Source organism: Lepidochelys olivacea (genome assembly GCF_965140295.1).
Source record: "Lepidochelys olivacea isolate rLepOli2 genome assembly, chromosome: 6".
Taxonomy (NCBI): domain Eukaryota; kingdom Metazoa; phylum Chordata; order Testudines; family Cheloniidae; genus Lepidochelys; species Lepidochelys olivacea.
This window is the reverse complement of record NC_140416.1, coordinates 75,849,317-75,993,495: the sequence shown is the minus strand read 5'-3', so window position 1 is coordinate 75,993,495 and position 144,179 is coordinate 75,849,317.

The window sequence follows — 144,179 nt, the reverse complement described above, 5'->3', positions numbered from 1 at the left end:
TCAAGCTCTGGTGCACCGAGCGGGACTCCGCCACTTGCACACAGAGCTGGGGGTTGTGTAGCAGGGGCTCCGCGAGGAGATCTACTCCCTCGGTGGCTGCCACGGACCTGGTCATTAAGAACAGTTTCCAAGTCCAGAGGAGGTCCTGGTAGAAGACCGGCAGCCCCGAGAGGTCTCACGGAAGACCTCCCGGATGGAGATAAAAGAGCTGCCGGTCATATCAGAGCCCTCGGATGTGGCACAGGATGGCGTGCGCCAGTGTGCTCCATGCCAAACTGCCTGCACCATAGAGGAGCCTCTGTAGGGCCTGGAGGCGGAAGACACGGACCTGAGTGTGTAGACACTTCAGGCCCTGTCCTCCTTCCTTCAGGGGTAGATGAAGAACCCCTACAGGGGCCCAGTGCGTTCCTGACCAAAAGAACCCAGAATCAATGTCCGGAGATTGGTCAGGAAACCTGGGGCTGGGACCAGGGTGTTGAGCCAGTACCAGAGCATGGACAGGACTAGTTGGTTAAGTACCAGTGCTCTCCCTCAGAGGGAGAGACATCAGAGTAGTCCCATCCATTTCTGGAGCCGCTCTATCACCCTGACCTCTAAATTTTCCCAGTTTTCCGGTGTAGAGGGATGCGTGGCAGAAAGGTAAATGCCGAGGTAGAGCAGCGGACCCGCACTCCACCGGATGGTCTGAAGTGCGGGTGGGAGGGAGCTCGCCTGCCGCCAGTCTCCTACCGCCGAGCCAGAGCTCTTGACCCAGTTGACCCGGGCGGAGGAGGCTGCCGAATAGATGGCCTGGCAAGCTTCCACCCACGCCAAGTCGCCGGGGTCCTGGATCACGAGGAGCACGTCATCAGCGTACGCCGACAGGACCAGCCGCAGCTCCGGCTCCCGCAGCACCAACCCTGTCAACCTCCTGCAGAGGACACAGAGGAAGGGCTCAATCGCCAGAGTGTATAGCTGGCCCAAGAGGGGGCACCCCTGCCGTACTCCTCGCCCAAAGCAGACCGGTTCAGTCAGGGTCCAGCTGAGCTTAACCAGACACTCTGCGAAAGTGTACAGCATCCGGAGAAAACCCACAAACTGGGGTCTGAAGCCAAACACCTGCAGAGTGCTCAGGAGGTACCCATGGTCTACTGTATCGAACGCCTTCTCCTGATCTAGGGACAGGAGGGCAAATGACAGACCGTCTCTACGCCCAAGTTCCAAAAGGTCCCGAACCATAAATAGGTTATCAAAGATACTGCGGTCCGGAACAGTGTAGGTCTGGTCTGCATGGATCACGTCCACCAGCACAGACCCTAGCCTCAGCGAGATTGCTTTCACTACGATTTTGTAGTCCATGCTGAGGAGCGAGACGGGATGCCAATTTCGTAAATCACGGAGGTCCCCCTTCTTCGGCAATAAGGCAAGCATAGCTCACGTGCACGAAAGAGGGAGGACCCCGCTCTGCAGAAACTCGGCCCAGACGGTGACTAGGTCTGGGCCGAGGACGTCCCAAAGCACACGGTAGAACTCCACGGTCAGCCCATCCATGCCTGGAGACGTATTAGTGGGCATACGACGGAGGGCTTCCGAGAACTTGGCCAGAGTGAGAGGCAATTCTAGCCAGTCTCGGTCGCTCGCACTGACCATAGGGAGCTCCTCCCAAAGCACTCTGCAAGCGCTAGGGTCAGTCGGATCTGGGGAGAAAAGACTTGCATATAAGGCTCGGGCCCTCCTGCACATCTCCGCCAGTTCCGTGAGGGGGGTGCCGTCTTCTGCCAGGAGGCAGGTGACGTGTTTCTTAGCCCCCCTTGTTTTCTCCAGGGCATAGAAGAAGCGGGAGCCGCGATCCATCTCCCGAAGGAGGTGGATGCGGGATCGAACAAAGGTGCCCTGGGCCCGATGGTCCTCGAGGGCCCGGAGCTCCTCCCGCTTCTCCCGGCACGCTCCGCAGAGGAACGGGTCTTCGGGGCTGGCGGCCAAAAGCCTCTCCAGCTCTAAGACCTCCCGTTCCAACTGCTCTATCGCCTCATTTCTATCGCAGGATGCCTCATGGGCCAACCTCCCCTCTCTGGTTTTATAAATGGCTGTTTTAGCCAAGGCTAGGAGGAGGTTAACCAGGAGGTCTCGCGATTTTGTGGGGCCACGGATGGGGAGTGTATAGATAAAAAGGTAAGGGGAGAAATGAAGCCAAAAGCGCAATAGACTATTTGTGAGGAGCCGGAAAAGGGGCTGCAATCTGGCACACTCTAAATATACGTGCGCCAGGGTTTCCCTCACATTACAAAAAGGGCAAGTATCCGGGAGGGGGGTAAACCGTGTCAAAAACACGCCCGTGCTCACAGCTCTGTGAAGGAGCCGCCAACTGATGTTCCCGACGGGCCTCGGGACCAAGGTGGAATACAGGCTGGCCCACCGAGGTTGCTCACCCTCCAAGACTGGCAGGAGGTCCCGCCACTTTGTATCGGGGCAGGACACCAGGGTGTGGGCGTGAAGGGTGTGAAGCGTGAGTGTGTATAAATAATTCCGTGGTGCGATTTGAAAACTGACCGGCTGCAGTTCATGCAACCGGCTTGCAGTGAAAGGGTGAGGGGTTTGTTGGGATCGGCATGGTAGGGGCCCAATGGAAAGGTCCAGCGGTCCTGGGGTAGAGGATGGGCGGGGTGCACCCTCGCGCAAGGCTCGGTTGACATAAGCCCGAGCAGCGGGGGTCAAGGCGGCCTTCGTCTCCTGAAGTACACGCCGGGGGGTACGAGGGCTGGAGAGCCCCATGTGCCGAGCGAGCGTCAGGGGATCCAGCCAGTCTCTCTCCGGTCGTAGTCCAGGAGGTCTCCGACTCTCGTGACTTCCGCCAGGACCAACCTCTGGCGCACCGAATGGGACTCCGCCACCTGCACATGGAGTTGGGGATTGTGTAGCAGGGGCTCCATGAGGAGATCTGCTCCCATGGTGGCCACCACGGGCCTGGTCGTTAGAAACAGTTTCCAGGTCCAGAGGAGGTCCTGGTAGAAGACCGGCAGCCCGGAGAGGTCTCGCTGAAAACCTCTCGGACAAAGATAAAAGAGCTGCTGGTTGTATCGGAGCCCTTGGAAGCGGTGTAGGAAGACGTCCGCCAGTATGCTCCACGCCGAACTACTTGCACTATAAAAGAGCCTCAGCAGGGCCTGGAGGCGGAAAACGCGGACCTGAGTGTACAGACACTTCAGGCCCTGCCCTCCTTCCTTCAGGGGTAAATGAAGAACTCCAACAGGGGCCCAGTGCATTCCTGACCAAAAGAACTCTAGAATCAATCTCCGGAGGTAGGTCAGGAAACCCGGGGCCGGGGCCAGGGTGTTGAGCCGGTACCAGAGCGTGGACAGGACTAGTTGGTTAAGCACCAGTGCTCTCCCTCGGAGGGAGAGACATCGGAGTAGCCTCGTCCATTTCCGGAGCTGCTCTATCACCCCGCCCTCTAAATTTTGCCAGTTCTCCGGCGGGGAAGGGTGCATGGCGGAAAGGTAAACGCCGAGATAGAGCAGTGGACCCGCACTCCACCGGATGGTCTGAAGCGCAGGTGGGAGGGAGCTTACCTGCCGCCAGTCCCCCACTGCCACGCCAGAGCTCTTGACCCAGTTGACTCGGGCGGAGGAGGCTGCCGAGTAGATGGCCTGGCAAGCCTCCACTCGCGCCAAGTCGCCCGGGTCCTGGACCACGAGGAGTACGTCATCGGCATACGCCAACAGGACCAGCTGCAGCTCCGGCTCCCGCAGCACCAACCCTGTCATCCTCTTGCTGAGGAGACAGAGGAAAGGCTTGATCGCCAGAGTGTACAACTGGCCCGAGAGGGGGCACCCCTGCCACACTCCTCGCCCGAAGCTGACCGGTTCAGTCAGGGTCCAGTTGAGCCTAACCAAACACTCCGCGGAGGCATACAGCACCTGGAGAAAACTCACAAACTGAGGTCCGAATCCAAATGCCTGCAGAATGCTCAGGAGGTACCCATGGTCTACTCTATCGAACGCCTTCTCCTGATCAAGAGACAGGAGGGCGAACGACAGACCATCTCTCCGCCCAAGTTCCAAAAGGTCTCAGACTAGAAATAGGTTGTCAAAAATGCTGCGACCCGGGACAGTATAGGTCTGGTCTGGGTGGATCACGTCCGCCATCACGGACCCTAGCCGCAGCGAGATTGCTTTCGCTACAATTTTGGAATCTGTGCTTAGGAGTGAGACGGGACGCCAGTTTAGTAAATTGCGGAGGTCCCCCTTCTTCGGCAGCAAGGCGAGCACCGCTCGCCTGCTCGACAGAGGGAGGACCCCGCTCTGCAAGGACTCAGCCCAGACAGTGACTAGGTCTGGGCCGAGGATGTCCCAGAACGCGCGGTGAAACTCCACGGTCAGCCCGTCCATGCCCGGAGATTTATTGGTGGGCATGCGACGGAGGGCTTCCGAGAACTCGGCCAGGGTGAGAGGCAGCTCTAGTCAGTCTCGGTCGCCCATGCTGACCGTGGGGAGTTCCTCCCAGAGCACCCCGCAAGCGCCAGGATCGGTCGGATCCTGGGAGAAAAAGCTGATGTAGAAGTCACGGGCCCTCCCACACATCTCCGGATCTGTGAGGGGGGTGCCGTCTTCCACAAGAAGGCAGATGATGTATTTCTTGGCCCCCCTCATTTTCTCCAGGGCACAGAAGAAGCAGGAGCCGCAGTCCATTTCCTGACGGAGGCAGATGCGGGACCGAACGAAGGCACCTCAGGCCCGGTGGTCCTCGAGGGCCCGGAGCTCCTCCCGCTTCTCCCGGCATGCTCCGCAGAAGAACGGGTCCTCGGGGTTGGCGGCCAGGCGCCTCTCCATCTCTAAGACCTCCCGTTCCAACTGCTCCATTGCCGCATTTCTCCATCGGCTGGTGCCCCGAGTGTAGTCATGGCAGAAGAGCTTGGCGCGCACCTTCCCTAGATCCCACCATCACCGCACCGAGGGAAAGGCACGCCACTGCTCTCGCCAGGCCAGCCAAAACTCCCGGAAGGACGTCACGAAGCTCTCGTCCTCCAACAGGCTGTTGTTAAAGTGCCAATAGGCCGGCCCTGGTCTCTCTGCACGGAGGGAGACCGTTATGGTGACTAAATGATGATCGGAGAATGGGGCCGGCCGAATGGCGGAGGAGTGGGCCTGTGAAAGATGGAAACAGGATAAGTAAATACGGCCCAACCGAGAGTGGTGTGACCGATGGGCCTCCACCTGGACAAAAGTGAACGTGGAAGTGTCATCTGGGTGATGGTCACGCCAGACGTCCACTAGGGAGTGATGTTCGACTATTCCTCGGAGAATGTTCGCGGCGGCCGGGCTCGGCTCGGCCCCTGAGCGGTCCTGTTCCTCGACGGTGGTGTTAAAGTCCCCTCCCAGGACCAGGCACTCATGAGAATCTAGGGTGCCGAGAAAGTCGGACACCCGCTGATAGAATTGTGGCCACTTTGGGCTCATTTGCGGGGCATAGATGTTAACAAGATTGACCACGAACCCCTCCATATGGACTCGAAGGCGCAGCAGGTGGCCCGGCACAGCCTCAGTGACCCCTAGCACCTCAGGCCATAGGTTGGGGGAGAACAGGGTCGCCACTCCAGCTTGCCAAGTAGTGAAGTGGCTAAAGTAGACCCCGTCCCCCCACTTCAGCCGCCACCTGTCCTCGGCGGTCGGGTCCGAATGGGTCTCCTGCAGGAAAACTACAGAGTACCCCCCTTCTCGAAGGTAAGAGAGCACCTGGGACCTGCGGAGAGCCATCCTACCGCCCCTGGTATTCAGGGTTGCAATAATAAGAGGCGTCATGCGGAGGGCTGGGGAGGTGGGGGTTTCTTGTTGGTGGGGGTGTTCGTGGCCCCCAGCGGGTTGCGCAGCAACCCATGACCCATCCCGTGGATGAGTAGATCATTTCGGAAGCCGCGGGCCCGCTCGTAGGCCACAGCACCGTGCTTTCCTTGCTCCCTGCACTCCTGTATAAGGGCCCTTGTGGCCTGGAGGATTTGGTCAAAGTCCCCCCATAGCTGAAGAGCCAGCTGTACCCTATTGCGGGTGCCACGGGTGTGTTCTAGGAACTTCCGTAGTGCATGCCGCAGCTCATGGGGGGGTGGAGTTACGATTTCCAGGGTATTCCCTGGTGGGGCTCTTAATGCAGCCTCGTGGTCCGCTAAGGTGGGTAGACAGGGTGCGGACCACCGACAGGGCGTCTGACAGGCTGGGGTTATTAAATCCATTTCACGCCTTGGGGTGGAAGGGGATGGCAGGGAAAAAATTGCAACTCCTAATGGGTTGCGACTAGAAAGTGCAAAGACTGCTCCTTGGGGGGAATCTGCAAAAGGCGGGAATGAAATAACCCCAGGGACGGCATTAATATTGCAGGAGGAGGGGAATTGGGCAGGGACAGGGGTGGGGGCGGGGGTAGAGGTAAGGCTCTGGACTTCATGAGGCAAACAGCTAAAAGAAGGTGCCTCGTGAGCAGAGTCAAGGGTTAAGGGGTAAGGGAGGGGGCTCCCAGTGACGCTAGGCGCTGGCTCCGTGGTGGTCTTGGCGGCCATGGCATCAGGTGGTGGACCACCTTCTGCGGTGCGCTCGCCCGGGAAGGCAATTAGCGGGAGGGAGCATGGGGAAAGGGGGGCTGGGGTGAGGCTACCCAGATTGAGGCCAGCCGGCAGTAGATCATCTTCTCCCTGGGTGACCGGGGTCAAATCTAGGGCCTCAATCTCCACATACACAGAGGAGAGGCCAACTCCTGCTACCCCGGGGGCCTCTCCTCTAGGGCCCGCCTCAACGGTCGCCTCGGGGTTCGCGGGGGGTTCGGGTGGTATCCGGGCAAAAGGAGCTTCCTCAGGGGTCTCGGAGGGGAGGGTCTCTCGTGGAGGGGGGATTCTGCCCTCCAATGCCAGTCTGTCTTCCCCTCCTGACACCAGCGGATGGATCTCACTTGTAGCCGTAGCGGAAGGCTCGATATCAGTGCCTCCCCTCCTGGTCTTCCGGGGAGCTTCCACATCGGATGGGTGCAGCGGAACTCGAGCCTTCCGCTTGCCTCGCTTCCCCTGGACTAGGGTCCAGCCCTCCATAGCGTCATCTGGGGGTTGGTTAGCAGGGGTCGTGTCGGGGGGCGGAGGTGATGGTTAAGGGGTTCGGGGGGGTAAAGGTAAGGCAGCATGAGGGGCGGGGGGTTCTCCTTGGGGCGGGCCCTCTCCTATACCAGGTAATATCTTTGCCACACCCTCCTCCATAGGCTCTGCTGGATTGGTAATAGCAAGGGTGGGACTCCCTTGCTCGCCTGGGCATTGTAGGGAAGGTGTTTCTTGGGCCCGGACAGGAGCAGCGGTGGATCGAGTAAGAGGAGGGTTGGTTTCAGGTGCCAGGCGGCCAGGGGCGTCGGCAATGATGGGGCCGATGTCCTGCCGGGTCTCGGGGGGCTTGGGTGCCCCTCCGCCCTGGGCCAAAGGGCAGTCTCTGCGGACATGCCCCGCTGAGCGGCAGAGGATGGGCTGGGTTCCCTCCATCCCCCAAACTCTCTACTTGATACTTGATACTGGAGGAGTTGACCTGGACTGTGGGCTCTACTGGAAGGGAAGGTCTCTGGCTTGTTCCCTGATCCACTAGGTGGATCAGCAGAGACTGTGGGGATTGTTCTTCTTCCTTTCCCCATGCTGGCCAGTGATGAGGCTAACTGAGTGAACAACGGATTTGCCATGAACCTCTGAGGCGAGAAAATCCACCAATAAGCACAGGACCCACCAAGGCAGAGGAGGAACTTTGTCACAATAGATGTCAGAGCCATGTTTTTCCTGCAATAATTTGATGATGTCAACACATTGGACAGTGTAGAGACTCCAGCTATTTTCTTTATTTGTTAATTGCTGCAGTTCTAAGAAGAACACAGAGCCCTAAACTCAGTCTCTGGCAGGAAACAAGCTTTCAGGCTCACATGTAATGCAGATATTATACATGGGTGTGAATATGTTTTCATGACATGTAGGTTTTCCACAAGTTTAATTAAGAAAAAAATCCTGCAAAAACTATTTGGGTATGAATTCACAGACATAAATAGCTATAGATAATCAGTTATCTAATTACATACAACCATCATTTCATTACTTCCCCCAGATAAAAGAAGGTTAAGCCCATTTGGATCTGGCAGATTTCTATTTCAGAGTGCAATTCAGTGCTATATTCTTTATACATTATTTAAGTTGTTCAGAGACTGTTTTCAATCTCTGAATGCATTTGCCTGAAAATGTTCCATTCTAGATTGATTTTGATTATTCAGCAGATTGGTTGAGCCTCTCCATTTTGAATTATGCTTGTTGCGTATATAATGCAGTGTATGGTGCTTATGCTGGTAGGTGATTTTTTTTGGTTCTTTGGCCAGTGCAATGGATCTAATCACCTCTCTGTGCAATGTAATGAGTTTCTTGTTCTCAGTCAGAAATATACAATGAATTGGAGAAGGGAGAGAGATCCACATCATTTCATTGTCTGCTTACTGAGTCAATTTTTAATCCTGAAAGAGGGAAACATAATGAAAGTTTTGATTTGTCACTACCTAATCATGAGTTTCTCATGCTCTAGCCCTCGTTCTCATTCTGTTCAGTAGTGACTGAAAGTACCCCTAGATCACACCCTACATGCTATTGTAATAATCTTTGTACAAAATATGCCTTGCGAGGTATCATTTAGAAACTTCACTGATCATCAATATTCTTGTGCAATGTATGTACAAAATGCATATTAAGCGTTATGAACTTAAACTGAAATTATGACTACAGTGTGTTTACAAGACAAGTCTGGGGAGTGGGTAAACTGGTTTCTCAAAGACAAAGGACAAGCTGACACCTCAAGCCAGGTGTCACCAAAGTTGATTGCTAATCACCTGGCAAATGGCCATTCTTTGGTAACAAAGGGGAACAGAGCAATCTGCATTTGAGCAAACAACAATGTGGAACCTCTTTCACCATGAGACTCCATGTCTCCTTCCTACCAGCTGGAATGAACTTTATCTAGAGGTAACCCTCAGGAAAATGCATTTCACAATGTGACTGGACTATAAAAATGCAGGGCAAAACCACCCCAGACTCACACATGTGTATTCTCTCTCTCTCTCTCTCTCTGCTACCTGAGAAGACAAAGGAACCAGCCCTTTGACTCTAGGTGAGATCCTGATCTGAGAATTTGATCAGCCATGTTGCTGGGAACACGTGGTAAGGATTTTGCATTGAACCATGTTTAGCTTGTTAAGTTTTAGCTACTAGAAAGTGTTTTATCTTTATTTCTCTTGTAACAATTTGTGACTTTAATACTTTGTACTTGTACTCAAAATCTCTCTTTGTAGTTAAAAAAACTTCTTTTATTTTTAAACTAAATTAATCAGTATTGTGTTTAAACTGAACTGTTTGGAAACTAGAGTTAAAGGAGCATACTGTTGAATATTGAGCCTTTCCAGGAGTGTCATAAATATAAAGGGAAGGGTAAACCCCTTTAAAATCCCTCCTGGCCAGAGGAAAAATCCTCTCACCTGTAAAGGATTAAGAAGCTAAAGGTAACCTCGCTGGCACCTGACCAAAATGACCAATGAGGAGACAAGATACTTTCAAAAGCTGGGAGGAGGAAGAGAAACAAAGGGTCTCTGTCTGTCTGTCTGTCTGCTGCTTTTGCTTGGGATAGACCAGGAATGGAGTCTTAGAACTTTAGTAAGTAATCTAGCTAGGCATATGTTAGATTATGATTTCTTTAAATGGCTGAGAAAAGAACTGTGCTGAATAGAATGACTTTTTCTGTCTGTGTGTCTTTTTTGTAACTTAAGGTTTTGCCTAGAGGGATTCTCTATGTTTGAATCTAATTACCCTGTAAGGTATCTACCATCCTGATTTTACAGAGGTGATTTCTTTACTTCTATTTCTATTAAAAGTCTTCTTGTAAGAAAACTGAATGCTTTTTCATGGTTCTCAGATCCAAGGGTTTGGGTCTGTGGTCACCTATGCAAATTGGTGAGGATTTTTACCAAACCTTTCCCAGGAAGTGGGGTGCAAGGGTTGGGAGGATTTTGGGGGGAAAGACGTGTCCAAACTACGTTTCCCAGTAAATCCAGTTAGAGTTTGGTGGTGGATATTCCAAGGACAAAGGATAAAATTAATTTGTACCTTGGGGAAGTTTTAACCTAAGCTGGTAAAAGTCAGCTTAAGAGGTTTTCATGCAGGTCCCCACATCTGTACCCTAGAGTTCAGAGTGGGGGAGGAACCTTTACAAAGAGCAACAGACCTTTAATATCTGAAATATCCAGGAGAAGGCTGGACAGTGCAGAACACACGTTTTGGGAAAATTCAGGACTGGGAGTGTGTTGGGGTGACCCTGGAAGTAGTATCCAAGGCTGGTTGAAGCCAGAGTGTGACTGGTGTGTTGATGACAGGCTGCTGGGGTAAGAGTTGCTGGGCCAGGACAGAAACTGTGTGTGACCTGCATCCCATTTGGCTGTTTGTGAGTGGCCCAGGCTGGGAGCTACAACAGTAAAGCATTGTAAGGCACCCAAGGTTTCAGGGTAGGTGATGCCAGCCCCTCACTGGTCTGGATTGGCAACCAGAATGTGACAGGCGTGTACTGCCATTTACCTAAATGCAATGAGAGCTAAATAGGGTTTTTAATAAATCAAAAGAAGCAGATGGATACATGAAGCACTTTGCAAAGTTAAAAGAATTGTATGGGTTGTAAATTAAATGTTTATTATCAGCACTAGATGCCAAGATTCTGTATAATTCACTTATATACATTAACTGTAGCTGTGTAAAGTGGCTGCATTAACTCTCAAGGACTTTCCTAAAAATTCAAGGTTGTATGAACCTAACGTAGAGAATAATTGCTTGTCCAGACGTGATAACAGACACTAGCAGAATAAAAATGACAGTTTGATTCACAGACAAATAAGTTGGTCTTCGATGTCTGGCTTCCACTTTTCTGAGATGAGAGAGCTGTCTTTAAAAAGCTTCAGTGGTGACTATCCTGTCAATTTAAAAGGTCAGACACTGCAAGGTATCAGCAGAAATGGTTCTATACAGATCATTGGAAGAAAGTAGATTGATTTCATTACCTTCAGTCATCTGTTACATATTTACTCTGCTTTCTGTCATTAGTAATTAGGATACTTTTGGAAAAGAATAAATGATGCAGCAAGTGTTTGAACAGAAATTCAGGTACAGTACATCAGGTCATAGGAGAAGTATGTGGATTGCATGTATGTAGGTGCATATGGGAGATGATATTTCTGTGGGTAGCTTGTTTCTCAACCAGGTCATTATTGTCTTTAAAAGGTAAATAGCACACAGTAAAGTATTTTTTGCAGGTCTAATAATGTCTCTATGCTACAACAGTTTTTTATTTTGTATGACCATTTACAGCATGTGACAACATGCTTTAACTAACAATCTTTTTAATAAGCTTTATGAAAAATATACTTAAAATATTGCCACATACATACCCAAAAAATCATAAAAAGAGTAGTGTCAAGAGTACACTACCTAGTCATTTATCTAGACAATTTCCCCAAGTACTTATATGGTATTTATTCATATTAGAACTGAGAGGATATAAACAGAAGTCACTTTTATCTATACAGAAAATAGAGTACGCCAACAAACAGTACTCCAAAATTATCAAGATGAGGTTAATTGCACACACAAAAACCCATTTAAAAAAAACATAGCATCCATGTATCACACGAGTGTTTACACAAGACCTGATCTTACAGAATTGAAGACCCATTCCTACAAGGGACTAAGCACTCACAACTCCCATTGACGCCAATGTAATCTGAGGGAGTAAGCACCGCCCAGGAGACATACATGCATCTGGGGGTAGGAAGAGGACCTGACTGATTAAACAGGATTTAAAGATTTAAAGGTGTGAATTATCTAAATGTAATTAGAGAGTCTTACTGTATGGAAATTGTACTGTAATGCATTGGGCTGGGCTGTGAAGGATGGTCTTGTGATTAAGGCACTGGACTGTGACTCAAAAGAGGTGGGTTCAGTTCCTGGCTCTGTAATTGACTTCCTGTGTGACCTTAATAAATCACTTCAACTCTGTCTCAGTTCTCCAGCTATAAAATGGGATAATAGGTGTGTTGTAAGGATAAATTCATTATGGTGATGGAAGCCAAGTTAGTGCCTATGTAGGTAGTTGTACTCACTACACAAGTAGTGTTTGCAGGTTTGAAGCCTATTGCAGAAAAGACGGTGATGCTTCTCCAGGACCTGAAGAAAAGCGCTGTGAAGCTCAAAATCTTGTCTCTCTCACCAACAGAAGTTTGTCCAAGAAAAGATATTCCCTCACCCACCTTGTTTCTCATATCCTGGGGCCAACATGGCTACAACAACACAGCTACAGAATTTTTCTAAATCTTTATTCTAGGAGGGGAGAACATGTTAGCATCACAGCTATATTTTCTTGTAGGTAGTAAAGAAATATTTATTTTTTTGAAGACTTTGGGAATAAAATTAGTAAACTAATGGCAAGCCTATATAAAACAGTGAAAATCAGTTTACTTCATAGAGCTTCAACTCAGGGTATTCAGGAAAACCAGAAAATCTTTAATTTTCAGCCACTAAGAGCTGATCCACTTTCCCATACTAAATTATATTATTTATGACACTGTAACAAACCAAAGCAATTGGATATTATCAACAGTGCAATTATTTGCAGTATTATAAAGAGTTGATGTTCGAGTGGAGATTATTAGAGTTGGGTTTGATGTGTTTGTTAGCAGACAGTGACTTTATTAGATGTATGTGTGCCAGGTGTATTTAGGTATTTTTTTATTTAATTTGTACTACACCTTTCTGTTCTGATCTTGGTAGAGAAAGGCAGCCATTTTATATGCAGTTCACTGTGCCCTGTACCTACTGCTTTTTTCACAGCTTTGTTGTTTTCCCATAGACTATGCCTTTATTAACAAAAAGAATCAGATAAACGCTTTTTGTGTCCTTTAAAAGATTAAGGTAGCCACCCAACAACAATAGTCAAATGTGCAGACACTCTGGCAATGAGTGTAGGACAAGAGTAGAACAGAACAGAGCAGAAAAACAAGCATAGGTGCCAGGTTCCAAATAGCACAGGAAATATCCGTCTCTCCACATAGGAAAAAAATATTATTTCCACGATGAGCCATTCCAGGATATTTTTGTGAATGGCACCTTTTCCACTGGGAAAAACTGTCTCCTGAGATGCTAGCTGGCATTTTAGTTAACTGTAATCGTTGTGCATCTTTACAGTTTGTCCTGAAAAACACTATTCTGACATTTAGTCATGCCACTTGTTTACTGAGTGACACATCTAAGTAACTAAATATCACCACTTCTTGCAAAATTTAAAATACCACTCTCCATACGGTAACTGTTACAGTCATGTCAGACAGTAACCTCTGCAACTAAAAGAAGCAATCCAAAGAATATATGTGGTGTAGACACCTCTAATGTACTGTAATGTCATCTGAGTTTTAGAACTCATCATTTTGGCATTGTCTGACTGGAATGTTCAATTTGAGCTCTGTAAATGCGTATATTGACCCTTAAGGCCAGAAGGGGAAGTCCTAAGTGCTAGGCAATGCTATTCCAGGAGTTCTGCAGCAGACAGAGATCCAGAGAATGGTAAAGAGGTGCTGGGGAAGTAATTGGTGTCTGGGGGAAAAAACAGGTAATTGGTTCTTTTTTTTTTTTTTTAAAGTTCAGCACTAGACGCATAGAAGCATAGGGTAGAAAAGGGATACCCTTTCTCTCAGCCAACCAGGACAAGTTCTAGGAAGGAAGGATGGTAGGGAGAATATACTTACCTCTCTCAGGTCCAGAAAGAATCAAACCAAACTCAACAGTTTTGACTCTTGCTCTAGATGGCAGAGAAGCATTGGGAATACTCCATCCCAGTAGGGGCACCTGAGGAGAAAAGGACATTCAGAGTGTGAAAATTTCATTTGATCTCCTAATTTTAGTTATTTGAAAGGCTCCCTTGCCAGTCTAGGGTGAAACTATGTGGAGAAAATCTAAGGGACTCATTGGGAGAGTCTGCTTAGGGTCACAGCCTCCTATAGGTTCTAATGATAAAAGTGAAAATATTTTATTTATGTATATTTCTCAGGTTTGTCCATCCCACTGGCCACACCAGTATCAGGGTTATCTTAGAATGATTTTGGTTGAATGACTTTTTGATCTTCCCTCAGAATTCTAGGGTAATCATTTACAGCCTCTCTCTCTTGGTAGGTGATGTCTTTTGGCACTATTGCCATAGCTTCACTGAATGATGTAAATACTAATTAAAAATAATGGCTACTGTATAAATATTTTGAGAAAAAGAAGTAATTTGGGAATATCAATTGGCCCAAATAAGGCAATAACAAAATACTTGTTGAATTAACTAAGGGAGAGTTATGTACTAGCATTATCTTTGGCTCATGGGCAAATTCACTGCTTAAAATGAGATCAGTTTAGTGCCTGTTGATGGCTGGTACTTGTTGGCAGTATTGCCTAGTGATGAGGGAGTCAGTACTTTCTTGGTGCAGAGGGATTGGTAGGGGAGCCGGGGCCCTGCCACTCCACAGGGTCTGGCCCAGGTTGTCAGAGGGCTGGCACTCAAGAGGACCGTAAGGCTTCCCTCCCTGGGTTGCTTTCTACTACCCACTCTGTTGTCCGAGTTTCACAGTCTGTAGCAAAAGGTTCTAACTCCACCTTCGGTCTGTCTGGGCCCAGCAGGAAGGCTCCTCTTTCCAAAGAGGATTCTACAGCGTCCCTTCTCATGAGTTCCCAAGGCAGGTCCTTTTCCCTGCCTTGCCAGTAGCCTTCTGAGCTTTCTGGCTTCTCTTTTAATCTCCATCTGCAACTGGAGCATGCTCTGCAGGAACAGCTAGATGGGGCCAGCTGGACTCCCAAGTTGTTCTTTTTCCCCTTCAGTTTTAGGGCGGGGTTTATACACCACATTAGTCTGTTATTCCTCAGAGCAGAAATACAAGTACATCAGAAGAACGGGAAATGAGTAAGAATAAAAAGTTAAGGTGATCTAAAATTAGTAATAAAACAAACTGGAGATAAAAGTAATTACAATTCTACTATTTCATTCATCGAATTGTTACATTAGTAAAGATAGGTTTTTTCACTTAAAAAAAACCAAAACCCTCAAGCAAAAAGTAATAGGTCACCATAGCTATTGGGAAAATGTACATAATGCAGACCAAACATTCTGGTGAAAATAAGTGTGCAAAGGGATAAGCTTTTGTATTAAAAATTTTATTAAAAATGCTAAAATTTGACATATAAACTGACTAGTATTATTCAACCAGTACTATTTTCAGATTTCTGTCCACATAGTTTTATTATTTGCAGTCAAAAGATAATCTCAGTATGAGATGAGTTGTCTGAGTGGAGAAAAAAGTATATCTAGTTATGAATTAATGACTGTGTAAAACTGCTTCTTGGTGGACAAAGCCCAAATCTTTCATGCCTAAGGCAAAACATTTAGCCCTTTTCCTGTTCATGAATTGTCCATAAAACAATTTGTTTAAACATTAGGTTTTTACTTAGAGCTACTACTGCTCAATGTGATCCAAGAGGGTGGACCTTAATATCTATTCTGAATCAGATTCAAACTGTAATAGTAAAATCAGGATCTCACATTGCTCCACAAATACTTTGTGCAAACAAATTTCAGCTTGTGTTATGCTTGTGCACTATTCATTATGAGTATTCCCATGTGTGTTTGATATTCATGATTTGATATGCAAACTGTATGATGGAGTACTTAAATCACATTGTATTGTTCCTTTACCCTAGTGGCCTGAACTAATCTCTTTACCCAGATAGGCAACCTATGGCACGTGGGCTGATTTTCAGTGGCACTCACGCTGCCCGGGTCCTGGCCACCGGTGCGGGGGGCTCTGCATTTTAATTTAATTTTAAATGAAGCTTCTTAAACATTTTAAAAACCTTATTTATTTTACATACAACAATAGTTTAGTTATATATTAAAGACTTATAGAAAGAGACCTTCTTAAAATGTATTATTGGCACACGGAACCTTAAATTAGACTGAATAAAGAAGACTCGGCCCACCACTTCTGAAAGGTTGCTGATCCCTGCTCTATACAGTACTGCTTCTGCCTGATCCTGTTTAGTTTCATCATGGGAGGGGGGGATGAATATGTTTAAATCAACTGAAATTTTACTTAGGTGAACTCCAAGGATGACATCTCATTTGATATATTTCATGTATGAAATTTTAACTGGAACAGTATGAAAATCATTGTGCAAATTTGTAATCTAAACCAAAACGGCAAAGCAGTGTAGAAGTGTAAGCTGATAAACTAGAATTTGTACTACTATTAAGAAATAAAAATAGATGTAGCTTGTTCAGTTAGTACATTAAGACACATGCTTAACCAGGAGCCTAACTAATGCATAGATGGAATAGTCTGAGGCTGAGATACCACAATTTTTATTATACTATATCATTCTCTTCTCAGAGGACAGTCCACATTTTGTTTCTAAAATGCAGGATGTCTCCTGTGAAGTGAAGAATCATCCGTTTCCTGAAGCTTATTGATACCTGCCTCTGAACCTGGTAAAAGCCAGCACTGTCCACAATGCCTAAATTGTTTAATAGTAAATTGACATTGTTAATAAAATTATTGATTATATCAGTCAGATGAGTATTTCATTACAAAAAGAAAAGGAGTACTTGTGGCACCTTAGAGACTAACCAATTTATTTGAGCATGAGCTTTCGTGAGCTACAGCTCACTTCATCGGATGCATACCGTGGAAACTGCAGCAGACTTTATATACATACAGAGATCATAGAACAATACCTCCTCCCACCCCACTGTCAAAACGGCCCAACTTGATGATCACTTTAGATAAGCTATTACCAGCAGGACAGTGGGGTGGGAGGAGGTATTGTTCTATGATCTCTGTATGTATATAAAGTCTGCTGCAGTTTCCACGGTATGCATCCGATGAAGTGAGCTGTAGCTCACGAAAGCTCATGCTCAAATAAATTGGTTAGTCTCTAAGGTGCCACAAGTACTCCTTTTCTTTTTGCGAATACAGACTAACACGGCTGTTACTCTGAAATATTTCATTACAGTAAGTTAGATATCGATTTTCCTAAGCTTATTGACTGTCATCTTTACTAATTTGTGATCTGCATGGAAATAACCTGTTGAATAACAAATTGAGTAAAAAATAATTGCAGCACAGGAGAGATGCAAAATAGCTGTACAGTATGAGGGCCTTATTCTGATCTCATTGAGGCTTGTATTACTGGTGTAAATCCATTGACTTCAGGGTCAGTGATTGATAAAACTCAGGCCACGTATCTGTAAAAGATGCAAGTGTCACTTAGTTGTTAACATAGCAAGCTGAGACTCAGTCTGTTGGTTTTCAGTCTTCACAGTTTAAAGGAATTCCAGTAAAGTTTCTAAACTCGGCATTAAGGATAATTAACTCTATTCAGGGATCCTTCAGAGAAAATTATATTAGCTGAAGGTTTTTTCCTTGTCTCAGAAGTCTTTGCAAAGAGACATCTTTCTTCCTGAACAAGTGTCAGCTAAGTTAATTAAGAAAAACTTGTCAAGCAGAAATAAAACTACACTATAATATTAAGTTGAAACTGGTTTAGTAAGTACTTAAAATACCTCATCTGAGCAACCTTTCCTCCCCTCTGGAAAAGTTCTGATCTCAGAATTCTAAAAGTAAAAAATGCTGTACTTGTAATGAAAATATGGGGCTAAATTATGAGTGGCCTGCCACTGATACATGTGGCTGTGGATACAAAGAAGTATAGCACATAAGAAATCTCTAGGAGGAGATGTTCCAAAGAACAAATAGCAGTTAGGCCATAGGGGCTAGATTCTCAAAGGGGACCCTCTCTTCTGGCCTCTTCTGGGCCAATGAGGAAAGTGGGGAGAAGGAGGTCTTGATGGGCCACCCTCTCTTCTGCTATCCTTCCCTGTTGTGACCCAGACCCATCCTGGGGGATTGTCATTCCCATCAGTCCATCTCCTGTGCTGCAGACCCAGCTCCTTTCTCCTGGGGAAGACTGGTGGGGTCTGCCGGGGTGCCCCCATCCTCAAGATGGGGCCCTTCCTCTCAATCCTGAGCACAGTTACCTAGTTGATCCTGCCAGTAGCATATACTTGTCTCAAAGATTTAGTCATGCAAGGCTAAGTACACATGGGTAGTACAGTGCAACTATGAATGGCTCATTAAATCATTTATGGTTCCTTTGGTCACTCCAACCATTACTTGGATAACTGTTGTAATTCTAGAGCTAATACACATTGATATATGCATTTATCAGATCAAAACCAACTCTGGTTCACCTGATCACCTTGGGTGTTGGTAGGAGAACCCAGCCTCACCCACTCCACTACGCTCCAGCTCAGGGCCCATGTGCTGAATAAGCAGGATCAGGGTTCTTTGATTCTGATAATGCCCTAAGTTTCTTCCTACCTTCCTCTGGATCTCTTCAGGCTCTCTAGCCTATTGCTCAGTTCGTCCCCTCCTGGGTTGTTGTCTCTGGGAAGATCTTTAGGAGCTGGCTATCAGAAGCTCATTTTGTCAGTCTGCTCACTCCTCCAAGTAACCACGCCGCCTCTCAGATCTTTTATCTTCCAAGCTGCTATGAGGCGGTCAATCAGCAGTGGCTGGTAGTGCCTATGATAACCTTTTGGTCGCTAGGCCAGCCTGGGGTACATACACCCCATGACAAGCAATGACAGGTCTGTGATGCCCTTAGATGTCCAAGGCTGCACGTGGGCTACATTGACTGGTGCAGTGTGTGTCTCCCCTACTCCAACAGGTGCAGTTAACCTGCTGAACCATTTGTGAAGTGGATTGGGGATTGCCATTATTCCCCAGGAATGAGGAATTCACAGTAAATGCAGATCATAAGCTCACATTAGTTAAGTCCCTGCTCTTTGTACAGACCGCCTGTCACTACTACTGATTGGATGGTTTAGTGCAGTCCTTGGATGGCCCTGCCAAGGTTGGTCCTGAGCCTGGTGGGTGGAGAGGATGATCGAGCTTGGCTATGTAGAGGATGTAAAAGTCGTAACAAGGTTTCCATAGCTAAACCTGTGGAAGGATCATTAATGGGGTTGAGTGTGCTTCCTTGGATCCCCAATGACAGCGCACCTATGGTGGAGCTATATCAACCTCTGATGTGTACAGAATGAGACCTGGCAGTGGGGTCTTGAGCGCAGAGAGGGGCCAGGTGGCCCCCTCCATTAGCATTTGTCTATTGCTGGGCCACCTTTGTGCCTTCCTTTGCCTGTTCACCTGAACCACCATCCCAGCCATCTGTCCATTCCCTGCTACTCTGAGGGCAGAGTAGAGTATGAAACAGTTAAGAGGTAAACAGGTGGGGGTCTGCACAGTCTGCCTGGGGAATTCCACCCTGTGGGTTAGGTCAGCTGGCACAGGATGATGGATCCCCTGCAACCTCTCTGGGAGGTTTGGGGAAATACCTCACAGATATCCTTGGGTGTATTTGCACTGAGACAATGCATCATGACTGGCCCTAGGTCAGCTGGGAAGGCCTGGTAGGCAAGTGACTTACTGCTTTGTGACAGTGAATGTTAAAGTCCCCAGGCAGTAGCTCTTCCAGCAACCCAGGGCTGAAAGAGATGACCACCGCCGCACTTTCCCCCATGAGCCCTTGTGGCCTTTTACAAGGGTGGTGTCAGGCCTAAAGTGGGACAAGTTCTCTTTTCTTTGTGAATGTCAGGGCACCCTGGAATGGATTTTCAGTGAGAGAGTGGTCCAAGCCTTGGAAAGTATCATTGTTCCTTTGGCATCTGAGCTCTCACTAGTCCTTGAAAATCCAGGGGAGATGGTATAAATCTTATGCTGGGCTGTATCCATATCATCAGCAGATCTCCAAGGTGAACAGCCTCTGGCATGCTAGAACAGTGTAGGTAAGGGAAGTAGGCAAGCCAGATCCATAACTTTGGGATAAAGATTGGTTCTAAGGGCTGGGCACGAACTGCAGCTGGATGAGGGACCACCCTCTCCTTGGGGGAGGGGGGGAGCCGGCAGCAACTCTTGACACAAGCCAGGCCCTTCCTGTGGATTGTTGCAGCTGTGGAGGGTGTTGCTCACCTCTCCCCCTCAGTGGGGTTAGGGGGCACTGTCATTCTGCCTTGACTGGTGCCTAGCAGCTGACTTAGAACTGGTGCAGACCAGGGGGATCTGACTGTTTAATGAAAACAAAGCATCACAAAGGACTGCAGTGGGTGTTGACTCAATGTGATTTCTGCCCAGTGCTCTGAATGTCAAAGTGAAGAAATTCAATGAAGCGCAGGTAAATGGCAGGACTGTCTTAACCAACCCTGTACTTTGTAAAGGGTCTGAGGAAGGCAGCCCATTTAAATCTGTCCCCTGGAAAGAGTAGCTTCCTCCATGTATATGTGTTTCTCTGTGGTAAGGGATAGATTTCCCTTGTGATGGGTTGTATCTTTTAAATTTATGGAGAATTTAAATAATACTGTTCTTTATACTAGATTGGCACTGGACTGGGTTAACAATATCCCACTGCTGGCTTTCATGCCCTGAGTCTGACAGAGTGTGGGACCTCTTTGTGGGGATCTTCTTCGTGCATGGAAGATCCATGATGAGGAAGAATATAATCTCCTGTACAGAGAAGCAGATCTAGTTTGCATTGTCAATGGCAAGATGACAGTCCCATCCTTTTTACCATTGTTTTTTACTAATAATTTTTTAATGATTTGCAATGGGATGTTTCTAAGCCTATTTTTATTACAAGTATTTAGATATGTTAGAGGACAAATATTTGCTTGAGACTGGTTATACCAATAATTTCACACATGCTTCTTTTAACCCCGAGGACAATAGACACAATAGAAAACTGCATCCTTATGCAAGCTGCTATTCTATTTAGAATACCCCATTGAATGCTGTAATTGTCCCTCTTGTCCTCAGATTTTAGCAACTTTTGACAAATGGGCAAAGCACATTAATACTACACACAAGTATAGCCATAAGAGTCATATGGGGTAAGCAAATGTGGTAAACATCCCCGTTGCCACAGTACTGAATGCCATTTCCCCAAGCACTTTCCTAAGGAGCTATCCAGCCCAGAGAAAGGCTTTTCCTATTCTTTCCATATGGTTCTGCATTCCACACTAGATCTGGATTGAGTCAACATGCCTGGTTTAAACTCCCACCAGCTAGGAATGAAGAGGGGAAAGAAGTCAGGATGAAAGTTAACTCTCACTATCATATCTGGACAACAGAGGAAATTGAACTTCTAATTCAATTAGAGGTTAAATATGCTGAAACTAGGAATATTAATAGATTCTTTGAGAATGAACTGAAGACAAAACCAAACAGATTGTAGACAAGAGGAGAGATTTGGCTTTAAAAATGGGCTAAAAAAGAATCGGACAATCAACCTGGTGGAATCATATTGGAAGTTCCAACACCATGTGAGAGGATTAAATTATTAAAGGAACATCTTATGATCAATAGCCTCTCTAAGGAATTTAGGAATGTAGAATAGATTTTAAATATTTTGGAAGAGATAAAAGGTAGCTTGGGTAGAATGCAGACTACTCCAGTTGGTTGGGATATGATAGAGGAGTTGTGTAAATCCTTGGTGTAAGTAACTAGAACTGTTCACTCACCACCATTATTGACAATAATAGTGGAAATAAAAATACCCAGGAAGGAAAGAGAATATTACTTTGAGTAGAGAGATGCTACCAAAAAAGCCCATTTTAAATTTTATCAAACTTTATTTGAAAAGGATAGAAAGAGATTGGCATGTATTATTATGGGGGAACCAGATAGGGCTAAATGTTGAATTTCCATTGATGAGATTGAGAATTATTATTTAGAGATTTTGGATAAGGTTAGACATGGTAGTACTGTAGTATGGCCCTTGAACGGAGAGTGGACAGATGATAATCTTTTGATGAGGTTAAAACAACCAATGAAATTCAAGTGGCATTAGAAGCTGTTCATAAAACTAGTGCCCTTGGTCCTGATCAAGATATAGTTAATGAACTTTGGGGTATTTTTAATTTAAATTCTAATGTAATTTCTAATATTTTTAATATTTGGGTTTTAAATTTACAATTCCAGTATATCTGAAGGAGAACAGGACAATTTTAATCCTAAAAATTCAAGATCCTGAAGAGCTTGCCCATCCCTCCTTGTAGAAACCTATTGCCGTCAGATCATCTTGGCTTAGAATATTTTAGTGACCTGATTAACATTAAAATATGCCAAAGCCAAAAAGGATTTATTTCAGTTACTGGATGTGAGGAAAATATATCTATTTGAAATAATTTAAGAGAGCTAAATGCTGGGGAGATGAAATTGCTATTGTCTTTGTAGATCTGGCCAAGGCATTCAGCTCAGTAGGTCATGGGCATATTGTATATGGTCTCAAAAGATTTACTATTAGTGAAAGGTTTATTGAAGTTATTAAAAGTCTGTATAATAATTCTACAAAAAATGAAGTGGGTAAGGACTGCACTGAGTCTATTCCAATTCCTATTGGGGTGGAACATGGATATCCCCTCTCTCCATTACTGTTTAATATTGCTATGGAGCCTAAGGGATGTGGGTTTGTGTTTAGGGGGGGAAGATCACAATTTTGATACATACTGACGATGTGGCCATTCTGAGTGGATCCTACAAGGGTGTAATGAAGAACCTGGAAATTTAAGACTAGTGTAGTACAAAACTAATTTAAAAGTTAATATTAAGAAGACAAAGGATTCCATATGTTACCCAAACACAAATATTACATTGTTAACACAAACTGGAAATTAGGCAGCAAATTAATAGACTATGTGAAACCCAGACATTTTGAAAAATATTTGGGTGCTAGTCAACCCATGGACTGGGATTGTAAATGCATCCTTAGCTATTAAATTGGTTGACTGGAGTAACAGGTTTTTATAGAGATCCTTTTAGACCAGCCCCAATACTGACTATTTTAAATGTTCATATTTTACCCAGATTATTTTATAATTTATTATTGAATGAGCCTCCCTTTCCCATTTTAAATAATTTAGATGTGTTGGTTAGGAAAACTAATAATATATTTCATCTCCACAAAGTACTGCCAGTGGGCTATTTTATTCAAGATTCAAAGATGGTTGCTTAGAGTAACTAATTTTTGGTACAAATTCTCTGTATGTTAATTCACAAATGGGGAAAGCATGTGTCTTCTAATAACAGTTGGGTAGGCTTATCTTTAGCATACACCTGAATCAATTTTAACTTTTAGTGGTACCACCCCAAAACAGGGAGTGAAGAAGAACTCAATAAATGAAGCAGGTTAAAGCAGGAGTAGAAGGAGTGTGTATTAATAATTTTAAAAACTATCTTATAAGTAATGCTTTTTTGAAGTTTACTTTTTTAGCCAAATCCTCTACTCTGACAACTACATTGAAATTAAGAGCTAGTGTGTTTCCTACCAGGCAAGCACTGACCAGAGTTTTAACCAAGGTACAATGTGATGTGTAAATGGTTTGGTTTGGCCAAGGAGACACTCCCACGTATTTCCAGGCAGCATTTTTAAACAAAGGATGCCTGGATTAGAAGATATAAGAGGATATTCCATGCCCTGATCAATGAAACAAATTGGATTGGAAACCATTGGTAGAACCACATATTAGGATTGGGAAGATAATACTGGGCGTGTGGAGGCAGCCCAACAGAAGGTGGAGTACTACTCTGAGGTGGAGGAGGAAATCAAAAAGATCTCTGGATGTGTCATCTCCTTTTATGGCTTTGTGCTTGGGGCTTGTTTTATCCTGATGATGATGTGGTGTTGCAATAGTAATCCTGCTCAGTACAAGAGGAACTGCAGGTTCAGACAGTTGGTGTGTATACTTAGCCAAGAAGCCAACGGGGAAAGCCACCATCTGTGGGATTATGACTGAATGCCTCTAAGTCAGCCTCTCCCCTCAACGTAATGATATGGCAGTGCCATGGGGCCTTGTTTGGCCCTAGGTAGCTGCCCCCACCCCCGAGGGGGAGGGGGGTAAGCCTCAGTGCAGAGGGCCATTTATGTCAGGACTGGAGTGCGGACAGAAGGGGGGGCCCCTCTCATCTATAGCACACCACATGTTCATGGGGAACCTCCTGCTAAGTCATTATAGATGACCCTGATTCTGGGTCAGGGTTTCATGCATAACAGAACAGCTACCTTACTGCAATCTATTGAAAGTCAGCCTTTGACATAAGACTTTTCCCAACGCTTCTGCTAAGAGGGGCCCTCCTGTAGGATAGGAAAAGTACCTTCCTCCTCCTCCTCCTCCTCCTCAGGCTCTAACTACCTCCATGTCTCACTTTTCTAGGGTCCTAGGCTGACCTGATAACCGACAGGGACTTGGGGCCCAGGACCAGTGGGAAGGGTAATTCTTGCAGGAGGAAGGTCCAATCACATCTTTTCTACCCCTCTCGGAGATCTGGGGTTGACCTGGTGGCTGACAGGGACTTGGGGCACAGGACTGGAGTGGAAGGAAGTGGGCAGGACAATCCTTCCAGGAGGAGGGTCCAGCCACTTCCTTTTCACCTTTCTTTGGGGTCAAGGGTTGACTTGATGGCCAAATGGGACTGGGGCCAAGGGCTGGAGGATAAGAGCAGGGTGAATCTTGGCAGCTGCCTCTCCAATTAGTAGAGCCACAAGATCACCCCAGTGTACCCATTGGGTTGACCTGACAGATGGAATGACCCCAGAAATGTACCCCAGGGTATCATGCTCCCCAGCAAAAGCCACAGAGGAAGGCTTACTAGTCAAGCTACAGCAGACAGTGGGGAAGCTTAATAGTCAGCACCCAAAGGAAGGGAAGAGGCTTAATAGCCCTCCAGAGAGGGAGGCTGGGGCAGTCCCTGGACCCCAAGGTAGGCAGCCCTCCCCAAGCCAAGAATAAAGCATCCAGGTTGGCCAGGAAGAAGCAACAGGAGATGTGGGTCCCTGGACCCAATCCATATACTTGTTAGAGGCAGCCCTGCAAGCCAAGAATGGAACCCCCAGTTTAATCAGAAAGGAGCACTCTTCAATGGGGCCACAGGCATTCTAAATCAGCTTTCTTTTCTTTTCCTTTCCCCTTTTTGTCCCTCATTCTCATGGGGTCAAAGTATTCTTCCCCAGGACATGAACATGCAGATGCAAGACTCTACCTACTGGTAGCCAACTGCATATTTATGACTTTGCTTTAACCCCATTTAGCTGCACTGATACATGTAACCCTTTGAACTGAATTCTTATTTGAATCTTTTGGTCTTCTTTACGTCAGAAAAGCTTGATGTCAATGGTTTGGAAATCAAAAAGAAATATTAATTATAATGATAAAGAAATTAAGATATTGCCAGATTTATTTAAGCAAGGAGAAAAAAAGTATATCTATATTGCAAGATTTTCATTTGCTAGGATTTGCTGTTTTATTTCTTTTTCCCTGCTAAACTTCACCTTATAAAGGTTGGCAAAAATTGTTCCTTATAACTATGATGAAAATGGAATATGTGAATACTCAAATTAAGAAAAAATTATGGGAAAATGAATGTTGATTGAAAGTTGAATGATTTGGGGAAGGATTTGTTACTTGATTTAATACCACCAGAAATTGAATGAAATTGTTTTTATTTGTTTGCTTTTTTAATTTAAAACTCTAATATCTAGACAGTAATATACACTGTTTCTATTTACTAACCAATATCTCAATATATACTTCATTTTGTAGAATGTCTTGTTGAATAATCTGGTCTAATTTAATTGGAATTTGATTGATATAAAAATCAATTTTCAGCCTATCTTCCATATTAAAATTTAGTTATCTGAAAAGTAATGTGTTTGTGTTTACTTATTATCATATCAATAGGGGTTTAATTTTTGTTGGCTTTTCTACTGAATAATCTGGGAAATATAAAAAGCAGTTTTTATTTAGCTCTTTATTGATTTTTTTTATATTAAAACTCTATGATCTGAAGAGTAATATGTTTATATCCATTTACGATCTTATTAATGACACTCCATTTAAGCCTTGCAGTTTTTTATATTGGACTGATTTTAACTATAGTCTGTTTGTTTTTTAAAAAATAGACTTTTGCTTTTATTATACCTTTAATTCTTATATGCCCAAATACAATTCTTTAGTATTATTAGCCTGTTCTGTAGCAATACCTGAGGACATGGGAATAAACTTGTATTCATATTTTTATTATACATTACTATCTTGACATAGGGACTGTGACTTTTTTAACCATATAAACGTAATAGATCTAAAACCTTTAAAATAAGATATTTTTGAACAAATGATCCAACTTGACCTCCATTCAAAAAATTACTCATATGAAGCTATCATTACCATGATTGTAATAAAATCTGTTACAAACAGATGGGCCATTCTCATCTCTCCAGTGTGTGAGAATAACTCTTAGCAAGAGTAGGCCTGGGAATCCCAACAGCAATCCCTAGACATAGAGATCTGTTTTAGTTGCTCCCATTTCTTTATATTTTAACACTCTGACTGCAAGGAAACTTAAACGAGTGCACCTCTTGTGCTGTTGAACATACTGGGATGAATGTGCTGATTTGTTACAAGTCAGCTAGGGTGGGGAAGGTTCCATGGCAGTTGAGGGGTCAGATGGTCAAAAGTTGGTTAGTGCAGCAGGGTGTCTGGGAAACCTGAGATAAATGCAGTGTTTGAGGGCAGCTCTATGACATAATTACATACAAACGGGGACAGAGTGATGGTTTGCTTGTTATCTACACTTGTAGCAGCTGGCTCGTGGGAGCTGTGTGGAAGCTTTTGCTTTGGCATAGATCCCCCCAGCCAGAGTTCTTCTACAGTATACTTAATTAGTTCTAGTGGAGACAGACTAGAAGGGGGCACCCCAGGTCCTAGGTCTGAAAGGCCTAATGTTTATGATGCCACCTATGGTCCAAACTAGGGACTGCTATATTATTGACTTCCAACTAGTGAGCCTAGGTATTTGCAACCTTTTCTGCCAGCCCTAGTAAACTACTCTTTCCTTTGAACTATGTGCCAGAATCCATACTGGGACCCACCAGGTTCCAAAGCTTACATAGCCTAGCTGTCAAATCACCTTTAACAGTTGTCTCTAAGTCATGAGGCTCTTGGCATGCTACCAAGTACAGTATCTCAAAAGGCTTTATGTACCACAGAAATTCATAGATCCCAGTGGGTGAGGATGATTCCACTATTATAAATTATACTAATGAATGTTCAGTCATATACCATAGCAGTTGCCCTAGGGGACCATTAGATAAAGGGTTAATAATGGCTACATTTTACAAAGATGATGGACATACGTGATAGACATTCTGTGTAAATTTACAGCTCTTATTAGATTTTTTTTAATTATTGTATAGTTCATTAGAAATGCAACTAAACACTTATAACTCATGCTTGAGAGACCTTTCAATCATCTCTGTTTTACAACCACAATATTCTTATCCAAGCTCAGATGCTCTGGCATAAGAGGGGTGAAAGAAGCTCCAATCCATGCAGGGATCAGTTTCTGCTAGTGTTTGTAGTTTAGTTAAATGCTATTTGGTGTACCCATGGCTAGTACCAAAATACTAGGATTTGATCGCGTGGTCTAAACATTTCACTCATTTATAATCATACACATGAAGTAAACATCCTATCTTTATTAAGTGCCAGTTTCAAAATCAATTTTTCTTCCTTACCCTTTTTCTTAATTGTGGAAACTTAATATTAACTGAGTTGCAACCAAACATCCTTAGATGTGGTAGGAGAAGAAAAAAGAAAAAGAATAGGAGCTCCTTTAAGTGGCCTGGTCATATTCCAGTGCTTACTGTCAGCTTCAGGCTGGAGTCACAACTCTTTCCTCAGGAACACATAGTTCCTGATTCATATGAGGTGGATGGGTTAAGACAAAGTCCAATTGGTCATCTAGGATACATTGTTAAACCTAAGAAGCATTACTAGTGGCACCTTAGAGACTAACCAATTTATTTGAGCATAAGCTTTCTTGAGCGACAGCCACTTCATCGGATGCATCCAATGAAGTGAGTTGTAGCTCAAGAAAGCTTATGCTCAAATAAATTGGTTAGTCTCTAAGGTGCCACTAGAACTCCTTATCTTTTTGCGAATACAGACTAACACAGCTGCTACTCTGAAACCTAAGAAGCATTGTGTCCTGAGGTTCAATGGGGTTTAAACTCATTACACCCAGGGCTTGAAGAGCAAATAAATGGACAGATGCAGAACAAACAAAACAAAGCTGACAAATGTAAAATTGAAGCTATGCTACTCTCCACCCCTAAGTATCAATAGCAAATCTCAAACAGTCTAAGAACATTCTGGTAACCAAAACAAAATTTGCAGCCTTCCTTAACCATCTTTTTCCATCAGTTCCATTCTCAAAACATTCCCCAGGGGCTTGGAAAAGCAAGCCTTTTCCCTGTGAAGCAGAAATTTTGTATATGGGAAACTCTTATATCTGAGGAGGGAAGTCACACTGAAGGTAAATATACTGCGGACAGTCAAAAATTTAGCCATTTATATCTTTTTACATTTTTACAGCTATTTTTAAATATACTAGCTTGAAATGCAATTACAGAACTGCTACTGAATTTAAATGTAACGTAAAACTTTACTGCTACAGTAGCTAGATGAACTATAGAAGAATCAGTGGATTATATACCTACCAAGAAGAATGTGTGTGTACTGATTATATTTATAAGCTCTGCCATGAGAACAAATTACAAAACAAAAAACATATTTTCTGTCTGGTGGTTTCCTTACTAGAAACTTCATGTTTGTATATTTTCCTTTGGGAAAAGCTATGAGGAAAGACAAGTGAGATATTCTATTTCATTCTAGTATGGTGGGGGTCACATTAATCTTTCTAAAGGCTCAACTATAAACTTGAGAAATACTGCACTTTAATCCCTCAACCTGCTAGAGAGTTCTTGGTTTACCCGCCTCACAGCCAGAGGCATTGTAGGAAGGACGCACCTTGTAGCAAGGTGCTGGTGCAAAAGCACCTAATTAGCACTGCCCAGTCAGCTCCAATCAGGGGAAATAGATTGGGATTGATGGAAAAGGCCTGATGCTGGCCTGAGGATTGGCAACACCTGCTGGCCTGACAAGCCAAGGGCTATGAAGGTTGGGAGGGAGCCAGGGGGCAGTCAGGGAGAAGTCAGTAGGCTTCCTAGCTGTTGGCTGACTCTGCCTGTAAAGGAGGTGACTAATCCTGTCAAGCTTGTATATAGATATCCACTAGTGATGGGATAACCCTAAGTAAAAACATGGATGTTGCACAACCCTGAAGCCTTTCTGAGCCTTATTGGGAGCAGTAAGCAGGCCCCCAAAAGAGAGGTGGGTCGTGAACCCTGTTACACACCTCAACTGAAATGTTTAATTATGGGGAACACAGGTATACAGTCACGAAGAGGAGAAAAGTGTGCTCTACAGGGCTAGCATGCACAGAAAGAAGCTAAACTCAGCAGAAATGGATCTTTATATGCAGAAGGGAGCAGAGCCATTTCCACAGCATATTCTTTCTTCCTCTGACTATATGGAAGCATCTCCATGGATGCACTGTGTGGTCAGGAGTGTTAGATATCTATGCACCATGACATAATTCCCATACAAACCGGTGGGGATCTTTCTATATAAGATATTGCTGGCCCTAACAATGTTATCTTGTATGCTGTCCTCCACCTGCATGAAAAATTGTGGTTTAGGGTGAAGCTATCAGATTGAAACGACATAGGAGCATTGCCTCTGAGAGAGCCATGCTGCTATAGGGAAAGGAATGCTGAGGGTGTCAGGTCCTCTTTGAAGATGTTCAGAATCCTGTAGCAGTCCCAGATTTAGAGGGCTGATCATCCAAGCCTGCTTTGTTAGGCATAGTACCCCAAAATGGTATAATTTTCTCCTTCCACAGAGCATATTTCTCCCTATGGAAAAGGACAATATAGCTCTGTTTTTTCTAGCTTAAATTTTACAATTAACAGTAATCCTGATTCATTATGCATTCAAAGAAACAAAACAACATAGTCATAGAAGAAAAGGAAAACAAAGAGCTCTATTGGTTACATCATTTACTCTCATCTCTCAAAGTTCCACTTAGTCATTCAGCTAAAAGGAGTATTTAAACAAAGTCAGCAGCCTACAATCATCCTTGAGTCACTCTGCTTGGAGAAGTGGGCAGAATAACATTGATAACGTGTAGCCAATGAGTGCCTGAGAGAGAACAGGAGGAAAAAAATAAAGTTGCTAATTAGTTGGAATTAAATTAATTTTGCAAATCTAAAATTTCTTTTTCTACTTAATTTTAATATAATTCTTCTTAATTATGTTAAGACATTCCCCAAAACTGCAGGAAATTTACAGTTACTGTGTATTTTAAGGGACAAATTCTGCCCGTAGTTATACCTGTGAAACCTTTTGGTTTAAATTTTCTTTAATAATTTAGGCTAGACCATCCTCTTGAGAGGAGACCAGGGGAGAGAGGAAATCTCCACAAATTATTTTCACAGAATAATCCCCAGATGATTCCATCAGTATTTTGAACATAGACTGTCCCAAGATTTAACATGAGTCAAGCTGTCCTTTGTTCCCACACCAGTGGAATCACATTGCTGGGCATTAATGCTTCTATACACAAAGAACAAACTTTCTGGACCTCATTACTTTCAAATGAAGAAAAACAACAATGAACAAATATTACAAACCTGTGAGAGGGCACACAGTATGCTTCCCGTCATATAACAGCTGTCTTAAAGTGACTGACAGGCAGAGTGGTCTTCTTACTTTTGAAGCCACACTCGTTGAAATGAATGAGGGACTTCTCCCTGGGTTAGGATGCAGGTAAAAACTGTGTGAGGTCTTCAGGATATGGCCAAATGGTAAACGTTTTGAAAAGAGAAAGTATTTTATGTGGATAAAATTGGGTTTTGCTCAAAGAGGATTTTGGAAACCAATTTTTCTTGTAAAAAATTACATCATTCCTCTTAGTGAAATTGAATAATTCCACTGCATTGCCAGCCAGTTCAAGCATTTTTGCATCCAACTACAACATACAGTAGATTAATTGCATCTCATTAGAATAAAATTATTGTATTTTTGAGAAAGATACCTTTTTGACAAAATCATTAGTTTAATACATGGATATTGCAAGGGTTTAATCAAGAGTAGTCTTACTGGTGTGACTAATAGAGTTTTAGTTTAAATATCTAGGAACCATTAATATTTCAAATCATTTATGTCCAAATCCACCTCCTTCCAAAATCCAGAGGAATTTTGCCATAGATTTCAATGGACTCAGACCTTGTTCCTAATAAAATAAACTCACTATAACTTTACCCTACCCCAGATTATCACCTGAATGCTGTGATACCTAACCTTTTTAGATATTTTATATAATTGTATGTGTACCAAGAGCTTAGAGACAAATAGTGTAGATGATCCAATCCCTGCACTCTACATTCTCTAGCCTTTTAGGGGTTCCCAATATGTATTTTAGGACATTATGCCAGAGCTCAGAGGAAAAGAATTTAAGATAATATCCAAAGGTACATATCTTAGGGTATGTCTACGCTGCAATAAAAAACCCATGGCTGGTCCATGTTAGCTGACTCAGGCTCACGGGGCTGCAGGGCTACAAACTTGCAGTTTAGAAGTTTGGGCTTGGACTTGGGCCTTAGACTCAGACCTGAGGGTCCCAGAGCCTGGGCTCCAGCCCAAGCCCAGATGTCTTCACTGCCCAAATGTCTACAGTACAATTTTATAGCCCTGCACCCTTAGCCCCATGAGTCTGAGTCAGCTGACACAGGCCAGACCACAAGTGTTTTATTGGATTATAGGCATACCCTTAGAGCAGAGGTCCCAAACTGTGGGGTGCACCCCTGTAGGGGGGCATGGAGGAACATCCAGTAGGGTGCAGTGGGGGTGGACCAGCCCCCCTGGGGAGGGTGAGGTGAGAGCACCACCCAGCCCCTCCCCGCCCTCAGCTGTGCTCCAATCCTGCCTCAGGCGCATCCCCAGCCCTGCACCTGGCCCCATCCCCAGCCTCGGCACAGATGCGCCCCCAGTCTTAGCCCCAGCCTCAGCCCCCTTATTCTTGTGTGTGTGTCCCACCCACCCAGAACCATGGTTCCACTCCTGGCCCTAGCTCCAGGGGTGCGAGTGGGGGTACAACACTCAAATGTTTGGGGACCACTGTCTTGGAGAATAGTTACAAAAGGAAAGCAGAGAATTTCTAAATACACTTCTAGAGGACAGTCTAAAAATAGATACCAGTCTAGTTCCTCAAGGTTCCTTAGATATAGTATCCAAATCGCCTCCTTCAATTCCTGTAATTAACCTGCTGGCTCATTAGTGGGTACAGCCACACAGAATGAGATGTAGGGAAACTCTTTGGCTTCAGCACATCCTCAGAAGAATAGGGAGCTAGTACAGCAAAGAGCCAGCAGAGCAGGGGTCCCCAACGCGGTTCCTGCGGGCGCAGAGAACCGCCCATCGAAATGCTGCCGAGAAACATTGCCGTTCCTTGGTGGCATTTTGGTGGGGGACGGGGTATCTGGCACCAGCCACAGTCTTCTGGGAATGGGAATATGCTATTCCCACAGAAAGGTTGGGGACCACTGCAGCAGAGGGTTTGATGTCGTTCAATGAATAGAAAAATGAAATGACATCCAGTGGGAGCAAAGAAGATCAGGTTCAGGGAGAGACCCTGGGAGGCTGTATGTATTACAGTGAGGAGCAGACTGGAGATGGCCGCATGAGAGTATAACTCTCAAATGTCTCTTATTTCAAAGGACCTAGTCCTATACGTCACACAAATTTGGTGTCCTTTCCCTTTTATGTTTTATACATGATAGTTTATCAGGAACAAAGAGTCATGAAACTGAGGTAAACAAGTTATGTAAACTTAAGGAGGAACTCCAATAGCATTTTATGTTTCCTGGATGAATATATTAGCTGTGTCCCTCATTTTGAGTCTCATTTTGTAGTTCTGCATTTGGCCTTGGCTCATTGGGAGATATGCTTGGGAGCTGGCTGTAGAGGAAATGCCAGGTATCAGGTAGCTACCTGAGATTTAGTGTCTCCATTTTTGGGTGCTCAGATTGATAGACCTGGAAATGATCTCTGGAACTGCTGAGCAGATCTCATTGGTTTCAGTTGGAGCTCAACACATACAGACATCAGGCCCCTAGGGTGTCTCAAAATTGACTCCCCAAAATTAGGATACCTCAAATTCAACTGTGATAGAAGATATGGACCTCTATCCCTAATTTGTCACAACAGGAAATGAGAGGCTTTCGTACTGAGAAAAATTATAATCTGCCTATCTGAAGGGCACACAAAGAAACTGGTCTGTGAAATACAATTTCTGGGATTGGTTGCAGGCTATTTATTCTCATTAAGAGTCATTGTATACTCAGGTTTCAGAGTAGCAGCCGTGTTAGTCTGTATTCGCAAAAAGAAAAGGAGGACTTGTGGCACCTTAGAGACTAACCAATTTATTAGAGCATAAGCTTTCGTGAGCTACAGCTCACTTCCTCAGATGCATATCGTGGAATACAATGCTGCAGTTTCCACGATATGCATCTGAGGAAGTGAGCTGTAGCTCACGAAAGCTTATGCTCTAATAAATTGGTTAGTCTCTAAGGTGCCACAAGTCCTCCTTTTCTTATTGTATACTCAGTGAACCATTCCAGTAAGCCCAAGCCCTTTCTGTATTTTAGGTAACTGGAGAAAGTACTTTGGAAAATGGGAGTGCCTGCCCAAGATCGAGGGAGCTGTGTCCGGACTTCTAAGCTGCTCTAGCTGAAGGGCTTTAATAAGTGAGATCTCTGGATACAAAAGGGATTTATATCTAGTCAGCAAAGAAAGCTAACAGGCAGTCCAAAAAAGTCAGAAGAGGACATAGCTTTCAAGAGATGTAAGCTATTCACTTTTCTTTTTTTCTCTGTAACTATTCTGAAAATACCTTTATTTAGTTTAGCTTATAAGAAGTAAGATAAAAGAACAAGCTATTGTAAGTAAACCATTTCTTTTGAAGTTTCATTTTCTCTGTTTTTAATAAGTTTTACTTTTGTTAAGATTATTATTAAAGGGGTAATTTCACACAGGCATTTCCACAGAAAAGAGAACCCTGTAACATCTAAGGAGTGGAGCTGAAGTCCACAGAGTTTCTGGAACTTGCACTCCCCTCTTAGTCTAAGTAGAAGGAGCTAGGTCAAGGTGTCCTATTTCTGTGAGTTCTGTTTTTGAGGTTTAGAGTGTGTCTACACTGCAATTAGACACCCACGACTGGTCTGTGCCAGCTGACTTGGGCTTGCGTGGCTTGGCTAAGAGGCTGTTTAATTGCAGTGTAGATGGTGCAGATTGAGCTGTGGGATCTTCCCACCTCACTTGTGGTAACTTAATAATAATAATAATAATAATTAATAACAATAATGGTAATGAGTATATTCATTTGGAAACAGGCTCAGAAGCACTGATATGCCACAAAAGAGACTAAAGATGTACAATTGTTGCAGAAGGGCTGGCTGAGTACTCCATTTCCAGCTGAGAGATCATCACTGTCTGCGTGAAGCTTCAGAATTCAAGGAAACAACTTTTCAAATGCTGATTAAAAATGATTTTGCTCCTAAAAAGTAAACTTCCTTAACATATATACCTCAGAGAATAAACAGATGCTCTTAAGTGAAATCAAGCAATAGGTGTTTCCCTTCACCTGAAATCAGGGTCACCTCTGGAGGAAAGACCTTGTACTTGTATAGGAAAGACCTTGTACTCTCATGTAGTTTGGGAGGAGGCTGGATGCTGGACTAATTGGTCCTATGGCATAATATTTTGTTCTTTTACTCTATTATTAAACTTAGAATAACATAAAAAGGTAAGAAAATGGTACTGTAATGTCCCCAAATGTCTCAAACAAGATACCAGACTGCTTAAGCATCAATCCTGAAATACTGCATGTACTTAGGTAAGTAACAAGCCAAAGAAAATTGTAATTGAGGACCATCAGTTTAGCAGATTGTTTCTGACCATTCTGTGCTGATAGATACATCTAAGGTGCTGATTAGACATCATGAAAGACTGTCACTGTCCTTGAATCATTTTAATATAATTATGCTGCTTCAACTATCATTTTCACTGTATTCAGCCTAGTCAAAGACAATGTAAGTACATTTCTCCAAAATATGCAATTTCCATAGGTATTGGCCATGCACTTAGACATCATTGTGATCAGACAATTTTTGCGTGGATTTAGAATTCTGAGCGTGTTGTGGAGTTTTTCCTGGAATATTTAAAAATCCAGTCTGTTAATCTCAAATTTTTTGTTACTATATAGCTAGATACAGTGTGTGTGCACAGAGAGAGAGAATGAAACAGTTACATTAGCCTCTCTTGGCATTATTGTCTTTTTTTAAAACTGGTGGTTGTTTTTTTTCAAAACACCCTCTCAAAAATTACTGATTTTCACTTACGTTTTCTTTACTGATCAGTACAGGGTGTGTGTCTGCTGTACATTTTCAAAATACTTATAAATGGATACTTTAAAATGTTTTGAATAGCAGTGGGAAAAACAATTACAAATAATACTAATCCACTACAAACAGGCAGGGGCAAAAACACATCTAGGTAACATTTGAGAGTGAAACAATATACTCCTCTTTGATTCTGTAATATAAACCACAATTTCTTTTTTTCCAGGGGCAGTGATCATGAGCCAGAGAAAGCAGAGACTTCCATTTCAGGGCATTCTTTATGTACTCACGACCTGATCATCTAAATAATGTTTCATATGACTGGTGCAATCACTGACTAGGTCAGACACAGAATCAGTGCTTGTCTGCTGTGTATAAGGCAAGCACAGACCAATGCTTTGACGAATGCATGAGGAAACAAAGGGCCTGATTCTGAAAACACAGCTAAGTAGTCCTCATGTGAGTACAACTCTGAAGTCAATTGGACTACTTACATGAGTGTGGGCTTGCAGTAGCCATCCTATACAGAACAGCAATAAATGTGATTACCACTGAGAGGAAAAACTACAAAATTTATTCATATTAACTTTTACATCTATATTATACATAGATGAAAAAGCTGATAGGAGGGCTACCCTCAACGTTCAGGAGTGAATATGGAAAAAACAGTATTCCAGCATAATTCCAGCATTCCATGTGCATACACATATGCCTGTAGAGACTGAGCCAAACCTCGCTGAAGACAAAGGAAAGATTTCCATTGACCTCACTGGGCTTTGAATCAGGCCCATAAACTTGACATATTTTGGTTGTGTAGGTCATTTTTGTCCCACTGTTGTTGCATACCCTTTTCGTACTGTCTCTTTGCACCTGAAACAGATGGTCCATGCATTTAATGGATGGTCCATCCTCAAGCTGAGTAGGCATACTGTCTTGTATAACATGCCTTATCCAGCTTAGCTTACAATTAACTGCTTTATACCATACTGAAAAGAAGCAAATCCTTAATAATTCCCAGTTAGACTGAACTGATTTGCCTCAGTTTCTATGTATGACTCAGAAGAAGTGTGTGTTGTAAATACATAATACACAGACAGACAGACACACACACACACACTGCTCAGTGAGGAGGATTGGGGACCATCATTCTTAACCCAGTATAAAAGTTAGGCCTATCATTAGAGTGCCTTGCTGGGCAATCAACAACTGGTCTATTAAATGTTAGTCATATTCTGGGACATATTTTTTTATTTTGATTCCAGCCCCAATAATTAAAACAAAAATCAACCAACCAAACAAAAAATCTGTTTGTTTGTCCTCTTGGTCCAGTTTTTATTTTATTCCCCATTTTATTCCTCAGCATCTCAGTGCTCTCAGTTCTGCTCAAAAACTAAGCCAAATTTATATAATGACACCACTACAGCAGGTTGATTGCATTTTATATTTCATGCCTGGTATAAAGACATTACGAATGCAGGTACATAGGAATTGCTATGCTGTATCAGACCTGAGGTCTGTCCAGTTTAGTATTCTGTCTCTGACAGTTACCAGCATCAGGTGTTTCTGAGGAAGCTGCAAGAAACCCCATGGCAGGGAGATGTGGGATAATCTGTTCCCCTTTAAGGGTTTCAGTCTAATCCCTAATAGTTAGATATTTGGTTGAGCCCCCCTTTGAAATATTTATTTGCAGTAACTATTGTAACTGGATATTTTTATTATCAATATAAATGTTCAATTCCTCTTTGAATCTTTCTAAATTCTTACTCTCAAGGACATCCTGTGGCAATGAGTTCCACAGTCTAAATTCACACTGTGCAAAAAAAATTTCCTTTTATGAATTTTGAATTTGCCACTTTTCAGTTTCACTGAATGTTCCCTTCTGTTATGAGACAGGGAAAACAGAAGCTGCTGATCTACCTTTTCTATGCCATTTATTAATTTGTTTACTTTTTTACAAACATGACAGAGACTATAATATATTCATTGGGGAGGAAGGATCATCTTGAGACTAATGCACTGGACTGGGAGGCTTTGTTCCTGAGTATCAAAGATTTGCTATGCTACCTTTTGTATGTTATCTAGAGTGGAATTTTTCATAAGGACCTATCTGAATTAGACGCACAAGTCCCATTGATTTTCAGTCCATTTAATGTCAGTGAAACTTGTGCTTTTATCTCAGGTATGTCTGAAAATTCCACTCTCTGAAATTTTTCTAGGCTTCAGTCGACAGCTATAAAATGAGAATGATAATACTTTCCTACCTCACAGAAGTGTTGGAGGATAAATTCATTGAGAAGCTTCATAGAAAAGACTGTAAATAAATAAATAAATAAAATCAAAGTTTTACTGTTGCTTAGATGGGGTACAGGAAGAGCCCTTGTGAGCTGTGCTCATTTTGTAAAAGCAAGAGACAATATTTTGGGACCCTTGTCAAGAACACACACTATTTCCCTTTTTCTTTCTTTCTAAGTAAGAAGTAAGTAAGCGTTGCTAATTAAGCAAGATAAAAGGTTGAGAATGTCCAAAGCAAATAAAAGTATTTTTGAAAAGCTATATTCTTTCTAAGTAAGAACTAAGTAAGTTTTGTACTAAGTAAGCAAATGTTAAATTTGCTCTCATCCAAATAATTAAGTTAGAAGAGTAGCTTAGTGGGCTGCATAATTGGGAATTGGGCACCCAATTTAGAGAGAGCCAATTATGGACAATGCACAAAGTCATTTTTAATGTGGCTGTATTTTCATAATTGAGAGTTACACTCTCACATGCATTTATATGGACTATAAAGTCCAGCAGGGAATTATGTAAAAATGTCAAAGTGGCTGATGTCAGCCTTTGTATTTTTTCCCAATAGATATTTTGATTTACACCTTCTCTAGCTTCACTCTATGTCCACAGATTAGACTACATTTACATTTTCATAGCATCCAGCTGTTCTACATTCATGATTTACAGTCATCCAATGTAATTAAAGTATATGTTGTGGGTTTATAAGATTTTTTTAGTGGTCTATATTTCTACATTGTCTCTCCTGTTTTCCAAATTATTTTATTCATAAAGCTATGCCTTAAAAAACAACAGAAATAATTATCTCTGAAGTAGAATACAACATGAATAAAGCACACAGCTGATTTGAATTTCCTTCTCCTGTATTACCAATTTAGCATTGAAAATAAATGTCTCTCTCTCCACAAATTAGAATCTAATTAAATACAATAAACAATTTTAAATAATGTTAAGGGTCTAGCTTACACCAACAGAAGCCAGAAAACCAAAACTTAATGCTGCAACTTTCTCCTGAACATCTGTCCCTTTGTGCCTTGGAATTTCAGGACTGTTTTAACAGTGGGGTTTTATACAGTTGCATTATATAGGATTCACCCTAGAGCATTATATAGGTGTAATAAATAGTACCAGAGTGGAGTTTGACTTGAGGGGTTTTTTTTTTTTGTTTTTTTTTTTGCTTTTTTCAGTTTCTGTTGACCGTGCATGATTGAGAGTTGGGGAGAAAAATGACTCTATCCCTTCCTGCTATTCCACATGCTCCCAACCTAAATTCAAAGTCACTATTGTTGTAGCTGCTTTCAAGAGTTACAGTGGTTGTGGGGAGGAAGAAGAGACCAAAATGTGCAGATGACATACTTATCACTCCCATACCTGGTCCTGAGGATCTGTCCCATTATTTTTTTAAATATAGCTTTTCAAAAATACTTTTATTTGCTTTGGACATTCTAAACCTTTTATCTTGCTTAATTAGCAACGCTTAATTACCACACCATGAGATCATTCTTTGTTACACTGAAAAAGGGTGATACAGAGGTAGCATACAAGTGTGCGAATGTCTTATTTCCATTGACCAATATGCAGACTAGCACAGAAGGGGATGACGAGTAGAAGTACATACATGTGATCTCTGTTAGGTACACTGTTGAGAATAATTCTGTTGGGAAACTACAAAGGAAATGCCTTGAAAGAGCATTAAATAATTGAGCCTAGAGAATGAGGCATTGGCTCAGTGTACAATAATAGGTAAAGGATACAATTTTCAAAAGCACCTCAGTAATTTAGGATTCTGAGTCTCACTGAAGGTCAGTGGAAGTTAGACTCCGGGGAGCATACATCTCTTTTAGAAACAGAAGTTGGGCTCCTAAATCACCTACGCATTTCTAAACATTTTACCCAATGTGACTCATTCTCCCACCAGTCTATATCAAGTTAGGTATCATTTGAAAAGAAGACTTCCAATGAGAAATGAAGCAGGACAGGACAAATGAATAACAATGGATTGATATTTGAACTCTGATGTATACTATATGACAGTTTATAGGTGCTTTGTGTTTCTAAGAATAAATGTTAAACTAGAAAAGAATAGAAAGGCATTTGCTTTTTTATCCAATTAATTCTACATAACTGCTAGTGTTAAAGAATGTCTTTAGCTAAAAGCTCTTTTCATGTAATTCGATGTAAACCTGGAAAAGAAAAATAAATACATTATTTTTCACATTTAGGGCATGTAAACTTGCATCTAAATCAGGGAGAGTCTCATCTCTTTTATATCTTTTGTAGCTACATACAAATATTACAAGTAGCTTAGACCTTCTGGCTTAAGCTAGAGTTTAGCTTTTAAGAGTAAAACACATTCCATAACGTTTCAAGTCACTTTTTAGTTTTCAAGTCAATGCAAAGATTTTTTTTCAGATTTAGTCTAAAATGTAAACTGGAAAAGAATATTATGACCCAAAGTCTTACATTAGACTCATTATTTTCATTGACTCTTGCAAATAATTCTCATGGTCATCATTGCAAATGGTCAGTGGCATTAGTAGGCTAGAATCTGACAACCCAGAGAAACTGACTATCATACACAACATGAATATAGCACCTGCTGCCAATATAATACGTTATAGTTAATTTTTAATTAGACTGAAGACCTAGCCTATATTTGAAAGTAACACATAGAATAGAATGTTATTTAACAGAGTAAGGTGCTGTGTATAGAAATAGACAATAAAGGGGAAAGTGGCATTGTCATAAATATAAAGGGAAGGGTAAACCCCTTTGAAATCCCTCCTGGCCAGGGGAAAGCTCCTCTCACCTGTAAAGGGTTAAGAAGCTAAAGGTAACCTCGCTGGCACCTGACCAAAATGACCAATGAGGAGACAAGATACTTTCAAAAGCTGGGAGGAGGGAGAGAAACAAAGGGTTTGTGTGTCTGTCTGTAGTCCTCTTGGCCGGGGACAGAACAGGAATGGAGTCTTAGAACTTTTAGTAAGTAATCTAGCTAGGTATGTGTTAGATTATGATTTCTTTAAATGGCTGAGAAAAGAATTGTGCTGAATAGAATAACTATTTCTGTCTGTGTATCTTTTTTGTAACTTAAGGTTTTGCCTAGAGGGGTTCTCTATGTTTTTGAATCTAATTACCCTGTAAGATATATACCATCCTGATTTTACAGGGGGGATTTCTTTATTTCTATTTACTTCTATTTTTTATTAAAAGTCTTCTTGTAAAACACTGAATGCTTTTTCATTGTTCTCAGATCCAAGGGTTTGGGTCTGTGGTCACCTATGCAAATTGGTGAGGCTTTTTATCCAACATTTCCCAGGAAACGGGGAGTGCAAGTGTTGGGAGGATTGTTCATTGTTCTTAAGATCCAAGGGTCTGGGTCTGTAGTCACCTAGGCAAATTGGTGAGGCTTTTTACCAAACCTTGTCCAGGAAGTGGGGTGCAAGGTTTTGGGAAGTATTTTGGGGGGAAGGACGCGTCCAAACAGCTCTTCCCCAGTAACCAGTATTAGTTTGGTGGTGGTAGCGGCCATTCCAAGGATAACGGGGGTAAAATTTTGTACCTTGGAGAAGTTTTGACCTAAGCTGGTAAAGATAAGCTTAGGAGGTTTTTCATGCAGGTCCCCACATCTGTACCCTAGAGTTCAGAGTGGGGGAGGAACCTTGACATGGTGGCACAGTGGTGGGATTAACCTGAAATCATTTTGAGATCCAGTTGAGATTTTTTGAACTAGAAATACAGATTTTAAAAAGGAATTTTTAGGAAGTCCAGAAGGCAGCTTTGAAACTGAAAGCAGCTTGGTTTCTCTCTGCTTTGTGGCCAAGCAGAGACAAAAGGGGATTATCTTGTGAATTGCAGGTTTTCTTGCCTGGAGGCAGGGTACTTAACTCCTGCAGGGAAATTCACAGTCTTCCAACCCAGAGGTTTTTTTTTTTCTTTTCTTCCTAAAAGTAAATAGGGGGTGTGTGCTCTACCCATTTGCCTGGAGACAAAAGTGGCAGGGTTTTTTTTTAGGATTTTGATTTTTTTTTTCTGTTTTACAAGGAGCACAGGTTTGAAAAGAAATTTTTTTTTTCTTTGGGCTGGGTAAGCAGTTTTCCAAGTAGTTGGAGGTTTTTTGCTTTAATTTGGGCTCAGAGCAGAGACAAGGGAATTGTCTTTTTCTGTAGGCTGACAATCACTATCAGAGAATAGGTACTCTATTCCAGCACAGCAAAAGTTTACAGCCAAGTTTTGTTTGTTTATTTCTAAACCTCGGGTGTAAAGTTAGTTAAAAACAGAGAGGTTAGAATGGCCAAATCCTCAGCTCGACTACAGCTGGAATTAGCCAAATTTCAGGCTGAGGAAAAACAAAGGGAACATGAAAGACAGATAGAACTCATGCGGCTGAAGGAGGAGGAGAAGGAAAAAGAGAGGAAGCATGTGGAGGAGATGGAGAGGATAAAGGCCCAGCAGAATATACCAACAAACCCTAGCAATCCTTCTCCAGGTACCACTTCCCATCCCAGAAAGTTCCCCACCTACAAGGCAGGTGATGATACTGAGGCCTTCTTAGAAAACTTCGAAAGGGCCTGCCTTGGGTACAACATCTCTACTGACCAATACATGGTAGAGCTGAGGCCGCAGCTCAGTGGACCCTTAGCTGAGGTGGCAGCTGAAATGCCTAAAGAACACATGAACAAGTATGAACTGTTTAAATCCAAGGCGAGAGTCAGAATGGGGATAACACCCAAGCAGTCTCGTCGGAGGTTCAGAGCCCTAAGGTGGAAACCAGACATGTCATTTACCCGACATGCCTACCACATTGTAAAACATTGGGATGCCTGGATATCAGGAGCAAGTGTTGAATCTCCAGTAAATTTGCCCTTCCTAATGCAAATGGAACAATTCTTAGAGGGTGTTCCTGAGGAAATAGAAAGATACATCCTAGATGGGAAACCCAAAACTGTAATTGAGGCAGGAGAGATTGGAGCCAGATGGGTGGAGGTGGCAGAGAAGAAGAAAACTGGTCGCAGTTGGAGCGGAGACCAGAAGGGACCACCCCAGACCACACCCTATTACCGGGGGCCGCCCAAAGCCCCACCTACCTCCCAAAGAACCCTCCAGACCCCTTATCGTCCCACCACCCCGTTCTCCAGCAACCCTCCTCGCCCCAGTGACCCGTCAGCTGGACGATGTTTTAAGTGTAATGAGCTGGGGCATGTAAAGGCCAACTGCCCCAAGAACCCCAACAGATTACAGTTCATTGCACCGGAATCACACCAGAGGTCCACAGGCCCAGATACCTCCCAGATACCCTTGGAGCGGAGGGAAACTGTGAGTGTGGGTGGGAAGAAGGTCACCGCGTGGAGGGACACCGGAGCACAAGTGTCAGCTATCCATGCTTCCTTAGTGGACCCCAATTTAATCAACCCAGAGATCCAAGTGACGATTCAACCCTTCAAGTCCAACTCTTTCAATTTGCCTACAGCCAAGTTGCCTGTCCAGTACAAGGGCTGGTCAGGAATGTGGACTTTTGCAGTCTATGATGATTATCCCATCCCCATGCTGTTGGGGGAAGACTTGGCCAATCATGTGAAGCAGGCCAAGAGGGTGGGAATGGTCACCCGCAACCAGGCTAAACAAGCCGTGAGGCCTAGCTCTGTTCCGGAAACTTCTATCAGGACCCAGTCAGAGGTGATGGACCTGGACCCCAGGCCAATGTCTGCAACAGCAGTAGTGGATCCAGTCCCAGAGACCCAGACGGAACCAGTCCCAGAACCGGAACCAGCCGAACAACCAACACCAGACCCCGTGTCAGCACTGAATCCAGTGCTTGCAACCTCAACACCAGAGGGCCCCACCGAACCTGAACTGGCAGCAGCCGATAACCCTACACAAGAGGCTCAGCCGGAGCCTGAATCCCAACATAGTGCACCAGCGGAGAGCGGTTCACAGTCAACAGAAACAGCTCCATCCCCTATATCGCTTCCAGAGGGACCAAGCCTAGGTCCACAATCCCATGAGGAACTGATGTCTCCAGCATCAAGGGAACAGTTCCAGACCGAACAGGAAGCAGATGAAAGCCTCCAGAGAGCTTGGACGGCGGCACGGAGCAACCCACCGCCTCTCAGCTCTTCTAATCGATCCAGGTTTGTTGTAGAAAGAGGACTTTTATACAAGGAAACTCTTTCTGGGGGACACCAGGAAGACTGGCATCCTCAGAGACAGTTGGTAGTTCCAACTAAATACCGGGCCAAGCTCTTGAGCTTAGCCCATGATCACCCTAGTGGCCATGCTGGGGTGAACAGGACCAAAGACCGTTTGGGGGGGTCATTCCACTGGGAGGGAATGGGCAAGGATGTTTCTACCTATGTCCAGTCTTGTGAGGTGTGCCAAAGAGTGGGAAAACCCCAAGACCAGGTCAAAGCTCCTCTCCAGCCACTCCCCATCATTAAAGTTCCATTTCAGCGAGTAGCTGTGGATATTCTGGGTCCTTTTCCGAAAAAGACACCCAGAGGAAAGCAGTACATACTGACTTTCATGGATTTTGCCACCCGATGGCCAGAAGCAGTAGCTCTAAGCAACACCAGGGCTAAAAGTGTGTGCCAGGCACTAGCAGACATTTTTGCCAGGGTAGGTTGGCCCTCCGACATCCTCACAGATGCAGGGACTAGTTTCCTGGCAGGAACTATGAAAAACCTTTGGGAAGCTCATGGGGTAAATCACTTGGTTGCCACTCCTTACCATCATCAAACAAATGGCATGGTGGAGAAGTTTAATGGAACTTTGGGGGCCATGATACGTAAATTCGTAAATGAGCACTCCAATGATTGGGACCTAGTATTGCAGCAGTTGCTCTTTGCCTACAGAGCTGTACCACATCCCAGTTTAGGGTTTTCCCCATTTGAACTTGTATATGGCCGTGAGGTTAAGGGGCCATTGCAGTTGGTGAAGCAGCAATGGGAGGGATTTACACCTTCTCCAGGAACTAACATTCTGGACTTTGTAACCAACCTACAAAACACCCTCCGAACCTCTTTAGCCCTTGCTAGAGAAAACTTACAGGATGCTCAAAAAGAGCAAAAAGCCTGGTATGATAAACATGCCAGAGAGCGTTCCTTCAAAGTAGGAGACCAGGTCATGGTCTTAAAGGCGCTCCAGGCCCATAAAATGGAAGCATCGTGGGAAGGGCCATTCGTGGTCCAGGAGCGCCTGGGAGCTGTTAATTATCTCATAGCATTCCCCACCTCCAACCGAAAGCCTAAGGTGTATCATATTAATTCTCTAAAGCCCTTTTATTCCAGAGAATTAAAGGTTTGTCAGTTTACAGCCCAGGGAGGAGACGACGCTGAGTGGCCTGAAGGTGTCTACTACGAAGGGAAATGTGCTGGTGGTGTGGAAGAGGTGAACCTCTCCATGACCCTTGGGCGTATGCAGCGACAGCAGATCCAGGAGCTGTGCACTAGCTACGCGCCAACGTTCTCAGCCACCCCAGGACTGACTGAACGGGCATACCACTCCATTGACACAGGTAATGCTCACCCAATTAGGGTCCAACCTTACCGGGTGTCTCCTCAAGCTAAAACTGCTATAGAACGGGAGATCCAGGATATGTTACAGATGGGTGTAATCCGCCCCTCTGAAAGTGCATGGGCATCTCCAGTGGTTCTAGTTCCCAAACCAGATGGGGAAATACGTTTTTGCGTGGACTACCGTAAGCTAAATGCTGTAACTCGCCCAGACAACTATCCCATGCCACGCACAGATGAACTATTAGAGAAACTGGGAAGGGCCCAGTTCATCTCTACCTTGGACTTAACCAAGGGGTACTGGCAGGTACCGCTAGATGAATCTGCCAAGGAAAGGTCAGCCTTCATCACACATCTCGGGCTGTATGAATTTAATGTACTCCCTTTCGGGCTGCGAAATGCACCCGCCACTTTCCAAAGACTTGTAGATGGTCTCCTAGCGGGATTAGGAGAATATGCAGTCGCCTACCTTGACGATGTGGCCATATTTTCGGATTCCTGGGCAGACCACCTGGAACATCTACAAAAAGTCCTTGAGCGCATAAGGGAGGCAGGACTAACTGTTAAGGCTAAGAAGTGTCAAATAGGCCTAAACAGAGTGACTTACCTTGGACACCAGGTGGGTCAAGGAACTATCAGCCCCCTACAGGCCAAAGTGGATGCTATCCAAAAGTGGCCTGTCCCAAAGTCAAAGAAACAGGTTCAATCCTTCTTAGGCTTGGCCGGTTATTACAGACGATTCGTACCGCACTACAGCCAAATCGCTGCCCCACTGACAGACCTAACCAAAAAGAAACAGCCAAATGCTGTTCAGTGGACCGGAAAGTGTCAGAAGGCCTTTAACAAGCTTAAAGCGACACTCATGTCTGACCCTGTACTAAGGGCCCCAGACTTTGACAAACCGTTCCTAGTAACCACAGATGCATCCGAGCGTGGTGTGGGAGCAGTTTTAATGCAGAAAGGACCTGATCAAGAATTCCACCCTGTAGTGTTTCTCAGCAAAAAACTGTCTGAGAGGGAAAGCAACTGGTCAGTCACTGAAAAAGAATGTTATGCCATTGTCTACGCTCTGGAAAAGCTACGCCCATATGTTTGGGGACGGCGTTTCCACCTGCAAACCGACCATGCTGCACTAAAGTGGCTTCACACCGTCAAAGAAACTAACAAAAAACTTCTTCGGTGGAGTTTAGCTCTCCAAGATTTTGATTTCGACATCCAACACATCTCAGGAGCTTCTAACAAAGTGGCTGATGCACTCTCCCGTGAAAGTTTCCCAGAATCAACTGGTTAAAATCGTCCTTGAGATGTGGAAAATATTGTTAGTCTTTATGTACTTGGTAGTATATTTAGAGATGCATGTGTCTTATTAACTCTGTTTTCCTAGAGCTCCAGGAAGAAATCCCAGCCAGTGTTTCACCCTAGCTGAGATTTGGGGGGCGTGTCATAAATATAAAGGGAAGGGTAAACCCCTTTGAAATCCCTCCTGGCCAGGGGAAAGCTCCTCTCACCTGTAAAGGGTTAAGAAGCTAAAGGTAACCTCGCTGGCACCTGACCAAAATGACCAATGAGGAGACAAGATACTTTCAAAAGCTGGGAGGAGGGAGAGAAACAAAGGGTTTGTGTGTCTGTCTGTAGTCCTCTTGGCCGGGGACAGAACAGGAATGGAGTCTTAGAACTTTTAGTAAGTAATCTAGCTAGGTATGTGTTAGATTATGATTTCTTTAAATGGCTGAGAAAAGAATTGTGCTGAATAGAATAACTATTTCTGTCTGTGTATCTTTTTTGTAACTTAAGGTTTTGCCTAGAGGGGTTCTCTATGTTTTTGAATCTAATTACCCTGTAAGATATATACCATCCTGATTTTACAGGGGGGATTTCTTTATTTCTATTTACTTCTATTTTTTATTAAAAGTCTTCTTGTAAAACACTGAATGCTTTTTCATTGTTCTCAGATCCAAGGGTTTGGGTCTGTGGTCACCTATGCAAATTGGTGAGGCTTTTTATCCAACATTTCCCAGGAAAGGGGGAGTGCAAGTGTTGGGAGGATTGTTCATTGTTCTTAAGATCCAAGGGTCTGGGTCTGTAGTCACCTAGGCAAATTGGTGAGGCTTTTTACCAAACCTTGTCCAGGAAGTGGGGTGCAAGGTTTTGGGAAGTATTTTGGGGGGAAGGACGCGTCCAAACAGCTCTTCCCCAGTAACCAGTATTAGTTTGGTGGTGGTAGCGGCCATTCCAAGGATAACGGGGGTAAAATTTTGTACCTTGGAGAAGTTTTGACCTAAGCTGGTAAAGATAAGCTTAGGAGGTTTTTCATGCAGGTCCCCACATCTGTACCCTAGAGTTCAGAGTGGGGGAGGAACCTTGACAGGCATCATATTAACCTTTGCTTGACAAATTAAAATGTATACACCTTCTCATATTATACGTTATATTCTCATATTGCTAGTCAAAACGTACGCAATAAAATTTTTTCCCACTTACACTTGCCATTTTTGAGTTCATGAAACTTTTACAGAAATGGATCAGTTGTGTGAAATTTGCTATTTTCCAAACTATTCCCCCAAAAGTTCACTCAGAAATGTTTTTGCCATTGAGATCCTTGCAAATATTTAGTGACAAATTTGCACACTACACATTTTGGAAAACCTGAGTAGTGGTTGTAGGTCACAAGTTATTTGGTTCTGAGTCCCTGGCTGAACCTACTTAATGCAGTCATGATGGTTAACAGAAATTACTTAAAATCATTTTCTCAGGAGTGGCTGAATTTTGTGTACTCAGTCAGAAGAAACATCTTTTAAAGCATGATCCAAAATCCAGTGATATCAAAGGGGTCTGACCAACGATGTAAGGTCTTTGGATCAGGTGCTGGGGTCCAGGTCCCACAGTATTCTTGCCAGAAAATTAAAGAAGTATGGATTGGATGAATGGACTATAAGGTGAATAAAAAGCTGGCTAGATCATTGGGCTCAACAGGTAGTGATCAATGGCTCGATGTCTAGTTGGCAGCCAGTATCAAGCGGAGTGCCCCAGGGGTAGGTTCTGGGGCCGGTTTTGTTCAACATCTTCATTAATGATCTGGATGATGGGATGGATTGCACCCTCAGCAAGTTTGCGGATGACACTAAGCTGTGGGGGAGAGGTAGATTCGCTGAAGGGTAGGTATAGGGTCCAGAGTGACCTAGACAAATTGGATGATTGGGCCAAAAGAAATCTCCGAAGAGTTTCAAAAAGAACAAGTGCAGAGTCCTGCACTTAGGAAGAATCTCATGTATTGCTACAAGCTGGGGACCAACTTTGCTAAGTGGCTGTTCTGCAGAAAAGGACCTGGGGATTACAGTGGACAGGAAGCTGGATATGAGTCAGTGTGCCCTTGTTGCCAAGAAGGCTCAGGTCCAATTAGACGGGGGGCTAGGAAGGCCATTTGGCCTGGGCCTCAAACTCAAAGGGGGCTTCAAATTTAGACACTTGTTAATTTTTTGGCATTTGATAAGTTTAGCAACTTGTTTTTATGCGCATCCCTATCGGACCAAAATGTGACACACTCTCTCAGCTTAGAGTTGCAAATTTAAGCAAATAAGAGATGTGATTTGGTAAAAAAATATAATTGTTTGTTATTTGATACAGATTTTGTCATATTAAAGAGTTTAAAATGTTCATAAATATTAATAAAAATATATCAGTTCTGATGGCACAAGATTAGACCATGATGAACGTGTCCTGTCAGATCAGCTGATTATATAAACAAACCAGTACTAGTGGCTGGTGCTGGATCAGGTGTGTGTTGAAAGGTAGAGAATTGTTATATTTTAGTGTCTTTATAGTTTTAAGTCTAGTTGATTAAGGAATTATTTATGTGTGAGAATTCCTCATTATCATCTTCATATGGTAGCTAAAAGAGGTGACTGGTTGGTTGAGCCCTAGCTTGGCCATCATCATAGGCTTTCATAGTCTATAGGCCCAGATTCAAGGTGAAAATTTGTGAGGACAATCTTTTACAGTGAGTTTTGTGAGAACAACAAAGAAATCTCAAAAGATTTCAGTGACGAGGTCATCTTCCTCTGTCATAAATATAAAGGGAAGGGTAAACCCCTTTGAAATCCTTCCTGGCCAGGGGAAAGCTCCTCTCACCTGTAAAGGGTTAAGAAGCTAAAGGTAACCTCGCTGGCACCTGACCAAAATGACCAATGAGGAGACAAGATACTTTCAAAAGCTGGGAGGAGGGAGAGAAACAAAGGGTGTGTGTGTCTGTCTATATTCTGTCTTGGCCGGGGATAGACCAGGAATGGAGTCTTAGAACTTTTAGTAAGTAATCTAGCTAGGTATGCATTAGATTATGATTTCTTTAAATGGCTGAGAAAAGAACTGTGCTGAATAGAATAACTATTTCTGTCTGTGTATCTTTTTTGTAACTTAAGGTTTTGCCTAGAGGGGTTCTCTATGTTTTGAATCTAACTACCCTGTAAGGTATCTACCATCCTGATTTTACAGGGGGGATTTCTTTATTTCTATTTACTTCTATTTTTTATTAAAAGTCTTCTTGTAAGAAAACTGAATACTTTTTCATTGTTCTCAGATCCAAGGGTTTGGGTCTGTGGTCACCTATGCAAATTGGTGAGGCTTTTTATCCAACATTTCCCAGGAAAGGGGGGGTGCAAGTGTTGGGATGATTGTTCATTGTTCTTAAGATCCAAGGGTCTGGGTCTGTAGTCACCTAGCAAATTGGTGAGGCTTTTTACCAAACCTTGTCCAGGAAGTGGGGTGCAAGGTTTTGGGAAGTATTTTGGGGGGAAAGATGCGTCCAAACAGCTCTTCCCCAGTAACCAGTATTAGTTTGGTGGTGGTAGCGGCCAATCCAAGGACAAAGGGTGTAATATTTTGTACCTTGGGGAAGTTTTGACCTAAGCTGGTAAAGATAAGCTTAGGAGGTTTTTCATGCAGGTCCCCACATCTGTACCCTAGAGTTCAGAGTGGGGGAGGAACCTTGACATCCTCAAACAAATATGTTCCACGAACTTTAAATTGGATTGCAAGCCAAAGGAATTTATTCAAGAAATACTCAAACTCGGACTCTCTGGGGTGTTTCCTAATATCACAATAGCACTGAATATTTTTTTCAGTTTGCCTGCATCAGTGGCTTCAGGTGAATGCACCTTCAATGTGTTGAAGCAGGTAAAGAACTATCAAATGAAATTATTGGGTAGCAGGTTTAAAACAAATAAAAAGAAGTTCTTCTTCACTCAGCACACAGTCAATCTGTGGAACTCCTTGCCTGAGGAGGTTGTGAAGGCTAGGACTATAACAGGGTTTAAAAGAGAACTGAATAAATTCATGGAGGTTAAGTCCATTAATGGCTATTAGCCAGGTTGGGCAAGGAATGGTGTCCCTAGCCTCTGTTTGTCAGAGAGTGGAGATGGATGGCAGGAGAGAGATCACTTGATCATTACCTGTTAGGTTCACTCCCTCTGGGGCACCTGGCATTGGCCACTGTCTGTAGACAGGATACTGGGCTGGATGGACCTTTGGTCTGACCCAGTATGGCCATTCTTATGTTCTTATAATTGTTCAACTGTGGGACAAGAGTGCTTGAATGGGCTCGCCATGCTAATATCAACTGTGACATTGCACAAAAGCTAGATTTTTCCTCAATGATTTGTGCGTTTGCACAGAAAAAGGCTAGAAAAGCATTTGTTAAATAAAAAATTATTCGAATTATGTCTCACTTGGTGCCTTATTTTGTTTTCATGTGTCGCCATTTTTTATTTTTATATGGCTAGGAACCTCAAAAGCTGGAAGTGGCCCTGGCCTCTCTGGACCTCTGAGAGGGCCTGAGAAGGCTAATGGCATATTGGGCTGCATTAGTAGGAGTTTTTCCAGCAGATCAAGGGATGTGATCATTCCCCTCTATTCAGCACTGTCAAGGTCACACCTGGAGTACTGCGTCCAGTTTTGGGCCCCCCACTATAGAAAGGATGTGGACAAATTGGAGAGAGTCCAGCAGAGGGTAATGAAAATGATTAGGGGGCTGGGGCACATGACTTATGAGGAGAGGCTGAGGGAACTGGGGTTATTTAGTCTGCCGAAGAGAAGAGTGAGGGGGGATTTGATAGCAGCCTTCAATTACTTGAAGTGGGGTTCCAAAGAGCATGGAGCTAGGCTGTTTTCAGTGGTGGCAGATGACAGAACAAGGAGCAATGGTCTCAAGTTGCAGTGGGGGTGTATAGGTTGGATATTAGGAAAAACTATTTCACTAGGATGGTGGTGAACCACTGGAATGGGTTTTCTAGGGAGGTAGTGGAATCTCCCTCTTTAGAGGTTTTTAAGGCCCGGCTTAACAAAGCCCTGGCTGGGATGATTTAGTTGGGGTTGGTCCTGCTTTGAGAAGAGGGTTGGACAAGATGACCTCCTGAGGTCTCTTCCAACCCTAATCTTCTATGATTCTATGAGGGACAACAGGGAGGGATTGGCAGTAAGTCTCTTACTACAACTTCTAAAATCAGATAGGATTTCATGTGATAATGTCCCTATGATGGTCCCCAAAAGAATCCAGAGGCAAGAAAAAGTCCCTCCACCAGACAGCAGAGATATGTAGCAGGCAACGAGTCCTTCTGGGCAAGAAGACAATACATGATAGGAATCTATGAATCTACAATCGGAGTTTGGGGAATATCAGAGAAGTGTCAGTAACAGAGCCTATTGGATGTGGGAATAAAGGTGATGCTTACTCTGCAAGTGTGGGTATTTCAGATAATCATAATCTAAACTCTGAACCTTTTTAGGTTTCCCCATCACTAGGTCTTGATGTACTTTGCTAATGTTTACAGCAGGTTGTTACACAAAGTTTTCCCATGTTAATGCTGAGGTTGACTGAGGTGCTTTTGATACTAATGGCCCCAAAACACTGGCAAAAAACTACTATTTTTATCACCCCCGACCAATTAAAACACCTTAACACAACATTTGTTTGGAAGGTAAATGATGTAGTTTTATTTACAACACATTTAAATTAGAATATAATTAAGAGAGTAAGAAAAACCTTATCACTGATGATAAATTATTCTTAATTGACTTCACTAGTGAGCATCACTATAACAAAGGAAGAAACCAACTGGCAGGCAATCTTTTTTTAAAACACTATGCATTTTTTCATTGGTTTCTAGAATAGAATCAGTTTAGACCATCACTGTTGCTGGCCTATTCTCCAGCATGTTGGTTTTGGCTGTTAATTGTTTTATTATAGACAAAACTGACTGACTAACTACTGACTTAGAAACCAAGGAGGGGAGGGAATAACCATTTTATCATGATTCTTGCCCCAGATTCTTCCTTTTTTATAAATATTAGACTACAATACTCATTGGGCCAGATTCTGTCACTTTTACTCACAAAAAGTAACATCTTGCTCTCTGGCCTGTCTCAGAGTCTGGTCTCCTGGTACGCAGACTCAGCCTGCCTCCTGACTCCTGCTCTGACTTCTAGGACAGACTGCCCACATCCCAGTCATGCCATCTGGGTGAAATACTAGCTCCATTAAAGCCAATGGCAAAACTCCTCTCCACTTCAGTGGGATCAGGATTTCACCCTGGAGAAATATAGAACAAGTAAGAACTATAAAAATTTACTTGAAACTATTCATTTCAACTACAGCGGACTTTCAGTTGGGAAAACAGTTCTGGTCTAATAAATCAGCTGTCTGGAGTCAGCATTAGAATCATCAAACAGGAATCTTAAGAAAACAGTTCTAGTCCTGGAATCACAATTGAAGAGGGAGGCAGTGGAGGCATTGCAGACTTCAGAGTTCCAAAACTGTGTCTGAAAGATGCAAGTAGAGAAGCTAAAAACCTTAAGGATATATTACAGGGTTTAAGAATCAGTCCAAAAAAAAAATCTGAAAAGTCAGATTATTAGTAAAGGGCTAACAGGACACAGGAAAGATAATAAATCTACCCTGAATTCAGTGAACACATTAAACTTCAGAGAATCACACTGTTTTTAAAAATATTTAATAGAAAGCATGTGGCACCCATATTTCCATGAAAGCACTGTTACTGAAAAAGGAGAGGCCAGTTTGCAGAGTGATAGCTTGAAATGTGGTTCTACTGTTTCATTATGTTCCATATTAACCAAGTACAGAACGAATGAAAATATATTTTCATTATGTTCTATTTCTACTTTTTTCCCCTTGAACAAATGAACGAGGCAAGGGTCCTGTTGAAAAAATAGTATGTGATCATATAATTAAAGTCTGTCTCATAATGTATACACATGAGGGGGGCAAATTAAGGTTACACAGGCATTCTTTTAAGGTAGTTTTTGTGTATAATTTTACTGTCATATTCCAATATCAATTGGAACTGCAGTGCAATCATTCATCTTAGATCATTACTAAATATTAGATAATCTTTATTCATAATTGATAAACTGAGAGATTGGTTGTCTTTTGTTGGCTGTTGCATGTTGTACTGCAATGCAAGTTGTATCTTTTGTCTTGGTGATTTGAAGGGCAATAAACTCTCCAGTTGTCTGCTAAAGTGCAACCATAAATTGTTCAGTTGTTCTTTAAACAGTACTGTAGGTGTTCAGTTCCATGATACCTGTAAACTGTTGCATGGTGGACATTCAACAGTCCCCCTGCTTGTTGAAAGATCATAGCAAACTAGTGTCCTACATATTCCTTGGTGGCACTCAGACATGATATTGATCTCAGACTTTCACTTCCAGATGATATTGTTTCCAAGCTTGTGTTCACTAGAGCTATTCCTTCAAGGAAGATGTGGTGTGCACCCACTGAAATCTTCTCTGCATAGCAGGCCTATAACACTTGATATAGGGAATGAAGTTTAATGTAATCTGTAGTTATCTAAAAAGTCTCCATATTTCAAGGTGTTAAGATCTGCAATAGAAAGTGAGAAGCATGATAAAAAAATAACCAATTTTATTTGAATAATATATTAATTGACTTTACATGTATGTACACTTTAATTTGTATATAGTTATTTTGGAGTTCTGGTCCTGGCAGAGAAACTATTCTTTCTGCAGAAATCTAGCTTTGGCCTTTTTTAGGCTTTAGTTCCATGGAGACACCTACTACATTCATCTCAAGATCAACATTTTCCACAAGTAGGGCATCTTCTGCACGCTCATGCCTAACTCTAACGTCAGTACTTCTTGTCTGCAAGAAGAACTGAAATGCTTAGTTGCAGGATGACTCCACATGTTTAGGGGAAGAAGATAAGACACCCTGGTAGAACAAAGCAGGGAAGGGGTCCAAAGTTTACCTTAAACTAAAGGTCATATCCAAGAACTATTCTATATAGGTTTGTATACTGTGCTGATTACCATGGTAACTGCTACAGGAGTTCAAGGCTTTATAGCTGATACCCAAGCAAAACTGAATACAATTTGAAAAAAGAAAATGAAAGGGAACATTTCAAACAGGTTGGTGAAAACTCAGATCAGGTTGACTCATTCCAAGTGAAAGTAAAGCATCTGGAAAGAGGAGACAGATAAAAACGGGGCGGGGAAAAGGGGAGATAATTACATAAAGAACAAGAAACTGAAATAAGAGAGTGCCAGGAAATGTGGGAGAATGCAACATTGTCCTCACTGTACAAAATTTACTCCAGGGAAATTTTGTCTTGGATTCATACAGTAGAAATGATACTGGTGAAGAGAGCCCATAGAGCTCTTTCCAACATTCAAATGCAGGCAATCATCCAAAGTTGTCGTAATAGCTAAGCTACATTACTTTCAGCAAAAAGAAGTGCTGTTAAGGAAGGCAGGTGATCAAAAGGAACTTGTTCAAAATCAGAAAATACAAATATTTCAAGATCTCTGCATTAACTCTGAAGCTATGCAGGGAGATGGGAGAAGTAACTGAAGAGCTCTGACAAAAGGACACGTTATAGATGGGGCTTTCCCTTTAAGCACTTCTTCTGCTATCAAGGACAGAGTCTATGTTTGCAAAAAGAAAAGGAGTACTTGTGGCACCCTAGAGACTAACAAATCTATTTGAGCATGAGCTTTCGTGAGCTACAGCTCACTATGAAAGAAGGACAAAAGCTCCTCTGTACACTTGGAATGAGAAGAGAAGGCACTAAATAAGATCAAAGAATAAAAACAGAAGAAGAACAGAAAGCAGGATTTTGACAAGCAGCAAAACTCAAAGGAGGAGAATCCTTATATATTAGGAAATGAAAAGTAAAGATTTACTGCAACAGACTGACAGAATTGAGACTGAAGAAGATTTACAGGCATAGGGATGGACTTACAGCAAAAAGTACACATGCAAAATAGGCAGCTAAATAGCTCTGTTCTTGTAAAAACACAATGAATTTAATTAAAGGGGAAACAACAAAATGAATTATAATAAGAGTCAATTGTGATAAGACAGGTGACAAGTAAAACTGGCATAAGATATCAGGTTTGGAAAGAAAAGTCCAAATTTACCTTTGGACACATTGGGCTCTTTTCTTTTCCTGTCTTTAAGCAATTGATAAAAATATTTAACATATTTAATGGGGCTAGAAGATAACTGAATGAGGTATGAGAGTGTAGTGGGCACCACTGTGCCTAGCACAATGGGGTCCTTGTCCAACCAGGTCCAACTGGGTCTCCTAGGTGCTACCAAAATAAAAAAAAATAGTAATAATTCTCAAAATGGAGGGGATGCCAGTGTATTAAGAGAGGAGGACAGGAGCCAAAACATGTTCTGAATCTCTACCTGTCTCAGATTTTTGCTGATTTGTGGCCTAAGGGTGGGAACCAGAAACATCTCCTGACCTGTAAAATTAATGCAGCTCATTTATCTGACCTTAAACTCTGTGGCTCTTTGAATTGATGCATGGAGAGCGGTACCAGAGACTGTACAGGTAGACGGTCTCCACATTTCTTATATATGTGGTCCTCAGGCCCTGCATGTCATAGAATCATAGAACGTAGATCTGGAAAGGACCTCAAGAAGTCATCAAGTCCAGTCTCCTATGTTGAGGCAGGACCAAGTAAACCTAGATCACACATGACCAATATTTGTCCAACTTGTTTTTCAAAGTTTCCAATGATGGGGACTCCACAACCTCTCTTGGAAGCCTATTCCAGTGCTTAACTTTATAGTTAGAAAGGTTTTCTAAATATTGAACCTAAATTTCCCTTGCTGCAGATGAAGCCCATTCTTTCTTGTACTACCTTCAATGGACAGGGAGAATATTTTATCTTTATAACAGCCCTTAACATAGTTTTAAGACTGTTGTGAGGTCCTCAGCTCAGTCTTATTTTTGCAAAACTAAACAGGCCCAGTTTTTTCAACCTTTCCTTATAGGTCAGATTTTCTAAACCTTTTATCATTTTTGTTGCTCTCCTCAACTCTATCCAGTTTGTCCACATCCTTCCTAAATTATGGTGCCAAGTATTGGACACAGTACTCCAGCGGGGACTTCACCAGAGTCGAGTAGAGCAGGACAGTTACCTCCTATGACTTACATACAACACTACTGTTAATACACCCCAGAATCATATTAGCCTTTTTTGCAGTTGCATCATATTGACGACACATTCAGTTTGTGGCCCATTATAATCCCCAGATCCTTTTCAGTAGAACTACCACCTAGCTATTTATTCTCTATGTTGTAGCTGAGCATTTAATTTTTCCTTCCTAAGAGAAGTAATTTGGACTTGCCTTTATAGAATTTTGTCTTTTTGAATTCAGACTAATGCTCCAATTTGTCAAGGTCATTTTGAATTTTCAACCTGTCCCACAAAGTGCTTGCAACCCTCCCAGCTTGGTGTTATCTACAGATTTTATAAGAATACTCTCTACTCCATTTCCAAGTCATTAATGAAAATATTGAATAATATGATGCAGGAATCACCCTTGTGGGATCCCACTAGATGTGTCTTCCCCACTGATAACTACTCTTTGTGTAGTCTTTCAACCAGCTGTGCACCTACCTTATAGTAATTTAATGTAGACCACATTTCCCTAGTTTGCTTATGAGAATGTCATGCAGCACTGTGTCAGAAGTCTTACTATAATCAAGGTATAACATGTCTGCTCCTTCTCCCCATCCACTAGGTCCATAATCCCATAAAAGAAGGAAATTAAATTGGTTTGGCATGATTTGTTCTTAACAAATCCAGGCTGACTATTCCTTATAACCCTATTATCCTCCTGCTGCTTAAATTGATTGTTTAATAATTTTCTCCAGTATCTTTCCAGGTATTGAAGTTAGGCTGACTGGTCTATAATTCCCCAGGTCCTCCTTGTTCCCCTTTTTAAAGATAGGTACTGTGTTTGCCTTTCTCCAGTCTTCTGGGTCCTCTCCTGTCCTCCACAAGTTCTGCAAGATAATTTCTAATGGCTCAGAGATTGCTTCAACTAATTCCTTATGTATCCTAAGATTAATTTGATCAGCCCCTGCTGACTTGAATACATCTAACTTATCTATATATTCTTTAATCTTTTCTTTCCCTATGTTGGCTTGCATGCCTTTCCCTTGTTTGTCAATATTAGTTGTGTTTAGTACCTTTTCAGTGAAGACTGAAGCAAAATAGGAATTAAGCACCTCCTTTTTCTTGATGTCACCAGTTATTAGCTTTCCTTCCCTGCTAAGCAGAGAACCTACACTTTCCTTCATCTTTCTTTTGCTCCTAATGCATTTAAAGAACCCCTTATTGCCTTGCCAGGTGTAACTCATTTTGTGTCTTAGCCTTTCTGATTTTGTCCCTACTTACTTGTGCTGCACTTTTGTACTCCTTATCAATTTGTCCATGTTTTCACTTTTTGTAGGATTGCTTTTTGATTTTCAGGTCGTTAAAGAGCTCCTGATGTCCATGGCCCTTAAAGGTTGCCAAAGTCAGGACCGGTGGGTTCTTTGAGTCCTACATTTGGAGGGCTCCCCAAGGGTACTGAGGACAGTGTTGAACCTGGCTGCTTGCCTAAAGACTTCTCCTTACATGGAATGATGGAAGATCCCTTTGGCAGTACTAGACCCTCAGTAATGGAAGAAGCCAGAGCCTTGGCAGTACTTGGGGCAGGACATGAGATCTACTTAGACTTGAGGTCCCCTTGAGGGGGATCTCTCCTGATGCTTCAGGTTTCTATCAGTGGACCAGGAACTCTTCTTTCTGGAGCATTTGGAGGCTTCTGCAAATACGTCTTGATCTTTTCTCCACAGAGCTGTACCCAAAGTCCAATGGGATACTATGAGAGTGTGAAGCTGATGTATGGGGGTAGGGAAGGGAGTCTGCTACTGTGGGTCTCAAAGACCACTCCATGAGAAGGGGCTTCAGTCTATGTTCTCTCCGCTTGCTAGGTATGCTTTTAAACATGGTACAGTCCTTGCATTTAGATGGCATGTGCAACTCTCCATGGAAATGGAGGAAACTGCAGTGCCTGTATCTGAATGGGGAAGACCAGTGGAAAGACTGGTAGGGTTTGAGTCTGGGGGTTTGGGCATAACCCTCCACAAAACACCCAGCTGAGAAAAGATGGCTGAGGCCCTAGTCATGTCCAGCAAAGAACAGGGAAGGGAACTCTCCAAAGGCCCAACGGGTAAAACCTGGCGCCATAAGTGAAAACTAAACTAGAAAAGGTAAAATAAGCAAAATAAAATAACAGAGAAAGAATGAACATAGGTATGTAGGAGATACCACAACCCTCCATTTCACAGTAATTGAGACTGCAAGAAGCAGAAGAAAGCTCTGCATGGGAGGGACTCTGCCTGAGAAGCAAGGGAGAGACCGCAGAAGACCCTCAGGGAGAAAGGGGCTGTGCCCAGTTGAAACTGGGGAGAAGATTGCATTAGTTTGTGTTTTGTTTTGAAAGACTTTGTGTCCCTTCATAACTGATCTGGAAAAACAGTGAGGCGGCAAAATTTGTGGATGATAGAAAATTACTCAAGATAGTTAAGTCCAAAGCAGACTGCGAAGACTACAAAAGTATCTCACAGAACTGAATGACTAGGCAACAAAATGGCAGATGAAATTCAATGTTGATAAATGCAAAGTAATGCATGTTGGAAAACATAGTCCCAGCTACACATACAGAATGATGGGGTCTACATTAGCTGTTAACACTCAAGAAAGATCTTGGACATCTGGTCACCTTAGGTTTGACACATTAGGGCTGTTATGTTCAAGGGCCACTGAACTGGGTTTGGGTCCTGGAGGGTCAGTGTGCACCAGAGAGCTCAATAAACAGGATCCCTTCTGGGGATTGTTTGAAGAACTTTGTGACTCTGTGACTCTTAAAGGGCCCCTGAAAAGATGGGATAGCTACAGAAGCAGGGTGCCATAGAGCAACCTCCTTCCATGAGAAGGCATTTGAGAAGCACTAAGTAGCCAAACCACTACAAAGCTGCCATTAAAATACTTTCTAAGAAATGGGGGTGAGGGGGATCTCATCTTTCCGCTTCTATTGACATATTTTGCTAGTGAATCATAAAAGCCAAAATTTTAGCAAAAGATTATATACATGTTGTCTGTATGTGTCCATCTTCACCATTTATTAATGATAGACAGATGTCAGACTATTACTTAAAAAGAAAAGGAGTACTTGTGGCATCTTAGAGACTAACCAATTTATTTGAGCATAAGCTTTCATGAGCTACAGCTCACTTCATCGGATGCATACTGTGGAAAGTATAGAAGATCTTTTTATACACACAAAGCATGAAAAAATGGGTGTTTACCACTACAAAAGGTTTTCTCTCCCCCCACCCCACTCTCCTGCTGGTAATAGCTTATCTAAAGTGATCACTCTCCTTACCAGTAGGAGAGTGGGGTGGGGGGAGAGAAAACCTTTTGTAGTGGTAAACACCCATTTTTTCATGCTTTGTGTGTATAAAAAGATCTTCTATACTTTCCACAGTATGCATCCGATGAAGTGAGCTGTAGCTCACGAAAACTTATGCTCAAATAAATTGGTTAGTCTCTAAGGTGCCACAAGTACTCCTTTTCTTTTTGCGAATACAGACTAACACGGCTGTTACTCTGAAGACTATTACTTGAAATTCTCAACTCTGCTCAGTCAGGAAATAGCCCAAGAGGTCTCCATTCACTTGATATACAGAAAAGTTTGACTGGAAAGAGAGAAATTTATTAATGAATGTTCTGACACATGTGGCTATTGGCTCCCTATAGTGGTCTCCAAGCAAACGCCCAAGTAAATGGAAATGGATTCCGTTAGTGTTTTTACTTTACACCTAGGAATGAGGCAGGGGTATCTGCTTTCATTGTTACCATTTTTTTTGCCAATTATGGAACTTCTTGCTCAAAGAGTAAAAGACAATGTATGTATCACTGGATTATATTGTATGTAAATATGATATTTTTCACTGATCTTGGGTAACCGAAGTAATCCAAACAATTTGAGAAAGTATCTGAGTTCATGGTGAACTATAATAACTTAGAAACTATGACATCAAATGTCCTTGAATCAGAACAGAAACATGCTCATAGAGAAAGTTTGGCTTTAAGTTGGCAGTATGCTCCTTTTTACATAGGTATGTAGATTTTATAGGGTTTAGGAAAAGTGTATTACTTTAATTTTAATCCACTGATGCAGCAAATTTAAAAATCTTAAAAGATTTGGAATATATACACAATCCTAAGGGCAAGGTAATTGCTACTATGAAAATGAGCATTTTTCCCAGATTGCCATTGTTACTTTTGCAATTTCTCCCAATAAAAATCCCAAGTAGAACTCCAATAGAGAAACAAAGCATGATCTTCAATTTTATCTGAGGGTGGAGGCTGGAGTCAGGGTAAATGCAACTACATTATATAGGCCAACAGTGAAGGGTTGTGTGGCAGTGCAAAACACAGGATCTAGCCCAAGATGTTAAACATCAATTGAGAAGTCATTGGCTCTATTCAGGAGTGGAGTTTCAATGATTGCTTTTGTGCCTTGCAGATCTTTTTCTGGCTCTGTGCTGGGCAATCATCCCACTCAGACTAGAGCATCCTGAAAGCATGCTTTGACTGATCTAGATAATCTGGGCATAGGATCCAACTATTCATTTTCAACTGTAGCTGATTTCTGTTTCACTGTGCATAGAAAAGGTATATCCCCTCGAGTAAGTGGACCTCACTCTTCTAGACCGTGGTGTTGCTCCCACTGAAGTAAATGCTAAAACTCCCATTGACCTCAGTGTTTCAGGATCAAGCCCCTATAAGCCCAATTTCTGTTGTAAACTCTCCACAAAAGGAACACAAGAGAAGTAATTGTAACTGAACTAACACATGGGAGATTTTTAGTTTACTTGTTTTGGTTTTGTATTTTCTAAGCAAAATAAATTAATAAACTTTTGTTCTCTTGTTTATCTGAGCCATGGCATCTCCTAAGGCATGGAAAGAACCTTTATAGAATAATTAGATCATGAAAAATTATTAATAATTCAGCTGACTTGATCTCTGTTTCTTTAGAACAAAGGTTTAGTAATTCTGGGGTAAAATTACCTGGCACTATGTTAAGTACAAAACACCCCTTACATACATAGACGTATTTGATCATGATGTTGTAAAGAAAATCATTCACTCCTCAAAAAAGGTATTTCTTACTGAGGTTTTTATTGATGACTGCACAATTATAATTAGTATGTGAAAGAAGTTAGCAGAGCAACAAAAGAATCAAAATGCTGGGATAGCAGTGTTGCCTGAAAATTTAGAGAAGTTCTATTATTTCAGAAGAAGATACAAAGAGCAGTTTTAAATATTGAAGTCTGTCATGAGTATGGCAAATCATTCTTGAAATCAACATTATTTTTTATATATAATTAAATTATTTCTCACATCTAAGCACATAAAAATTGAAGTTCCCACTGGAACAAGTCTGAATCCAACTTTTCAGCACATTAATTAAAAATGCAGAAGCAAACAACACACATCAGGGACAATTCTTAAAGGGACACTACAACAGTAATAGCATTTTTTAAAAATACTTTTTTGATCTTAATTTGACTTTATATTTTATAGTTATTATGTTAAAATTTTATTATTTATATACTTTTTTCAATTCTCTCAGAAAGGACAATGAAAAGAAGCTAGTCAGTTTCACTTTATTTATAGTTTCTCTGCTAGTCAATTTTGCTTTCAGGTTCTCATGCAGCAGTATAATGCTGCAGTGTTTGGAATTTTAAAAAATTATGGAAGTATATGTACAGGTCTTAAGGCTTGGTTAAAGTTTGATTTATTGCCACATAAATGTTTGTACCTTCTGTGTGTGCGTGTGAAATGCTTCTGCCTATGATCAAAGCGCCTTCCTTCCTGTCTTGGGATGTAATGTTATAATTGGATTCAATGCTAAAAACATAGGGAGAAGAAATAACCCAGGTAATTGCAAAATTCTGCATCTTGCTGGCTGCAAGGACTGTCAAACAGCAGAAGTTAAACTCCTTTGCATTTTGTTGGTTGCAAAGGTAATCCACACAGTGGTAGGTTAACACAAGTTACTGAGGTATAGCTGTGGTACATTGCTGAAGCTACAGTACACTGTTATTTTGTTAATGCTTGTGATGGGTCAGTATTCTCTGTCTTCTGCACCACATATATGGCACAGCCCATTCTTGATGTTATCCTCACATTCACTTCCTTTGTTCTGTTTTAAAATCACATGCCTTCCCATTGGCCTTTTGGGTACCTGACATTCTTATGTTCAGTACAGAGAGAAGGGGGAAGGGTGGCAGTGGTGGCTGGATCAGTAGCAGGGGCTAAGGATGAGAGAACTACTGGTAATAAAGATGCCTACATTAACCAACTTTGTCCCTGAACACCTTTACCACTGGTATCACCGACAACAATCCCTGGAGCATTGGGGTGATGGCACTGGAAATTGAAGTCTTTTCTTTAATTACAGAATAGATTCTATATAAACAGCTTCCCCACATTGCCCTGCCAATGTCAAGTGGTAGGCCAGAAAATAAAGACATACCCATAGTTGGCTGCAGCTTTTATTACATAACTTATTAAATAATGTCAACCAAACCTAAATCAAGTAAGAAGTCTTTGTCAAACTTGACCTGTTTCTGTAACTTCCACTGTTGCAGGAACCACAGACATTGATGTACCCAGAGCCATTAGCCACTGGTGAGGTCCTACTTCCACCCCATATTTGGACTGTCCAAGAGAGTGGTCCAGGTATACTGAGGTGAGCCAGCTGCACCATCCTAAAAGTTGGTGTATTTGCACCAAGAAACTTGGGGAAGAACTGTACCTCTTTCCTTCACAATCCTCCATGTGGAGCACAATTGTTTGTCCTAACCCCAACTCAGTTGTGTCTAAATGGCACGACTGAGCTCTAAGTGAGTGGCATAATAATGTTTTGTATTATAAAAATAGTGAGAATTTATTTGAGGAAGTCAACATAATCCAGAAACATAAGGCAAAATCTGGGACCCTTATAATGTCCTTTAATATCTGACATAAATACTATGGTCTAGATAACAAAGAATGCACACACAGGCAAAAAACAGAAGGGGATAGGAAATGTGTTTAGGGAAAGGCAGTCTAGGCACTATGAATGAGGAAGGGAAAGTGCTACTAGACAAGTATATTGCCAACCAATGGATGGTAGCCAATACATTCTTCCAAAGAGGGTGTGTCAACTGGTTATGTGCATCAGTGGTGGAAACAAAAGCCAGATTGTTAGGATGTTGGTGAGTAAATCTCAGTGGAGTTGAGTTATGGACTACCATGTGATACCTAGTGAGACATTATAGCTGCAACACAAACCTCTTGTGACAAAGAGTGTAGTAGAGTGTTGGACATGAAGGGAAGTATGGGAAGTTGAGGGGAAGCGCAGCAGAGAAGTTTGTGGAAGCAGTACAGGATAAATGTCTGGAAACAGATTTGCTATTGGCTGAAGAATGGAACCACCTTCAAAGAACACGTAGTGCGGCAGCAGAAAAGGTTTGTGAACAGTGAAGATAGGGAAAACCAAGGATAAGAAAGGAGTGATGACAGACCAATGAAGTCCAAGTAGCAATATAAAACAAGAAAAGGTGCATGGGGGCGGGGTGGTGGTGGTGAATCCATCTGTAAACTAAAAGGAATACAAAGAAGCAAAGTGAGCTTCACCACACCAACTGTGTGGTGAAGAAGCTGGGCCATCCCTAGGGAGGTGCAGGGCCTAGGACAAATCAGCCCCCGCCGACTTGGGGGTCCCACTCTGCATCGCGCCAGCCAATCGCACCAGCCCACGGGGCCCGCCAAAGCACAGGGTCCGGAGAGGTCACCCTGATTCGCCCTACCCAAGGTATGGCTCTGTGAAGAAGGCTAAAGAGAGTGCCCCAGACAACTTGTATGCCAAACTTGTAAATGACCCACAATTGTCTGACAAAAAGGTCTATAGAATTGCAAAAATGAGACACAATGGGAAGGACCATGGTATTGCAACACCATTTGTACACAATCAGGGGAAACTGTTAGTAACACCTGAACCAATGGAGGAGAGGTGGGAACAATACCTTGGAAGTCTCTTAACCGTGGCAAATCATTAAAGGTGGAGTTGTCAAAATGTGGTCCTAATGTGGTGCCTGAACCTGACATAACAGAGGGGGAGGTAAGAAGTGCAGTGCAGAAAATAAAGAACGGTAAGGCAGAGGGACCTAATGAAGTGCTGGCAGACCTAGTGAAAGTTTTGGGTGAGAGAGGCATAAAATGGTTGAGCAGATTGTTTAAAGCCAGGTTGTGAGACAAGAGAATTCCCAAAGACTGGTACGAGTCTATTCTGGTCCCAATACATAAGAAGGGAATATAGAAACTATTGAGGGATAAAGATATCGTTTTGAATTCTAATCCTGTCCTCCAAAGTGCTTGCAACCCCTCCCAGCATGATGTTATCTGCAAATGTTACAAACATACTCTCCGCTCCTATCATAAATATAAAGGGAAGGATAACCACCTTTCTGTATATAGAACTATAAAATCCCTCCTGGCCAGAGGCAAAACCCCTTCACCTGTAAAGGGTTAAGAAGCTAAGATAACCTCGCTGGCACCTGACCAAAATGACCAATGAGGAGACAATATACTTTCAAAGCTGGAGGGGTGGGGTGGAAGCAAAGGGTCTGTCTGTGTGATGCTTTTGCCGGGAACAGAACGGGAATGGAGTATCAGAACTTCTGTTAAGTTAGTAAGTAATCTAGCTAGAAATGCGTTAGATTTCCTTTTGTTAAATGGCTGGTAAAATAGATTGTGCTGAATGGAATGTATATTCCTGTTTTTGTGTCTTTTTGTAACTTAAGGTTTTGCCTAGAGGGATTCTCTATGTTTTGGATCTGATTACCCTGTAAGGTATTTACCATCCTGATTTTACAGAGGTGATTCTTTTACTTTTTCTTTAACTAAAATTCTTCTTTTAAGATCCTGATTGCTTTTTCATTGTTGTTAAGATCCAAGGGTTTGAGTCTGTGTTCACCTATGCAAATTGGTGAGGATTTTTTATCAAGCCTTCCCCAGGAAAGCGGGTGTAGGGCTTGTGGGGATATTTTGGGGGGAAGACGTCTCCAAGTGGGCTCTTTCCCTGTTCTTTGTTTAACAAGCTTGGTGGTGGCAGCATAGAATTCAAGGACAAGGCAAAGTTTGTACCTTGAGGAAGTTTTTAACCTAAGCTGGTAAGAATAAGCTTAGGGGGTCTTTCATGCAGGTCCCCACATCTGTACCCTAGAGTTCAGAGTGGGGAAGGTACCTTGACTGCTCCATTATCCAAGTCATTAATGAAAACATTGACTAGTACCAGATCCAAGATTATCCCCTGTGGGATCCCTCTGGGGACCACCTCCCAGTTTGACAGAAAACCATTGCTAACTGCTCTTTGAGCACGGTCTTTCAACCAGCTGTTCAACCCACCTTGTTGCAATTTCACATGCAAGATATAAACTGAATACTTATATCAAATCTTTATCATGGAAATCAGAAGAACCCGTAATTGAGACTGGATGCAATACTTGTTGAAAGTGATAACTAGGTATTATAGGGGAGACTTCAACTGGAACTTACTGTTTCATTATGTGTGGATTTCCTTGTGAGACTTTACATTTCTATGGTGTGTGGGTCAGTGGGCATTAAAAAGAATTAGTTGCTCATTTCCAGAGTAAAATAAGGATTGCAAGAAAATTAACAAAAATACTAAATGCTGAAGTTCACTTTTACTGCATGCATTTTCACAGGAGCAAATTCCTGCCTCCCATGCAAGCAACTCAACTTTTACCCATTATGGGCTGCACCTTTAAATACATGCTGCAAAATTTATATTAGTCTCATGCCTAGGATTCTGAAGCAGAGTGGTTTGAATGGTCAGCAGGCCTAGTGGTCTGGACCTCTGACCTTAGGCTCTTTCTTAGTTCATGTGTCTTGGGCCTTCTGGATGAGGTCTGTGCTGGACCATATTCTATGCCATTATCCCCCCTTCCTTCTTGTGCCTCAAAGTCAGGATTCTGGGGTGGGATAGGGAGAACTGGGCCTTCCCACTCCATTGGGTCCCAACGGAGGGACCCTGAAAGTGTAGCAGCATGGGATGGCCTGGGTTCAGCCTGTCCCCCTGAGTCTAAGGGAGTATAGAAACAGTCTACAGGCCATCTAAATTGGTGTCTGGTAACATGCATGCTGAGACAGCCAGAAAAGGATGTAAACGATACTCCCGCTAGACTTCCATTGTTTTAGACTCACCGCTGAATTTGGCCCAAAATCTTTATATATTACAGTCTTAATTCTTATTAACCTGCTAGACTGGGATTTTAACAAAGCCTCTTTTAATCCCCTTCCAGAAAACAGTCCAGTCCAGTCCAGAGAGTAATTGTTCCAAAAGCTAACATTACTCTAGAGCCTGAGCTGGTGTGTTTATGTGAGGAGGCGGATAATCAAATTTAAGAGGGTTAGAAGAAATATATAACACTATATACAGTTATAAATGTTGGCTGTACTGTTAAAGCTCCTCTATCAAAGACTATTTTTTAATCTGGATTCATTAAAACGTGTACAGCTGTGGGCAGAGGGTTTTGAGGAACATTGCAATCTGTGCCAGCTATAGGTTTTGAGAGTCTTGCCAATCCCTGAAAACTGATTCAAGAGCACACTTGGCATTTCATTTACATTAGAAGGATGTTGACTACATTCCCTTCCCCACATCACGTTCCACTATTCTTAGCTTTACATTGGCAATTGCTTCAAACAACAATATCCTCTCTTAAAGGAAGAGGGAAGGTGCCACAGCATCATTTAGGGTTAAAGTTGATTAAATAGGAGCAAAAAATTCATCTGAGATATATGTCTCAATGGTGGATATTGTGACAGATTTATGTTACCAATCTGCCTGCAGCTTCAGGTGATCAAGCTGAGGCCACAGGATTTTTAGGGGAAGAGATGAAGAAGCACACCAAGTGACTAAGTTTAAAGCTTTATTAACCAAATAATAGCAGTGAGTGCTGGGTGCACCCCACATCACTCAGAGGGAGGAAGAAAGTGTTAATTCCCAAGCCCTAACCCACTTTCATACTTACACCCACACAACACAAGGCTGGCCAAGGCTGGGTGTAACGTAAGAAGAAGAGGGGGAAGGGTAGACAAGAGTTCTGCCCTGTGCACAGGTCGTCTAAGATCCGCTGTAAATCTTTGACTTGCTTCAGCTCTCGGGAGGGTTTTAAGCTCTGGGTTCTTCCAGGGGCTTTCCGTCCAGGGACCCCCATCCCCTGTGCTCTCTGTACCAGTCCGTACCGGCCTTCTGTGGCTCCCTTAGTTTCCCCAAAACACACCGGCTTCAGGGTCAAGAGATGGTTGTTTTTCAACTCACTGGCTTTTGCAGTCTTACTGGTTTTGCAACCCTTTCAGTTCTGTCTGGCTCTGTTCTTCTTTCTCACGGCTGGCCAGGGTGAAGATGCAGGCTTCTGGCTATTTGGCAGCAGAGAGCTTGCTTGTGTACACTGGCCTTGGGCTGCAGTTTTGTTCCTTTTTTGGGGGGCCTAGTTGGATTGTCGAGTTAACACATTCCTTTTTCCCTTCCTCCTTCTTCAGCCTCTTGTAATCTGCAAAGGAATTTTTTACTCCACACTTACACCTTCAACCCTTCCCCAGATACTTTCCAATGCATAGAAAGGCATTAGCACTATACAATGCTGGTGCTTACTCACGGGACCCCATGGTGGTGGGGGGGACATTTTATTGTGACACTCCCCCCCTTCACCCCGAATCAACACCCCATTGTGAGGGGTCACCACTTAGGTTTTTTAGGTCTTTCAATGTGTTTATATATGATCTCTCCTGTGAACTTTAATGGGAAGCACTACACATTCATACATCAAAGAAAAAAAACTTAAATTTTATTTCTCTTTTCTTACACAGTACCCAGATGTGGTCTATGCCTTTCATCTTCATGAACAGAAAAGCCATTGTTTGTGTCTTTTCTAACATTTAAATGAGATGAACACCAATGCTGGCAATTTCAAATGATCCTAAGGGAATTAGGCACCAAATCCCATTGAATTACAATGGGATTTGGACACATACTTCCCTTAGTGTTTTTTGAAAATCCCATCCTAAATACCCCATGCTCTTGAAATTTGAGATTTCACAGATGTTTCCTAACAAAAAGCCTACCACGGATTTTTCTCCTTTTAACTTTTTTTAAAAAGTGTATATAGCCTGTTTCAAGCAGGTAAAAGGTTTAAATACACAAAATGAAAAAAAAAATCTACTCCTACCTACAGGAGTAAAATCTGATCAATTTCCCCAATTTCCCTCTAAAATGAGACAAAGGATTCTAGATTGTCCGCCTCTTAATTCATTAGTTCAAACATTGTGAGATGCAAGATTTGAAAACTTCCAAAGCCTCCTTCTACACTTCTATAAAGAATTAAAAGGGGAGCAGAAATTAGAGGATGAGGAAAAGAAGGATCTTAATTCAGGTAAAAAAAGAAACAATTATTCTCTTATGAAGGAAATATCTATTGCTGTACACATGAAGAGAAAGCACTGAAGGCAGCGGGATTTTTCTTGTAATTAGCAGAAATTATGTCTGTCTTGAAAGTCCAAGTTTTTCTTAGCATTGAAAACAATATTCTTCAACTTCAGTTTTTTTTTTCCTTCAGGAAAACTACTAAATCAAGTTCTTTTGGTGCCCTGAAATGTATGTATGTTCCAGTTATAAAGTGCCTGGACTAAGTAGAACATGACCTGCGCAATAGGGGATAGATAAAACTTTACCCATAAATGATGACATTTCAAAGAAATAAAAGAGAGGTTATTGGAGACAGAATTCACAAGGGGCCTCCAAGGCATTTAAATTCAATTCAAACCATTATAGATATGTGGAATGCTGGAGTGAGGCTGAGTTTTGCTCAGTGCTTTTGAATATAATTATCTGAAGCCAGGGTACTAACTACATACAACAAAGCTACGTCTGCATTAGTGATGGGTGAACTTCTAAAGGTTCAGAGTTCAGATTCATTTCAGTCTTTCATTCAGAATTATTCATGCCTCTGGAAGCTGCCCACCAGAACATTCAGCCCGTTCCTTTCCTTCTGCCCACTACCCATATCCTTCTTCAATAAGCCCCTGACCCTCCCTTCCCATACAGCTATGTTCCCTGTTTCTATTGTTATCTTCTCCATGGGGGGGGAGGAAGTCTGTCAGCCTGTTATCTCCTGATTTCCATCCCCACATTTGCTTTCTGCAGTTCCCTCCACTATTAGCCATTCTCACCTGAAGACCATCAACTGATCAGAAGCTCATCTATCAGCATCCAGCCAATAAGGTAAACAGGTTGCTGGGGCGGAGTCTGCCATAGAGGGGCTAGAGTGAGAACATCTCAGTCAGATCGAGTGGACAGCAGCCTGCATCTAGGGAGCAGTTAGTCCCATCACAAGCTTTACTTCCTGGGTTAGGTAAAACTAATGTGAATTCTCCTAAAGGCAAGCATGATCTGGCAAGATACAATAAGCTTACAAATATCTTTTTTTTTAATGGATACATACAATGAAAGTGAATCCTGAACCATCAGTGTAGCATTGCGACTGTAACACTGCAATTTTACTTGACATCAAGGTCATTTTAAATTGGCATTTCCTTCCTTAATTTTGCCTTTGTGTACTGAAGCCTGGGCAACAAGGAACGGCAACTGTTTGAAAGAGAAAAACATTATCATTGACAAAAAGATTTGCAGCTGAGTGCCAAGGCTGAATTATTTTTGTTTGCTTTAGTGTTAGAGCTGCATTATTCACAACTGCAAATAAGCAAATATGAAGGGAATGTGTTCTTTACTTCTTTTCCCTTCAGTGTACTCCCCCACCGTCCTGTTTACATTGCTTCCAACCAGGAGGGTGTGCAAATAGCTTCCTCAGACAGACCGCAAATGTCAGGTTGTGAATCAAACAGCAGGGGGTATCAGAGCAAGAGAGGGGCAGGACACCTACACTTCCTCTTTTGTACTCTATCTCTGCTGTTCCAGGTCCTGAAATGTTGGAAAGAGATTCAAAGATGGAAATTTCCCATGGAGTGCTGGAGACTCATCAGTGAGCCCTAACATGAAAGACATGGTGAGCTGATTGCAGCTCCCTGCGGCACACTTTGTTTGAAGGGGTGATTCAGAAAGTCTGCAGAAAATGAGTCACAAATGTAAAAATTAAACTATTGTCAATGTTGTCAAACATGATAACTGAGGACTGTGTGATTAGAGACTGAAATTAGTAAATGGTCCATTTAGTTTAAAAGAAAAACCAATGTTTAGCATAATCTAGGTACATTGTAGTTATATATATTTTACACACAGAGAGCTGGGTTTGTATGATCAATAAATAAGGCATGAGGCCAACACTGAACATGGAGGAGAAAACAAACATTTAATAGCTGCTCATGAAGTAAGCACTGTCTATCCTGCAAGGGGTACTTTTCAGTGATGCTGCAAGCACTGGTGGATCACAAGGGACATTTCACCGACATCAACATGGGATGGCCAGGAAAGGTTCATTACGCTCGCGTCTTCAGGAACTCGGATCTGTTTAAATGGCTGCAGGAAGGGATTTACTTCCCAGACCAGAAAATAACTGTTGGGGATGTTGAAATGCCTATAGTTATCCTTGGAGACCCAGCCTACCCCTTAATGCCCGGGCTCATGAAGCCGTACACAGGCACCCTGGACAGTAGTAAGGAGATGTTCAACTATAGGCTGAGCAAGTGCAGAATTATGGTAGAGTGTGTATTTGGACGTTTAAGGGGTCGCTGTCACAGTTTACTGACTCGCTCAGACCTCAGCGAAACCAATATTCCCATTGTTGTTGCTGTTTGCTGCGTGCTCCACAATCTCTGTGAGAGTAAGGGAGAGATGTTTATGGTGGGGTGGGAGGTTGAGGCAAATCGCCTGGCCACTGAATACATGCAGCCAGACACCAGGGCAGTTAGAAGAGCACAGCAGGAAGTGCTGCGTATCAGAGAAGCTTTGAAAACCAATTTCATGACTAGCCAGGGTACTGTGTGACACTTCTGTTTGTTTCTCCTTGATGAAAACCCGCCCCCTTGGTTGCCTCTAAATTCCCTGTAAGTCACCCCCCTCCCACCTTCGATCATAGCTTGCTTGCAAAGGAAATAAAGTCACTATCATTTAAAAACCACGTATTCTTTATTAATTGATTATAAAAATAGGGAGATAACTCACAAGGTAGCCTGGGTGGGGTGTGGGAGGAGGGTAGGAGGGAAGGAAAAGGCCATTTTAAAACTTCTTGAATTACAGCCTTCTGTTGCTTGGGCTGTCCATTGGGGTGGAGTGGTTGGGTGCCTGGAGCCTCTCTTCCCCCCACCCACCCCCCGCGTTCTTGGGCATCTGGGTGAGGAGGCTATGGAACTTGGGGAGGAGGGAGAGCGGTTAAACAGGGGCTGCAGTGGCAGTCTGTGATCCTGCTGCCGTTCATGAACCTCCACCAGATGCCGGAGCATGTCCGTTTGATCCTGCAGTAGCCCCAGCGTTGCCTCATGCCTCCTCTGATCTTCCTGCCACCACCTCTCCTCACGTTCATTGGCCACTTTCCTGTACTCTGCTATTGTGTCCCTCTACACATTCTGCTGAGCTCTGTCAGTGCCGGACGACTGCATGAGCTCAGAGAACATTTCATCGCACATGCGTTTTTTTCGCTGCCTTATCTGAGATAGCCTTTGGGATGGAGGAGGGAAGCTTGAAACATTTGCAGCTGCTGGAGGAAAAAAAGGGAGTGAAGTATTTAAAAAGATACATTTTACAGAACAATGGCTATACTCTTTCATGGTGAACAACACTATTCACATTAGACATGATTTTGGTACAAGGTCGCTGTTGCAGTTCAAATACAAGACAGCACAGAGCTTTTAGCAAGCAAGCGAGCTGGTCTGCCAACCGACTTCTGCCTGTCAGCATTCCACCTTCCCCTTTATTCTTTCTCTCCCCCCGCGCATTACATTCTCCAACAGATAAAAGGAATACACTGGCTTTGTTTAACATTCTTATTTACCAGTTTCTATCTACCGCACTCCTTGCTCTCGGGCCTTGAGCCCAGTCCTGGGAGGCTTCCCACGCTTCATGTCATCTGGGCGAGATTCCAAGGTTCATGCCCTTGAGAAGAGCTGTGTGTGCACAGCTCCTATACAACACTCCGGGTGTGCCCTGAATGTTGCCAAGCGCATGAACCTTGTATGAATCCTACAGTCGCATTTTGCATCTTATATTGAGTGCCTGCGGCTTTGGTGTTAGAGATCACACACGCAGTGCCGGGCAACAGAATTCGGCTTGCAGGCGGCCATGGTAAGCCATAGTCTTTTGGCTTCTGCAACCTTCATAACAGCAGCGCCCTCCTCTCCCATGCCAAACAAAGCACGTTGAGTTGGCCATTTAGTGCTGCGGTTTTCCTGTTAACATGCAGCAGCAGACTAACAGCAGCAGACCAAGGTAACCCCCTGCATCCAATTCTCTGGGATGATTGCTTTACCCCTCACCCCACCGCGTGGCTGGTATCAGGAAGATCCCTGCTAGCCAAACACGAACAGCTCAGCCCCAATGCCCACCCCCGTACCGCTTCGCTAACTGTGGGGAGGATTTCTTTTCAGCCACAGGCAAACAGCCCAGTAGAAACAGCCACCTCTGAATGTCTCCTTAATTAAATTCCCCTATTTCAACCAGGTTACCATGAACAATATCATTCTCCTAAGGACAACACAGAGATAAAGAAAGGATGTTGCTTGAATGCCAGCAAACACCGGGACCATACGTTGCCAGGCTTTGTCATGCAATGATACCAGATTACTTGCTACTAGCATGGCGTGTAAAGTGTCCTACCATGGAGGACAGAATAAGTCTGCTCTCCCCAGAAACCTTCTGCAAAGGCTTTTAGAGTACCTGCAGGAGAGCTTCATGGAGATGTCCCTGGAGGATTTCCGCTCCATCCCCAGACACGTTAACAGACTTTTCCAGTAGCTGTACTGGTCACGAATGCATCCTAAGACCTCAGGGCTACTTAATCATTAAAAAATGCTTGCTTCTATAACATGTATTATATTTAAAATGGTACACTCACCAGAGGTCCCTTCTCCGTCTTGGTTGGGTTGGGAGGGTATTTCAGTCAGGGTGATAAAAAGATCCTGGCTGTCGGGGAGAATGGTGTGCTGTGTGCTCTCCTCAAGCTTGCCCTCATCTTCCCTGTCCGCAAAATCCTCAGGCATGCTGGAGAGTACCCCATCATCGGAGTCCACTGATAGGGGTGGGGTAGTGGTAGCAGCCCCCCCTAGAATTGCATGCAGCTCAGGGTAGAAGCGGCATGTCTGGGGCTCTGTCCCGGAGTGTCCGTTTGATGCTTTAGTTTTCTGGTATGCTTGTCTGAGCTCCTTAAGTTTCACGCAGCACTGTGTTGCACCCCTGCTGTAGCCTCTGTCCCTCATGGCCTCGGAGATTTTTTGAAAAGTTTTGGCATTTCGTCTTTTGGAACGTAGTTCTGATAGCACGGATTCCTCTCCCCATACAGTGATGAGATCCACTACCTCCCGTTCGGTCCATGCTGGAGCTTTTTTTCGATTCTGGGACTGCATGGTCACCTGTGCTGATGAGCTTGTCTGGTCAAACAGGAAATGAGATTCAAAAGTTCCTGGGGCTTTTCCTGTACACCTGGGGCTTTTCCTGTACACCTAGCCAGTGAATCCGAGTTCAGAGTGCTATCCAGAGCGGTCACAATGGTGCACTGTGCGATAGCTCCCGGAGGCCAATACCTTCAAATTGCATTCACACTAACCCTAATTCGAAATGGTGATGTCGATTTCAGCGCTAATCCACTCGTTGGGGAGGAGTACAGAAATCGGTTTTAAGAGCCCTTTATGTCGAAAAAATGGCTTCGTTGTGTGGACGGGGGCAGGGTTAATTCGATTTAACGCTGCTAAATCCGACATAAACTTGTAGTGTAGACCAGGCCTCGGACTGTAACTTTAAGATCCAGAGTGCAGAACTTTGCCACTTGAGCTGAAGTAACTTATAATAGTAGGTTATGCAGTGAAGCAGAACTAGAGGAGGCTAGGACACTTTGCCAGTGAGTTTCACAGATATTTGCTAACAGCAGAGGAATGGTGAGGCTCATGAAGTTTGTGTTCCATTCCAGGCTTTGGAGGGAGTATATGCTAGTGGGCACAGACTCTTCTGCCCATATTCCCCAAACATGACACCTTCTGCCCCATCCCCTTCAAATTGTCCCTGTTCCACTCTTGGATTTTCCCAATCCCTGGCTCCTCATCCTTGTCCCATTCTCCTCATCTGATCAGTCCAGTTTCCACTCCTCAGAATTCTTATCCCCGTTCCAATCTCCTTGCCCAGCAGTGCCCTTGTCTCATCACTCCAGACTCCCCATCCCAGTCCCAGTCTTCTTGCCTAACTATTTCTAGGCCTCCTCCTATCCACTAGCTCCTTGCCCCACCAGTCTGTGTTACCACCACCACCATCAGCCTCCCATCCTAGTATGGTGAATTTTGCTGAGGCAGTGGAAATCAGTTCTCTTTTGGAGCTAGGTCCTTACTGTCATAAACTAGCATATCTCCATAGACTTTAGTGGAGCTAGGCTGATTTACACCAGCTAATCTGGTCTATCAACAAAGCTAGATGTTTAAACAAATACCTTTTTATAACCAGACTCAACATAACATTGCAAAGAATTAAGAAGTTGTTGTGGGCCCAATGCTGATCTCACATCCAGTGTTATTTTGATGGCTTTCAAGGTTTTACACCTATGTATGGGAGGTCAGAACCAGGGCTTCTCTCCATCATAGTTTACACTAGAAACTGTTGCTTGTGTAAAAATGCTGCTTAGGGGGTGTGGAATTTTACACAAGGAAAACATTTTTACACTAGCAAAAGCACTAGTGTAGACACAGTTATAATGACAAAAGAGTGCTTTTGCCCTTATATCTTCTTTCATTTGGGAAATTGATATAAGCTATACCAGAAAAGCACTCTTTTGCTGGTATAAATGGGGTCTACACGAGCTATATCCACAAACCTTTTCTATTGCAAACAAGGCATTCAGCCACACTCCCATAATGCCTGTTTATATCTGGTTTGCTCCTGGGTAGATCAGAATAACAATAACAATATTCTATGTACAGCAATGCTAAAATTAAAAAGATCTAAGGAGGAGTTTTCAGGTTTCCTTCTGAATTTTCTCATGTTTATTAGTTTAAGCAAAATCTCTTAATGACATTATAATGTAGGTGTCGTGTGTTATAGATACAGCTGTATAATGTATACTGTAGTATCTGTGAAAAATCTAATTCAAGGAGTTCTCTGCAGTGCAGCTTTACATAAGGGCCTGTAGGAGCAGACAGAATGTTATTAGACCATAAAAGCACATCAGGCTGATTTATGGTTTCTGATCAAGGTTTCTGTGAAAATTACTCTGCATCACCAGCTCAAGGTGACTGCTACCATTAATGTGTGGAAAATAAATGAGATGGGGATGCTGATATCAGAGGAAGTAAAAGGAAGCACTGAGCCCGTTTATATAGCACAGGCTTCCCATTTTGTTTTATAGTGCATAGAAGACTGTCATCAAAATGATTGCTTTGGGGCAGAAAAGGCAATTCTTGATAATTAGATCTTATGGCATGTAGCTGGTGCTTTCTGGTATCCAGTATGTAAGAACTATCAGGTGAAATATCTTCCTGCTATATGTCATCTACTCTGTCCTGTAAACATTCTCTGAATGTAGGAAATGAATAATATAACCCTCTTTCTCTGAAATTATTTTCCAATAGAGAGAAAATTCCAAACACGGTTTTTCAGGAGGATCAGTGACTAAAACTATTTTATATATGATCTGATATGTGCTTTGCATTTTGATCAGCATTACAGTAAAAACCAGACGTCCTTGCTACAGTTCAGTATCCATCTTGTGGTATATGTTGTTTCATTTATTACTACTAGAATTTTTACACAAAGAAAGCTAATCTGCTTATTTAAATATAAATGCATAATGCATTTTGTAAAATTTTTAGTCAAGATTTCTGCTGAAAAATGTACAAGAGCTATTATTCACGCATAGGGTTAGTTTTATTAAAAATATGCTCATCCTGGGCTGTGAACATATAATGTTACCTTCACTCTTTCTTCATTTTCTCATTAGAGTTTTAAACACACTGCATGGTTTGTTTCTTGTCACTATATTGAGTCAGGAAATAAAATCACTGGAACTATACTGTTTGGATTTCCATACCCACAATGGGGTTACAGTAGAAACTCTAAACTTGGGAATGTGGAAAATAATTCCATGTGCTTTAAGTTTCTATGAAGGCTTTTAGAGTTCATTCCCTCATAAATATTTTATTTTCAGATTCTAAAATGTAGCAGTCAGATATTCAGTATCATCTTACACATCTGGAGAACATCAGCGGCTGCTCAGACAGCTGCCTTTAGCAGCTGATCTTATGGTCATTAAAGGGTACATTTTCAAAGCAGCATATGTGAGGAAGAAATGCAAATGCCATTTTTTAAGGATTTGTTCACATGCCTCCTGTGCCTTGCTTTGAAAATTGAGTTCTTAATGCCCATGACGCATTTCTCTCAACTGACCCCTATTGTAAAATACAGTGCTACTTTTTAGCTCAGAATAGCCTTTTATCCGATAGAATATAAAACAGATGTCTCATTACTGCTGTTAACTTCTGAGGTGTAGAAGTTTTAAACTAAAACTATATTTGGAACTGATCTACCCATTCTATCCTTGAAAAATGGCCAGAGAGAAAAAGGACTTTATTTTATGTACAAAGCTGATTAGCTATGTACTGCTAATAGGGTGTATTTCCCGGTACTTAATTGAAAGCAGGTGGATAATTAAAACAAATGCGTGTCTAATCAAGAGCCAGGCATCAGGTGATCATGATGTGATGCCTGATTCATCTCAAAATAAAAACCTAGCTTTCAAGCCAGTTCACTTTGGAAGCTAATAGGAGAGTTGTGAGGAGAGTTGATTCCTGGTGAGAGCCTAATTAAAGTGTATGTTGAGATGCTTTGACACTGGCTGATAGTTGCTCCTGGTACCAGAAGCCCCATTTGCTTTAATAGGAGTTTGCCATTTGATTTTGTTTCTTTTAATTTTAACACTGCTTGTTGATAATCCAAACAGTAAGAAAAATATAAACCTGTAGTCAAGTGACTTAAATGCCTGTTTCAGCATATCCTCAAAAAGCTTTGAATCTGTGAAGTGTTTTATTTGTGTTTCCATGGTATGAAACTTTGGTATCAGTCTGCTGAGCTTTGGTGGTTCAATTAAAAATGGCAATAAATTTAAAACCCTTCCCCCAAACACACATACATAAACTCTGAAACCTGCATAGTGATGAGTGAGCAAACAATGAGCAGATTGGTCAGGACATGCAACTGAATGAGGACAGACACAGGGATGGATTTTAAGCAGCAGGCCACAGCTTTATTAAATTTAATATTGGATGTCAGTGTTGTCTGGCCTACCTCCCCATACCAAGCATTTAGGTGGGTCCAGTGGAGGCTTTATAGGGTGTCTATCACATAAGCCGTAACTCAGGGTAGACTCTTTGCTGCCTACCTCAAGGATTCGGCTTGCTGTGCTTCCCCTCTGTGAAAGCGATGGAAGGTATCAGAGAGGGACCCAGGACTGCAAGGACTTCAAGTCTCTCTTTTTTTCTATAGACCTAGGATCCATCAGTGAAATCCCATGTCTCTTACCTTCTGGTCACTGGCCCTGTGGCCTTTTATCTGCAATGGGTACTGGCCACAAGTTGTGATAAATTAACATTGACACAATTCCCAACATTACATTCCTAAATCCTACACCTACTTAACCTAACTGTGTCTCCATGATGCTATGAGGAAGGTGGACTAGGGCACAGTTCATTTGGCCCTGATAGGAAAAATTCCTTCCTGTCCACTTAAACAGGTGATCAGTCAGACCCACAGCAAGGTAAAAACACAGTACCTATGCTATATGACAACAGGTAAGGAGGCTGGGTTCTGCTAAAAATGGAGCAAGAGGCTTGAGAAACCCCAGGACAGTGTTTAAATAAATGATTATGGAAAGCAAAAGCCAACTGGCTCGTATCTCTGTGGCTGGCCAAATACAGAGCAGCAGAGCACACCAGGGGAGGAGAGCCTACCTTTGTACGCACTCCCCCTCTTATTGTAAAGACATCCAGCACCTTGCACATCCAGTCAAGTTTCCTATCCATTAAATCAGTGAATTGCATCATAAATAGTTTACAATGCCTTCCTTGTCACAGTTACTTCAGGCTTCATTGTACTCTGGACGGTATAGTCCTGCAGAGGAAGGAGAACTGCCCCTTACACCTCTGCACAGGCTACTTGGACTTTGGGAGTAAGGAGTTGCTGCTTCATGTCAGATATTCTACTCTTTCCTTCTCCCACACACAGGTGGCATGGAGGGGTGGGGAATGGGAGGAGCCTTGGGTTCACATGCACCCCCAATTCACCCTCTGTTATGCTGGTATGGTAGCTACTTCACTCCGGGATAAGGGATGGAGCATAGAGGGAATTGTGATTCTTTGATGCACAATTTCTTTCCTAGGTTGCTTCTGGGACATCGTACCAACACCTCATACACAAGACTGTTAGTAAAACAATAATATACTCCTTAGGGTTAAATACTGCTGCGTTAGCCTATGAACAATCCAGTTAAAATCAGAGGGACATCTCATTGGATAATGTGAGGTTTAAACAGTAGCACAAAGTAGTGAAATGTTGGTGTAACTGACTTTTTTATTTCCCTTATTTAATCCGAACAGGATATCAATAAAATAAATAATTGAACAGGGAACTTTATTTAGACTCTATTATCAGCTTCTAAACTTTATTTAGAAGCTGATACTAGTTGTTCTGTACTTTGGTTATTATAGTTTAGTTTATAACATGAAAAATCCTTGTTTTGATTATGCCATTTCTTTGTCAATGCTCAATATCAGCTTATAATCTGCTGGTCTTGTTTATTGAGAGCTCTGCTTAGTACTAATGAAAATACTTAGTATTTGTAACTTTAGTGTATAAAATTCAGTAAACACTTTTTAAAAATGAGGACATGAGAAATTTGAAGAACATAGAAGTTTGACTGTAATATATTCAAACTAAGTATTTAGGTCTTGTCCTAATAGCAGTTAGTTGATAAGTAAGGTTCTCTGCAGAACACAGAGTATTCTGAGACCTCTTATTTTCATAACCTTTATTTATCTGTTGTACCTTAGATTATTTTGATGGACAGAGAGCGGTTTACTGTTTTAATGTCCCCTGTTTTCCAAAATTAGAATTGTTTTTTTTTTTTTAAAAAAAGCACTGTACTAAATCTGTCTCTCATGCAAACCGTGAGATCTTTTCATCTTGTTTGTATCCTACTATTGGAGCTGATGCACCTTCATCAATGCAAGACATATTTGATTTCAACTGTTTATACCAACAGTTTTATTGAATGAACAGCAGTTTCTCATTTTTCAGCAGAAATAATATTGCTGACTCAAAGAAGAGGAAAGTCAAATGTATTCTTTCACAATCAGTTGTTGTTTATTTGTAAATCAGACTATACTTTTGAAAACACAGGGTCATATCTGCTCTCAGTTATAGCAGGGTAAATCTGGAATAGCTCCATTTCAATGGAGCTATTCCAGGTTTACCATGGTGCAGTGGAGAGAGCAGTCAATAGAGTTGTTCCAGATTTATGATGGTTTAACTGAGCATAGAGCTTACCTCTGTTTTTTTTTCCCACTAGTATTGTCTCATTTACAAACAAACAAACAATAGATTGTGAAAGAATGCATTTCACTCTTTCCACTTTCTTAAGTCAGCAGTATTCTTTCTGCTGAAAATGAGAAATTGCTGTTCACTCAATAAAATGGATGATTTAAAAAACCGAGGCCAAACACAAAGTCACTGGAGTTATAATAGATTTAACTCCTCTCCTACCAGAGCGTGAACCTCTCTAGGGACAAGGTAAAGGGAGGCCAGCCTAAACTTTAATTTATCCTTTGCTTATGTTTGCAATATCTATTGCACATAGTTTTTATTATTTCTGAAATAAATGCTTAAAACCTTCTTATTTGCAAAGAAAATGTGCACAGCATGGCACATGGAACAACAAAAAACTATCATGAAATCAGAAAAATAATTAACCAATTTCAGTGGCTAGCTAAGTGCATACAAAATAAGTGGAGACATTATTTTAAATTTAGGAATCTTGGCAGCATGTTGCTATCTAAATCCATTCTTCCTCAGAAACTTTGAAGAATACCAAGTAGAACTGTGAAAGCATAAGTAGCCTTTATAAAATGCAATACTGCTAATTATCTCTTAAGGAAAACAGGGCCTTAGTTATGATAAAGCAAGAGTTGAGAATTATTTATGTTTATGTGGTGTTATTTTTAGGCATCTTTTGCTTCAAAGTGAAAGTATGGCCTTGTGTTTAAGGTACTAGACTGGAGATTAGGAGATCTGGGTTTATTTCCCATCCTGGCCAGAGACTTCCTGTGACCTTGAGTAACTCACTTGAACCTATTGACTATTTTGGGGTAGTCTATCTTAATCTCTCCTTTTTGAGCTGTTCCCCATTGTGTACAAATAATTAAATATTAATTAGGCTAGGGAGAGAGAGAATCTATAACCCAATAGTTAGGGCACCCACCTGCGTTGTAGGAGAGTTGGGTTCAAGTATTTGTTCCACTGAATATTTAATTATTTATACAAAGTGGAACAGATCCAATAGGTGGAGCCCTGCATGGATAAAAATGTATACCCGTGGAAGGGATGGGGGCGGGGCTTGGGATGGTACAGCCGCGCTGGAGGAGCTGCCGGTGTGGGGCAATGGCTCCTGGAAGCAGGGGCCCCATGTTCTGCTCCTTTCTCCGCTGTGGTTCCCGGAAGACCCCTGCAGTTCTGCGGATACCAATTTATATCCATGAATAGCCGCATCCACGGGTATAAATTTGTATCCACGCAGGGCTCTACCAGCAGGAGAGATTAAAAGCAACCAACCCCAGAATAGCCTGGGAGAGAGGCAATTAGAATTCAAGTTCCTACTCCAGAGTAGGGTTCAGTTTAGGTCTCCCACATTTCAATCACTAGATTAAATACTATAAGGATGGATGGATGCAGTGGTGTTGTAGCCATGTTGGTTCCAGGATAATAGAGAGAGAAGGTGAATGGGGTAATTCTTTTATTAGACTGAATTCTGTTGGTGAGACAGACAAGCATTAGAGCTTACACAAAGCTTTTCTTCAGATCCTAAAGAAGAAATGTGTAAGCTTGAAAGCTTGTCTCCAACCTTGGTCCAATAAAAGGCATTACCTCACCCACCTTGTCTCTAATGAGGATGGATGGACATAGACCCCCTCAGCTGGCCCAGAAAATATTTTTACCAGACAAAACTAATTGGCTCAAAGTCATGAATAGTTTCTGATCATCAAAAACTGCATTTTTCGGCAAATAAACTATTCATCTGAAAAAAAAATACCCATTTCTACTCCTAGTTCTATTCCAAGCCCTGCCACTGACTAGAAATATGACTCTGGGAAGTTCCTCTGTACGATATTAATTTGTAAAGTGGGAATAATATAGAACAGAAATAGTATAATTGATCTATATTGCTTGAGGGATGGTGACCTTTTAGGGAATAATATCAAAAACCTAACAGATGAGTCACATTGTTTGACAATATTAAGGGTGCACAATACCATCCAATCTATGGAACAACTGTTAAAAAGCACTCAACATTTTTTTTTATCCCATTCAGTCTATTTCGTTGATCCCTCACACTGTAGCGGCCAGAATTCTGGCTATCTGTAATGTACATCAGTGCCCTGAACAGAGAAGACAACGACAATGTAGTAAAGCTTTGATTGATAGGAGTACAGGAGCCCTGGCACTGAGCTGAGAGGCTCAGCTCAGGAGGTATTGCTTGGAAAAGAGTGTCTAAGTCAACTGTGTGCCACTTTCGAACCTTTTGAGTTCTGGAACTTGCTACAGAGACCAAAGCATTCTAGTTATATTCCCCTATCTTCTCTCACTAGCCTTGCCACAGAGGAATTGCTTGCTCTGGGGAATCTAGTGGTTTTCCAGCCTTGAATTGGGAACATTGGTGAAGTAAATCAAAGTCATTTTAAATGCCACTTGGTAGTAACCAAATAAGGGAAGACACCATGAAATAAGAGAATATATGCCATTTGAGAGCCACTGTATATTATTTTGTTGTTGTTCTTGCATGATTAAAGCAACTTATTGTAAAAGAAACATATCGTTCTTCCCAAAAATATCTCCCTCCTCCCAAGAATGGACTGCAGTAAAATATTAGCACTCTGACAAAACTTTGAAAGCCATAGTGGATACAATTTGGTAACATGGAAGGGCACTTGAAGTGCAAAGAAAAATTGTTAGGTGATTTAGGGTAAGGTGTAAATGGCAGAACCCACACTGGAGTGAAATGAAATCTTGAAGAGTCTTGTGTCATTTCCACCGCTCTGTTCTATTACCAAGTAAAGAAATGAAGATGGAGAGCATTACAAAAAATCAGATTAAAAGAAATGTTTTTTACCTGTCTTAAAATCCATGCATTTTACAGCGAAATGAAGAAAATTGGGGCGAATACAATAGCAGTGTTGAAATCATAAATAGCAAAGATAATGTCTCCTTTGATTATTTTCTCAGCTTCAGCACAAAAGATTAGAAGAAGCATGAATGGGTGTGAAAAAAAACAAATAGGTTCAGTAGCGATGTGTAGAGGCTTTTTTTGCAATCAGCAAAATAAATGTTATTAATGGCCTTTCTGACAGGTTGTTTTGAAAGAGGATTAGTTAAGAAGGTGATACTCTCCTACCTGGTGGAAGTATATTAACAAGACAGAGGCATATTTTCTCATCTTCTAATATAATGAAATCCAGTTGCACATAAGCAATATTCTGCAGGGAAGATTCTTAGCCTCAGTTCATTTCCCTTTGATCTGTTCAGGCACATCTGGCCAAATGAGAATTTCTGGTAGAGGGGAATTTTCAACTGATGTAAAGCCAGTTGAGCCAGCTCATACACCAAACTCCTCCTTCCCTCACTGACATTGAAGGTTGACAGGGCCAGGGAAGGGGGTATGTGTGTGAAGGTCTCATCTATTATTATTATCAGCTTGGTTATAGTCCATTAGGGATCATACCCAATTATCATAAGTTAGAGCAGCCTAAGGGGCACTCTAATTTATGTTAGGGCTGAAGCAGCTTGAGAATCAGGGAGCCTTCCTCACACTCCCATTCTTCACCTCTCCTGTGCTAAGCACATCTTGGCACACAAGAGAATCTAGTCTTTAATGTCTACATAGAAAACCTGCTATTGGTTACTGAAGAACTTCCAATTTGATTTTTTATGTATGTGTTGTTGGTTGTTTTTCATTAACATTCCTGCAAAAACCAAAGTCATGTCTGAAAATACCATAGTACATTAATAGCTGAGGAAAAGTCAACATAGACTGTATATTTTAAAATGACATTGTGTGTTTGCATGTCAGAAGCCAGAAATGTTTTTCTCTTAAACTTCTGATATTCTTTTATAGACATTTCTGATTATAATGGTGGAAAAATCAGTAATTTCTATTCACAGGGAAATGTTTTGAACATTTTATGTGGTTTCAGTTTTTGTGGGGTTCAAAACCCTGAGTTTCATTTTGTGTCTTAGGTTCACAGAAATTAAAGTAAATTCACAGAAATTAAAGTATAAGCTTTTGTGAGCTACAGCTCATTTCATCGGATGCATACAGTGGAAAATACAGTGTGGAGATTTATATACACAGAGAACATGAAACAATGGGTGTTACCATACACACTTGTAACAAGATCATTGATCACTCTTGTTACAGTGTGAATGGTAACACTCATTGTTTCATGTTCTCTGTGTATATAAAATCTCCCCACTGTATTTTCCACTACATGGATCCGATGAAGTGAGCTGTAGCTCACAAAAGCTTATGCTCAAATAAATTTGTTAGTCTCTAAGGTGCCACAAGTACTCCTTTTCTTTTTGCAGATACAGACTAACACGGCTGCTACTCTGAAACCAGAAATTAAAGTAAAATTCCACTGAAACAGCTGAGTTTCTTCCAGTTTTATGTTGACTCTCTGCAAAATGGAAAGTTTCATATGGTTTTGACATGACCCCTTAAGAGACCTGCAGAAATATTCCCTATAAAAGTTTGCAAACCTTGAACCTGGGATGAATTTCAAATGAAATCCTAAACCAGGTGAGTTTTGTTACAAAACTCTTACACGGTACCTTTTTATGAGCCCACCTTTGCCCATTGTTCCATCAGATTTCTCAATAGCCTTTCTCTGTCCCCCTCTCTTCATATGCAGCTTTTTATCTGTAACTCTCAAGTGGACTTTAATTTCTAAATTGCTCTTGAAATCCTTAACCATCCCTCATTTTGGACAACAGCTCCTAACTTCCTACACTTTCACTTGCCCCTGGCCTGCCCTATTCACTTTAAGCCACCATTTCCAAAAAGTTGTGTCTGTCCTTGCTGCCAGTAATGTGTATTTTCCTTTTATTTTGGCATAGCTTCCCTATGATGTAACGAAGGCTTTTCACACTGAATAAATGTATATATTAAAAGTCAGATATAAGAATGACTTTATGCAACAACCAGGAGAAATGCAATCATTTTACTGCTATTTAAAAACAGATACAGTGTTCAGTAACCCAGTGACCTTCCAGTAAGGAAAGACTTAAACATCTAGGATCGAATTTTCTGAACAACAGAGACCTGTCTGGAGAAACAAAATATATGTGCAATCATGTCCCTACACTTAAGAATACTATAATCAAAATAACATGTGTTTATTGGGTATTTGCAATCCAAACTGGCAGCTCATGCAAGTATCCAAATGGCCATTTGTTTATGCATTACCTAATTTGTGCATTAAGGTAATAGCATATATAACCATAGATAGGTATTTGTGCATTTGTATAAATAGTTTTGCACATGCAAGCAGAACTGCTTTTTAGCAAATAAATTATCTCTTAGTAGAAACAAACCTAAAGGTAATGTATACGTATTCTTTCAAGTTTTAATGCACTCATTCCTTTCTTTGTTGCATATTTAATTATACCGACTAATTAATGTCTTTCAAATATGCACAATGTTGCTTCAATATTACACTGAAAAGGCTAGTACTAAAAACAGTATGTGCTTGCTTCCCAGTTCCCTAATAAAGTCAGCCACTGGATCAGTGGGATTAGACTGTGAAATGCAAGATGATTCTCCTTTTCCACTGCCCTCTGGGTGAGTTTTCAGCTCATCAATGAGGAAAACAACTGCATACACTTAGAATGGCTAAGATTCAGAAAATTGCCACACTTGGGGCATGGATATCAACCACGCTGACAGTGTTAGAATGCAGGACAAAGAGTACCAAAGGTCACTACCCAAATATATCAAATATGGGCTTTTACCCACTCAGGCAACAAACAGAATCTTCGTTATGTTATCATAGAATCATAGAATATCAGGGTTGGAAGGGACCTCAGGAGGTCATCTAGTCCAACTCCCTGCTCAAAGCAGGACTGATCCCCAATTAAATCATCCCAGCCACGGCTTTGTCAAGCCTGACCTTAAAAACTTCTAAGGAAGGAGATTCCACCACCTCCCTAGGTAACCCATTCCAGTGTTTCACCACCCTCCTAGTGAAAAAGTTTTTCCTAATATCCAACCTAAATCTCCCCCACTGCAACTTGAGACCATTATTCCTCCGTCTGTCATCTGCTACCACTGAGAACAATCTAGAGCCATCCTCTTTGGAACCCCTCTCAGGTAGTTGAAAGCAGCTACCAAATCCCCCCTCATTCTTCTCTTCCGTAGACTAAACATCCCCAGTTCCCTCAGCCTCTCCTCATAAGTCATGTGTTCCAGTCCCCTAATCATTTTTGTTGCCCTCCGCTGGACTCTTTCCAATTTTTCCACATCCTTCTTGTAGTTGGGGCCCAAAACTGGACACAGTACTCCAGATGAGGCCTCACCAGTGTTGAATAGAGGGGAACGATCACGTCCCTTGATCTGCTGGCAATGCCCCTACTTATACATCCCAAAATGCCATTGGCCTTCTTGGCAACAAGGGCACACTGTTGACTCATATCCAGCTTCTCATCCACTGTCACCCCAGGTCCTTTTCTGCAGAACTGCTGCCGAGCCATTTGGTCCCTAGTCTATAGCAGTGCATTGGATTCTTCTGTCCTAAGTGCAGGACTCTGCACTTGTCCTTGTTGACCTCCTCAGATTTCTTTTGGCCCAATCCTCCAATGATTATGATTCTCAGCTATCTCCAGGGCATTTATCTGTTATGTGACCTGTTTCATTACATACATGAATTATGAAAGATTCTCTGTAAACTACAGAATGCATCACAATCGGGTTTTAAATCTATCTATAGACATTTCTACAGTACCTAGATTACAACAGTGATGAACACTTTACATGAGTTATAGAAAGTAGTGGGATCTGCTGAGGAAGAGAGGCAATTCTCCATCCTGCTGTTTGGTTTAATCTCTAGTTTCCACTTTAGAGCACCCTGTTAGGTTTACTTCATATTTGGTTCTTTGGGGAACACTTTCTTGATTCAAAAACTATGATGATGTAGATCATGTAAACTACCTCAGGTAAAATCTTGGCTCGCTTGGAGTCAGTGGGAGTTTTGCCATTGATTTCAGTGAATCCAAGAGTTCAGCCCTAGATGGTAGAGAGTACGTTTTACAGCATGATGTATAGAAGGGAAGGGAAAGGTCTTTCCTGATTTAATCTGGGAAGTTGTTTCAAAGCTTTATGTCTGGTATGAAGATGTCTCTTCCTCTAGAGTCCTTGAGTGTATACTTGGGTTCTAGCAGCTGGAATGTACTAGATAACTGTAGCTGCTCAGCTGGGTCTCAGGGGAAAATGTGGCCCATTACAATGGTCCTACACCATTCTGCCTTGTGTATCAGTACCAGCACTGGTATGATGTGCTTGCTGTCTTTGTGTCATCACCTTTGGGTGACAGGCTGTTGCACTGTCCAGCTACCATAACTGTAGTCCAGCCTGGGGGTAACAAACTCAACAATGGTTATGACCAAGACCTCGTCTGAGGGGAGTGAAAGTAATCTTCTCATAGCCAGTGATGGGAGATGTTGACTGCTACTATTTGAGTATCCAGTGTCATAAGTCCAGCATGATTAGGGAGGTGGTGGAATGATTAGGGAGGTGGTAGAATCTCCTTCCTTAGATATTTTTAAGGTCAGGTTTGACAAAGCCCTGGCTGGGATGATTTAGTTGGGGATTAGTCCTGGTTTGAGCAGGGGGTTGGACTAGATGACCTTGTGAGGTCCCTTCCAACCCTGATATTCTATGATTCTATGATTCTATGATCCAGGGCTGAAAACTGTTTTAACTACCAAAGAGCAGGTGCTTCAATTGGTGACGAGGTAGTGGAGCTTGTCAGCTTCAGGAAGCATTTCCCTCTTCCAGCTAACATCACTTCAAGCTTTCATAGGTTCACTTTTGGGGAACATGTTCTCTATCTAGGCTTCAATTTCCTCCTTCCATTGAGATATCTGGGAGACAATGCTGCACATACTGCATGAAATGTGTATCAATGGCTTATTGCTGGCATCATAATTATGACATCTCACCACGTCCTCTAGTAACCACACACATAGATGTTAAATAAAAGCTGTGACAGGACTCGGCATGAGGGGGATTGCATGAAATATTGCACTATAAGTGGGGGCAGAATTTGGGACTAAGGATTTACCTTACAGTTGACCCCTTTATCTTGACTCATTTAAGTTTTCATAAAATTAAAGTCAGATGAGAGAGGTTCTCACAGTGAGTATTTTAAATTTCTCAGAACAAAGGTCATATAGTAGCTCCTCAGAAGACAGCCGAAGTAGGGAACTGCTTTGCTCTCTCCCTCACTATCAAATTTTAATTTTACCCTCCCTTTCTACATAGAAATAGTCTTCTGCTTTAGGCATATGGGCGGTCAATGTACATAATTCAACAGCCTCTTATATGGAGATTTAAATGACATGAGAGACTTACTATATTAGTTTTCAAAGATAGACACATAACATATTTTCTTTTAGAAAAGCACTTGTCCTCATGGTCATAATGGCAGCAAAAGTGTTGAAATGTGGACATCTGAGTTTGGTTCCTAGTTCAGTCCCCTGTCCTGACTGGCTGAAGCTGAGTGAAACATCAGCAGAACACTCGGAATTTGAGATTGGAGTGGGAATGAAATGGAGTGTTTCTTAGATCTCCCTACTGACCCACTCTGGCCAAAGAGGGAAGCAGTGTTGACAGGTGATTCGACTTTCTCTGGAAGAAGATTGGATGTATGTGCACTGGAGCACATTGATTGGGAGGAAAGAAAATGTGGGTTTGGAATCTCAGAGGTTCCCATAAGAAAAGAAAATAGCCCAGGTCTCTACAGTGTGCTATTTAATGCCTAAATTTATGCTCACAAGAGTCAAAGCAAGAAGACACATAAACATTAAACATTATTTAGTATACAATTCAGAATTAAAGATCAAAATGGCACACATTATCTTTTGCTTTTAATTGGGTGTTAATTAATGCTGATACAATCAGACAGGAATTGTGGATTAAAGCACTGCATTCAGCTATAGGTTAGATGGAAAGATGCAGGCAGCATGTATTTATTAACATTGATGCTCTTCAGATACAAAGTGCTACATCCAGGAATGATAAGAATGACAAGTCATTCATTTGTCTTCCTCATCTAATCTCTCTAAAGAAACCATTTACAGCTAGAACACCATATTGATGAAAACTTTGATCTTTACCTAACTCAATACATTTATATGGTGTTTTTAGGTTTAGACACCTAAAACACTTTGAATGTCTGCTGCTGATAAATAGAGTTACAGTAGTGTACTAGTAACAAGTCTTCATTTCCAAAAAATGCACAGATTTTGGCAGGCTACTAAATCAAGAATCCATATTTTTAGCAGGTTTGAATCTTCAAGAATGGCCGTTGCTATAATAGCCCTGAAGGATAAAAGAAAAGTTTTTTTCAGGTTGCTAAAATCTAGTCAATTTGGCAAAAAATATCATGTTTGGCTTGCATCAATTTCATGCAACTTTTATGTTGGCTTTGACAAATACAACATGGTCTAATGAACTAAGTATGGAACTACAAGCTCAGAATGTGGCCTTTTGCAAATCATTTAAATTCTGTGCCAAATTGACCTTACATCCTTTGAATTCAATGGAATTGAAGCAGGTCTGAATTTGGCCCACTTTGTCCACTTTCCTACCTCAGAGGATGTTGAGAAGATTAATTAATTAATTAATGACTATATAGTGTGTCAAAGATGTAAATGCTGCCATTATAACTGGTTTTAGCTGATCTTTGAGTTCATCTTTAAGTTTCAAGTTCATCTAAGCCTAAGATCTCAGCCAACATGGCTGTATCACAAAGCTATAACCTAAAACTAGAGAAAACTACTGAAGTTTGCCATGATTTTAATCAAAACCATAAAAAAAATCTCTCCTCGGTACCTAAAATATGACGAAGTTAACTCAAAACACAACACAGAATTTTCCCCCTAGTTTTGGTCAACCAGCCATGACTCTGGTTTCCACAATGAAACACAAATTATGACAGGTTTCCTCTGGTTTTGAGTTTGGTTAGACAGTTTTAAATAGCACTACTAAAAAAGAAAAAGAAACAGCAATGACTCAAATTTAATCACATAGACTTATACCGTACAGAATTAAACCACATCAAAGAAAAAATCCAATTTTTTTAGACCAACCTTTCTTATTTACTTCATTAAGATTCAACACAACAAAGAGACCAAATTACATGTCACTAAGACATTTAAAGACTATCTGTTGTTGTTTTATTTAATCTTAGAGACAGAGTTAGAGGTTTTGCAAGAGAGTTGTTTCTCCCCTGTGCTTCTTCTTTTTTTTTTTTTTAAGAGGGAGAGTGAGCTTATTTATGTATTTATTGAATTTGACAAATTGGGTTTCACAGCATTCAAAATCAAGTTGGCTTCAGTGGCACAAATTGCGTATAGGATTGAACATTTCGTAAAAAAATTAGTATTCACTGAGGTGTCCTCCTCCAGATAACCCATTTGAAACTTCCTATTCCATAAAAAAGAAATTTTATCTCTTTGACAAAGGCCACTTGCTGAAATGTCAATTACCTGTCCTAATTCATGGTACCTGTAATGGAATAGATGGTCTAAATCACCCTAACTCAAAGAAAGTAATTTGGTGAATATTTATTTATTTCTGAATTCAACTGACCCTAATACAGAGGGACAGTAATTTCTATTCATTACCTTCTCACTAAATAAAGAAAGAATCTAGGAAGAAAATCCCTAATAGCATTGATATTAACCAGTAATTAAGTCTACATTATGTGAATGTTTATCAACATCGTAATTCATTCTGAAATATACATGTAAGACCTTTGATTGTATAGATAATCACTATGTAGGTACCAAACAACTGGTAGATCTGCTCTCAACCGTTGGGATTTTAGTTTGTGGTTTTGGGACTAGATTAGGAGCAACATCTCAGACCATTACAAGGAGCAGCACACAGCTGTAGGAGCAGAGCAGGAAAGGAATTCTGACTCTGACATACATTATTGCCTCCTTGGTTTCTCCGCCAGCCCACACTAGGAGAGAAGTCCCTGTATCTTTAGCAGGAATTTCCCCCTCTGTGCTGTCTTGCAGAGGCAGAATCAAGGCTCTACCAGTTCCTTCCCTCTCACCATCCACTCCCTGTCCAATAAGCCTGCTGTCTCCCATATACACAAAGTTTGGTGGTGCAGGTGGCCCACCCAGGGATATACACCCTACCACATAGCATTTGATCTCTAGTCATATGAAAATCTAACTCCACTCCACTCTCATTTCACTTTCCTATGAGACAGAAATCCCATCTTCAATTGACTCGTCTCTCTCCCCAACATTTCCTCAAACAGATGTGCTCTGACAGAAGCAACAGCAGTTGGGTAGCTAACACTTACAAACCAAGTAACAATCTTTCATTTCAAGATGTCTTAGTGGGTCCTTTCCATATCTACCCAGATATTATTAGAATATACTCAGCTATAATAAGAATTTTGTTGGTACAAAGTAAATATGCACCCCTATAAATTTTAAATAAATATGTCATTTCCGTTAACAATACTTGAAATCTACAGAATGGCAACAACAAAATCCTAAAATCAAGAATTCCCCATCATTGATTAGTTAATCCTTTCCTATAATTATGCAAAAATACTAAACAAAAAGTTATGGTTCTAGAAATAGCTGATATGTTTTATCAAATATAATCTAATTTATGGTTTAAATCATCTTCATGCACAGATTTCAGTTTTTGTTTATTTACTAAGGTAATCTGTTCTGATCTGTTTGCTAGCCCTTCTAATCACTTAAAATCTATCTTGTGTAGTTAATAAAAACTTTATTATTTTAGCCTCCTTCTGTTTTTCTTAAATCCTAAAATCCAAAGCTTAGAGGGATTGATAATGGGAGAAAGAACATTTCACCTCTAGGTCACCATATGCAGTCATTTGAATTTGGTCCGGATTGGCAATGATGGAAAGCTGTTGTTATCAGAATCCAATGTGTTAGTGGAAACAAATAAGAGAATAGGTAAACATGCAGTTCTTAGGATATGTCTACACTATGAGCTAGGGGGGTGATTTCCCCTGCTCAGGTACAGATACTCATGCTAGCTCTCATCCACCTACCATGAATACAAATAGCAGTGTGGCAGCAGAGGTATGGGTTAGCCATGCCGCCTACAAACCTGCCTAAAGCCTGTAGATGTGTACTTGGCACAGCTCAGCCCTGCCTCCACTGCCAGTGCTACTGCAATTAGACTGCTAATTAGACTCACTCTAGCTCTCTTTGAGCTAGAGCAAGTATGTGTACACGAGCATGGCAATCACAACCCTAGTTCGTAGTGTACACATAGCCTTAAGCACTAGCATCACAAGTGGCACAGTATGGCCCACTGAAAACATTCAAACATCATCAGTCAGGATCCCCCCAAATCATGAGCTTTTAAAAAAAATAATAAAAGGTGGGTACTTTGTGTGACACCCTGACACCCCAATATTCACCACTGTCATGTAATTAGGATATCTTTTGTACAAAGTACGTCTTGTGAGGTATCATTCTAAAAGTCTTGATCTGCTAGACTTTATTATCTCATTGGATTGTATGTGCTACCGTCGTATGTGAAATTATGAAGTTTAGCTGTGTATGTGTTACTGAAACATGGTGTGAGGTTGAAAACACCCACAAGCAGCCTTTCAGGTACAATAGTAAAAAGGCCAAACAATGTTAATGGCTTATTGTGGAAATGCACACAAGCACAAGGATTACCCCAGGAACTGTGTACAATAGAAATCTCTCAGGGATAGCACTACAGAATGTGAACCGCTCGACCCAGGTCACAGCAAAAGAGCTTTCCAGCAAGTGGGAAGAAGATATAAAAGAGGGACAATGACATCATGAGGGGACCTCACTCTCCCTGCAAGAACACACCTGGGAACACCTGAGGCGCAAGGACTGAACTGTGGGGAGTGATGATCTCATGCTAAAAGGATCTTTGGTCCTGTGTATGAAAACTTGGGAAAGCAAAGGCAACTTGTGCCTTAAGAATCTGCCTGTTTATCACTCAGGGTGAGAATTTACTAATTTATATCCTACCTATCTAGTGTGTTAAGCTCAGTTTTCAGTTTTTGTTTATTTACTAAAGTAATCTGTTTTGATCTGTTTGCTATCCCTTATAATCACTTAAAATCTATCTTGTGTAGTTAATAAACTTGCTTTTGTTTATTCTGAAACCAGTTTTTGGCATTCATAACTGGGGTGTGGGGGGAAGATGTGCATATCTTCTTCCACATTGAGGGAGGGGGCAGATTTCATGAGCTTAGGCTGAACAGATTTCTGTGCAGAAAGATAATGCAATTTTGGGTTTACAGTCCAGAGGGGGTGGGCACTCGAGTGCTAGGAAATTCCTGAGCTGAGTCTTCCCAAGTGTCTGTGTCTTTCTGCAGCTGGGTGCGGCACTACCTGTGTGTGTGCTGGAGGAGGCTGGAGGGCATGGCTCAACAGGGAAGTGTACACAGGATGGAACCGGGGGGCTCAGTGGTACCCCAGTACATCTGGTGGCAGTGGGGGACACAACCCATCACACTTTGTATTTTCCTTCTGGGTTTTGAGGATGTAGGGCTCACTCACATCACACTGTCAACTTTTTATCCTCAGTAGTAAAGGTTAGAACCTCTTTTTTATTATTTTTTAAGGAAAGCTGAAATTCTCAGATAATCACTTGTCTCCAGGAGGTGGGTATCAAAATAAAACATAAATACAAGACTCACAAGAGTTTGCAACATTGAGTGACGTGAAAAGTTTTCTAGAAATTATAACTATTCAAAAGTAACTTGAGAGAAAACATTAATTTAAGTGTATTTCTAATAAACATATGGAATAGAAATGGTTGGGGAAATTTTCACAAAATGTTTTTTTCCATTAGAAAATGCTGATTCATAAAAATCAAAACTTTGCAGGAATAGCTAGGCTTTGAAAAATGTTGCAAAATTTTAAAAATGTCCCATTTTGCCATTTTCTAAATTTTTGGAGGTTCAAAATGACTATTTGCCTAAAAAGAAAGTTAATTTATAGTAAAATTAGTAATCTATAGTCTGTACATTTTATTTTTGTGCTCAGCTATAAAAAATGGTGGGGTAGGGAGTATTCTGCCTGGACAAGAAAAGACTGTGTGTAGGAGGGTGCTAGAAAGTAATTATGAGTCCTTTATTTCACTAATTATTCTTCAACCTTTGAAGTGTCAGTGTAGGTCAAAATGGCAGCCACAGTTTCAAACTAAGCAAGAATGTAAATGGTATGGACATGCTAGATATGTAGATGAGAGACTGAGTTGGCACCAATATTATTTCAAATTGTGTTTTAATATAAGATGAGAATCAGATATTAGAAATTTAAACATTTTCTTTTTCAGGTTTTCAAAATACCAATGTTCATACGGTATCTTCACTGTTATATGCTCTTTTTGTATAAAATGTATTCACTGATCTCCAAATAAGGCAAATTTGCTATTAAATAAAGTAAAGTACTAATTTAACATTTTGTTAGTGTTCCTACTTCAGTAAACCAAATCCACTGAAGAAAATGGTGTTACTATATTGTGCCTATATGCAGGGTTCATTTGCTGGGAGGAGATGGGTTGTGGGTGGGGATTAATTTATCAAGCACCAGGAACTGTGCTCTAGCTTTTTGGTTCCTATTCTCTTGTTTGGGGTCCAGAAACCTTGTACAAGGGAGGTTTCCTGCTAGCTTCCATCTGTGATTAATCTAATTAAATATTTTCCATCTATCTATTTTATTTATAGAGAAACAGTTTATTTGGGGATGGGTGGTTAAATCTGTGGTGTAAGTATTACAGATTTTTAAAATATAGATCTGTCATATTTCCCTCCTTGCAATGGCATGTGTTCTTCCATCCTGTGTTGATAGATCTTTGGTTTGCAAGAGTTACAGGAGGATAAACCACCACATTCTAGACCAGTGTTTTTCAAACAGTGGGTCGTGACCCACTACTGGGTCATGGCACAAAGGCACTGGGTCGCCTTGCTCTGGTCAGCCCCTGCCAACTGGGATGTTAAAAGTCCCGTTGACGGTGCTGCCCAGCTAAGGCAGACTAGTGCCTACCTTTTCTGACACCACACTCTGCCCTGGAAGCAGCCAGCAGCGGGTCTGGCTTCCAGGTAGCAGGGCTACAGGGCTCCACGCGCTGCCCCTGCCCTGAGCACCAGCTCCGCACTCCCATTGGCTGACAACTGGACAATGAAAACTGGGAGGGGGGCTGCGGGTGAGAGTCGTGCGCCTCCTCCAAGGAGCCAGACCTGCTGCTGGCCACTTCCAGGGCATAGCGCAGTCTGCGGTGCACCCTGGCTGTGCCGCTGACTGGGAGCCGCTGTAGGTAAGTCCGTGCCCCAATCCCCTTCCCCAGCCCTGAGCCCCCCCAAACATGGAACCCCTTCCTGCACCCCAAACCCCTCATCTCACCCAGACCCTGCACCCCCAACCCAGAGCCCTGACCCTCTCCTGCACCCCAATCCTCTGCCCCAGTCTTCAGCCCCTCCCATCCCCAAACACCTCATCCCCAGCTCCATTGAGTCGTGAGTATCAACAATTTTCTTCAACTGGGTCCCCAGAAAAAAAGTTTGAAACCACTGTTCTAGACCCTGTTATCCTCGCCCTTGGATCCAGGAGATTTGCCCCAGAACCCTGAAATAAATCAGCCTATTGCAGAAGCCGGGACAGCTTTGCTATGATGGGAGTCGTGCTGTTGACAAATGTAGGACCGGGATCTATCTTGGTACTTATATGGCTGCCATCACGGTAGTGAATGAGCACCATAGTGGATTTTTTTTTTGTTTTTAGTGTGACCATAATTCATGTGAGTTTAATCCCCTGCATCAACTCTTTTTCTATTGATATCAACAGACATTGGATCAGTGATATCTCCAATTTAGGTATTTCTCCAGTGAGATGCTGACATGATGTTGAACTGAAAGCTTTACCAAAATTCAAATTCTGTTTAAGATTTCAATCATCTACCCTACATAATCCGGGCAATATTCCTCAGATGTATCACTTCTGGATTTAGAGGACAGCTGAGTCTCCTCCACATGGAATCCTGGCATCTTAGAGACTATAAACAGGGATAAAAATTAATGCTTATTTGGATTCATAAAATGAGAACATCTGTTCACTGAGGAGCTACACAAAGATCACCAATTAATTTTAAGAGGCCACAGAATAGCTGGCAGCAGGTAAAAAAATTGTCATTACCTGTCTGATCTGCATTTGAACTGATTACCTAGAGGTGAAAAGCTCAGTGTCTCATTTCCAACACTCTAAATTATCTAGTCCCACTGAAATCTAGTCTTTCTTTTTTAAAAATTCATTGCAGAGAGAAAATTAGGGTCAGAAATCTGCTTAAAAGACAGAGTTTTCCAAAGATTTGCATTTGCCAACTCATTTGAAACCTGATTAAATTGTTTAATCCTTTATTGAGGCATAACATGATTAATTATTTTTCACTTTTCTGAACTGTATCTTCTAAAAGCTCAATGTATTTTTTTTCAACTCCAATAGCAAAATAGAGTTTCTCTCTCCTTTATCCAATAGTCTACAAGATATATGATTTCTGTGTCCACACGTGTGGATGTTTCTACAGAATATAAAAACTGAAACTTAGTCAAAATCAGTCTTAAATCTCTGTTTACTTTTAAGTAAACAAGTATAATTCTTAAATTATTCTTTTGTGCCCCATACAAACATTTATCCCATGAAAAAATCAGCTCCTCTGTTTCTTGTTTATCTCTATGTTTTAATGTACTTGATAATGATTTGTAACTTAATTAACTGGGTGGAAATAACATGGTTTATTCTCTATAGGCTGCTGAAAACCATTGTACCCACTGTTCTGTAGGGAGGGAGTGGGTTTGGTAGGTATAAAACTTAAATGGATCCAGCATTTCATCCTGTGGATGCTTGAGACAAACCCTGAACTGTACATTTTTAAACTTTTATTTTGTCACTCTGCCATCTTGTCGATGGGCAATGACACGTTGAATTGCCTTTCCCTGAGTCATTCTTACACCAGCCAACCCAGGAGGTACTTGTGTGCTGTTAGCATTATTTTGTTCTTCTTCATTAGAATGGTCAACAACAATCAGGACATCTTTTTGTCTGAATGGCAGTTGTATTCATATCACCTGTTTGCAATGCAGCAGAAGATAATTGTGTTACCTTCATTCTGGATGGCAATTGTACATAATCTCCAGTGCTCCTTATGACAGTATTGTTAGTTAATAACAATTTGTCCTTTCAAAGGCTGTCACAAATGCAGCAGCTATCTCATTCCTAGCATGCTTTCTAAATCCACTATCGTTAAATTGTTATTTGAGTTAGGTTTTTTTTAATCAAATTAATAAAATTTCCTCCTACTCTGCGATATACTTGCATATGGTGTTCAATGGATATTTGTTATGCAAATGGTAATTTGCTAAGTAGTACTGATATGATCAAAATAACTCTCTCCATGCCAGAGGAATAGTTTGATAGCATGTGTGTCATTACTTATTAATTTAGAAGATAGCAACTTCAACCTCAGTACTGTCACGCAGTAAATCCACTGGGGCAAATAGTTCCCACACACAGCAAAAATCATGGGAGTTGTAGAGGGAGGAAAGATATGTGAAACTGATCTTTCAGAGTTTCCTGGAGCTGTTTCATCTGGTGAGAGAAATTTCTTTGAACCAGATTACCTTACATCAAGATTTTGCATGGAAAGCCAATCTCTGTAGAGGATGCTGTTGCTGAGTGTAGCACTTTGTGTGCACTGTCTCACCTTCTAACCTTTATCCAGCTCCATTCCCACCAAGCTCCTGTGGATGAGCATTCATGAAGGGTGAGTAAGATTGGGACTGTGCAGTGAAGGCAGCAATTCCTCTCTCACTAGCAGGAAGAGGTAAAACTATACACAAAGGGTCTTCGTCCTCCTCATAAAAATCTGGGGCCTGAGCCAGATCAGTGAATTAGATAGAAAGATAGGTAGGTACATAGCTAGATTAAATAGATCATTGCCTTTCTGCACAGGCTAACCCCCACACCAACAGTCAGCATTAACTTAGACATTTTCCTTCTCCATGAAGTTGAAACTTCCCCTCCCCAGAGAGAGGTTCCAGAGGTATTGACCAAATGGGAGGCTCCATCAGGACTCGGGGTAGAAATTGGGGGAACCACAAGGTATAGGAAGGGTGGAGATCATCTGATTAAAACCTAGTCATTGGTCCTGAGGACTTCATATCCTGTCCGTCACCTCCTACCGCAGGGAATGATTCAGTTGAAATTTAGTGGTACTATGTAGCTCCCTGTCACCTATATTTTCCCCCCACATAAGGGATGATCTCGCCAGAGTGTTAACCTGCAGTATGATCTCTCTGGCGGTTCTGGATAAGAATTCATCGAGATCTTGTGACATGAGACACATCCCTCGGTGATTTCTGTAAAGTTCTCTTTGCTGCAATAAAAAGGAAATACAAATGCTTAGTGCTGCCAATTTCCATGCTTCTAAAAGCTGTTGATTCATGCCTGCCTTCTCATATACCAGGTTCTTTTCTCAAATAAAGGAAAAGTAGAGCTAGATTCTGATCTCTCTTACACCAGGATGAGGATTACTCCACTGAAATCAAAGAAAGAACTCATTTAAGAGTAGAACCAGGCCCTCCATATTTGTTTGTTTTTTGCATGTCAGTGAAATACATAAACAGATTGACATAAACATGTGCCTGTTTTTCCATTTTTAAAACATGAATTATTCCGTAAATATGACAGCATATATTAATTAGAAATAATTAAAATATGAGCAGTGTTGGAGGTACATGCTGTAAGCATTAATAATCACATTTAGCTAGTAAACATAAATACCAGATTCTGATCTCACACCAGCATACACTGGCTATAACGTCTGGTGTAAAGCTGAAGGGTTTGATTTTGTGGACTACCGAGCCACATTCCAGTGGGAGAATGGACTGTATGAACAGGACAGTCTTCATCGCACAGATAGGGGAGCTAGTCTTCTTGGTTAGAGACTAGCTGGAGGAGTGAGGAGGGCATTAAACTAGTGATGCAAAGAAGGGTGCTAAAAGGACAAAATGTTGTACAAACTCAAAATGTCAAAGAATGTGAAGAGAAGACATTTTTCAGATGCTTATATACCAATGCTAGGAGTGTAGGTGACTAGCAAGAGGAATTGGAAATTCGTATTGACGAGAAGAAATTTGATATAATTGGCATTATTGAAACTTAGTGGGTCAATTCCTTGGCTGGAATGTTAAAATCACTGGTTACAACCTGTTCAGGAAAGATAGAGTGGTTCAAAATGATGTGTGGGCAGGGGGAAGGAGTAGCAACATTTGACACCATTATCTGTTTTAGTGTTAGCAAAAACCCCGAAGCACAGGCTCTTGAATGCATATGGATCAATGTGCTAACTAACACAGCCCAGGCGGGGTTACTGGTGGAAGTCTGTCACAGACCACAGAATCAAACCAGACAATAGGATAAGTTACTCCTTAAGTACACCTGCAATGTACGAAAATAAATATGGTGTTATAATGGGGGCTTTCAATATGGGGATATATGCTGGAAGTCTCATTCAGCCAGTCATAAAACATTAGCGTTTCTAGAAATCATAGATTATGATTTTCTAACACAAAAAGTATTGCAGCCAACAGGAGATAACTCTACTTTGGATCTCTTTTTGACAGATAAAGAGGACTTAATCACTGGACTGGAAGTTGGTGATTGCCTAGGGACAGTGATTATGAACTGATTATATTTAATATGATCAAACTATAGATAGTCCCAACTATTAACAGATATATAGCATCATTCCAGTTATCTGAATTCCCTTTATCCAAAAATCTTAGTTATCTAGATCCACAGTGTGTCCCCCATGTAGCCCTATATTAGTTAATCACCTGCTAATAACTTAGTGCCTGTTAACACTAATCAACAGTTTCGTATTTGTATAGCGGTTCTGAATGGGTCCCTGAAGTTACTGGTCTACACTAAAAAGTTAGGTTGACCCAGCTACATAGGTCAGTGCTGTGAAAAATTCACACCTCTGAGCAGCGTAGTTAATCTGACCTAATCCCCAGTGTAGACAGAGGTGGATTACCTTCGCCAGTGGGAGAACCCCTCCATTGGCATAGTAATGTCTACTCTGAAGCACTACAACTGTAGACAAGCCCTGAAACGTAATCTTGTTTCAGTAGCAACAGCAGCTTGGCGGGACAATGCTGAAAAGGAAAAGTTATGTATTTGAAAGAAATGCTCACAAACAACAGACTCTGATGAGTCAGTTTTTTAAAAAAGACAAATAATTCAGTGGTTTTAATACTATTTTGGTGTTTTAATAAACTCAGTAAAGCTGGGTTTTTTACTCTCTTTACTAAAATACAAATTACTAAGCAAACATCAGTATTACTTCCTTTCTTCCCCATATTTCTATAAAAGTAAAACTACAGCTCAAAATAGCACCTCCATTTATCCTAATGCCAAGTTATCTGGAAGTTTTGGATGTCCTCGGGCCATTCAGATAAACAGGAGTGTTCTGTACTTGGTGCTTAAATGGGCTAACTTCCAAAAGCTGAGGAAAATTATGAATGATATAAATTTGGAAGAAAAATAGAGACAGAAAAATGAAAATGAAAACTGGAAGTTCTTTAAAAAGAGCTTCTTAGATGGGCAAAAGCCATCTTCTGGCCTTAAACTCTACGAAACTATGACATTTAATTGATTTCACTTATGATGTACCCTTGTATATGTGAGGTTAGAACCAGGCCCAAGATATGACACATTGTACTGATGATAATCAAAGTACTATATCACTTATTGGTGGTGACTTGATCACTGCCTGTCTTTTTATTTTTTATTCTAAACAGTAAATACATTTAAAAAAAACATTAGAGAACATATGGATTCCAAAGTCAAGGACTCAAAAATTAAAGTTGCACAGGCAAATTTAATTCAGGCATTTTATAACTTGCCCCCCTTGTGCATGTGTATTGTGATATGGTGTTAAAATACATGACCCCATGTTGTGGGGTGAGTTCACCCCGTCACCCTGGGGGTTCGGTCGAGGCGCGGTAGCCTCACAGTTAAAGTCATTATGGCTGACCTCAGCCTCAGGGCTGCGTGGCCCAAGGGCCAGCGTCAATAGGACTCCCCTTGTCTGCAGGGAAGCACAGCCTAATGGCCGGAGTCAATAGGACTCCCCTTGGCTGCAGAGAACCGTGGCCTAATGTCAATAGTCAGTAGGATTCCCTTTGGCTGCAGGGAAGCTCAACCCAATGGCCAGAGTTGATAGGCTGCCCCTCAAAGGGAGCAGCCAAGGTAGTGGGACCCAAACCCTCCCTGCTCCACTGGGTCCCAGCCCAGGGCCCTAGAAGTGGCGAAAGGGTTCACCACTAAGTCGGTGGGGAATCTGCCCGCAACACGCCAACTGCTGCAGGGACACTGGCTAGTCCCTCCCTGGGCTACTTCCTACCATGACTCCTGCAGTTGAAGTTGGGGTGTGTTCAGAGTCTCTCGGCTCCTCAGGCGACAACTGAAATATCTCTGGGGTGACTACAGATACTGGGGTGCCTGCCCGAGCATCAGTGTCTCCTGCTTCTGTGGTCTGGGATCCCAGCTGCTCCTTGGCTGGAGCGGTGAGGTGCATCCTTCTTCCTTGGCAGTCAGCCCAGATTGCTGCTGCAGGATTAAAGGGAGCAGCCCAGCTCAGTTAGAGCATGCCCAGCAGGGTTGAGGGGACGTGGCTTCATCAGGGTTGAGGGGACATGCTAAGCCTGCTGCCTTAACACCTTCCAATCCAGTGTGGGGCAAGTACACCCTGTCTAACCCCATAATATTTTTCCACAGGACCCCAGCTCATTCGGTGCACATGATGGATTATACTCACTGAATGGGCATCTACCTGACTCAAATGCAGAGGGGTGAAGAACAGGAGTGAGAGGAGGGGAAAAGCCTTTCAAGAATGAAGATACTATACTGCAAGCACAATACAAAAGCCTAGGAGGAAACTAATACTGCTGCATTGTGCATAGTTTGGGTGGTATGCACTAAATAATGCATCGGGCCATACATTGAATTATGAGGATTCAGTAATTCTTTTTATCTTCATGCAACTCAGTGATGGAGCATGCAAAATTGCTCTGTGGGGAGTGGTGCATGTGCAGTCTAGTCATCGCATAGGAGCTGTATGTGGATGGAGCATGCCCAGTGCAGATGAAATCTTCAGAGACTGTAGCTGCTAAACTCTAACAGCTTTGTGTTAGTGCTTATTTGAACTGGGATTTTTTAGAAGCTTGTATCTTGGTCAAATTTGGGTGAATTTTCAAATGGGCAGCAAAAGGCATATCTCCCTGCTCTAAAGAATGGAGATTCTAGAGCTTCTCAACAAACTAAATGTACAGATTTTTTTTTAGCAAGGGTAAAGTAACTTATTTTTTTCCTCTAACCTTGTAGGAATTGACTGAATAATTTTAACTGAAACTTCCTAAAATCATTCAACCTTGGACAGATCTCTGGCCTGAAAAATTTCATCCTGAATGGGCAAAGGTTGGCACTGTTATAAGCAACTGAAAACAGGGCCTTACAGAGGGAAGTGTTAGACAACCTTAATTATAGGTGTCACTATAATGATGATTCACTTTGGGAGCTCTCCTCGGGCTTCTTAAAGTTATGTGGGATTACGGGCTTTTATCAAAGGAAAGTTATATTATTCAGCTAAAAATAATACTTCAAGTGTCTGGGAATAGTGGCTTTGGATTTATCCAATAATCTGGGCCCTGTACTCCATAGAAATCTACATGGACCCCCACATGACGGAGATGTACCGTTTCACATCTTTCCCCTCTCTTTGCTCAGGAGGGGGACATGTTGATCAATCCCAGTTCAGACAGGCCTCAATCTGCTGTTTTCCCTGGAAAAATGAGAAAAACGACTGAAGCTAATCACTGAAGCTACAGTCACTGTCTCTCTTTTTTCTTTCTTTCCCCCGCCCCCCCCAAGCCATTCCAGGTTGGCTGAATTTGTAAATTTGACAGAAATGTCATGGTCAACTATTTAATCTAAATTATATGAACATCGTAGGTACAAGGACACATAAATCCATTAAGGGAAAGGTCACTACATTCTATTTCAGAACTTACACTCTGTCATGTAGGTGCTAGGGGAGTGTGCGTGTGGGAGGGGAGATGGATATGAGACTGCTGAGACATGAAGGAGTTGATGCAGGCTGCTGGGTGAGGAGGCTGGTGCAGCTACTTGTGGGGTGGGGGCTGTTGATGGTGCTGATTGGGGTGCTGAACGGCACAGGACTGAATGGAGAGCTTCTCCCCTTTCCTGTGCTTCACTGTGCTCAGCTCCAGAGGATGGGAAGCTCTGATTTATCAGGCTGCAGAGCCATTAGTCTCTTGAGTGGCACTTCCTTCCCTGGCAGCTAAGCACAGTGTCATGGAGGAAGTGAAGAAAGGCTGAGGAGCTGCCTCAGGATTTGATGGCAGTGAAGGCAGAGAAGAGGGAACAACAGAGAAGGAAGCAAGATGGCACTTCCCTCTCTGGCATTATTTCCACTGAGCCATAACAATTGTGGAGTTTTGTTGCTTTCTTATCCAGTGCTCACTCCTCTGCAGCCTGCCTGCAGGTTGCATCCCATAGCTTGAGAAGCACTGATCTCCACCAACCTTCTATTTATGTATGATGTTCCTGACAAACATTATACAGTGTAGTAAATTTTCCGCCCAAGGTAATGTGTTACAGGAGTTAAAACTGTACTTGTTGTGAATGATTCCTAGTTTCAATTCTAACTAGCTTCTGGGGCCTCCCCAGAAATCTCTGGGAAATAAACAATATTTAGTGCAGATGCAGAACCAGTAATACTCAATAGGTAGATTATTCTCCATATGTGGTGAAACACTTATTAGGACAGGATGGGGAGGATGGTGAACTAGGAAGTAGACCAGGGGTCAGCAACCTTTCAGAAGTGGTGAGCCGAGTCTTCATTTATTCACTCTAATTTAAGGTTTCGCATGCCAGTAATACATTTTAACGTTTTAGACAGTAGAAGGTCTCTTTCTATAAGTCTTTAATATATAACTAAACTATTGTTGTAAGTAAAGTAAATAAGGTTTTTAAAATGTTTAAGAAGCTTCATTTAAAATTAAATTAAAATGCAGAGCCCCCCGCACCGGTGGCCAGGAGCCGGGCAGTGTGAGTGCCACTGAAAATCAGCTCCCGTGCCGCCTTTGGCATGCATGCCATAGGTTGTCTACCCCGAAGTAGACCTATAATGTGAAGCAAATAAATAAATAATCGGTACCTTATACAATCAAAAAAAAGAAAAGAAAAAAAAAGGATCGTAAGAATCCAGGGAGGATTGGCCTGTTCAGTATCTCTGAATGCTGCAGCATCAAGGCATTGATGTTAGGCAGAGCTAAGCGAGATGCAGCTATGCTTTTGCAGACATTGTGTGGTTCCTCTGCCCAGCTTTCCCTCACATCTACTAAGGTTCCCCAGTCCATAGGCATCTCCTAAGAAGGACTGCTAGGGAATACACTCATCCCCATCCTCAACCCTATCTCTCCCTGCCACAGGGCCTCCAGAAAACAGAGGCAAGTCCCATGAGGGATATTTCCTAGGAGTCACCATTCCCTGAAATATTCAGGGATTGGGATATGGTTGGTTACAACTCTGTATTTCTAGTTAATTCTTTCCATCTAGTTTGTATTGCCAGCAGCAGTGGTGTCCAGCCTGTGAAGAAAAACATGTATTTGATTACAAATGAAAACATCTTCCCTGAGATGTACTGTGTGATTTTTTTTAACCTGAAGTATTTGAATCAGGTTGTTACTAAGGCATGGTGGTTGGGGACTTCGTCTTATCAACTACCTCCCACTTGCTTTTTCTCCAGCCCCAGGAACAGCTGAGGTGACAGCTGGGACCACTCCAATTAGCTTACTGCAGCTGCTCAGCATCTCCCCCACTGGTCACCTGCTGAATCACAGTGGAGGGAGGAAAGTAGCTCTAGCAGCCTCATTACCCATTTTCTTGCTGTGCAATGAAAGCCCAGAGACAGCAGGTTCTCCCTGAGCTTAGGTAATCACATAGCAAAGGATCACTCTCCACCCCCACACAGCCATTTAGGGCAGCCCAGGAGGAGTGGGGGAAAGAGAAGTTGAGAACCAACAACCGTGTATAGTTTCCTCATTTTCTGCCCTGAAACAGATTAAAGCAGATTGGGAGGTGCTGTAATTTGCACCAGTTGGCAAGAAACTACAGGCCAGTTGGAGACAGTCAGTCCAGTTGCTCTCTCTCTCCCATTCCCAACATATCTCCTTCCAGAGGCTTCAGGGAGGTAGGAATGGGATACTGTTATGCTGGCTTTACATCTACCAAGGACCCTTTCATGCCAGGAGAATATACAGAAGGGGACTCGTGGGTGGTTTCTACTCCCTATGCATCTCTGTGTATCAACTGGTCTTTTTACTTGTTTGAAATAAAATATTCAGCCCTCAAGATGAAAAGGTTGGAGATCCCAGGTTTATATGGAGGGCATTTCCACATCATTCTAAAATCTAAGAAATAATCGCTTTTGGATAGTGTTTCTTGCTGTCAGACTTCATTTTCCCTATTTAATTGTCATCCTATTACTGTACCTATTTATATGCCCCCTTGTGCCATCCAAAAAATTCCTCACACTCCTTGGTGTTTACGCTCTTCAAATATGTGTACACTGTTTCCATGGCCCTTGCCTTTTGTTGTCACTTAGCCAAGTTATGCACATTTTGCTTTCTTAATCTTTGCTCAATGTTTCTACAACATTTTGAGAAATCTACAGCCTTATATAAGAACTAAGCATTAATAAGTCAATCCCTGCAGCTCAACCCTCACCACATGCCCATTGCTCACATATACTGTCTCTGGACTGCCTCCAGTTTAACTACATCATTTTGGTAGTGGGGCTGCCAAGAGCTAAATTCAGTACTACATTCCACCCGATACAGTCACCAGTTAATTTATCATTGCTCCCATTTAATATAAGCCACTTATTGCAACTTTGAGAGACAGAAAAGTCAAACATAGAGGTATAATAAGGGGATGGATTTATTGACGATGATGGAGTGACTAAAACAAAAAATGCAGCATACTGTTTTTATTTATTTAACACATTGTTGGGGAGTATGATTGCAAAATCAATCTGACCTTTATTATAATGCTTCTAGGAAAGAAATATTGAGAAAACAGAAATTACAGGGCACCAAGTAAGCCAGGAATGATTTTTTTTTTTACCATTGCTTACAGACTATTAAAGAAATAGATCTACAGTGAAAATAACACAAAATAAAACAATACAAAAGTTGGAAGGGAAAGAGGGAACTCAGTAAAAATACAGTTTACATTTACAGGGCGGCTGTAAGTTACCATAGTTCCACTGATTTCATTAATTTACCAAAGCTGAGGACTGCCCCAAAATGTCTAGTTACAGCACTGTAGAAATGCAGCTGTCTCTGGGTTGGAAGAAAGCAACCAAGTAGTGCACAACAGGCAATAGGGTCTTAGAAATACCTCTATAGGTTGATAAGATAGATGTAATTTTGGCCACAGACACCAAAAGAATTCATTAAAATGATATTAGAAATGTCAGAAAACAACATATGCTGGGATATTGCAAAATATGCATGTGTTGGGCTGAAGTTAGAAGAGCTAATCTTTTGGGGACAGTAGCAGAGCTGGCAGATGAGCTGATGCATGGAGCAGAGTAATTCTCCCCCAGGCCAAAGAGCTTGTGGGCTACTGCAGCACAATGACAGCCTCTCAGAGGACACTCCCACAAAGATGAGTTGAATATGCTGTGGGGCATCCCCCATCCTAAACCATGCTCCATTCCCAACTTTCCCCCTAGTGCACTGACACAGGGAGCCTTTGCAGAGCCAAGTTTTGTGTTATATGAGGATGTCCTTATGTGTCAGGGCATGTTTACCCTTACTGGGGATCAACGCTGCTGTGATCGATGCACTGGGGGTCAATTTAGCGAGTCTAACGAAGACCCACTAAATCAACCGCAGATCGCTCTCCTGTCGACTCCGGCACTCCTCCAGAACGAGAAGCATAAGGGAAGTTGATGGGAGAGCATCTCCCATTGACCCAGCGTGGTGTAGTCACCGCAGTAAGTCGACCTAAGCTACATCAACTCCAGCTATGTTATTCACGTAGTTATTCAAGCTGCATAACTTAGCTCCACTTACCCTCATAGTGTAAACAAGGTCTCAGAATCAACTGTGTTGCTTATAAAAGCTCTGTACCTACAGAGAGGGGGCTGGACTATAGGCTATTTTAATACTAACATACACTTGGGTATTAAGTCTACCATTCTTGGAGACAGCCAGGATTTAGCTTACGAAAAGCACTGGGATGGGGGGGTTGTTTAAGTTACAATTACAAATTGATTCTCTCATTCAGGCATAATGCACTATAGCATACAGCTACCTGTTCCCCTCAGATAAATGAGGACACCTGTTAATCAGCCACCCAACTTGGTATCTGATCTCCAGGAAGTTTAGTTCCCCAAAATTAAATCCAACAAAGCAAAGTTGAACAGAAAAGTAACTATCCCTTTCCCTGTGGCACCAACAGTATAATGGGAATCATAGTTAATGATCTGAATCCAAAGCCAAAGCTTGTTTTATGTAATGCTCACTCTTTGTTAAGCAAAGCTGTTAGAGCAAAAGAGCATGTTATTGATTTCAAAAATTGATTTTTTTTTGTATACCTAAAACATGGCTCCCAAATCACATCTTTTCTATTTTTTCCTGCTTCAACCTGACCTGTGTTTTTGCTATAGATAAGTCTAAGCTGTAAAGTTTAGATTTGGATCCAATCTTTCCCAAAGATCTGGAGTATTCAGATCTATGGTTTTGGTTCAGGCCCATCTATAATTTTATTTTTTTACTAAATGTCATTGATTGTATCACATCTGAAAAAGAAGAGAAAATGGCCGATATATTGTTAAAGATGCATTAAATGTTTTGTACTCCTTCTTTTGAACATTTGACCATTTATATTTCAAGCCTCTAGTTGTAATTATTGTAATTATCATTAATCATCAACTTCCAGATCAAATCGAAATGAAGAACACTGAAAAGGTCAAAGCAATGGAGAATACTACTATCTTTCAGAGATAATATGTGACATTAACATTCTGCTGCCTCACTTGTGTGACAAAGATTGTAATCAAAACAGAAAATGGCACAAGATTAATCTGCTCTAGTGATGAGGAGCATTGTGTCGAAAACACACCAGCAAAATTAACCCATTCACTTTGCAGTCACAAATTTGTAATTCAGAGCCTAAACTTTGAGGTGAGTAGAGCTCTCAGTTCCCATTGACTTCAAGGGATCAGGTCCCTAGATATTTAAGTCAGATTGGTCCAACTGTGCAGAAGTCATTTTTACTCAAGTAACAATTCACCAAAATCATAGGATAATGTGGAGGAGGTAAGATGGTTTGTGTCCAATTTTCAAAGGTGGCCACATTAGTATAATGTTGCAACCGTGCCTTTGCATGTTCAAATCAGCTGTTACATTACCTTGATGCCCTGCAACAGCACTGGAAAGACTTCAGGGTCCTAGAAAATTAATCAGGGACCTGGTAGCACAGGTCGAAATGTAGTGCTTCACCCTAGGATGATCACCGTACACCAAAATTTAACAGCATAGGAGTAAAAGAGCATAACACTGAGCGAATTAAAAATTTACTAAAGCAAATACCAACAAGAGGTAAAGGGATGCCACACCAAACCCAGATATTGTGTGTGTCTGTGCACTAAACACATTTAAAGTTCTCTAAAGTAACTCATATGTCTTTAAAAAAAATGAAAAAAAATGTTCAGATTTCAAGTATAGGGATGGATGGCAAACACTGAATAGGATTGTCTCTGAATAGAATGTAGAAAGAGAAGCCTGTTCCTAGGCCCCCAAAACTAGGGACAACAAGGCAGGGCTCACTCCCTGGTGCTAGGAATTCCTCCAGGAATTGGAACTCCCTCTGCAGGCACCATCTGATTACACTTTAGCAAAGAGGTATATTTTCAATACATTGAGCCTGATTTAGTCACCCACCCCCACACATAGTTGTTTACAGAGTTGCCAATTCTTACAGTATTACCTTGAATATTACAATTTTAGGTGCTGTTTTTAAGCGGATGATGATGTCATGTAAACCCAAGGACTATGGCTTTCTTAGCCCTAATAAAATTAACTACTATCTCCTGTTCTTCTCTTTTGAACTGAAACCACAGCTGCCCACAGAAAAGATGGCTTCCGTCCACCATTTCTTCCAAGGACCTGAAGCCAGACTGTTCAGAATTAAGATAGATGCCCTTCATTCAACGTATGTGAACCAGGAGAAAGTGAGAGGACGGAGAATTATAGAGATGTGAATGAGACTGGGTTGAAGAGATTGGAAATGTGAGGCCAAAAGGATGATGGGGTCAGGAGTTTGGGCAGGGCAATGCAGGAGACAAAAGGGAAAGGGAAAGACAATGCGAGCTGCAGGAGATTGAGAGAGTAGGGAGGGGAAGGTGTGAGCAGAAAACTGTGTGGAAGATGATAAGAAAGGCAGGATAGGGAAGGGAGAGGGAGAAGAGGAGGGATGCAATGGCAGCTTCCCCACTGTAGAGTTAAGAGTGAGTAACATTAAGTGAATTCCCCATCTCAGCAGCAATGTGGAAGGGAGACCTCTATTTTGTGCATTTTTCTGCATTTAAGATAGAACGTTCAAACTCAGGAAGCAGGCTTCACCCTAAAGATAAACAAAAAATCTTGAGACAGACCAGAAAACAAAATAATTAATTATGTTTTAAATATCATGATTTTTTAACACAGTCGTTGTGATCTGGGGAGAGCCTGACTCAAGATTTTTGAACCATTAGAACTGGTAATAGACGGTCTATGGAAATAAGATTTGTAGCCAAACTTACACTTCAATAAATAAACATAATCAAATGGCATATGCCTTTATTCTTAACCCCATTCCTCCCCAGAGCAACCTCTAGGAAGTTGGTTTTGGATCCAAGCTTCATAATGATAATTAAACACTGGAACAATTTACCAAGGGTTTTGGTGAATTTGTCATCAGTGCAGATTTAAAATCAAGACTGGCTGTTTTTTTTCCAACAAGATAAGCTCTAGTTCAAACAGGAATTATCTGGGGGAAGTTCTATGGCTTGCGTTATGCAGGAGGTCAGACCAGATGATCATAGTGGTTCCTTCTGGCCTAGAAATCTATGACTGGCTCCATCTCCCAAGTAGATGTACCAAAACTCCAACTCCAGTCACCCCCAAATTTTACTATGACTACTGCTGTCTGTAATTCCCATAAGTTTTAGGTTTTCTCTCACATTAGAAAGGAGGCAGTGGATGCTAGGAAACTCTTGGCCAAAACACAGTAGAGACTATTAAGCTCTCAGTCCCCCATGTAATCACAGTAGGGGACAATTGCATCTGTGACATGCTTTTTCCTGTGGCAGCTCTTCTGGGTCCACTTTCCAGTTTTCCAGTTTTGTGGAGCTGGGAGGCAGAGAAGCTGCCTGATCTGCTCCAAATTCTACCTCCAGAATCCATGAGTTAAACCAGGGAAAGTTAATATAGGCTCAGGCACAGCAATACCTTAGGATGTATTAACATCTGGTGGAGTGGAATGTCCCTTTAGGCAGTATCCAGTGCTGTGTTTCCCCAGTGGGGCAGCTTTCTTAGAATTAGACCTCTGACACCTTATAGAGGAACGGCCCCCTTCTGTAAGCCAGCAAAATTATTCCATGAAATACAACAATATTATTCTTCTGAGACATTCTGCCCAATAGTAGTTTTTGCATTGGTGAGCACGTCAGCAGGCCATCCACTCTCAATGATGGCCTATGACAGGGATCAGACCTAGTATAGATCCTGTTTAATATCTATACCAGTGATGATCCTCAAACATCATCACGGAAATTTGCTTGTGCTTATGACGTATTGAAAACACAGGCAGGGGTTTTACCTGCTGTAGAGCAAATCTTAACTAAGGACTTTAAAATCATGAATGAATATTTGTTATATTGGTGTCTAAAACCAAATCCCAATAAGACTGTTGTGTCAGCATTTCATTTAAACAATCAAAAAGCTATGGTGAAACTGCACATGGATTTCAATGATCAGCAGATAAGACACAAACCATCAGCACCTGAAAAGTATCTACAATAAAATAAAGATGTGTGTAAATCTCATTCAGAAACTGGCAGGACCTGGGTGTAGCCAGACAGCCAGCCCCCCCCCCCCCCCCCCCCTCAGACCAGCATTGCTGGAAACACAGGAGGAAGCAGGAACAGGGCACTTAACATATATTCCAGCACAGCCTTTGAAGCTGTGAAAGCACAGGTGTGCTGCTACAATGTGCCTCTGGGAGCAGATACAAGGATTAAGCTCACAGCAGGCAGAGGCCCTGTGACAGACATGGCTCTTAGCCCCTACTAAATAGCGTGATGCACACACACCAACATCCTAGGTGGGAAAATATTTACCCTGATAAAAGAAATGTCCAGTAGTCGAAACTTATTGTTTCTCTCCTTTGCAAGTGTAAACTACTCTTGCGAAAGCTGGCGTCGCCCAGACAGACCAGCCTCAATTTGGCATAAGAAAGGAGAAAGAGAATAAAGGAGTACAGAGGTATAAGTAGGGGACCTACAGCACCATGATTTTTGAGTGCTTTTCACTATCTATCTGCTGGTCAGATAAGTGACAGCCTCCCCAGGCTTCTGCAGCTAAGAGAGTCCCTACGCCTTGTCCCTTATTCGTCTTTCTGCGGAATTGAGTGACCGATCCTGGCTTGGCACCGCTGGAATCGAGAGATGCAAGGAGGGTAAGAAGCACCCACACCTGATCTCCTATCTTTAGTGTACACATATTTTGAAATAGAGCTCTATACTTTGTTTTCTTTCTTTGGGATTGTGGCTTCAGTTTTGTAACTTGTTTGTGTGTGTAACATCTCTACATTTAAATAAGTAGGCACTAGCAATTTTGTAACCACATGATTAGAATCTAGCTTAATAAATTTTGGTAACCATTTATGCATAAGCCTGACTTGTTTTCTCTGGTTTACTGTAAAGCAGCCAACACAATTAAAGAACCTCAGCCGTTTTGGCTCTAAAGCCTGGCCATTAGGTGAGAGTACTAAGAGCCTAGCGTTGAGTTGTGCCGCCTCCACGGGGCAAACTCTTGGGGCACCTGTCAGTCAATCCTGGCTGCCCGCTGCGAAGGAGCTCTGAGCTCTAGCAGTTAAAGTCACGGGTGTGGAGAGGCTCTTAGTGCTGCCATTGGGGCACCTGTCAGTCAGTATTGACTGCCCGCTGCGAAGGAGCTCTGAGCTCTAGCAGTTAAAGTCACGGGTGGTTAGGACCTTGGGGCATCCGTCAGCCTAGCCCGGGCTGCCTGCCGTGAAGGGACAGTGCGTCCTAGCGGTTAAAGTCATGGATGGTATAAACGGGCATAGCTGGCACCTCACCAAACATCCTTGGCCGTCGGCTAACACTGGGGAGCTGATTGGTTGCAAAACCTCTACAGACCTCTTCACTGGCCCTTGTCTACTCTACCATAGAAAGAAAAGGAGTACTTGTGGCACCTTAGAGACTAATCAATTTATTTGAGCATAAGCTTTCGTGAGCCACAGCTCACTTCATCGGATGCTGTCACTCATCAGGACACACAGCTCCCACACATCACTTGTGGAACCTCAATTTAAGAACGTTATATGGATTATCAAGGGCACAGTAAAATCATGCTGTCAAGGTTCCTTCCCCACTCTGAACTCTAGGGTACAGATGTGGGGACCTGCATGAAAGACCCCCTAAACTTATTCTTACCAGCTTAGGTTAAAAACTTCCTCAAGGTACAAACTTTGCCTTGTCCTTGAATCCTATGCTGCCATCACCAAGTGTGTTAAACAAAGAACAGGGAAAGAGCCCACTTGGAGATGTCTCCCCCCCCCAGAATATCCCCCCAAGCCCTACACCCCCTTTCCTGGGGAAGGCTTGATAAAAATCCTCACCAATTTACATACGTGAATACAGACCCAAACCCTTGGGTCTTAAGATCAATGAAAAAGCAATCAGGATCTTAAAAGAAGAATTTTAGTTAAAGTAAAAGTAAAAGAATCACCTCTGTAAAATCAGGATGGTAAATACCTTACAGGGTAATCAGATCCAAAACATAGAGAATCCCTCTAGGCAAAACCTTAAGTTACAAAAAGACACAAAAACAGGAATATACATTCCATTCAGCACAGGTATTTTACCAGCCATTAAACAAAAGAAAATCTAATGCATTTCTAGCTAGATTGCTTACTAAATTTTTACAGAAGTTCTGAAGAGCATTCCTGATCTGTTCCCAGCAAAGGCATCGCACAGACAGACAGACCCTTTGTTTTCCACCCCCTCCAGCTTTGAAAGTATCTTGTCTCCTCATTGGTCATTTTGGTCAGGTGCCAGCGAGGTTATCTTAGCTTCTTAACTCTTTACAGGTAAAAGGACTTTGCCTCTGCCCAGGAGGGATTTTATAGTTCTCTATACAGAAAGGTGGTTACCCTTCCCTTATATTTATGACACACGCCATAACCATGGCTTCCCATAACGGCACGTATTCACCCAGCCCAATTTTTTTGTGACATGAGAATCTTTTGAGAGTTCCATCATATTTGAGGGAACAAGGATCTTCCAATATACAAAGATTTAAATAATATAACAAAATTCTGACTCAAGTCCAGAAAACCTTTTTGGCTCACAGTGCAAGAGCTTGAAGACTCATTGTTTCCCTTCCCACCCAAAGATTAACGGCAAGCAATGTGGAAGGACACCAACATCCAGAACAAACACTTTAGTTGGTGAAGAGTCACAGAGCCTCTGCCTGAGTGCTTCCAATAGCTTACTGGGGATCTACTGGTTCTGGAGGCTGAATCTTCGCTTCTGTCATGGAGGGAGATAAGGGAACCACTTTCCCACAAAAGTATATCTAGGAATAACCAGGAGTTGAAACTTGTAGAACTTTCTGTCCATTACCAGAGTTTATTGCCACATAGAGCAAAATTTTCCTTCTCTCCATCCCTCCCTCTGGTTGTATTATCAGAAGAGGTGTGAGGACTAGGAAATGGGAGGTGAAGGCCTGGGATCTTGAGTGAGGTAATGAAGGAATGGGGGAAGGAGTTGAAAATCAAGAAGTCCAAAGAAGGGCCTTGTAAGGGAACTCAGTCGGGGCTCGTCCCTCGGTGGGGTGGTGGGGCACCACACCGCCTCACTACACTCTCGGCTGGGTTGGGGAATACCCAGTCTATGGCTCAGACCTTCAGGCTGGGTCCCGCAAGCAGTTCGATATATGCCCAGGCCCTGGGTCAGGGCAGGGCAGCAAAGAAACAGTCAGGTGCTCAGGCCCTTAGGCAGGGGCTGAGCAAATAGTTCAGTCTAGGCCCAAGCCTAGCTTTAGGGACCAGGAGGAGAGGGAGACTGCCACCCGCGAGGGGAGTGGCAGGGGGGACACAGGCCCACCCACTCCACTGCGTCCCAGCCTGGGGCCCTAGCAGCGGTCAAAGACCCGCTGCTGTGTCAGTGAGGATCCTGGCCACAACACACTGACATGGGTTCTGGCAGTGCTGCAGCCAGACTGGGGTCAGCTGCCCCTGGGCTACTTCCGGACTCCCCCTCGTAGGGTACCTGGGTCAGGGTGGTGTCCTCAGAAGTTTCCAGCACCATGGGCTCCTCTGTGTCGCCGGTGAGGGGTAGGCTTGGCTGCTCCCCTGGGTAGCTGGCGAGGGGTAGGCTCGGCAGCTCCTCTGGGCATCGGTCAGCATCAGGCATTGGCTGGTCTGGCCAGTCCTCGGGTTGTTCACGGCTTGCCGGGGTCTCCCAAGTCAGAGCCAGGCCACAGGCATCTGGCCTCTCCGGCTGCTGTTGCCCAACTGAGCTCCGGGGTTGGGCTTTTCTACTTCCAGTCCTGCACCTTGACCTCTAGGGGGTGGGCGCAGGATCCACTGGCTCCGCCCACTTTGGTGTCTGGGGAGGTTCTTCCCTCGGTGGGGTGTTAGGGCACCACACCGCCTCACTACAGGCCACTTAAATGTTGGATAAGCATCCAATATTTTCCAGGTTTATTCAGTGTCAAACCCTTTGAAATGTACCAGTCATTATTAATTGTCACCTGCAAAATTCAGATCTGGGTGCTATAATAGTAAGTTAACAAACAAATGCATCTTTTCCCCTGTTAAGTCTGTGATTATATTACTTTTGTTGCATTATTATACGATGTATCATACAGAATATGTTCAAAGATAGCTCTGTTCATTCCATTTCATTTAGTACTGCAGTTTGAAAGCTCATAGGGTGAGACACATATCTCACAATATGTTTTATAAACTGGCAGAGGCATTTGAAAATTCTTGTTTTTAACTTGAATTTGCATTTCTGAGAAGAGACCTCGGGAGTTCATTTAATCCAGACCCCTGCACTGAGGCAGAACAAACTATACCTAGACCATCCCTGACAGGTGTTTGTCAACCTATTCCAAAAAAACCTACAATGATGGGGATTCCACAACCTTCCTTGGAAGCCCATTCCAATGCTTAACTATCCTTATGGTTAGAAATCCTAATATCTAACCTAAATCTCCTTTGCTGCAGTTTAAACCCATTACGTCTTGTCCTACCTTCAGGTGACATGGAGAACAACTGATCTCCATCCTCTTTCTAACTGCCCTTAACATATTTGAGGACTATCAGGCCCCTTTCAGTCTTCTTTTCTCAAGACTAAATGTGAACAGGTTTTTTTAATCTTTCCTCATAGATCAGGTTTCATTTTTTATTGCTGTCCTTTGGACTCTCTCCAATTTGTCCTCATCTTTCCTAAACTGTGGCACCCACAACTAGACACACTACAACAACTGAGGCCTCACCAGCACCAAGTAGAGTGGGACAATTATCTCCCATGTCTTAAATACAACACACAATTAGGAAGGCCAAAAAAGAATTCAAAGAACAGTTAGCCAAAGACTCAAAAAGTAATAACAATTTTTTTTAAGTACATCAGAAGCAGTAAGCCTGCTAGATAACTAGTGTGGCCACTGGATGATTGAGGTGCTAAAGGAGCACTCAAGGACAACAAGGCCATTGCAGAGAAACTAAATGAATTCTTTGCATTGGTCTTCATGGCTGAGGATGTGAGGGAAATTCCCAAACCTGGGCCATTCTTTTTAGGTGACAGATCTGAGGAACTGTCCCAGATTGAGGTGTCATTAGAGGAGGTTTTGGAACAAGTTGATAAATTAAACAGCAATAAGTCACCAGGACCAGATGGTATTCACCCAAGAGTTCTGAAGGAACTCAAATGTGAAATTGCAGAACTACTAACTGTAGTCTGTAACCTATCGTTTAAATCAGCTTCTGTACCAGGTTACTGGAGGATAGCTAGTGTGACGCCAATTTTTTTAAAAGGACTCCAGAGGTGATCCTGGCAATTACAGGCCTGTAAGCCTGACTTCAGTACTGGGAAAACTGGTTGAAACCATAATAAAGAACAATATTATCAAACATATAGATGAACATAATTTGTTGAGGAAGAGTCAACATGGTTTTAGTAAAGGGAAATCATGCCTCACCAATCTAGTAGAATTCTTTGAGGGGGTCAACAAGCATGTGGACCAAGGGGATCCAGTGGATATAGTGTACTTAGATTTTCAGAAAGCCTTTGACAAGGTCTCTCACCAAAGGCTCTTATGCAAAGTAAGCTGCCATGGGATAAGGGGGAAGGTGCTCTCATGGATTGGTAACTGGTTAAAAGATAAGAAACAAAGGGTAGATATAAATGGTCAGTTTTCAGAATGGAGAGAGGTAAATAGTGGTGTCCCCTAGTGGGACCAGTCCTATTCAACATATTCATAAATAATCTGGAAAAAGGAGTAAACAGTGAGATGGCAAAATTTTCAGATGATACAAAATTACTAAAGATAGTTAAGACCCAGGAAGACAGCAAAGAGCTACAAAAGGATCTCTCAGAACTGGCTGACTGGGCAACAAAATGGAAAATGAAATTTAATGTTGATAAATGCAAAGTAATGCACATTGGAAAGCATAATCCCAACTATACATATAAAATGATGGGGTCTAAATTTGCTGTTACCACTCAAGAAAGAGATCTTTGAGTCATTGTGAATAGTTCTCTGAAAACATCCACTCAATGTGCAGTAGCAGTCAAAAAACTGAATAGAATTCTGGGAATAATTAAGAAATGGATAGATAATTGGACAGAGAATATCATATTGCCTCTATATAAATCCATGATACGCCCACATCTTGAATACTGTGTGCAGATGTGGTCGCCCCATCTCAAAAAAGATATATTGGAATTGGAAAAGGTTCAGAAAAGGGCAACAAAAATTATTAGGGGAATGGAACGGCTTTCGTATGAGGAGTTTAATAAGACTGGGACTTTTCATCTTGGAAAAGAGATGGCTAAGGAGGGATATGATTGAGGACTATAAAATCATGACTGGTGTAGAGAAAGTAGATAAGGAAGTGTTGTTTACTACTTCTCATAACACAAGTACTAGAGGTCACCAAATGAAATAGGCAGCAGGTTTAAAACAAATAAAAGGAAGTATTTCTTCACACAATGCACAGTCAACTTTGGATCTCCTTGCCAGAGGATGTCGTGAAGGCCAAGACCATAACAGGGTTCAAAAAAGAAGTAGATAAATTCATGGAGGATAGGTCCATCAATAGCTATTAGCCAGGATGGGCAGGAATGGTGCTCCTAGCCTCTGTTTGCCAGAAGCTGGGAATGAGTGACAGGGGATGGATCACTTGATGATTACCTGTTCTGTTAATTCCCACTGGGGCACCTGGCACTGGCCACTGTCGGAAGACAGGATACTGGGCTAGATGGACCTTTGGTCTGACCCAGTAGGGCCATTCTTATGTTATGTTCCTGTTAATACACCCCAGACTTATATTAACTTTTTTGAAACTGCATTACATTGTTGATTCACATTCAATTTGTGATCCACTATAACTTCCAGATCATTTTCAGCTGCACTATCACCAAGCCAGTTATTCCCTATTCCCTATTTCATAGTTGTACATTTGATTTTTCTTTCCTAAGTGTAGTACATTGCACTTGTCTTTATTGAATTTAACCTTGTTGGTTTCAGACCAATTCTCCAATTTGTCAAGATTGTTTTGAATTGTAATCCTGTCCTCCGCAATGGTTGGAACTCTTTCCAACTAGGTGTCATCTGCAAATTATATACGCATACTCTCCATTACATTATCCAAAATATTGAATACTACCAGATCCAGCACAGACCCCTGCAAAATCTGACTAAATACATCCCCCCAGTCTGATAGCAAACCACTGATAACTACTCTTTGAGTATGGTCTTTTAACCAGTTTTGTACCTATTTTGTAGTAATTTCATCTAGACCACATTTCCCTAGCTTGCTTTTTTGAGAGTCTCATGTGGGACTGTGCCAAAGGCCTTACTAAAATCAAGACATATCACATCTCAACTTCCTCCTCTCTCTATTAGGCTAAAAAGATTAGATTGGTTTGGCATGATTTGTTCTTGACAAATGCATGTTAGCTGTTACTTATCACCTTATCCTCTGAGTGCTTACAATTTGCTTGTTTATTCCAATATCTGTTTGGGTATCAGTGTTAGACTGACTGATCTGTAATTCCCCAGGTCCTCTTTATTTCCTTTGTTAAAGACAGGTACTATACTTATCCTTCTCCAGTCTTCTGAGACCCATTGTCATAAATATAAAGGGAAGGGTAAACCCCTTTAAAATCCCTCCTGGCCAGAGGAAAAATCCTCTCACCTGTAAAGGGTTAAGAAGCTAAAGGTAACCTCGCTGGCACCTGACCAAAATGACCAATGAGGAGACAAGAAACTTTCAAAAGCTGGGAGGAGGGAGAAAAACAGAGGGTCTGTGTGTCTGTTGGTATGCTGCTTTTGCCGGGGATAGAACAGGAATGGAGTCTTAGAACTTTTAGTAAGTAATCTAGCTAGGTATGCGTTAGATTATGATTTCTTTAAATGGCTGAGAAAAGAATTGTGCTGAATAGAATAACTATTTCTGTCTGTGTATCTTTTTTGTAACTTAAGGTTTTGCCTAGAGGGATTCTCTATGTTTTGAATCTAATTACCCTGTAAGGTATCTACCATCCTGATTTTACAGAGGGGATTTCTTTACTTCTATTTACTCCTATTTCTATTAAAAGTCTTCTTGTAAGAAAACTGAATGTTTTTTCATTGTTCTCAGATCCAAGGGTTTCGGTCTGTGGTCACCTATGCAAATTGGTGAGGCTTTTAACCAACCTTGTCCAAGAAGTGGGGTGCAAGGTTTTGGGAAGTATTTGGGGGGAAAGATGTTTCCAAACAGCTCTTCCTCAGTAACCAGTATTTGTTTGGTGGTGGTAGGGGTCCAATCCAAGGACAAAGGGTGGAATATTTTGTACCTTGGGGTAGTTTTGACCTAAGCTGGTAAAGATAAGCTTAGGAGGTTTTCATGCAGGTCCCCACATCTGTACCCTAGTGTTCAGAGTGGGGGAGGAACCTTGACACCCATCTTCCAGGACTTCTCAAATATAATTGCTAATTGTTCCAAGATTGCCTCAGCTAATTCCTTGAGTACCCTAGGATTAATTTAATCAAGGTCTTCTAACTTGAATACATCTATGTTAACTACATATTATTTAACCTGTTCTTTCCCTTTTTCGGCTTGCATTCCTTCCACCTTGTTATTAATATTAATTGTGTTGTGTATCTGGTCACAATTTCTCTTTTTAGTGAAGACTGAAGCAAAATAGGCATTATTCATCTCAGTTCTTATCATCCATTATTAGTTCTCCTTCCCCGCTTAGTAGAACACCTACTCTTTCCTTCATCTTTCTTTTGCTCCTAAGATACTTATAGAGCCTCTTCTTATTGCTTTTTTTATCCCTTGTTAATTGTAATCGTTTTTGTGTCAGAGTCTTTCCAATTTTCTCCCTACACGTTTGTGCTATTTATTTTTTTGCACTCATTCTTATCAATTTGACTGTATTTCCACTTTTTGTAGGATTCCTTTTTGATTTTCAGGTCATTAAAGAGCACCTGATGGAGTTATAGTGGCCTCTTCCAATCTTTTCTTCACATTGGGATAGACTGATACTATGAACATGGGTGGGTGAAGATTTCTAAAAGTAGATGGCACTTTAATCTATCCGGCAAAGGGACAACAAGGTCCAGTGAATGGAAGTTGACACTAAGACAAATTCAGGGTACAGATAAGGTACTGTGGGGGTAGTTAACCATTACCAAGGAATATGGTAGATTCTTCATCTTCTGAAGTCTTAAAATTAATATTGAATGTCATTCCAAAAGAGTATCTGGCTGAGCTACAGGACATATAGGCTTGATTCAGAAATTATGTCTGATATTCTGTGGCCTGTGTTAATCATTCCTCCTGGCCCATGAATGTAAGAGATTATTTGCCTAATTATAGCTTAAATTTGGGTTAAGATTAGAAGAAAAAAAAACTGCTGTATAAATATAAATCTTTATTATTATTAAAATATAACCTGTCAACTATTGTACAATGTGTTAGTCTCTAAAGTGCCACAAGTACTCCTTTTCTTTTTATCAAAAATGTAATGTTTGTTCCTCACAAAATGAACTACCTTTTATTGATTTCCAGTGGACCATTAATAGAGTATGGCAGTACAGCAGGGAGAAGGGATGACAGGCAATGAAACTGTTAAAAACTGCATTCCCCTCTCCCCCTTTGTTTCATCAACATTAGGAGAGGTAATTATTGCTTTACAATATTACCCTAGACTCCCACAATGCTACTGTCAAAAATTATATCATTTTCACCAACACCTTGTCAAATTACTCATTGTGAATAGGATTTGTTGCTAATTTAGCCTTTTCATGAGTTGCTTGAAAACAGTTTTGATATTTGTGATTTTATTTTTAATTGCTCAATGTGACCATATTCCAGCCTATTGGTTATTCTGAAATGGTCAGCTAAGTTGCTTGGTGTTTCTGCTCCTCATTAAATTGACTGACACTTTTTAAAGAAGCTGTTGGCAGTGGTAGTCATATTGGTCCCAGGACATTAACAAGAAGGTAGTTGAGGTAATATATTTTTACTGGATTTAAACTCCCACCTACATTAGGTACACCGGGACCTCAAGAAACAAAGAAGACTATAAATGCCATGCAGACCAAGATCATCAGGATGCCCCAAATCTAGACATAGGGGACAAGGTGTAGATCTCTGCCCAGAACCTTAAACTGAGCTGCCCATCCACCAAATTAGATTGCCAATAACTGGGCCCCTTCAAGACTATAGAACAGGTAAACCCAGTGACCTTCAGGTTACAGCTGCCCAAGTTCTTGAAGATCCACCCTTTCACATCTCATTTTTAAAGCTCCTACACTGAGAAATCATACCCAAACCACTCCAACCTGCCACTGCCATCCATAACAGTCCACAAATAGGAGGAGTACTTGTTCCACTGAATCCTCAACTCTTAGTAAGTTAAGGGAAGGCTCCACTACCTCATGGAGTAAGAAGTCTATGGTCCAGACAAGCAGTCTTGGGAACCAGTAGAGAACATCCATGTCCTGAATCTGTTGCGAGAGTTCCACTGGAAGTACTCCAATAAACTGCGCCCTGGGGCCTCTAAGAGGTGCCTTTGGGGAGGCATACTGTCAGGTTGCCCAGAGACTGGCTGTGCTGCAGGCCCTGATGCTGATCAAGACCAGCTGACCTATAGTAGGCTGCCTGATTGGCTACACCACCTGATTGGCGACAAGAGTCAGCAGACCAGCTCTTAAGCCCAGCAGCATCAGCTGCATGGTGGCTACTCAAAGCATTCACCTATGGCTTCAATAGCTCCTGGCCTGCTTGTTCCAAGCCCTGCTCTTGTCTTGACCACAGCCTTGCCCCTGCCTTTCATCACTCCAAGTAACCTGGCTCTAACCTTTGGCTCCAATTTCTGACTTCTGAGAAGTCCTGGCCTCTGATTCCTAGCTACTGACTCCTGCTCCAACCACTAGGCATGACCACCCACATACTGGTGTCTGACAGAGGGAATGCAGCAGCATCAAAGGCTACTACAGCCCTAAGGTAACAGCTGCATTGTGCTTGGTGAAATTCTACCCCTCAACCCCTGTTGAACAACTCATGGGCTTTGGCTGTGCACTAGGGAGAGGATTTGGCCCTATAAACATAAGCACCCCTAATCATTCCGTTGAAACTAATTTTCACCATGCTTGACATGAAACACAAAAGAAACATTATTTCCATTTAGACTAATCTGCTTTTACATGCAAAACTCAAATGGGATCAAAAAACCTGCTTCCCACACTTGTAATGAAGTCCAACATTGTGCATTACAAAGGGGGGAATATTAATCACATTGCCTCAGTGAGTGTACCTGTTTTGCTTTACAATGTTCAAGTTTATAAAACATATTTTCAGATTATTTTTACTAGATTATTTTAATTGCTGTTTTAGAAGTCCTTTTAATCTTGTTTGAACATTCAAATGTGGGAATGCTGTCTTTGCCATGTGAGAGGAATGCCCTTAACTTTGCTGCTGACTGAGCAATGAACTGGGAGATAAAATAAAATAGAACTGGGACTGGATTATCTCTATTCTTAATACCAAGGGTCAATTAACTGTATCATTTACATGTGGAAAGTTATGTTCTTCTGCACAGTCCCTGGATGTCTATTATACTCCCATCAGGACATCATATCAGCTATTAGAAACGTTTGTCTACAAGTTTAGACTTACTTAGGAGTTTAGTTATTAAAATATTGATTTGACCCATTTTTGGACAGTTTTATTCATGACCAAAGATCCTAACCCTAACCTTGATGGAGCTTCCCTGCTTATAGTTTTCATTTCATGTACCAACCCACTCCTTATTTGATCTATCTGGTGCTAGGAAACCTTGTTTCTAATGCTGTTTTTTGTCTTGAAACGTGTATGCTGAAGCTATTAATTTGCATGAGGAGTTCTCTTTTTCAACAGCAGTACATCTTAGTGTCCTTGGAGAGAAGGGCCCTATTCAGCATTCAGCAGAGGAGCTTGAACTGCCTGAATCTGTCTCATTATATAGGCCATGTGCAATAAGCCACGGTACCTAACAGCTGCTGGTGATAGGATTAAGGGAGAAATATTTAATTTCATGCAAAAGCATGTGTGCCATGATTTCTGCAGTAGCTTCTACCTGCTCTCTAGGGTGCAGGCTAGATATATGGCATAACAGACAAATTATTTAATTGCGTCAAGAAAGTGTGGTGATGTTTGTTTAAAGTAAAAAATTAGTTTTGCAGTAAAATTGATTAGTTGATGGTTTCTTGACTGTCACAGAAGCTGTTGGATACAAAGACAAAATTGCTTTGTTAAATCTTGTGGGAAGGAGGGAAATTCCTCTGAGAACAGAGAAAATACATGCAATGTAAATTTGGATTAGTCTTTCTGGTTTGTAAATCAATAAAACAGGGATGTGTGAAGAATAAACTAGATCATCTATCAAAACGGGTTTGTATTCCTATTTCTACCCCCCTCAGAAACATGTGTCTTTAGCATTCCAGTGCATAAAAGCCTCCTAGACAAAAGAACAGAAATGGAGTATAGCTCAGTGCAGATGTATTGCCAATGACAAAAAAGTGAAGATGAGAATCTCAAGCTGCTTCCCAGAATCTCTAAACTAGATCATTCTAAAATTCCCAGGTGACAGCTGCTGTATATGAAGATAAATCTTCTCTATCTACAGTAATGAAGACTGTACTTTAGGCAGAATACTAATAAAGGACATAAGGAAGGAGGTATGTCTTAGCAGATTTGAAAAGAGGCAGAGCAAAAAAACAAACGCAGGTAAGAAACCATAATTATGTTCAAAACCTAAAGTATCCAGGAAGCTTGCTTCCCATTATCAGTAATCAGATCAGGTGTCTCAGATGCAACACAGTGAGAAAACGTTAATTTGGTTGTGTCATTCAATGAGTGGATCTGTAATGTTTTAACATCCAGAAGTGTTATATGGTGAATTTAATTAGATTACTTTCATTATTTTTTCAGAAATCCTTTTATCTGCTGAAACAATTCAAATAATTATTGCATTTTACCCCTTGATGCACAGAGTACGTGGCTGGTTACCCACCCCAGTCACAGAGTGAACTGTGTGACCAGGGAAAAGAAACAGGTTTAAGGACAAGGCGAACAGCAATGCCACATTGATATACTAGAGAACACTTGTCAGAAACACATTGCTACTTCTGAATTCTTGGAAAGTGGGGAGTCTGCATGGACCTAGCTTCCTGAATGCCACTGAGTGCAATGTACAATCAACAGAAAAGCATTCACTTGGCTCGAAGGATGCATACAGTTTTTTTCCACAAAGATTCACTGATACAAAGGCCTAGACTAAGATCCTATTCTGTGACAATGAAGAGCGAGTGAGTGTGACAATGAGGCTATTAAGAGGTAAAGGCCCACCTAGGGGACTGAATGACTCATGGGATTGGAAACTTGCTAGGGCGTCATTCACTGCTAAACCATTGGTTTGAATCCAACTAATTTCATAATGACAAAATGTTATCACCTGAAGTTGTTCAGTTGCCTGTGTGAAATGAGCTGTTACTTTAAATCCAGCTCCTAATGTAAAAGTTGCCCTCATCACAACTTTGCCACTTGCTAGCAAGGGGGCCCTTGGAATACTGCATTACTACCTAAGACCTGGAGATAGTCCCTCCAGGTCACAGGTATGGAACACAAGTTACACATTTTAGAGGGAAACACAATGCTTATGAAGGCAACGTGAGTCAGTGGACAGAAAGATGGACTTGGAGTCAGGAGACCTGGATTCTTTACATTGCTTTGTGCAACTTATCTGCTGTGAAGTACTACATTTTGGTGCCTTGGTTTCCCCAACTGTAAAAATGAGGACAATGACTTACCTTCCTTGGCAAAGCGGTTGGAGACCTATGAGTGAAAAACACCATTAAAGAGCTAAGTATCATTATTATGCAGTATATATTATGTCCTGTAGCTAAATAGGGGAACTTTAGTTTCAACTGCTGTCAGCCCACTGCCTTTTTATATGCTCAAATTTTTCTTATGGTTCTTTTCAAAATACAGTCACTACAGTGGATAAAGAAAAAGAAAAAGAGGGGAGGGAATGCATACATATGTGAAAAGACAGCAAATATAAATGTTAAGTGGGATGAGGATGGGGAAAGATAGAGAACCCTTCACTACTGAAGCACAGATTATAAATTAGTCCTATTATGCGGCAGAAAAGAATGATATGGTGGAAATCATTTTTGCCAGAAGTAAAAGCATAGGCAAGTAAAATTTTATACTTTCCATCACCCCCATGGTTGAGGACTGCAAAGGAGTTGAGTAGTTTTGCATGCTCCTTTGAAATTGTTTTTTTTTTTAAATCCTAGCTCAGGCTTAAAGCCTTTATTCAAATACAATTCCAAACACCCATAAAGACATACTGTTAAAACAGCCCCAAATGGTGATTTTATTTACTGTTTGATCACCTCCCATGTAACTGCTGATTTCTTTCTAACCATTATAACTGTAGCTGCCTGCATTCAAAGTGGTTCCCGAAGGACAACAAAGAGAGCCTGTAAATCCAAAGGCAACAGTGTGAAATGAAATATAAGTTTGCCCTTTTATGTGCTGCAGACAGATATACAAAATTTATTTTTAAGGTATCAATTAAATAAGCAGCTAGAATTTTCTCATAGTGACTAAATAACATCCTTAGACTGGTCAATGTTTGGTGACACAGCTAAAGTCACAGTGGTAAAATAATAGTGACTAACAACTGATTGTGGTGGTAATAAAACAACTGATTACTTGGTAATTTTTGATTACCAAGTAAGCCATATGTACTGTACTCTGTTTGTGAATGAAACCGTTTGCAATGCCAGTTTGTAAAACTAGAGTAAGAAATGAAATGTGCCATTAAACACTTTCACAGAGAAAGCAGAAACAGTTCAACCTGCAGAAATGACAATGTTTACATAGGTCTCTTTTTGTCCTTTCCTTCCTGCTTTATCCATGTCTATAATAGAGCAAATCTCTTGTCAAGGCTGCTAAATAATCTAAGTAGTGGTAGATTTATTCATTATTATAATTATTAATTATTAATAATAATAATAAATGTTTACATTACAGTAGTGCCTAGAGTTCCAATCAAGATTAAGGTCCTGTTGTGTTGGGTGTACAAGCATGGATCACCAGACAGTTTCTGCTTCAAAATGCTTCATCCTATTAACAAAAGAAACAGTTTAAATAGCCCCAGAAAGTTTTTTTTTAATTTAAATTAAGGGGACCTGATATTCAAACCTATTTGTATTGGTATTACACATGAATACTGAGTTACTGAGAGTGCAGATGGTCACTTGAATGTCTAATTGTTCATTTTTGTGAGCAACTTGAAAATCAGACTCCAATGGTCTGATTATCTAAGATGCTGACTATCTACAACATTGAAGTGTATGGGACCTGTGGATGCAAACTTGCACATCAGAAAATCAGACCAGTAACATATATTTAAAATATCTTAAACGGTCAACATGAAACATACAGATTGTCATAAATATAAAGGGAAGGGTAAACCCCTTTGAAATCCCTCCTGGCCAGGGGAAAGCTCCTCTCACCTGTAAAGGGTTAAGAAGCTAAAGGTAACCTCGCTGGCACCTGACCAAAATGACCAATGAGGAGACAAGATACTTTCAAAAGCTGGGAGGAGGGAGAGAAACAAAGGGTCTGTGTCTGTCTGTAGTCGTCTTGGCCGGGGACAGAACAGGAATGGAGTCTTAGAACTTTTAGTAAGTAATCTAGCTAGGTATGTGTTAGATTATGATTTCTTTAAATGGCTGAGAAAAGAATTGTGCTGAATAGAATAACTATTTCTGTCTGTGTATCTTTTTTGTAACTTAAGGTTTTGCCTAGAGGGGTTCTCTATGTTTTTGAATCTAATTACCCTGTAAGATATATACCATCCTGATTTTACAGGGGGGATTTCTTTATTTCTATTTACTTCTATTTTTTATTAAAAGTCTTCTTGTAAAACACTGAATGCTTTTTCATTGTTCTCAGATCCAAGGGTTTGGGTTTGTGGTCACCTATGCAAATTGGTGAGGCTTTTTATCCAACATTTCCCAGGAAAGGGGGGGTGCAAGTGTTGGGAGGATTGTTCATTGTTCTTAAGATCCAAGGGTCTGGGTCTGTAGTCACCTAGGCAAATTGGTGAGGCTTTTTACCAAACCTTGTCCAGGAAGTGGGGTGCAAGGTTTTGGGAAGTATTTTGGGGGGAAGGACGCGTCCAAACAGCTCTTCCCCAGTAACCAGTATTAGTTTGGTGGTGGTAGCGGCCTGTCCAAGGTGTAATATTTTGTACCTTGGGGAAGTTTTGACCGAAGCGGGTAAAGATAAGCTTAGGAGGTTTTTCATGCAGGTCCCCACATCTGTACCCTAGAGTTCAGAGTGGGGGAGGAACCTTGACATGGTGGCACAGTGGTGGGATTAACCTGAAATCATTTTGAGATCCAGTTGAGATTTTTTGAACTAGAAATACAGATTTTAAAAAGGAATTTTTAGGAAGTCCAGAAGGCAGCTTTGAAACTGAAAGCAGCTTGGTTTCTCTCTGCTTTGTGGCCAAGCAGAGACAAAAGGGGATTATCTTGTGAATTGCAGGTTTTCTTTGCCTGGAGGCAGGGTACTTAACTCCTGCAGGGAAATTCACAGTCTTCCAACCCAGAGGTTTTTTTTTTTTTTTTTTTTTTCTTCCTAAAAGTAAATAGGGGGTGTGTGCTCTACCCATTTGCCTGGAGACAAAAGTGGCAGGGTTTTTTTTAGGATTTTGATTTTTTTTTTGTTTTACAAGGAGCACAGGTTTGAAAAGAAATTTTTTTTCTTCTTTGGGCTGGGTAAGCAGGTTTCCAAGTAGTTGGAGGTTTTTTGCTTTAATTTGGGCCCAGAGCAGAGACAAGGGAATTGTCTTTTTCTGTAGGCTGACAATCACTATCAGAGAATAGGTATTCTATTCCAGCACAGCAAAATTTTACAGCCAAGTTTTGTTTATTTCTAAACCTCGGGTGTAAAGTTAGTTAAAAACAGAGAGGTTAGAATGGCCAAATCCTCAGCTCGACTACAGCTGGAATTAGCCAAATTTCAGGCTGAGGAAAAACAAAGGGAACATGAAAGACAGATAGAACTCATGCGGCTGAAGGAGGAGGAGAAGGAAAAAGAGAGGAAGCATGTGGAGGAGATGGAGAGGATAAAGGCCCAGCAGAATATACCAACAAACCCTAGCAATCCTTCTCCAGGTACCACTTCCCATCCCAGAAAGTTCCCCACCTACAAGGCAGGTGATGATACTGAGGCCTTCTTAGAAAACTTCGAAAGGGCCTGCCTTGGGTACAACATCTCTACTGACCAATACATGGTAGAGCTGAGGCCGCAGCTCAGTGGACCCTTAGCTGAAGTGGCAGCTGAAATGCCTAAAGAACACATGAACAAGTATGAACTGTTTAAATCCAAGGCGAGAGTCAGAATGGGGATAACACCCGAGCAGTCTCGTCGGAGGTTCAGAGCCCTAAGGTGGAAACCAGACATGTCATTTACCCGACATGCCTACCACATTGTAAAACATTGGGATGCCTGGATATCAGGAGCAAGTGTTGAATCTCCAGTAAATTTGCCCTTCCTAATGCAAATGGAACAATTCTTAGAGGGTGTTCCTGAGGAAATAGAAAGATACATCCTAGATGGGAAACCCAAAACTGTAATTGAGGCAGGAGAGATTGGAGCCAGATGGGTGGAGGTGGCAGAGAAGAAGAAAACTGGTCGCAGTTGGAGCGGAGACCAGAAGGGACCACCCCAGACCACACCCTATTACCGGGGGCCGCCCAAAGCCCCACCTACCTCCCAAAGAACCCTCCAGACCCCTTATCGTCCCACCACCCCGTTCTCCAGCAACCCTCCTCGCCCCAGTGACCCGTCAGCTGGACGATGTTTTAAGTGTAACGAGCTGGGGCATGTAAAGGCCAACTGCCCCAAGAACCCCAACAGATTACAGTTCATTGCACCGGAATCACACCAGAGGTCCACAGGCCCAGATACCTCCCAGATACCCTTGGAGCGGAGGGAAACTGTGAGTGTGGGTGGGAAGAAGGTCACCGCGTGGAGGGACACTGGAGCACAAGTGTCAGCTATCCATGCTTCCTTAGTGGACCCCAATTTAATCAACCCAGAGATCCAAGTGACGATTCAACCCTTCAAGTCCAACTCTTTCAATTTGCCTACAGCCAAGTTGCCTGTCCAGTACAAGGGCTGGTCAGGAATGTGGACTTTTGCAGTCTATGATGATTATCCCATCCCCATGCTCTTGGGGGAAGACTTGGCCAATCATGTGAAGCAGGCCAAGAGGGTGGGAATGGTCACCCGCAACCAGGCTAAACAAGCCGTGAGGCCTAGCTCTGTTCCGGAAACTTCTATCAGGACCCAGTCAGAGGTGATGGACCTGGACCCCAGGCCAATGTCTGCAACAGCAGTAGTGGATCCAGTCCCAGAGACCCAGACGGAACCAGTACCAGAACCGGAACCAGCCGAACAATCAACACCAGACCCCGTGTCAGCACTGAATCCAGTACTTGCAACCTCAACACCAGAGGGCCCCACCGAACCTGAACTGGCAGCAGCCGATAACCCTACACAAGAGGCTCAGCCGGAGCCTGAATCCCAACATAGTGCACCAGCGGAGAGTGGTTCACAGTCAACAGAAACAGCTCCATCCCCTATATCGCTTCCAGAGGGACCAAGCCTAGGTCCACAATCCCATGAGGAACTGATGTCTCCAGCATCAAGGGAACAGTTCCAGACCGAACAGGAAGCAGATGAAAGCCTCCAGAGAGCTTGGACGGCGGCACGGAGCAACCCACTGCCTCTCAGCTCTTCTAATCGATCCAGGTTTGTTGTAGAAAGAGGACTTTTATACAAGGAAACTCTTTCTGGGGGACACCAGGAAGACTGGCATCCTCAGAGACAGTTGGTAGTTCCAACTAAATACCGGGCCAAGCTCTTGAGCTTAGCCCATGATCACCCTAGTGGCCATGCTGGGGTGAACAGGACCAAAGACCGTTTGGGGGGGTCATTCCACTGGGAGGGAATGGGCAAGGATGTTTCTACCTATGTCCAGTCTTGTGAGGTGTGCCAAAGAGTGGGAAAACCCCAAGACCAGGTCAAAGCTCCTCTCCAGCCACTCCCCATCATTGAAGTTCCATTTCAGCGAGTAGCTGTGGATATTCTGGGTCCTTTTCCGAAAAAGACACCCAGAGGAAAGCAGTACATACTGACTTTCATGGATTTTGCCACCCGATGGCCGGAAGCAGTAGCTCTAAGCAACACCAGGGCTAAAAGTGTGTGCCAGGCACTAGCAGACATTTTTGCCAGGGTAGGTTGGCCCTCCGACATCCTCACAGATGCAGGGACTAATTTCCTGGCAGGAACTATGAAAAACCTTTGGGAAGCTCATGGGGTAAATCACTTGGTTGCCACTCCTTACCATCATCAAACAAATGGCATGGTGGAGAAGTTTAATGGAACTTTGGGGGCCATGATACGTAAATTCGTAAATGAGCACTCCAATGATTGGGACCTAGTATTGCAGCAGTTGCTCTTTGCCTACAGAGCTGTACCACATCCCAGTTTAGGGTTTTCCCCATTTGAACTTGTATATGGCCGTGAGGTTAAGGGGCCATTGCAGTTGGTGAAGCAGCAATGGGAGGGATTTACACCTTCTCCAGGAACTAACATTCTGGACTTTGTAACCAACCTACAAAACACCCTCCGAACCTCTTTAGCCCTTGCTAGAGAAAACTTACAGGATGCTCAAAAAGAGCAAAAAGCCTGGTATGATAAACATGCCAGAGAGCGTTCCTTCAAAGTAGGAGACCAGGTCATGGTCTTACAGGCGCTCCAGGCCCATAAAATGGAAGCATCGTGGGAAGGGCCATTCGTGGTCCAGGAGCGCCTGGGAGCTGTTAATTATCTCATAGCATTCCCCACCTCCAACCGAAAGCCTAAGGTGTATCATATTAATTCTCTAAAGCCCTTTTATTCCAGAGAATTAAAGGTTTGTCAGTTTACAGCCCAGGGAGGAGACGACGCTGAGTGGCCTGAAGGTGTCTATTACAAAGGGAAATGTGCTGGTGGTGTGGAAGAGGTGAACCTCTCCATGACCCTTGGGCGTATGCAGCGACAGCAGATCCAGGAGCTGTGCACTAGCTACGCGCCAACGTTCTCAGCCACCCCAGGACTGACTGAACGGGCATACCACTCCATTGACACAGGTAATGCTCACCCAATTAGGGTCCAACCTTACCGGGTGTCTCCTCAAGCTAAAACTGCTATAGAACGGGAGATCCAGGATATGTTACAGATGGGTGTAATCCGCCCCTCTGAAAGTGCATGGGCATCTCCAGTGGTTCTAGTTCCCAAACCAGATGGGGAAATACGTTTTTGCGTGGACTACCATAAGCTAAATGCTGTAACTCGCCCAGACAACTATCCCATGCCACGCACAGATGAACTATTAGAGAAACTGGGAAGGGCCCAGTTCATCTCTACCTTGGACTTAACCAAGGGGTACTGGCAGGTACCGCTAGATGAATCTGCCAAGGAAAGGTCAGCCTTCATCACACATCTCGGGCTGTATGAATTTAATGTACTCCCTTTCGGGCTGCGAAATGCACCCGCCACTTTCCAAAGACTTGTAGATGGTCTCCTAGCGGGATTAGGAGAATATGCAGTCGCCTACCTTGACGATGTGGCCATATTTTCGGATTCCTGGGCAGACCACCTGGAACATCTACAAAAAGTCCTTGAGCGCATAAGGGAGGCAGGACTAACTGTTAAGGCTAAGAAGTGTCAAATAGGCCTAAACAGAGTGACTTACCTTGGACACCAGGTGGGTCAAGGAACTATCAGCCCCCTACAGGCCAAAGTGGATGCTATCCAAAAGTGGCCTGTCCCAAAGTCAAAGAAACAGGTTCAATCCTTCTTAGGCTTGGCCGGTTATTACAGACGATTTGTACCGCACTACAGCCAAATCGCTGCCCCACTGACAGACCTAACCAAAAAGAAACAGCCAAATGCTGTTCAGTGGACCGGAAAGTGTCAGAAGGCCTTTAACAAGCTTAAAGCGACACTCATGTCTGACCCTGTACTAAGGGCCCCAGACTTTGACAAACCGTTCCTAGTAACCACAGATGCATCCGAGCGTGGTGTGGGAGCAGTTTTAATGCAGAAAGGACCTGATCAAGAATTCCACCCTGTAGTGTTTCTCAGCAAAAAACTGTCTGAGAGGGAAAGCAACTGGTCAGTCACTGAAAAAGAATGTTACGCCATTGTCTACGCTCTGGAAAAGCTACGCCCATATGTTTGGGGACGGCGTTTCCACCTGCAAACCGACCATGCTGCACTAAAGTGGCTTCACACCGTCAAAGAAACTAACAAAAAACTTCTTCGGTGGAGTTTAGCTCTCCAAGATTTTGATTTCGACATCCAACACATCTCAGGAGCTTCTAACAAAGTGGCTGATGCACTCTCCCGTGAAAGTTTCCCAGAATCAACTGGTTAAAATCGTCCTTGAGATGTGGAAAATATTGTTAGTCTTTATGTACTTGGTAGTATATTTAGAGATGCATGTGTCTTATTAACTCTGTTTTCCTAGAGCTCCAGGAAGAAATCCCAGCCAGTGTTTCACCCTAGCTGAGATTTGGGGGGCGTGTCATAAATATAAAGGGAAGGGTAAACCCCTTTGAAATCCCTCCTGGCCAGGGGAAAGCTCCTCTCACCTGTAAAGGGTTAAGAAGCTAAAGGTAACCTCGCTGGCACCTGACCAAAATGACCAATGAGGAGACAAGATACTTTCAAAAGCTGGGAGGAGGGAGAGAAACAAAGGGTCTGTGTCTGTCTGTAGTCGTCTTGGCCGGGGACAGAACAGGAATGGAGTCTTAGAACTTTTAGTAAGTAATCTAGCTAGGTATGTGTTAGATTATGATTTCTTTAAATGGCTGAGAAAAGAATTGTGCTGAATAGAATAACTATTTCTGTCTGTGTATCTTTTTTGTAACTTAAGGTTTTGCCTAGAGGGGTTCTCTATGTTTTTGAATCTAATTACCCTGTAAGATATATACCATCCTGATTTTACAGGGGGGATTTCTTTATTTCTATTTACTTCTATTTTTTATTAAAAGTCTTCTTGTAAAACACTGAATGCTTTTTCATTGTTCTCAGATCCAAGGGTTTGGGTTTGTGGTCACCTATGCAAATTGGTGAGGCTTTTTATCCAACATTTCCCAGGAAAGGGGGGGTGCAAGTGTTGGGAGGATTGTTCATTGTTCTTAAGATCCAAGGGTCTGGGTCTGTAGTCACCTAGGCAAATTGGTGAGGCTTTTTACCAAACCTTGTCCAGGAAGTGGGGTGCAAGGTTTTGGGAAGTATTTTGGGGGGAAGGACGCGTCCAAACAGCTCTTCCCCAGTAACCAGTATTAGTTTGGTGGTGGTAGCGGCCTGTCCAAGGTGTAATATTTTGTACCTTGGGGAAGTTTTGACCTAAGCTGGTAAAGATAAGCTTAGGAGGTTTTTCATGCAGGTCCCCACATCTGTACCCTAGAGTTCAGAGTGGGGGAGGAACCTTGACACACATATATTTGCATTTGAATGGATGAGTCATAGAAAAGGAGGACTGGAAGGAAACTTCAGAGGTCATCTAGTCCATTCCCCCCAGGCTGAGACAGTACCATGTATACCTAGGCCATCCCTGACAGGTGTTTAACCTGTTCTTAAAACCCTCCAATTATGGGTATTCTACAATGTCCCTTGGAAGCCTATTCCAGTACTTAACTACCCTTATTATTAGAAAGTTTTCTCTAATAGCTAACCTAACTCTCCCTTGCTTCAGATTACACTGATTATTTCTTGTCCTACCCTCATTGGACATATAGAACAATAATCGCCGTCCTCTTAATAACCTCTTATTGGGGAGGGTCCCCCCCCTCATCTTCTTTTCTCAAGAATACAATTCCATTTGTAGTCAGAGACAATAAAGTACAGATCTTACAATATATGTCCTATCCTGAAAATAATTATACATTGTTCTCCAGCAGTATTTTAGCTGGCTAAAAGGTAAGGATCCTACATCATGTAATATTTCCCAAGCAAAACAGATACATACTAGCATTTAACAGATCTAAAAATCATAGTACTCAGGAAGACAGATATAGACAAGGCACATGGTTAAGGATAGAAAATGTCACAGAAAACATACCAACTTTCATGTATAGACAAACACTTAAAGTGATACAACCTCCCTAGAGCAAATGTTGTAGTTATAGCAGTATAAAGAACCAATATAGCTATTTCTTCATGGGAAGGTAAACAAGCTACACTTGTACAAGACAACTTTATACTGATAAACTGTGTCCACAGTTGGGGTTGTATTGGTATAACTATATTGGTAAAAAAATCACAGTCCCTAGACAAAATAGTTACACTGGTACAAAAACTGTGTATAGATCAAGCCTAAGTATCACTCTCTCTCTCTATATATATATATATCCTGATTCTATTTGTTTACTTTATGGTCCGAGGTTACTTTATGATCACTTAAACATGTGCCTAACTTTAAGCCAGCTTCAACAACACAGTACACTCATGCAGCAATTGTTTAAACAATGTTGTCATCTAACATTCATATTTAAAAAAACTCATAGCAATGAATCAACATTGCTCCCCAATAGAATGCAGACTTTGGGATGCTATCCATAGTAATGTTACTATCAGTAACTGATCCAATACATCCTCAATGGATCTATTAGAATTTATCTCAGAATGTGCTATTCTATATGGTGGGGACCATTTTTTCAAAGACTGCATATCGGAAATATGTGCAGTTTTAATTAAACCAAATGTAAAAAACTTTTCTTTTTGATTTAGAATTGTTTGGAAGCCTGTACTACTTACGAAGTATATGAAGAGTGAATTTATAGGGAACATGGAATTCAGGATACAAGAAAAAGTCTACATATTATAGGAAAAACTTCAACTCACCCTTCACACTTAACTGAATGGGAATGATCCAAATTAGAAGTTAAAGACATAGCAGTCTTGTCCTGATATTGATTTTCTTTGCAGTCTCTGAGTTTTTCTCTTTTCCAAATTTTTAAGAATTCTTTTGAGCCTCTCGTTGTCTGTTCAATATAACAACACCCACATCAGTGCCTTGGACAGCATCTTATGAGGATTTCAATATATCAAGGATTTGAAAGGAGTAAGGTGTTGAATGCAAATCATTTGCTGTTCTAAATTATTTCATGAAATTCAAAAACTAAAACAGACAATTTTTTTTCTTGAAAGCATCCCTAGCATATATTCTTGGCTTGGATGAGCACGCAAGGGGGAGAGGAAAGGGCACAAAATATGTGAACTCACTTAAACACATGTATCCTTGCCAGAGTCCAGCTATACTATGGCTGGGGAACGCAGCCACTGTTCTTGCCATGTCTGTTAGTGGCACTAGTTGCCCCAAAGGATCATATTCTGGTCTATTCTCTGAACTGGCATACCACAGGAGTACACACTATATCAGTTTAAAGGATGGCAGTGCAGCCAGTGCAACATGGGCCCAGAGCATCCCGCCGTCAATGCAGGGCTCTGCCTTTAAGACAGTCTAGCCCTTGGGATTTAACATTTGCACAGCAGCGACTATGTACAGTTCTTTTGCTAAGATAAAGTTGTTTTGCTGATCTACAGTGATCTATTCAGTATCTGCCTCTTTCATCCAGGCTCAGAGCTGAAAGGGACAGTTATTAGGTGCAAAACACTCTGGAACCTGAAAGGGAAAAGAAGAGGGCCAAGGTGAAGGTAAAGTAATATTTCTCTGCATCAGTAACTGTAATAAAATTTTCCTTTTGCCTTTTCAGCTGCATATTACTGGCTGGTTCAAAGCTTCAACTAATGCTTAAAAGGAGGAGACTGTTGACTAATTTGCAACAATAAAAATATATTCCTAATGAACCTTGAAATGAGCCTTCTCACTGGAAACTGTTCCTATATCTGAAAAGATGTCCCTATAGTTCACACACCACTGCCTACGTTATATGGAACATAAACCAATGAAATCACTGAATAATTGATGCTGGAAGAGACCTACAGTAAATGGATTTCCAAAATGAGATTGTAGCATTGATTTTAATCATAATATCTCAATGAGGCTATTATTGCATTGTGGGCTTTAAGATATACCACTGCATGCTATATGTATGTCACTCCTCATCATAGGCAAAGTCATGAGGTCCTTTCTCAAGCAGAGCACTGGCCCTGATCCACTACTACCTTACTCCAGTTTTATGTGGGTGTAAATTCATTGATTTCAAATAACAAAAGTCATTTCCAGCTTTGAGTATGGATGAAAAAGACATATACTGGATAGATCACTGTGCGTGAGCAAAACAACCTTATCTTAGCAAAAGCCTTAGGACTAGATTGTATCTTAAAGGCATAGCAGGGAAGGTACATAGACATTGAGAACAAAGAGGTATATAAGGCACTGGCAGAGGAAATGTACATAAGATTATGCTGAGTGGCAGCTCTGCCACACTTTAAATAAGTCCCTTCTGTGCCTGACCAGTTCTGCTGGTTTGTGCACAGGAGAAGCTGGGCCCTCCCTTAGCTCATCCCTTAGACATGGCCTCAGTGCAATTACACCAGCCTAAAAATAAAGTTAGTCTGTCAGGCCTATTATATTTGCCTGGGTTAGTCTAAATTAGGATCTCAACATTCGATTCTATAAGCATAAAATAAGTGTCAGTTTATCTACCAACTATAAACATCTTCCTTCAGTAAATCAACACTCTGCAATATGTCTCGGCACGTTGTCTCCCACTCCACTCCATTCCCATTTATGTCACTCTAGCACTGTGCAGGGGGCAGAGACCTGACCTAAACAGCCTGTTGGGTATTCCCTTTGTGTAGAGGAATCAGCAAGTGGCATAACTGCCTCTGTGTCACTCAGTCATGGCTCCTAGAGTAGGATCATTCTACAGTGGAAGGGGTATGGCTCAAGTTCAGACCTCTTCCATGATAGATGCCAAAACACTGATCATACCCTTTTGCTCAAGAAGCCTGAAATTAATATATAGGTAAGAAAAGCTGTCACCTTTGAGGAACATAGACCCAGCTTAGCATTTTTCAAGTTGCCTGTTTGTTTATTGTTTTGTAGAGTACCTATTGACTTTGCATCCAAGCACTGCAGTAAAATTTAGAGATTTCCTTTTGGAGTTGTTTTTTATGCCACCAGCATCCCGGTGGCTTCTGCATCCAGTCATGGCCAGAGTTTAAGCTATCATTACAAAATGTGTAGAGGGAGAACAGTTAGAGAATCCTAGAGAGCAGTACATTGCCAAAGCAAAGGGATTTGGTATCTCTATAGCTGTTTTTAATGCAAGAAACAGATTTGTTTTCAAATTTCCCTCTGGAACAGTGGTGGCCAAACCTTTTGGATAGGGCTACACAATGAGTATAAATCGAGGCCCTGGCTTTCAAAAGTCCCTGAGCTACTCCTTTTCCAACCTGACAGCTTGAAGGCTTTTTGTGAGCTTTTAGGCTTAGTTTTTGCCCATTGTGGGTCTTACACCACAATCCCTTTGGTGATAAACACTGTAATGTTTCTGCTTTGTCCTGGGCCTGCATCCAGTTTTATTCCCAACTATCTAATGTGCTTCAAGCTGACTTGGAGGGACCATTTCTGGGGTCCAGAGTGCAACTCAGTTTCCATGCTTATGCAATCCTTTGTCTTACCACTATCACAAACTACCTTGGTCTTGAAAATCCCACTAAAGGTACTAAATGTAATACTGTTTTTTGTGATGTGATCAGCTTTCAATTAAGAACTGTGAATCTAATAACAAACAACTAGTAAATTTCAGCTAACTCAGATCTTCCATTCATTTAAAAAACGTTACTGAACAGAAAGTATTTAGCTCAAGCACAAGTTGTTGGGAAGAAAAATCACCGGTTGACATTTTGGGGCCTGTGTTATGCAGATTAGATGGTAGTAAAGGCAATAACATTTGGTCACTACCAATCTAGTCATACTGAACAAGGAAACTTGAAATAAAAGGCTCCATATCCCATTACAAATCTAACTAATCTAGCACAACTGAAAGCTTGTATTGAAATAAAGTCAGTTATTACAAGTAACAATAAACTGCCCTCTCTGGCAAAGGTCAAGTAACAAGCCTTCAGTTTCTTGCCTTGGTTTACCTTCCTTCTCCTAATATAGCTCTCTCTCTCCTTCCGTTTCTCTCACACACACAATTGGTAGAATTCCTTCTCATTCCCTCACAAACAGTCTGTCTGGTCAGACATTTGGTGATGATGTTGGTGTGACATTTTGTGGATCTCCCAGACCGGTAAGGGGTTAGCTTCTCCCCAAGCACAAAGTCTCACCCTGGCTCTCTCCTTCCTACTGATTCCAAATCTGTCCTTCCTGAATTCTTAATTTTATCAGACACTTGGATTTCCCCCCTCTTGTTCCTCACCCCTGAAGGCATGAAATCAGATCCCCAGTTATCAGTTCACACTCGAGCACACACCCTCCACACAGTTTGCACACCAGAGATTTTGCTTAAGGTAAAAAAGAACAAAAATGGTATTTAATAGGAAAAACAGAGATTCAAAGATGAAATAGTAAGGAAGAGCAAACATAGACAAATTACGCAGAAAATAAACATAAAGCCACAGCTCAGGCTTTTACAGTTCTGTATTTGATAAAATCCCTTTTCTAATACAAGCTACATATTACCTTTGCTCAGTTTTCCAGCATGCCCCATAACTGTAGGAGCAGATCCAGCTTCTTAGTCAACGTTTCCTGCCTAGAGGATGGCCCTCAGTTTTTGGATGAACATTTTCATTTCAAGTGTCCTTTTTTAAAGGCTTTTTATCCTTTTTTTTTCCCTTTGATTTTTTTTAAGTCTCCTGAGATGGTGTCATGTGGTTATTTGGAGTGGGGAGAATAATCCACAGTTTGTCTCAATGTCTTTCCATTAACTTTAATGGTCCATCATTGTTCTTTCCTAGGCTGGACAATGGATGGGTACTTAAAACTGGTTTCATGTAAACAACTAGTTTGGGAAGTGCCTCTCCCAGCCTGACTGGTCCCTGCCCTCCTGTGAAGTTGAACTGAAGTTGTGAGCACGTTTTCTATATATACACAAATACATAAATTCATAACCTTGATCTATCTATCTATCTATCTATCATCATGACTATCAAATTCAGAACATTACAAGCTTTCATAAAAAATACTTTTCTCAATGTATTTGGATAATACAATGACATAATATACAATCCCTTGATTTAACCATTTATGTTTGCATTTTAAACCTTCTGTTCTCCCCTTGGGGCATCTGGACCCTGACTGTAACAGTTGGGAAGAATAGCATTCACCATCACTTCCCATAATCCAAGTAGAATGGCCTTCATTCTCAGCTGGCTAGCTGGCTGACGGACAATCAGTCATAGTGAGACTGAAAGAAATCACTTGACTCAGTCCCAACTTACTGTCCTCGCATGCAGTGGGGTGGTTGTAAAATTGGAGTGGCATTCTTCTTCAGTTGTTCCAAAGTCTTTTTAGATGGTCTGGAGGGGTCATCACTTTACACAGTGCACTTAAGTTCAGTTCAGACATCCCACATCTTTGGTTTAGAACAAGATGATAGTGTTATGCTCTCATTCTGAACTTTATCCTTTATTTCATTACCTGTGAAACCCCATCACAGGCTTGAAAGGGTTTAAATATGGTTATTCACAATTATTATACCTGTACCATAATTAATTAGTTGCTTCTCAGACAGAGAGGCAATAATAAGAGGCATGAGGTGATATCTTAATGGACACCTGGAGGGAGATCAATCTGAGGGGAGGAACCATAAGGAGCAGAGAGACTTCTTTCAAGGAGTCTGAGCCAAAGATTGCAGGAGAACAGATACCTGAGGAATACTCAGTTTGAGGGGCCAGTGCTCAATACCAGAGCTGGACAGAGTAATGAAGAGAGAGCTCAGAGGAAGGGCTGATTTGTTGAGACACTTTGGATGTTGGAGTGAACTTGTGTTACTCCAAAATATGTCAGACCTAGACCCTTCTTGTTGGAGAACTGAAACATTCACAAAGGCACATGGCCTACCAGAGGTGCTAGAGTGGAAGAACCCCTGCAATGCTGTGTCCTGGCAGGAGCGGGTGCCCTGGAAGTGAGTGTGCTCCATGACAGTCCTCATGGCTCTAATCTTTCTCAGATTAGTAGAGATTTCCTAACAAGGATTTATTTAAAAATACTTTGTATCCTCATTTTCATTATAAATTTTCTGGGCATATTCAGGTTGTCAATGAAGAGAGAGAGCCTATCATTTGAGCGGCATAAATCTCATAAGCTTTGAAACAGTTTGTTTGCCAGACTACTTTGCTTGATTAATTGTTCCCTGCAAACCACCCCGCCCCCCCGCCCCCCCCCCCCACATTACCACCACCACCACTTTCCTGGGCAGACATTGCACAGAATATTGAGCATTTTCTCTCTTTTTCTTGTTGCTGGTCTTTCATGCCTCTCTTGTTCTTGCCTTAATCACCTCTTTGGTTCAGAGGCAAGGGTGTATTTTGAGATAAAAGTTTTTACACAAGTCTCTCATGAGTCCTCCACTCAGTAACTAAGAGGGATGATTTTGTCAGTCCTTCCTGTTTTGGATTTTTAACATGAAAACCATTCTCATCTAGCTGCACAGGTGAATTGACTTTTCTTTACAACAGGGAAAAAGAGTCTTATGTAAAAACTGCATGCATGTACATTCTGTGCAAAAATAGTATAACCTTTTCTCTTTGAACAGTGTCTTAAGAATGCTACCAGGAAGACAATTAATGTGAAAAATGAATGTTTTATACACTAAGAAATGAGAGACTTTTTGAATATCAGCCTCATTAAATTCTCATTATTTACAGATGAAGCAGTTTGAATTACCCTTGTGGGTTTTTTTTTTTTTTTTTGCTTTTCTGTTTCTTCCATTATTCTTATCGGCAGCATTTTTTGTCATTTTAAGTGCTCAAATTATACTAAGTATTTAATTATTTTGACAGCTCATAGCAAAATATATGTGTTGACTGGGAAGCAAGTTGAATAATATGAACCATTACCTAGACGGTAGCAGGAAAAGCATCACAACTAAAGAAAATCTAGTAAAAGGCGGGAAAGGAGAATTTTAGGGAAATTTCTGTAGAGAATTTAGCCAATCTCTTATATACAGTGGGATACATTATAAGTCAAATCGGTGACAAAAAATGTTGCATAGCATTTCTGAGTGAGAGGGTAGAGAAAGGAAAAAATAAATGTCCTTGTTGCTCTCATTGTTTTTCACTGATGTGAGTATGAATGCCATAAAAGAAAAACACAAAACTCAAGAGTTAGTCTTTTTCTGAAGAAAGGCACTGTGCAATAGCAACAGACACTTTCAGAGCCTAAATGGGATTGAGGCCTAAAATTTATGACAACCAGGTTTTATAAGATCAAAAAATAAGATAAACGTTTCCCAGGGGTGATCCCACCCTCATGCCCCAGACTTTACCACCTAATTTTTAATTCTAGTGACTTTTTCTTTCTGGAGTCACATTCTGTGGAATTGTTTTTAACACAATCATTTCAGAACCATGTTAGAGTCTGATCCAAAGCCACTGAATCCAATGAGAGCATTTCGGGTTTGGATCAGGCTCTAAGTGCATGTGATCATGAAATTGAAACATATTTGTCTATTGTCACTGTCCTAGCAAAGTAAACAAACTGCATTCTGCAACTCATAAAAAGGAAGATTCTGATCTTTCAGTGGCTAGCAGACCTTTGACCCACATAGGATCCCACTGACACCAATAAGACTAAGTTTTAAAACTCCCTTTTAATAATAAAATAATTTTATTTATCTGTTATCTTAATTTTAAATCTGTTTCCCCTAACACTGGGACCAATATTTATTCAGCAAAGCTCTCCATGCAATCACATATTCATGCCCTGTATTTTGTGTATATATATATTTGTATATATTGTGTAGCAGTAAAAAATAACAAACCCATTGAGACACCACAATAAAACAAGACTATACTCCATAAATGGAAAATATGTACTAGACATTTGAAATATAGGAATACAAATATAATTAGCAAAAGTAGCTTGAACAATTAATGCTATCCATAATTACAATATGCAAACAAAGAAACCATGGGGGAACAATTGCACAATAATGAGTTTTTAGTACTGATTGCAAATTCTTATCTGAAGTAGTGAGAATGCAGCTATCATAAATAAAAAGAGTTACATAGCAGGGGTGGAATTGTCTAATGACTTTAGAAACGCTTGCATTATTAAGTGAACACACACAAACAAAACACTACCAAAAGTAACATTAAGGGCCAGATTCTGATCTCAGTTATACCGGTGCTCATTTTTATTGTTCTTAAGATTTATTACTTGTTTCTGCTAACACAAAAAATTTGCCCTAATAAGCCTACAATCTAAATAAGGCTACATTTATGCTACAAATTAGGCTTGTGATTCCAAGTATGTATACATACTCAAACTAGCTCAATAAGAGCTAACATGAGTGTAGCAGGAGAGGCGGTGTAACAACTTAGACATGCCATGTACAAACCCCCATGAACCCTGTCAGTATGTACTTGGCAGAGGCTCAGCCATGTCACCACTGCCTATGCAACCACAGCTACACTATTCAGAGTAACAGCCGTGTTAGTCTGTATTCGCAAAAAGAAAAGGAGTACTTGTGGCCCCTTAGAGACTAGCCAATTTATTTGAGCATAAGCTTTCGTGAGCTACAGCATCCGATGAAGTGAGCTGTAGCTCACAAAAGCTTATGCTCAAATAAATTGGTTAGTCTCTAAGGTGCCACAAGTACTCCTTTTCTTTTAGCTACACTATTGTTATACACATAAGGGATGTGAGTTGGGAATCACACCCTCTAGCTTGTAGTGTAGACAGAGCCCAATACAATGCAAATAAAGAGCTGGAATAGTGGAAAGGGAAACAACAAACAAGTAGGATAATCAGGTATCAATTGGCCACTTCCTGATACTAAAAGGTGCTAATGCTATGATGTTTATTTGAGCCATGATTAACTTACTACTTATTATGGAGGTAATCTTAAGTAAGGAGACTCAAATGATGAGTTGCACAGTGCGCTTAATGCAAATATTCAACCTCTTGTGTATGAAAAAATACAGCACAACATCTCCAAAACTGTAGAACTTTTTGAGTATAGAATGAATTTTATGAGAATATACAAGTAAATATGTTAATTAGTTTAGGAGTTAAAATTAATTTTAAATGGTCCCTTTAAGAAATGTAACATTTGGTTTCAGAACTCTCTGTTATACTTAATGAACTCCCTAATGGAATAACAAACACAACTTCCCTTAAAATTTACATTTGAACTCTTGTCTATATGCTACATTTGAAGGAAGTATTTTAGGATTAATGGTCACTTCTCTGCCCAGACCCCAAATTCTTCATAGCTGAAAG